Here is a 125,960-nt window from a genome sequence, read left to right as displayed (position 1 = left end):
CTTCGAGGAGCCAACATGGTGGAGTGAATGGTAAATGCTCTGTCCCTCCCCTTGTTGACCTTGAAAAACCCAGAAAATATTTCCCAAGGAAAAATCCTGGAATAGTGGGATCAACCAAAGGGGTAAACAGTCTCTTAGCCCATGAGGCTAGGAAAATTGCAAAGGAGAGTCCCTATTGCTGTGGTTTAAGGGGACCTGTGCAGGATCAGAGCTGTTCCAGACAGCCCCACCTCAGCAAACTGGGAGGAGAACCTGAGCCCCAGGGGGGTGGAGCCCATAATCACCAACACCAGGACCCCAGGCATGCCTCAGTACAGCCAAGGGAATCAGCCAGGGGAATCGGGAAAACTCTAGCGCAAATGGGGTTTGTCTGTGTTTGGGAGAGGAGACCTCCTGTTGGTCAAACCACCCTTCCCCCACACTTAAAGCAGCTAGCTCCAGAGTAACTCTGGGAAAATTCAGAAAGATTTCACCTGGCCTCTGCTTTGGCACACCAGCTAGCTCAGCACTAGCTACAGCATTCTAGCTTCTAGTTGAAAGAACCAGAGGCCACGATACACAAAGCCTCAAGTTCTAAGCACAAAAACTTTGGGACAGAGCCCCCTGTGCCCCAGAAGCAGAGATCCACTTTAAAAGCCAGGAAAAGGGTGATCATTATGAGCAAGAAGCAAACCAGAAAAGATAAGACCATATGGGGAAAAGCTGATACCAAAACATGAACACCAAAGAAGTCAGAATTTAGATTGTATTCCCACCTGAAACTTCAGAAGGGAATATGAACTGGTCAAGGAGCATTCTTGGAAGAGCTCAAGAAGGATTTTAAAAGCCAAATTAGGGAAGTAAAAGAAAAATGACCAATGCTTTTAAAAATATGAAAAAAGTAATCATGGAAGAATTTAAAAGGAGAGTTGGACTAATGGAAAAGGAAGTACAAAAACTAACTGGAGAAAATAACTCATTAAAAGCAACTATTGAAGAGATGGAAAAGAAGATGCAAAAATTAACTGAAGAAAACAATTTGATAAAAATTAGGATAGGGCAAGTAGAAGCTAATGACTCTATGAGAATCAAGAATCAGTCAAATAGAATCTAAAGAATGAAAAGATAGAAGAAAATGTAAAATATCTCATTGGAAAAACAACTGACCTGGAAAATAGATCCAGGAGAGAAAATCAAAGAATTATTGGCCTACCAGAAAGCTATGATGAAAAATAGAGCCTGGGCAATATCTTTCAAGAAATCATCAAGGAAAACTGCCGACATCCTAGATCCAGAGGGGAAAATGATCATCAAAAGAATCCACCATTCACCTACTGAAAGGGATCCCAAACTGAAAACACCAAGGAATATGGTTGCCAAATTACAGAACTATCAAGTAAGGAGAAAATACTCCAGGCAGCGAGAAAGAAACCATTCAAATATCCAGGAACTACCATCAGGATCACACAGGACCTTGCAGCTTCTACATTAAAAGATCAGAGGGATTGGAATATAATATTTTGTAAGGCAAAGGAGCTGGGACTACAACCAAGGATCAATTACCCAGCAAAATTGAGCATAATATTTCAGGCAAGGAGATGGACATTCAATGAAATAAGAAATTTCCAGACCTTCCTGATGCAGAGGCCAGAGCTCAATAGAAAATTCGATCTTCAAACACAAGTCTCAAGAGAGGCATAAAAAGGTAAATGGAGAAAAAAACTTGCCATTAAATATGGGCAAACTGTCTATAACCCTATAAGGGAAGATGACACTTGTTAATCTTGAGAAGTGTATATTTATTATATTATTGTATATTTATTATGATATATAAGAGAGATATACATAGATAGAGGGAGTGGGTATAAATTAAATGATGTAATGATAAAAAATGTGATTTAAGGATATGAAGGGATCATAATGGGAGATATGAAAAGGAGCAGGCAGAAAAAAATAAATTACCTCACAGGAAGAGGCACAGAAAACATATTATAGTAGAGAGAAAGAGGGGAGAGATGTGAGCATTATTTGAGATTTACTCTCATCTGATTTGGTTCAAGGAGGGAACAACAAACTCAGTTAAATATAGAAATCTAACTAGTTCTATAGGTAGTAGGAGAGGAAAGGGGAAAGAAAAGGGAGGGTAGGCCAAAAGGGAGGGAAGAATTAGTAAAGATAGGGATCATGTGCCTCCTTTTTGTCTATGTACCCCTGGTACTATATTTTGCACATAATAAGCTTGTTGAATGAAATAACCAAACCTCTAAGAGAGAACAGATGGGGTCCTAATGTCCGGATGAGAGCAGGAACTTGGGACCAAAGCTGACAAGGAGAACAGATTTTGTGGTTCCCTCTAACCAGATTCCCCCAGTCTTTGAGTTCATTCCAACTTAGAACCATCTTCTACATTCCCCATATTTTCAGAATGGCAAAGTGCACGGAGGGTTCTCCTCTGAGCCAGAAAGATCTAGACAGAAGCCCCACCTCTGACAATTATGGCTGTACGATCTTGGGCAAATCACTTCACCTCTTGGTGCCCTGGGCAACTTTCTGAGACTGTAGCTTGCACAGTGGAAACCAATCCAGATAGAAAGGAGTTCCCTCATCAGAAAGTCCAGTCCACAGGTCCAATCCAAATAATAAAATATAAAAAAGAGAAAGCTAGAAAGGCATGCAGAATGTTGGGTCCACCAATTTGTGAGGAGACATTGATTGGTAAGATAGTGGGCAAAGAGGAATATACCTATCAGTGAGATCCAAGATCCACTGGAGAGTTGTAATAATTCCTACCCTTAAAGGCTCTTCATTTTAAAAATTTTTTCTGTTCTCATTAATTAGAGAGATCAAGTCTTTAGGTCAAACAACCCTTCTGCTTTCTTGCACTCTCATAAGGACCTCTGCCAACCTTCAGTTTAAAGTACACTTTAGAAAAACAGCCAAGGTGGTCTGAAAAAGTTCCAGAACTTGGCATCTCCCCTTTTCTCTCCAGCTCCAAACTCGTATCTGGCAGGTAGGTTCTGCTGTGGTCCATGTTCATTCATTTCAAAAGTGTTCCACTCTTTGTGACCCCCTTGAAGGTTCTCTTGGCAATGGACTCATTTGCCTTTTCCTTCTCCAGCTTATTTTACAGATGAAGAAACCGAGGCAAACAGAGTTAAGTGACTTATTCAAGGTCACACAGCTGGTAAATATCTGAGGCTAGATTTGAACTCATGAAAATGAGTCTTCTTGATTCCAAGCCTAGTGCTCTGTCCACTGTGCTACCTAGCTGCCCCTCTGATCCATAGGCCACAGGTAAATCAGATCATTGCCCTGGTAGCACTTGGGCCACACCTGTTTTGCAGATGATATGTAATCTGGACTTCACACTGAGGCAAGACATACCTTCCATCATTATTTTTGCTCCTCTGGCCTTGTTAGTCTTCCATATTTGTACATGGAGCTAACATCATAAGCCACATATAAGCTCTTAAATTTGGGTTATCTTATAAAATATGGAATAATTTGGCCTCCCTCCCTCGTCCCCCTTTCGGTGTTATCACTGGTCACTGGTTCAGTCAAAATGATAACTTGCATGGGTGATTAGTATAAAACCTGTACTATTGCTGGTGCACACGTGAGACATCTCAGCCTCTCCTTCCCTGTTTCCTTTCACCAACACCGACTTGTTTACTGTCCCTGAAGCATTTTAATCAGTTCTGTTTCTCCCACAGACTCCACTTTCTAGTTTTACAAATCAGCCTTTTGTGTTACTCCAGGGTCAAATGTTGCCCCCAAATTCTGAGAAAAGGCAGTCATTGTTTTTTTCCTGCCAGATGTATGCTGACCGGTGCTAAATGACCATCTCAGAAGGGTCTCCCCCAATCTTTGTTTGCATCCAGGGCTGAGATATTGAGCCAGCCAGTTCTAGGAATGTGCAATACTTTAAAGTGGTGAGATGCATGTAATTCTTTTCTTTCTTAGGACTAATCACCAGCCCTCTCCTTGCTTATGTTAAGTAAAGACAATGCTAAAATGATATTCTGCATTGTTTAAGCATTTTGAAACACAATTGCTTCATGACAATACAAATGAAATAATTTAGAAGTTGTCAAGCATAAGACTAAAAAATCACAATCATTTCCATTTTAGGATTATTATATTGTGCAAATCAGAAATTCTATTAGATTAGATTACATGACCTTTCGTTGCCTATTATTCCTGCCTACTGGGAATGTATCATTTCAGAGAGATGGAAATAAATGTCTCGTAAATAGAATAGTGATAATGTATGCTGGGCTAGGATATCAGCTTTCTAAACCATCAACTATTTGATAAAATGGACCCCAAATTTGATATCGTACACGACTAGCTTGCAGTATGGTTTAATCCAGTTCATATAAACTGTCTAAATAGCCTCCAACATAGCCCCCTCAAACATCTCTCCAAAATTCAGCAAATCCTTTTAAATTCATAATAAAGTTATCATGTAACTTTCTTGTTTCCCTTTATTTCTTGCCCCCTCCCCACCCTACCCCTGAGAGATGGCTACCATTAGATTTACATTTTCATGTACAATCATTTTTTCTGCTCTGCTATGTTATGGAAATGCTCATTTTATTTCTTAAGTTCAGAATAAAATAAATTAAAAAATTAAAAATCCAATAAGAAAATTAAGTCAATTTAGTTAAATCATCAATATAGCCTTTAGTAGCCAACTGGATTTTCAAGTGGCTATGTTGAGGCATCTTTTTTTTTTCACAGTCAGGGGTTCTTAATGTGGGGTTCATGCCTTGTTTTTTTAAATTGATAAGTGTACTAACCCTAAATGGAGCTAATTGGTCTCCTTTGCAATTTTATGTATTTAAAAACAAAACTCTAAAAAGTGGTCTTTAGGTTTTGACGGACTGTCAAAGGGATCTGTGACACAGAATGTTTCACAACCTCTGAGTCAATGGGCCACTCATATAGCAAAGAGCAAGAGATAACTAATGGATAGATTGCATGCTTGTGTATTACCCATTAATGGTAAGAGAACTAGAGGAAGATACTCAGTATGTTAGGTGCTATGAAACCCTCTGGTAGATTTATGGGAGGACATAAACAATAGTTGCAGGATGGGCAGCCATGGGATTTGCCTTGTTTGAGGGAGTACCCTCATGGATAAGATGACAGACCCATTAGACCATATAGATGAGAGGACCATAAACTAGGAGTCATTTGGTAATAGATTTCAGGGAGATCTGTGAATTCAGATGAGAAAAAAATATATAGCTTTGTTTTCACTAACTTCTAAGTGAAAATTTGCTTTTCAAATATGAATGTAGGTAACAAACATTGTCTTGAGAAGGGGTTCAGAGGTTTCAATCAGACTGCTAAGAGATCCATGACACCACCCCCAAAATCTTTCTTCATTTTTCCATCCGTCCAAGTGGAGACATATCTCCTTGTTAGTGAAGGGCTCTACAAACAGAAATGAAAGGATTGATCACAATTTTTTCAATCACTCTTTGAGATGAGGAAAATCATGTTCTGTTCTCCAGTTCTCCACAAGACATCAAGGAAAATAGCTACAAAGTATTTGAGAAGCGCACAATATACAAATATTTAGAATAGTCCATCTAGAACAAGAGTAATGGGAGAGAATTAAGAAGTCAACAGAAAAAAAATCCTGCTGTTCCAACCATCAATCTGTAAAAAATCCATTTGCAAAGGAAATGGCCATCCCAAATGAATGTCACACATTGAAAATAACAATGGAGGGAAAAAATTAGTGAAAAAATTGAGGGAAGCTAAAGTAGATGTCCTAAGGACATTTAGTGACAAACTAGAACAATTACCAAATTTTCATTCCGTTATTCTTTGAAAGAAAGAGACCTCCCCTTCGAAATATTCCTTTGACATATAATCCAGATGAGAATCTTTTTTAATGTGTAAGAACAATGACATCAAAATGAGTTTTCACATCTATAGTGTAGTGGACATGGCATTGGACTGGGAGTTAGGAAAGCCTGTGTGTAAATCCTGTCTTAAAGACTTACTCTGTGCCTCAGTTTACTCACCTGTAAAATGGTGATAACAGCATGTTAGGATCAAATGAGTTAAGATATAGTGATTTTCTAAATTTAAAGTATTGGTATAATGGTGATGATGATGATGATGATGATGATGATGATGATGATGATGATGGTGATGATGATGATGATGATGATGATGATGATGATGATGATGATGGAATGAAGAGTTTGGAATTGATGGCCTTTAAATTATTTTCCAGCTGTAGATCTATGATCTTTCCAGAACCTGGAAAAATGAGAATACTATTTATCATTCTCCTCTTAGCAGAATGATGGGGGCGGGGGGAGGGGTGTGGAGTTAGTAGGGCAGGATGCTGCATACATTGTCAGATACCACTACTGCTTTTTTTTTTCTTAGTTTCACAAGAGGGATCAGTCGTGGAGGGAAGGGAGAGGCAGGACAAAGCTGCATCCAGAAATGTCTATGATATAGATACAGAAGATATCAATAAACTTATTTTTGAAAGAAAAACATATCAATAGGAAAGATATATTTGCCAGGAGGTTAAATCAGATTGACAGATGATGTACCTTTTCATCATCTGTCACAAACTTGCCAGTTTCTGGTAGTCCTGCCTTCTTAGTCATAAATCCAGGCACTTTTTACTGGTATTCTCAAGCACCAAGAGCAGTTAGATGGCACAGTGCACATATCACTGGCCCTAAAGCCAGGAAGACCTGAGTTCAAATCTAACTTCAGACACTTACTAGCTGTATCACCTGAAGCAAGTCACTAAACCTCTATCTGTCTCAGTTTCCTCAACTGTAGAGTAAATATAATTATAGTACCCACCTTGCAGGGCTGTTGTGAAGATCAAATGAGATAATTGTATTTCATTTACCACAGTGCCCAGCACATAGTAGGCTCTTAATAAATGTTTATTCCCTCCCTCCTTCCCTACTAAAGAGCCCACTCTATTTCGAGTGTGGAGAAGGGTGGGAAAGGTTAACTTACTGACTCCAAGTCTTTAACACTGTTTTCATGCCAACAAACTCAAATTCTCCTTCATCAGACAGAGAGAAGAAAGGAATAGGGGAAAAATAAAGATAAAGGACACGACTGGCCATCTTCACTTGGCCATTATTCCTACATTACCCTTTAAAGATGAAAGTGTCTTTCTGTTCATTAATAGAACATTACCAATTCAGGCAATCGGTAAGGTCCATAACCTAGAAGTCACTGTGGACACCAAATTACCCTCCCTCCCAGGACAAAATCAATTAACACCGCTAGGGATGTCATTATTGTCCCATTATGTCACCTAATAGCCTCCAAGGTAAACAATGGAATTTTTAATCCTATAACTTTAAATGTGAATCCCTGATCACCAAACCAAATCCTGGGCATAGGGCAGCACTCTCCTAGTGAGGGAAATGTGAATACCTGCAAAGAGGAAAGGGCAAGAGATTTCCCACTGACTAGACAGATTTCTACTACAGGGGAATGACTTTTATAATATAGGAAAATTTGAACAACTGCTTTTGGTCTTTGGGGGAAATAGCTGTAAAAACAAAATCACTTTGAAGGTCTATTTTTCTAAATGTTTCCCCCCCCCCCTTTCTCTCACTGAGGTGTATTTTAAAGCTTTGCTTAAATAAAAGCCACATTGGCCAGACTTGTCAAGTACTTTCATCGGCAGAGAGTCAGCCAGAGGCTGGATATAAATCAAGCTTTGGCAAACCACATGACATTTAGAAGAGCAGGAGTTCAACAGTTGTGATTTCTCATCTCATAAAAGCAACTTGTTTCCGATCCCCAGAAATAGGATCATTTTCAATGCATTGAGAAGGGGTGGGGAAGTCTGGGTGACTGAACACATTGTGCTAAGATACATGTAACAGAGTTTCAGTGGGCATTAGAAACAATGAATACATTGGATTCAGAGAATCTTAGGAAATTTAGAGCTAACTGATGAAGAACCAAGTGATCAGAACCATGAGAACCATAAACCCATGGTAGTGTAGTATGAAGGGATACCATTCTGACAGACTTTGGAACTCAAGTCAAAGCAATGAACTGTCTTAATTCCTGAAGACTCATAAGGAAATACACCTTTCTCTCTCAATTCCAGAGGTAGACTGTAAGTGCAGAATGAAGCTTGCACCATTACACATGATCAAAATGTTGATTTATTTTGCTTCATTGGACCTATTTGTCACAAGGGAGTATTCTCTTAGGGATGGGTGGTTATTAGGAAGTGACAGACATGTAAGTTACATGCATGTGTGTGCATGTGCTTATGCACATGCACACACATATATAAAACATACACGTGCATATATTTTATTTTTAAAAGGTGATGGAGGTCTGAAAATACCTGGTATTTCTAAACTTTCTTTGACTAAGCCAGAATCAGTGTTGCAAACTGCACATGCATCCTATGATTGGAGGACCAGCCTCTCAGACAGCATTCATTAAGTAGCTCTATATGCCTGCTCCAAAAAGACAGTTGGTTTGGTGGCCATGACCACACTTACAGAAAGACTATCCTGGAGGTGGCAGTCTCTTGGCAATTTTTTTCTACTGATAAAGAATTTCTTTAATTTCTCATTTCTGTTAATAAATATTAGATGGAATCGGGGAGCCTTTTTTTTTTTTTGGACAGAGAGGTGGGAGCTAGTGTCATTAAAATAGCAATTCTCAAATCAATTAATCAGCATTTTAAAAAATGGCTTGATTCCATTTTTAAAAAGTAGCCCCAACTTGTCTATTTTGGTCCGCCATCAGGGGGTAGTTAATTAAGTCTATGCTGTCTAACATGATCTGATGTCATTGTACAGGGGCTATGTTCTTTGTTAGCTTCACTCGCAGTTTCAGACTCCTCTGTGTATTTGAAACCATGGTAACAGAACAGTAAGCTAAAGCCAATGAGATAATGAGATATTCTCATTGTAATTGTGTTTCATGAGGGCACAAGATCCCACGGGTGGTATCTGACTGTCTTACAACCGCTAACAGAATTTAAGAAACAGATCCACATTAGCATGCCACTGTTTTCCAACAACAGCCATGTAAACACCCATGACACGGCATGTTTCGTTGTTTCTGGCACATTAAAGTGTGTAACAGGCGTTTGCGTCAGAGAGAGCCACACTATTAATGAATATCAATATATTTTTTTAATCCTTGGAAGTTCAAGGAACTTTGTATTTGAAATGCACTAGCCAGGCAGTGGAGATGCTGTTTTGCATGATAATTATGGACTGTGCACCAGCTAGGGAGGGGAGGAAGCCATGAAAATAATGACAGTAGTGGATAATGGGGGGATGATCAGATGATACACTCCTTACCCCCCAATCCTTGCCTCTCCAAAAGGCAGAAGTAAACCCACATCTCTTCCCAACAAAAGACAAAGTTAGAAAGTTACTAGCAATTTCCTACATTTCTCAAACTTCAGGAAGCAAATCTGAAATATGTACAGGTCCATCCCTTCCTCTGGACTGGAATCAGAAATGAGGGCACAACATATTTTAATTGTTTATCTTTTGTCACTTTTCCCTGGAGTTCTTCTCCAATATTTGTCTGAGGTCTAGATTTGTTTTGTTGTTTTAAATGTACAAGTCGCTGTATCTATGTTCTCCATCCTGATGAGCTGGTCCCAATGGACTCAGTGTCCTATGATCAATAATTTAAAGCTACCAACAAAAAAAAAAAAAGAAGGAAAGAAAAAATGAAAGCAGCATATAAAATGGCTGGTTGAATTCTAAAGAGGGCAAAGACTCATGCACTTGTAATGTCACTGTGTCTCTCTATCAGTAAGCCACGCTGTCTCACAAACAGTCACTGACCTGAGAATGTACATTTTGTTGGGTTTGTAATATTTATGACTCATGAGACAGAGGTGGGCCAGGAAGCTGCAGCTCGAGCTGTGGCAAAGGTTCCATGTTTGCCTTTCTTTGCTCAGACGAGGGGGGTGTGCCTTTAGGGTTGAAAAAAAAATCTGCTGCTGTCATTTCTAAAACCCATCTTGCGCTTGAAGCAAAATCTCTATGAAAACCATGTTGATAGAGGAAAGAGGTTGGGTCTTCTCAGAGCCCTTCATGTGGGTAGGGGGATGGGGGAGTTCCCTTTCAACCTGTCAGAACTGACACATTCATCTTTGAACTTCGCTTAAAGACAGCCAGTTCTTTATTCCTCTTGATGCTGTAACTGTGTGTGTGTGTGAGTGTGTAAGTGTGTGTGTGTGTGTACGCACATGCGTGTGTATGGACATGGGTGGGTTTCAGAAATGTGCATCTATACCTTAAGTAGAGGAACAAAGGGAGCACAGCATGGTATTGGAGGGTATGTTCTTCATCTCCGTGAGATAAGGGTGGCCTCATCACTCACATGCCTTGTGTAGCAAAGCAAAACCACAAGTGGGTAACGAGGCCACCCCTATGGAGGGGAGATAACTTCTCTATCTGGGCTGTCACGACCTATTACACTTGCACATTGCCTATTCTTGGATGTGTCACCCAGACAGCCCTCTGGAACTTAGCACAGTGTTTATTATTATTATTACATCGGGAAGGGGGGTGGGGAGAGCTCCTCTTTCAAACCTCTCTTCTCATGCCAGACAAATAGGAAATGGCTGTCAGTTTTAAAGCCTCCTCACCCCCAGGTGCCATGTTGAAATGTTCAACGAGGGCTGGATTCAGTTAGATTTGCTAGAACCCAGTTAAAGTAGCTCCATAGATTGGAAAAGGATTTTCATAGGCTTGGTTTGGAAATCAGCTGCTTTGTATCATTCAACTGTCCTTCCCTTCCACAGAAGTCAAAGGTCACCTGGCCTTAGGGCTGGTAATGAGTGCTACATTTAGCGCCAACAATCTTGAGTTCCAGTTCCATCATGGTCCTTTATTATAGGTGAAGTCTTGGGCCAGTCACATAATGTGCCCTTCCCCAACCCTCAATTTTCTCACCAGTAAAATGGGGAGGGGGTGGGGTTTGAATGGCCTTGGTATTGAAATTCTAGATTTATAATCACATGAGCTAATATATTGAAAATAGTTTTTAAAAATAAATGACAGAAATTCTCTATGTGAAAGGAATTTTCCATTTTAATTTCACCAATTTGAAAACTCTAACGCTGAGGATAGTACAAGTTAATTCTATATTTTTTAAATTTTATAGTGGGAATCTCAGAATTAGAATTGGGACAGAACTCAGAGACCTCATGGTCTGAACTACATCTTCCAAAATGTTTTCTACAACCTACCTGATAAATGATTAGAGATTTGGTTTCAAGCCTTTAATGGAGAGGGTGGAGGGAGATCCATAATCTTCCTAGGAAGCCCGTTCCACTTGGCAATTGGACTAATTGTAATGAAGTGCTTTCTTTTATTAGTGTTTCCTTTTGTTACCTCTCTGAAACTTCCACACATTGCAATGAGCCCTGTCCTCTGCAGCCAAGATGAAAAAAGCTAATCCACCTTCCATATAAGAGTTTCTCAAGTACTTGAAGACCACAATTGGATACCCCAAAGCCTTCTTTTCTCCATTCTAGACATCCCTAGGTCCTTCAAATGGATCCTCACACAATTTGGTCTCCAGTCTTCAAACCATTCTAGTTCACCTCTTCTGGTTGTTGCTCACAACAGCCTTGTTTGTGTGTGCCCAGTATAAATGGATGAATGAAACATGAATGAAATGGAATAAGTACTATACAATAAGGAAGAACCAATATGAGGAATTTGGAAATCCTGGAAAGACTTGTATGAAGCCATGCGAAGCAAAGGGTGAAGAATGAGAGAAGCTATATAGATAATAAGTGAAGGGGAAGAAAGGAAAGAGGCATTGATATGATACCTGCCAGACACTCTACTAGGTGCTTTGAAAATATTATCACATTTGATCATCACAACAACCCTACAGGGCAGGTTCTGTTCTTTATGGTTGAAGGAATTGAGGCAAACCTGCCCAGAGATACAGACATAGAAAGTGTCTGAAGTCGACTTAGAACTCAGGTTTTCCTTAATATAAGTCTTCCTTTATCACCATCCATTGTCCACCTACCTGGCTTTAAAAATGTAAACAAAGTCATTCATGGAGACATAGTAAAACTTTGGTCAGTTACACTGGTTAATGTTGGCACCACATGGTCAAAGTAAATGGATACTACCTCCTTTCTGTTAACAATAGATAATGCTTTTCATTTTCTAAGAGAGATTTTTTGGAGACACATTGGGAAGTATCTGTTGTGTAAGATACAGGCAGAAAAAGATGAATTCCTAAATCTGCTTTCTGTTCACAAACTTGAATATTCAAAGCTAAGACCAGAATTAAGGAAAGAAAAGAAGGAGGAGGAGGAAGAGGAGGAGGAGGAGGAGAGGAAGAAGAAGAAGAAGAAAAAGAAGAAGGAGGAGGAGGAGGAGGAGGAGGAGAAGGAGAAGGAGAAGAAGAAGAAGAAGGAGAAGAAGAAGAAGGAGAAGAAGAAGAAGAAGAAAAAGAAGAAGAAGAAGAAAGAGAAGGAGAAGGAGGAGAAGATGAAGGATGAGGAAGAGGAGAAAAAAAGATAATTTTTTAAATATTTATTTCTCAATTATTTAAACAAGCTATTGAAAATCAGAAATTATAAGAACAGAAATTACATTGACATTAACTATAATAATTTCAACCAGAAAAGATCAATATAAACAGACAAAATGAGACCCAAAATGTGTACAAAACACCTAAGTCTGAAAAAAACTGAATTACTTGCCAAATAGAAATATATGACCTCCACAGACAAAATCATGTTAGAATAGAAAGTTGTCTATAAAACTTGTGAAAAATGATAATGGACAGTGATGAGCAGAATGATCTCATAAAGCAAAGAAAATTCGTGGAGAATAAATTTTTTTTACTTTGACAAAATATCGAAAATAATCCCAAGAGCACTCAATGATGAAAATGGAAAAAGGATTGTAAGCAAAAGAAAATTGGAAAAAGATTTACAAAAGCTATTTCAAAAAATTTTTCTCTGTTAAGGATATGAGGAATTTGGTGGCAGAGTAGATTAAGTAATAGATGTGGAATCAGAAAGACCTCAATTCAAATCTGGACTCAATCACTTTACTCACTGTGTGAGTCTGGACAACTCATTCAAGTGCTTTTTGCTTCAGTTTGCTCATCTGTAAAAATGGGAATAATAACACCACTTACCTCCTAGGAGTCTGTGAACATAAAATGAGGTATTTGTAAAGGATTTTGAAAACTTTGAGGTGCTATATAAAACCTCAAAGGAAAATTTAATTTGATCTCAGGCCCAAAAAGAATTCATGGAAGAGCTTTAAAAAGATTTTAAAAAGCAAATCAGAGTAGAAGAAAAATCAGGAAAAATGAGAGGAATGCAAAAGAATAATGAAAAGAAGAGTTAATGGCATGGGGAAAGAGATACAAAAATTTTCCAAGGAAAATAATTCTCTAAAAAATAGAATTGGCCAAATGGAAAAGGAAGTACAAAAACTCACAGAAGACAATAATTTCTTAGTAATTAGAATGGAAAAAGTGGAAACTAATGACTCTATGATATATCAAGACACAATAAAACTAAATCAAAAAAGAAAAAATAGAGGAAAATGTAAGATGTTTCATTGGAAAAACATCTGACCTAGAAAATATATCTCAAAGACATATTTAAGACTTATTGGACTACATGAAAGCCATGATGAAAAGAAAAAGCCTGAACAACATCTTTTGAGAAATTATCGAAGAAAACTACAATGATATATTAGAAGCAGAGGGCAAAATAGAAGCTGAAAGAATCCACTGATCATGACCTGAAAAAGATCCTGAAATGAAAACTTCCAGAAACATCATAGCCTAATTCCAGAGCTTACAGATTAAGGAGAAAGTATTTCAAGCAGCCAAAAAGGAACAATTCAAATATGGAACTAGAGTAAATATAACCCAGTATTTGGCATTTTCCACATTAAAGAACTGGAGGTCTTGTAGTATGATATACATGGAGGGCAAAGGAGTTAGGATTACAATTAAGAATCACCTACCCATTAAGATTGAATATTTGGGGGGGGGGCAGAATTTAACAAAATAAAAAAATTTCAAATATTTCTAATTAAAAGATCAAAGCAGAATAAAAAAATTAACCTCCAAATATGAGACTCAAGGGAAATACAAAATGGTAAAAAAAAAGAAAAAAAGAAACAAGAAAGAGAAAATATAAGGAATTCAATAAGGTTAAATTGTTTATATTTCTATGTGGCAAGATAATATTTGTAACTCAACAGATTTATTATTATAAAAGCAATTAAAAGGAGTAAATATAGATAGACAGTATGAATATAAGATGATTTTAATGGGATGATACCAAAAAAATAGAGAGATAGAGAGATAGATAAAGGGGAGAGAAAAAATTGCATGGAAGAAGGGGGTGGGAGATGGAATGGGATGAATTATCTCACATAAAGAGGCAAGAAACAGCTATTATAATAAAGGGGAAGATGGGGGAGGATAGTGGGTAAATCTTAAACCTTACTCTCATCAAAATTGGCTTGAAGAGGGAATAACATCCACACTCAGATATAGAAATCTATCCTAGCCTATAAAGAAGTATAAAGGGATGGGGATAATAGAAGGGTGATGGGAAACTGATAAAAGGGGGGTTATATTGGAGAAGGCAGTGATAAGAACTAAAACATGTGTGAGGAGGGACAGGGTGGGGTATAAGAGAAAGGAGGAGACAAACAAGTGAAAAATAACATGGAGGGAAATACAATGTTATTTATTGTAACTATAAATGTGAATGGGATGAACTCACCCATAAAATGGAAACAGATAGCAGAATGCGTTAAAAACCAGAATCACATAATATACTGTTTACAAGAAACGTATTTGAAGCAGATAGATACACACAGGGTAAAGGTAAAGGGCTGGAGCAGAATCTATCAGGCTTTAATTGAAGCAAAGAAAGCAGGAGTAGAGATCATGATCTCAGACAAAGCAAAAAAAAATCTAATTAAAAGAGATAAGGAAGGAAATTACATCTTGCTGAAAAGTATCCTAGAAAATGAAGTCATATCAATACTAAACATATGCACCAAATGGTATAGCATACAATTTTTGAAGGAGATGAATGAGTTACAAGAGGAAATACACTCGTGGGAGACCTCAACTTCTCACTCTCCGATCTAGATAAATTTAACAAAAAATAAATAAAGAAGAAAAAACTTGAAGAAGTGAATAAAACTCTGAAAGAGTTAGATATGATATGTATCTGGAAAAAATTGAATGGGAATAGAAAGAAATAGACCTTTTTCTCAGCAATACAAGACACCAAAATAAAAAATGACCATGTATCAGGACATAAATGCAAAACAACATAAAGTGTAGATGCATTCCTTTCAGATCGTAATGCAATAAAAATTACATTCAATAATGGGCATTGGAAAGAGAGATTAAAATTACTTGGAAAGTAAATAATCTAATTCCAAAAAAGAAGTAGGTCAAAGAATAAATCATAGAAACAATTGATAATTTTCATTAAAGAAAATGACAACGAGACAACATACTCAGATTTATGGGATGCAGCCAAAGTGGTACTTAGGGGAAAATTTATATCTCTGATTGCTTACATCAATAAAATAGGGGGAAAAGGAGATCAATAAATTGGGCATGTAACTTGAAAAAAAAATAGAAAAAGAACAAATTAAAAATCCCCAATTAAGTACTTAAGTAAGTAAATTGGAAATCCTGAAAAATCAGAGGAGAGATTAATAAAATACAAAGTAAGAAAATCCTTGAACCAATAAAATGAGAAGCTATTTTTATGAAAAAAAAACAATAAAATCAGCCATTGACTAATTTGATTTTAAAAAGGAAAGACAAAAACTAAATTACTAGTATCAAAATGAAGAGGAAATCAAGACAATCATTAGGAGCTATTTTGCCTAATTATATGCCAATAAATTTGACAATCTAAATTAAATAGATGAATATCTACAAAAAATATAAATTACCCAGATTAAAAGAAAAATAAGATAAATAATCCAATCTTAGAAAAATCAGCTGAACAATCCTTTAATGAACTGCTTAAGAAACAACCTCCAGGATCAGATGAGTTCACAAGTGAATTCTACCAAACATTTAAAGAACAATTAATCCCAATACCACATAAACTATTTGGGAAAAAATGCCTGAAGGAGTCCTACCATATTCATTTTAAGACACAAATATGGTGCTGATACCCAAACCAGGAAGAATAAAAATAGAGAAAGAAAATTTTAGCCTAGTTTCTCTAATAAATATCGAAAAATAAATAAATAAAATACTAGTAAAGCGATTATGGCAATATATCCCAAGGATCATACACTATGACCAGCTGGGATTTATACCAGGAATGCAGGGGTAGTTTATTATTAGAAAAATTATCAGCTAATTGACCATGTCAATAACAAAAACAACAGAAATCATATGACTATCTCAATAGATGCCAAAAAAGTCTTTGACAAAATACAACACCCATTCCTTTTAAAAACACAAGAGAGCACAGGAATAAATGGAGTTTACCTTAAAATGATAAGTAATATTTATCTAAAACCATCAGGAAACATTATCGATCATGAGAATAAGCTACAAACCTTCCCAATACAATCAGGAGTGAAATAAGGATGCCCCTTATCACCCTTATTATTTAAAATTGTACTAGAAATGTTAGCTATAGCAATAAGAGAAGAAAAAGAAAGGAATTAGAACACACAATGAGGAAACAAAATTATCATTCTTTGTAGATGAAATGATGCTATACTTACAAAATCCTAAAGAATCAACTAAAAAACTACCTTAAATTATTAACTTTAGAAAGGTACAGAACAGAAAATAAACCCACATAAATCATTAGCATTTCTATATATTACCAAAAAGTCCAGTAGCAAGAGGTAGAAAGAGAAATCCCATTTAAAATACCTGCAGACATTATAAATGCCTGGAAGTCTACTTGCCAAGACAGACCCAAAAACGATATGAGCACAACTATCAAACACTTTTCACACAAATAAAGTGGGAAATATGCAATTGGGGAAATATTAATTGCTCATGGATAAGCTGAGACAATATAATAAAAATGACAATTTTATCTAAATTAACCTAGTTTTTCAGTGTTATACCAATAAAACTATTAAAAATTATTTAAAAAAAATAATGACTATATTTATCTGGAAAGCTCAAGGATATCAAGGGAATCAATTAAAAAAATACAAAAAAAAAAAGTGGTCTAGCCATACCAGATCTCAAACCATATTATAAAGTGGTAATTATTAAAACAATCTGGCACTGGCTAAGAAATAGAGTGGTGTATCAGCAAAATAGATTAGGTACAAATTACATTATAGTAAATGACCACAGAAATCTAATATATGATAAATCCAAAGATCCAAGCTTTTGTAACAAAAACTCATTATTTGAAAAAATGGCCGGAAAAACTGGAAAATAGTGTGATAGAAATTAGTTATAGATCAAAATCTCATACTGTATACCAAGATTAGGTCATAAGTACATAATTTATACATAAAGGGTGATGACATAAACAAATTAAGAGAGCGTGGAGTAGTTTATTTGTCAAATTTGTGGATAATGAAAAAATTTAGGATCACAGAAGAAATAGAGAGCATTACAAAATGTAAAATAGATCATTTTGGTTATATAAAATTAAAAAGGTTTTGCACAAATAAAACCAATGAAACCAAAATTATAAGGAAAGAAGAAAACTGGGGGAATTTTTTGCACCAAATATCTTTGATAAAGGTCTCACTTCTCAAATATATAGAGAACTGAGTGAAATTTACAAAATACTAGTCATTCTCTAGTTGATAAATGGTCAAAGGATATCAACAGGCAGTTTTCAGACAAAGAAATGAAAGCTATGGTCATATAAAAATGCTCTAAATCACTATTGATCAGAAAAATGCAAATTAAAACAACTCTAAGGTACCACCTCACACCTATCAGACTGGCTAATATCACATGCAAAAAAATATTAGATATTGGAGGGGATGTGGAAAAACTGGAACATTAATACATTGTTGGTGGAGTTGTGAACTGACCCAGCCATTCTGAAGAGCAATTTGGAAATATCCCCAAAGGGCTATAAAGCTGTGCATACCCTTTGATTCAGCAATGCCACTGCTAAGTCTACAACTGAAAGACTTCTAAAAAAGAGACTAAGGGACCTATTTGTACAAAAATATTTATAGCAGCTCTTTTTTTTTTTTTGGTGGCTAAGAATTGGAAATCAAAGGGATGCTGATCAGTTGGGAATGAATAAACAAGCTGCGATATATGATTTAATGGAATATTGTTGTACTTTAAGAAATGATAAGCAAGATGATTTCAGAAAAACCTGGGAAGTCTTGCATGAACTGATGCATAAAGTGAACAAAATCAGGGGGAAGTATTAGTCAATGAAGAACAGCGAATGACTTAGCTATTCTCAACAATAAAATGATTCAAGACCATCACAAAGGACTAATGATGAAGCATACTATCTGCCTCCAGAGAAAGAACGGATATTGAAGGAATACAGACTGCAGCATGTTATTTTTCACTTTTCTTTCATTTTTTTTCTTTTGTTTGAGTCTTCTTGTACAAAATGATTAATATGCAAATGTTTTACGTAATTACACATGTGTAACCTATATTTGATTGCTTAACATCTCAGGGAGAAAGGAGAGGGAGGAAAGGATAGAATTTGGAATTCAAAAATTTAATTAAAAATTTTGAAAAAGAAAAGATTGAACTTAATATGTGGGAGCCCATTGTTTGATGATGAGCCACAGACTGTTAATATATAATAGATCTTCATTCTCTTCCACTTGCTGAAAAGTAAGCATGTCTGACATAGCTTTAGTCAGCTTTAGTCTGAAACATAACAGACAATCTAAGGTCCCTCCTAACTCTAAGCTATGATCCCACAACCTTTGACATCTATCTCTCTGTTGTCCATGGAACAAAGTACAAATTCTTCAGCCTTCCATCTGGGGGCCTTACACAAACTAATCCAAATCTACCCAATCTTCCTTTTCAGTCTTATTTCCTATTACTTTCCATCAACCACTCCATGTTCTAAATAAATAGAATCTACTTACTCACAACCTGACCTGGACGTGCCCTCTCTGCCTTGGTGGCCAAGTCTGGAAGTCACTTCCTCTCATCTCAGTCCTTCAGAATTCTTCACTTCCTTCAAGGTGGAACTTAGGGACTCTCTCCTCCAGGAAGCCTTCTTGAACCTTAAAATAAAAGTAAATATTCTCTTGTTGGAGTTTCCTAGAGTGTTCACCTGGATTTCTCTCTTGCTCCCCAGAATCACCTATTTGTACATGCTGCATCCTGTATTATATACAGTGAAGTGTAAGCTCCATGAAGGCACAGATTAAATTATTTTCATTTTTAATCTTTGGATCTGTAGCCCAGAGCACAGTACCTTTCATATAGCGGGCACTAAACCATCTTGTGTTGAATTGAATTTTAAATTACTTGATTAATTAAATTAAAGTAAAGTAAATTACTTCAATTGCTTGTTGAAACATGCTCTTCCCTCAGGAAGGGGTGTCACTGACCATGGCTGCACATGACCAACCTCTTGCTTATAAGAGTAAAGATGTATAAACAAGCGTAGAGATGTATCGTCAACGGCATTGCCCAAATCAGCATGACTTTCTTTTAATACATGGCATGAGGTGGAAATACGTGGAAAAGAATCACAGAATCTTAGAGGTAGAAGATGTCTCAGAGACCACTCAGAGGGATGGGGAACCTGTGGCCTTGAGGCCACATGTGACCTTCTAGGTCCTCAGGTGCAACCTTTTGACTGGGTTCAAGTTTTACAAAACAAATCCTTTACTAAGGCGATTTATTCTGTGGTGTTTGGATTCAGTCAAAGGGCCACACTTGAGGAACTAGAGGACCACATGTGGCCTTCAAGCCACAGGTTTCCCACCCCTGATTCCTAGGCCAACCCACACCTGAGCCAAAGCTCACCTAAATGCAATGAAATCCTGAAGCGCTGCCAATGATCCAAGCTAATGCCTGGGGCCCACTGGAGTTTACTGCCTTGAATGTCAAACTATGCACTATGACTTATTACATGCAGATAATTATGGACAGATGGCATGAAATGGTGGCTGTGGTGGAGCTGGGAAGACCCGGATTCAAATCTTGCTTCAGACCCTCTCTAGCAATGTGATCAAGGCCAAGCTAATCAACTATTCCCAAATTCAATTTCCTCATCTCTCAAATGGCAGTAATAACAGCATCTATCCTACAGGTTGTTGTGAGGATCAACTGAGACAACATGTGTAAAGTGCATTGCAAACCTTCATTTTTAGATAAATGTCAGCTCTCCTTTTTTTTTTTAAGACTTTGCTGCTTTTACTCCCCTTTTATCAGACTCCCTGAATTCTCTGTCACTCTTTCTTTCCTCTGTCTCTCTCATCTCTGTTTCAGATCAGCTTTTGACACCCATAGGTGACTGTCCCAGTCAAAAAAGACACAAGCCCTGGGCTAGAAAATGCAAATGACCATTGTTAGAAGGTGGCCTGATCAGCCGTGCTGCCTTCTTGATGTCAGACACAGAGCATTTTCTCTGGAGAAGGGCAGCCCCTGTCTCTTGTTTGCTTAGCCCCAACGCCCGTGTGGCTGAAATACTCACACACATGCAACTGATTAGCGTTAAACACCCTTCATGCCACATTCATCTTTCCGAATTCAACTGTAGCCAGCTCTAACAACCAAGGAGATTCCCAGGGCAAACAAAATTGTTTTCCTTAGTGTAGGCTGGTTGACCACCACAGTGCGGTTGCTTTATTTATTTATTTATTTTAAGAAGCATTAACTCAAAAGGGACAGAAAATTCTGTTTGTTCTTAGCTGATCCTGTCATCTTTTCTGCTTCTGGGCCCTTGCTTCAGACAGTATGGCTCTCTGCAGCACAGATCAATTTGCAGAAAGAAATACAGCAAGTTCATCTTTTACACAAGAAAAGGCAAAATTGGAAAGTGAATCCAGAGGAAAGTGAGCAGTATGGATTTTAACAGAGATACTTGCGGGGAGTTTAGGAAAGGAAGTCATTTCTTTTTTCACTTTTTGTAACAAGAGTACCTCCAAAAGCCAGCTCTCCGGAAACGCAGTCCTACAAATCTACTCTATGAGTTCAAGAGCAGTGAACCAACATTTGCATTTTCTGTTGTATCTCCAGTGCTGGCACACAGAAGGTGCTTAATACATGCTTGTTGAGCAACCAACTAACTAAACACATCCAATATATTTATCTACAAAATAACTAAAGACCAGAACTTTACAACCCTTAAAGTGTTATGTAATTGCTTGCTATTATCATTATCAAGACCACTGGCAAATCCTTTAACCAACATTTTCATCATTTGTTTGAAATGAAAATAAAATCCTAGAAGGAAAAAAAATAAAGTAAGTTATTCAGGAAAATATCCCTATAATCGCAGCTATTACTGAAAACCACATCGATTTGGAAGATTTATAGGGATTCAAATATATGAACTGGACTATTAGGTTAATGTTTGATTTTTTTCTTTAAAAAGGACAATTCAATGATAGTTTTTCTACTTAGTTATGGCAACTCATTTAATTTGTTTCCGAAATATTATCCCACGCATCCCATCATTTATTCAATAAACATTTATTAAATACCAAATACATACGAGGCAGTTCTGGATGCACAAAGACAAATATGCCTCAGGTCTTGCTCTCTAGTGGCTTAGGGAAACAACAGTACACAGGCAATAGAAAATAAATACACAAAATGCAAAGTAGTTTCAGAGGACAAAAAAGAACCATAATTGTGCTACTGACTACCTATTTAGAATGGTAAGCTTGGAAATAAAGCTCTCAGCTGGATTGAAAATCTAGTTTCTAGCCCCTCACAGACTAGATCTAGGTTCCCACTCATCTGATCTGTGTTTCAGTCAATTTTACAGTCACTAATGACCTTAGAGTAGGAGAGGGAAGAGAGTTCTGCCTGCAAACACTTCAATAGTGGCATAATGCTGGCTCTGTGGACCTGGATTCAAATTCCAGCTCTAGTGTTGCCTCAAGGACTTTGGGAAAGTAATTTTACTTTTTGAGGACTTAGTTTCCTCATCTGTACTTTTAAAAAATGGCATGTCAGACATCCTTTAAGGTTCCTTCCAGGTTTATATCTATGATGCTATAATTCTACAACGGTTACTCCTGACACTTAAAAAGAAGGAACCTAAGAACAAATCTAAAATTTTTTAACTGGAAGAGAGTTTAATAACCATTTTACTCCAAACCCCTTATTTTACAGATAAAGTTGAATCCTAAAGAAATGACTTGCATGGGGTCATTTTTCTTGTTATAGATGAAGATGGGAAGAGAACCAAAAGATCATTGCTTCTGTTCTTAATTTTGAATCACCACACTGTAACTACATCAATATTACACTGAAAAATCAGCCTTCTCTCTCAGATGTAGGAATGACAGTATCTCTAGGATACATCTTTAACTTGTTTGATTAGGTCAGTGAGAATAGCACAGTTGAGTTTCTTTGACTTTCAGAGCCTTCATCACTTGGTCCCATCTTCCTTTTTCAGTTATCCTTCACATATACACAAAAAGGGAGAACATTTTAAGGTCTTTTCTTTCCATTCATTCTTCCCTCCCTCTAATTACACATATTGAAACAAAAAAAATCAGATTTTTTCTGTCATTGAAAGCAATGAATAAGACTTTCAAATCTAAATAACACTGAAATTTAAGTGTAGGTGTATTGGCGTCATATTTTCCTGTGTATGTTTGGTTTTTTTAGATCTTCAGAAATTCAATGAATTTTTAGAAGCTGGTAATTCTGAAATGGCAGGAGCTAGAAGCTGAATGATTTTAAATTGAAATGTTCATTGAGACTGAATCAACTATCCCAAGGGGGTATTTCTAGGACTTTTATTTCTTAGCTGCACTAATAGTTAAATTTTGTTTTACCCAAAGCAGTAAGTTGGCATTCTAGCACCTTCTTCTCTCACACCTCTGACACACAGATCTATGAGGAAAAGTTGAAATACTCCATGCTCTGCATCTCCACTTTCAGGGTCTTCTTCTCTAAGAAGGAAATAGATTATTCAAGGAAGAGATCTCAAAAGTGAGGCTCTCCTAGAAAAATGTGATGAGCTCCCCCAAGGGTTGTGTGATCAATCCATTGGAAGATGGGAAAATGCATCACATTCCAGCCTCCTCACAGCAGCCAATCATGGAAGTTATCTCCAGTATAACCATGCCTTTCTTTCACCCATTACAGCCCAGTACGCCCCCAGTGCTGTGTAAGCTCCTTACGTTCCCCTTTCTGAACTCAAAATCAGTCCCTAAATCAGACTTGGGTACCCCACCTCCCTTGGCTATGGCTGTGCAAGAGCCATCGTGCCCCCCCACCCCAGCAACTTCTTCCTTCAAAATGAAATGTACTGATGTCAGTATATGATCCAATAAGCATGGAGACCACTGATCTGACACATGAACACCATAGTTGTGGCAGAGTGGAAGTGGGAGTCCGGGGTTTGGGGTTAGAGAAGAAACCTGAGAACCAGGGGAAGAACTTCTTGGGGAGGAAGAAAAGTAGCCTGGAGGGTGAGCATCTGGATTGAATGCAGTGAACTTTTAAGGAAAAGTTGAACTATACCCTCCCTGATATCAGTGCCTGGGGAAAAGCCCCCATCACCTCTGGTTTTGCCTTTCAATTACAGTAGAAAAAATCTGATTTGGACTTTACAAAACAAACAAACAAATAAATAAGAGTGAAAAGCCTATTATTTCTTCGTGTGATTTAAGAAAAAACTATTTTTTTCTTTCTGAATATCCATTTATAAGAAAAGCAGCAAAGTCTGATTCCACAACAGCCAGACCTTTAACTTTTTCATAAATGCTTGATTTAGGTGAGGAGGGGAAAAGCCATTCAGAACGAAATCTCATATTACAAGTCTAATGGCAGATGTGGGTGGCATTCCGTAGAGCTAGTTTTTCCAAATTACTGACATCCTAAAGGCTTTGACAGAATAAAGACCTTAGTAAGATGCACATCAATGGTGTTTGTAACCTTCTTCTGGTCTCACAAGGGTAGCTAAGAGTGTGAATTAGTGGGAGGCTTTGGGAAACATCCCCTCTGGTTCTTGTCTCTTGAGGAAAATTAAGAAGTGACTGTACCCCATGCCACCGCCATGCTTTGCAAGTTTGGCCGGCACTCAGCATTTTAATTTTCAGCTACAAAAGGGAGGTCATACCATTATGGATTAAGAGCTAGAAGGGACCTTAGAGAACATGCAGGCCAACTCCATCACTTTACAGATGAGTAAACTGAGGCACAGGGGAGATTGGTAACTTGCCCAGGGCTATACAGACGGTATGAGTCTGAAACAGGATTAATACTCAAATTGTCATGACTATGAGCCCAACATCTTATTCACTACACCATGCTCCAACAAAGAAAAGATAACCCTGATTTGGTAATTGTGCATAAATAACATATTACCAGCACCTAGTGTGGTACCTGGCACATAGTAGGCACTTGATAAAACCTTTGATCAATTTCTGGATTGAGCAAATTTGATTTGTCTTTCCCTCAGGCACTTGCCATGTATTACTTTGCATTGTAGTTGTGTGTGTGTGTTTGTGTGTGTGTGTGTGTGTATGTGTGTGTGTATACCCTCTAGTTGACTTTAACTTCCATGAGGACAGAAAGAGAGAGTTATCTCAACTTGGAATCTGTCCCATGAAGCTATATGGCTCACCCAGCTCTCCTAACACAGCACAGTTAATTAAACCTATTTACATTTTCAATCGCTTGAAATTGTTCATTTGAGCTGCCAGATTGCTTGGCATTTGAACCCATATGTTTATTTATATTCTTCAGTTACACCTTGCAGAAATGACTCCTATGGTATTTGACAGGTTTGGGTAAGTTTCAGTGTTTTGCTTGATTTTTTTTATAATTGGATTAAGCACATGTGGGAAAGGGAAAAAAAGTGGGTGTCTTTAAATTCTGAATTAAACTTTCCAGAACAATTAGCATGTGCTATGTAAATAGTAAGCCACAGAAGGAATAGGGATTGGATCCATGATTTCATTTGTAGCACATGGCCTGGGTTACATTGGCAAGAAAATATGATGTGAATGTATTTAAACTTCAATCTAGATTTATTTGGATTTGAAGCTTTTGTTTATTGGCTTTCAATACTTTCTCAATCCCTAAGTCATACTGGGAGGATGGATCCCCCAAGATCTGGCACTACCTCTCCACCATCTGAGGGGACTAGGGGTAGTGCTGAGGAGGTGGATTTTGGAGGAGGAGATAGCTCAAGAGCCCTCACTAGTGTGCCCCACCCAAGATTGTAAATAGCTATCAGTCAGCTGCATTTAACTGGCTTTCAGGAAGATTTACTAAGAAATAGAAATATTTGGAAAAAAATTAAATTAAAACCTTTTGTGTATGTGTTCTAGACCCCTCAGGCAATCTGGTACTTTCTATAGACCCCCTCCCTCTTGAGAATAATGTTTTTTAATAATTATAGGAAATGCTAATTTTCAGTTTGTACAGACATTTCAGTTGTGTCCGACTCTTCATGACCCCATTTGGGATTTTCTTGGCAGAGATACTGGAGTGATTTTCCATTTCCTTCTTCAGTTTATTTTACAGATGAGAAAATTGAGATCAACAGGGTTAAGTGACTCATCCAGGGTCACACAGCTAGGGAGTGTCTGAGGCCAGATTTCAACTCATGATGATGAGTCTCCCTGACTCCAAACCCAGTGCTCTGTTCACTATGGCTCCGCCTAGCTGCTCCTAAAATTTCAGTTAGAGGTTAGTGAAAGGAAAGATGTTAGGTTATTCCCCATCCAAGCTCATGGACCCCTCAAAATCTACTTACAGAATCCAACCCCATTATTCTGATAAGAAAGTTGCAGCCCAAGGTAACACAGCCAGTCAATGTCAGAGAAAGGATTTGAATGCAGACCCTCTGACTCCCAGTGCTTGAAATATGATTTAATGTTAGCTGTTACCTCCCTGACCAGAGCATTACTTTTGATCCTACCCCCAACGCAAGAACTGGAAGCACAAATGCCCATCACCAGAGTCTCTAAATCCCGGTCCCAGTGAAGACCCAGTCAGTTCTACTCACAGATGCTGAACCAAAATCCTAACAGCTGCATTAATCACAACCCCCCAGTTAATGGTCTTCATCGTTTGCTGTAGTCAAAAAAAATCATTTCCTGGTGGCCAAATATCTGACGATGAACTTCTCTGCACTTAACTGGTCTGTCCTTCTTGGACAACAGATAAAGTCCTCTCCTTCTCAACCACTTAGGGCCCACCAGAGCTTACGCTTCCATGGCATATCCCCTACAGAAACCCTAAGCCTCTCCCCCCAAATCTGAGGCATTGATAAAGAACTGGACTGGGGAATAGGTTGGTCATAGCCCTCTACAGACAGACAGACAGAATGGTTTCAGGCCATAAAATTGAATGTCTGGATGTCATCCTGGGCTCCTTCAAGCCCTGTGGCTTTGCCAGCCCACTTCAGTGTAAGCTATGGTAATATGTTAGCTTGTTACATGAAAGCTACTCTGCTTTTAAAATTCATGCAGTCAACACAACTCTGTACTTAAGCTCAGCTCATACCCATAAGTCATCCAGCACTGTCTCTTCTCAGTGGTTATAAGAAAGCCAACAGCTCCTGCTTGAAGCCACAGACTGAAGCCCAAGGGATTAGAAGCTCAGCCGTGAAGAAATGGAAAATGCAGCTGGAAAAATCTGCTTTTTCCCTGAATCCTCTATTTCTTCTTTGACCTGGATTCAGTTGCTAGACTTTCATTTTCTGAGGGATCTCTGATTTCATCCATAGGATTACTGCCTCCAGTGTTGCAGATAGCAACCAATTCATGCCTGCCTATGTCATGCCAGTCTTATGCCTACAAATGGTGTCCATCTGGAAGCCTTCTTCTAGATCTCTTGATGTTTCATGAGTACCAATGGACTTTTCAGCCTGCCCATCAGTCCTCCATTCTCCCTACACGGCAGGTCCACATTTTTTTTCTAGCCATACATCTCTCCAAAGACATTATTTGCAACACTTCCACCATGCAATCCCTTGTTATATGCTACAACTTAATCTCTCTGAGCTTTAGTTTCCTTATCTGCAAAATGGAGATGAAAATAACAATAAGTAGAAATATTTCCATGGATTAGAAAGACCTAGGTCCAAGTCTAATCTCTAACCCACTCTGGCTGTGTTTCCTTGAGCAATTCACCTCATTTCTCAGTGTCTTAGGAAACTGTCTAAGATTAAAAATTTCAGAGAAGATGCTAACGTGCATTGATATTAGGAGAAGTTTCCTCACCGGAAACTCCCAACACCGATGAGCTCATAGGTCCCCATCCAAAGATCACACTTCCCTCAAGGGAGTAAGGCTGATGTGAAGGTCAAATGAGATCATGTATGCAAAGCACTTTCCCAGTCTTACAGAGCTTTATCAATTTGCATAATTATGATTACTATTCACACCTGCAACAACTATTGCCCTCTGTTGAGGGCAATATCACCCTATTGACTTGGATTCTTCAGAGATTTTGCCACACCATCATTCACAGGCATCCTTAGAATTCTGCTGAAATTTTCTTAGCATGCAGAATCCAAATCTTGTCTACACCCCTGAGGAATAATCCAGTCAACAAGACTGAAGTCACTTCACCAAAATCAGTCCAGTGCATCATCCCCTTCAGGTGTGGCCACCCAACTTCATTCTCATCAAGGGCTGGAGCCGTCTTCAGAGGAAGCTCTTGGGTGAGAGAACAAAGGACAGTGGGAAAAGTGAGAGTGTGAGATACTGAGACAGAAGACCTACGTTCAAATGGAGCCTCTGCTTTTACTACCTGTTACCTTGAACTAATTACTCCCCCTCAGAGTCTCAGTTTCTTATCTGTAAAATGAAAGGATTAGACAAAATAATCTCTAAACTATCTTCAGACTCCAAATCACATATTCCTAGTAGGCCAGTCTGGACCCTAAGTACTTATGAACTGCTTCTAATGATTTAGGGTCATAATTTAACTGTATATGCATATAGGCACTTATATTTACATAAATATGCATACCATGTGTATATAAATATATTAAAAGTATAATATATTATGTGTATATTATATATAATATATGTATGTGTATATATGTGTGTAAATATTATATATGTATGATACATTTGTGTATTCAAGAACGGATGCATACACATATGTATGTATGAGGCAGCATCTATCTACACAATAGACAGAGTTCCAGCCTTGGTGTTAGGAAGTTCAGAATTCAGTGCTAGCTGTATGACCACAGTCAGGTTACTTCAGACAACTCTCTTAGTCTGTCATTTATAGATAATTCATTGATCTTCCTTTCCATTTTGAATGAGACTTGTGGTTTCATCCATTTGGAGAATTAATGAGATGGAAACTCCATCTAGGTCCACTTCAACAGCTCATCTGTAATTTGTAATCTTAGTTGCTTGCAGACACTGAGTAGCTAAGTAAGAGACTTGAGCTAACATGTTTCTAAGGAAGGACTTAAACCCAAATCTTCCTGATTTCAGGACCAAATGCTGTTTCCTCTTCCCTGGGTCTCTAGATGGGTCTGTTGTCAAGATATATCACATCGTTATGTTATGTTGTATTATTATATATTATACATACTACTGTGATGTTACATACCATTCTAGACATATTGCAAAAAAATCAGATTACTTAAGAGAGAATATTTAGAAAAAGGTCCTAATGGAGGGATAAATCTAGTCACACTTTTAAATACTATTGATACAATATGTATTTGAATAATATGGTTATATAATGCATATTATATATATATATATATATGTTTGTGTGTAAATGTGTGTATGTGTATGTATATGCCCCCAAGACAGAAGATCAATAGCCAGTGGGGTCCCATGTAAACCTAGAATGATCTATAAACATGCAATTTGTCAGAAAAGTCTAGATAGACTGAACCATCACTAACTACGGACACTGAATCAGTGGTACCCTATCTAGAGTATATTGTCATTAAGCATATGAAATAGTAATTAATCTCTTATGTCTACACCATTCAGAAGTTAAAACAGGTAAACAAACGCTCAAGTTTCAAAGGATGCCCCTTACCGCAGATATCTGGTGTTGCGTCGACACTCGGCTCTCCCACAGGTGGCGCTGTGGAGCTGACTTCTTTCAGATTGACTCATGATTCTGTTTAGCCCATAAAAATCCTTGGCAAAAACTACAGTGAAAACAGTCAAGTCTGTTTCATGAGCCTGGACGTTTAGTCTCCGGGAAATCTGCACATGTATAAAGAATTGTGGGTTATTTTTTTAAAGTAATTGATGTCACTTTTATAGATGTTAACACAAAGGGCACTCATCCCTGCATTTGACTTAGGACTTGAGCCTTCAGATGGCTTTTTCTATTGCATCATTTATTCCCCATACCCTGAGAGATACTTTTTTATGGAATTTTTTTTGCATTAATAATATTCAGAGATTTGATTATATTGAAATTGTTTTAAAGAGGGCAAGAATTTTTCCCTACATGTCAGATCAGGATTCCTTTCCTTTACAGAGGCTGTGGGGAGGGGGAGAGGGGAGGAATGAGCTATTTGCTTTATTTAGGGAATAATAGTTAATTCCTGAAATAGTCTCCATAGTTCTTGTTCCTCTTGTTTCCTACGGCTCCTAGTTCAATCAATCAATTAATCAATCACTCAATCACCAAGCATTGACTTAGCACTTGCCATATGCCAGACACTGTGTTATTGTTAGGGTTCTCCCCTCCCCTCCCCAACCCTAAATTACTTTGTACTGCATTATCTTTACGTACTTTACTCCAATGTGTGCATGTTATTTCCTATGGAATCTAAGTTTCCTGAGGTCAGGAATTGTTTTGTCTACCCCACACCCCTAGTGTCTTAACAAATGTCCGTTAAACTGAATTGAGAATAAAGAATTACTGGGTTGAAGGCAACAACCTCAATGATCTTAGCTGTGAAAACATTTCAGTTCAATTCTCTGGCATTTTGGATGCACCCTCTCCCTGTGGTGAACTTGTAGGACATGGACAAGAGTGGTCTGGGCTGGCTAGGTATTGGCATTGGGGATGGAGCACTTAGATAAATGGGATCCCAAAGCCCTCTGAGTATCTGAATGATGTATGCCACACCCCATATTAGGGGGTAGGGATGAAAAACAGTTCGGGTCACTGAGACATTCATCTTCTATTGGAACAGGCATATAGCTTTTGGAAAATGTGCAGCCTTAGAATCCTGTCAGGTAACAGAATGAACCTAAAATCTAGAGCCAGAGGACCTGGGTGGGAATCCTGACTGCTAATTTCTGCCTGTGTGACCTTAGACAAGTCATTTCACTTTTGAGACCTCAATTTTCCAAATTTTCACACAACAATAATAGCAATCATATATATACTTTAAGCATATATTTTTATGTATATACATGTAGATACACTTCAAGATTTTCAAAACACTTTACTTATATTATCTCATTTGACCTGATGAGCAAGTGAGATAATATATGTAAATGAAACAAAAATTAAGAGAAGTAAAAATCAATAAATAAATAGTATCTGATTTGAGCATTAGATCAAATGCTTGTAAAGTGCTTAGCACAATGCCCCAAAATGTTTTTTAAATGTTGATTTCCTTTCCCCACAGCCACCACCAATTTAACCATCACAATAACCTTGTAAGGTAGATATTATTATTCCTCCCACTTTGGGGATAAAAAAAATGAAGGTAAGAAAAGTAAAGTGACTTACCCACAGTCACACAACTATGGAATAGCTGAAACTGGTTCTTCCTGAAGCCAGGCCTAGCACATTGTCCTCCTTACCTTACCAGGCTGGGTTCTTTTGTTTGGAGCAGGGAATGCAGGAGGGGTTCTGGATCTAAGATTTCATCAGGATAGGACATTTCCACTTTTGTGATAGTATCCCCTCTGTAAGTTCTTAGGATTGATGAGGTGTGTCAACTCCTTAATTTTACAGATGAGGAAACTAAAGGCTGGACAGGTATTAAGAGTACAGATTTAAAAGGGAAAGGGACTTTAATCAGAAAATAAGCTTTTATTATTACTTACTATGATTAAGGCACTGAGCTAAGCACTGGAAATATATAAAGACAGGCAAAAACAGCTCCTGCCTTCAAGAAGACCTCCTGCATAAGATGGCATTCAAGGTGAGTCTTGAAGGAAACCAAGCAAAAAGGGAAAGCATTCCAGCATGGAGGATAGTCAATGGAAAGGCACAGTCATGACACACGGAGGATTTGAGGAACACTTTCGTTGCTGATATCCAACTGGGTTGTGATTTTCCCCATGGTCACACTTGAACCTGGGCCCTCACATTTCAAATCTAGTACATTTCTCATTATATCATTCAAAGATAGATTTGAACCCAGCACCTGATTCCAGACCTAAGGCTCTTTTCTTCTGTAGGTTGCTGAATTCTAAAAGTCATCCCAAACAGAAGTTGTGATTTGCTCACGGTCACAGAGTCAGAGTCAGAACTTGAACGGGAGTCTTCCTGACTCCAGGGTGAGTCCTCAATGCCCTAACATCGTCCTTCCTCTGCTGGGTAGCTATGTTCAGGCATTTTAAGCTACACAGTAACTATTGTAAATGTCAGCTGTTGTCCTTAAGGGTTTTGCCCCGTTTGTGCTGGCATGGTTACCATAATACTCATCAAATCCTCAGGCAAAAAGGCCTTCTTGCTATGAATGCTTTCATTCAATTTTCTTTCTGCATGAGCACTACAGGGAGCCACTAGTGTAGAAAACAGCTAACTTGTCTCCTTCCTGTGCCCAGCAAGAGAGACTGGCCTGAGAAGGGTTTCCAGAAGGCTGCTTCAGAAGCTCAGACCCTAGATCACTAGCAGTCGCTCACAAGTTATGCAAAGGCAGCGAGGGGGGTGTGGAGGCACTGTGCTGCTGCCGTCCTCACTAATCTCTCCAGTTCCATCATCTGAAGGCACTCGGCAAAGCTAGTACACATGAGCCCCTGCCCTCCTTGATGTGGGTCCATGCAAAATCCATGTTACAAAATGCCACAGAAGATCACTTCATTAACAATTTAGCTTCTAACCCACAGTAAAGGGAGGAGTTCTCTGATCCTGTCTGATCCCACAAGTGGAAAATGTATCATCAAGCTAAAAGCCAAAGCCCAAACAGCTTGGCATGTCCCCAGTAAACTGAAGCTAGCTATCCCTAGCCCTGCTATCTCCCCATGTGGGTCCTCTCTCCAACAGGGCAATATGAAAAACCATTCATTCTTTTACATCCCTTGGGATTGTTCTTCATGTCCTTCCCTAAAGCCTTCCTAGGGGATCCAGCCAATGCACTAGGGGCCATTTTCTAATTCTTTGAATAGTTTGTGGGATTCCAATCCACCCGCCTAGCTGTCCATCTGTGATTGTTCATTCTCGCTACGTGACTGGACCACCTCCCGATCAGATCTTATGTATTGTACATAAAACAGAGCTCCTATAAAACAGCCAAGCAATCTCCATTTAAAAGAGCTGGTTCTTAGCCATTCATGCTCCATTTTCCCTAGTAGCCAAACAGAATGTCAGTTGTATTAAAAAAAAAAAAATACCTAAGCATTCAGTGAGACCTTTGGCTACCTGGGACAGTGGAAAAATTGAAAGTTAAAGGGCAAGGGTTCAAAGTCTCCCTCTGCTGCTTATAATTTATGTGACTTTGGGTAAGTCATTCCATTTCTCTAATTCCTTCTCTGTTAAATAAATGAGTTGACTGGTGAGCCTCAGAATTTCTCTTCTCTTGCTGTTGGATAAGTAGATTATAGCTTGAAGTCATTATAGATAATCCTGCTATTAAAACTTTGGCTCTCAAGAGTGTAGGTAGGGATTAAAATCACCCCATTTTAGCTTTGATTCCATAATCAAAAAACAGATCAAATAAGTAGAACTGAGTATGAACAGAGCTCAAGCATCTTCTTAGAGAAATCAAGGCGGTTGTATGAGAGACATTATATCCTAAGCGATTTGTATGAAAGCAAGAAGCAATAGTAGAGCTGGGAGGAGAGATTCCAAGGGTCCAATCTGGAGAGATGGGGGCAAACATGGTATTTGAGAGGCAAAGGGAGGACTAGGCTGGGGGAAAAAGGAGGGAAATGAAGAAGAATCTCTGGTTCCATTTCATTATTAGTTCCTTGAGGTTAGGAACAATCATTTGTCTCTTTCTGTATCCCCAGCCCTCAGCACCGTGCCTGGCATGTGATAAATGATAAATGATTACTGACTGACTGACACTACAGGCATCCTAGAGGGAGCAGCCCAAGCCAGAAAACGTCAGATCTTTCCTCAGCTTTTCCTCCCAATGCCTGCTCACAAATACTATATTATTTTGTATTATTACACAGATTATTTCCAGGAAAATTAATCTTATCAAAGACACAAAGAGGCCAGAGGTTAACTAGACATACCTACAAATATAAGGTTAGGTAGAAGGCCTGACCTCTGCCCAGGAGTGAGGAAACTTCCTTACCAGAGGCTTAGAATAATCATGAACAAACTCAGAATTGTAGATCTAAAATAATCTTCCTTACAGAGAGGTGGCCCTTATGTGTCACTGCCCTCTAGGCTTTCAGAAGAGTCCATTATTGGAACAATGTTAAAATAGAATCATAAACTTAGAACCAGAAGGAACTTTAGAGACCATCTTGTCCAACCCCTCTCTTTTACCAATAGGGAATCTGATGCTCGGAGAAATGTATTGATTTGTCAAAGTCAGAGGAGGTCAAGAAGCCAGGCTACAACCCGAGGCCTTTTGACTCCAGCACCAGAACCCTTCTTTGGGTTTTGGTTGCAATTTCAGTATGTGCTACCAAGGATAGAATTCCTGGCTCAAAGGATATGATGGTTTGGGTCATTTTTACCACATGTTGCCACATCGCTCTCCAAAAAGAATCTACAAGTGTGTAATTCCACCAGATCTGAACGAGTGTGCTGGGTTTTTCACAACCTCAACAGCACTGAATTCAGTTGCTTTTAATTATATTCTGCAAAAGCTAAACTCTCTGAACTCTCTACCATCTCTGCCTCTCCTTCCTTTGCCTCCAGTTTCTTAATTCTCTGAGGTCTGACACCCCACCACCCCCCTTACACACACACACTTCTTTCAACTGAAACTCTGCTCTCTGGAGTTCCCAATGATCTCTGCATTGCCAAGTTCACTGACTTTTTCTTGATCCACATCCTTCTTGACTTTTCCATGGTCTTTGTCACTGTTGATCATCCTTTTCTCCTTGATCCTCTCTCTCCTTTTTTCTTTGTCTCTCTGCGTCTCTGTTTGGTGACCCTACCCTCTTCTTGATTCTCCTATTTGCCATCTCACTACTCTTGCTCTGCCTCCTTTGCTGGATTTTTATCCAGGTTGCACCCGCTAACCCTGGGTGTAACCCTGTCCCCAACATCTCTTCTTCCTCTGCAATATTTCTGTTGATAGGTTCCCATGGATTCAATTATCAAATCTATTCAGATGATTCTCAGATCCATTTCTCCAACCCCAGTCTCTATCTCCTACCTCTAGGCTCACATCGCTATTTGCCTACTAGATATCTCAAATTGCATGTCTAGACCTCTTAAACTCAACATCTTTTACCCAAACTCATTATATTTTCCCCCAAACACTACTTCCTTCTGTATTTTCCTGTTACTGTAGAGGATATTACCTCACCCCTATTGTTTAACCTGTTGCTAAGACCTGTTGATTTTACCTTCACAACAACTCTTGAATATGTCCCCTTCCCTCCCCTGACACTGTCACCTCCCTGGTGCAGATTCCACAACTGCTGGTTGGTCACTCTGCCTCAAGTCTCCCCCACTACCTTTGATTTGCTGCTCTTGCAATCTGATTGTCCTACAACTTTTCCCCACCCTTAAATCAATAAATTCCAGTGGCTCCCCATAACCTTAAGGATTAAATAGAAAATGTTGTGTTTGGTCTTTAATGCTTTTCAAAACCTGACTGCTTCCTACTTTTCTAGACTGCGAAAGTCTGGAAAATGTCTTACTCTCCTCCAAGGACTGTGGGGTCCAGTGACTCTGGCTTCCTCACAGTTCCTCACATAACATGCTCTCTCAAACCATGCATTTTCAGACAATGGGCCAAGCCTCTATTTCTCTTCCTTCTCATCTTTGCCCTGTGACCTCCAGATTACTTCAAGTCTCAGATAGAGGCACCTTAATTCTAATGCCTTCCTTCTGCTATTATCTGCCATTTATTGCTTGTCTGTGGGCTTCCCCATTAGACTGTGAGGTCCCTGAGGACAGGGGCTGTTTTAGCCTTTCTTATATCCCCAGACCTAGCACATCACAGTCAATTCATAAACGTTGATTGACTTGAATTGACCATGAATCCATTACGAACCAGGAGTTAACTACTGTAACTTTTTAACAGTTAGAGTTGCTTATTGTATATTTTTGATGTCACGTTTTTATCTGGGGTATCTGCAGTGCTCAGCTGCATTTTCACAAGTGTTTTTCCTTCTTCCCTTTTAAGGTATCCTGTCTCTGCATTAGAAGCAATAGTCCCCCTTTCTATTTGTGTGGCACAAACTTAGCATTAGAAGAAAACTGTCAACTAACATGCCACAATGTCAACGAGGCCACGAACAGTGCCCACCACAACCCAGGCCCTTGTCACTGCTCTGCATTTTCTATTGTGGGAGTTGTGGTGTAACTATCAGGGCTGTGGAGCAAAATGGGAAATCTAATGGCCTCCAAAAGAACTGACAGACCTATTGGAGGAGAGGAGCATCTAGAGAGGACAGCGAGGTGTAGACACATTCTGGGGAACTTGGACTGTCTCACATCATTCAGGGTCCTTGATGAGTAGATATGGGAGAGGGGCAGGAGGGCAGGGCAAGACATTGGAGAAAGTCACAGGGAAAACTTAGTTTTGAACTGGACCTCCCCCACCTGTGATACTGACTTTGTCCACAACCTTCCTTGGACACCACAGAGCTATAACTGTTTTTGCATCTGGGGTGAGTGGCCAGGCCAACTAGATATAAGTTCACATGGAATGCCACTGGTTTGGAGAGGAAGCATACCCGAATATGACTCAAAGTTTCTCAGGTACTAAATGAGAAGGCAGAGTACTTAGAATAAGGATGTCACTGAATGGAAATACCCAGAAACCTCTAAATTTGTCCTTTTTTCTCCAATCACCCTGCCCTGGTTACAACTCTCCTCATCTCTCACAAACAGTAGAGACAGAAACCACTTTGAGCTTTGCCTTATTGATTCTCATTATTGATTAGTCCTGAAACCAGTTTTTATGAGGCCCCTCACTGAACTGCTGAGCCAATTAGTCTCCCCAAAGTCTTAGACAAACAAAAAGCTTGAGGGTCATGGTTTCCATTAATTTAATTCTCAAGACATGAAATATATGCTTTTAAATTATGTTTGTAGAAACAAAAAAAGAAAGGATAGTGATGAGATATAGAAAACATTCAAAGAAGAATGACTGGGATAGTAAAGAACCTTGAATTCAAATTATATGAAAACCATTAAATGAATTTAGTGCATTTAGTTTGGAGAAGGTAAGACTTACAGGACACATAACCAACTCCAGATATTTTAAGGGAGGCCTCATGGAAAATAATAACCAGATGCTGAGTGGCATGGTGAATAGAACCTGGAGTCAGGAAGACCCAAGTTCAAATTCTGCTTCAAACACTTACCTTTTGGGTGACCTTGGGCAAATCACTTAACTTCTGTTTACCTCAGTTTCTTCATCTGTAAAATGGGAATAATAACAGCACCTCCCTTCTAGAGTTGTTGCAAGAATCAAATAGCTGTAAAGTGCTTAACACAGAGCCTGGGACGTAGTAAACATTGCATAAATGTTTGCTATGATTATACAATATTGTTAGCAAGAATCTTAGCTGAGAGGTGGAGCCATGAGATGCTTGAAGAGGAAAGAAAAGGTGAGTGGGATAATGGCTCGGTTAGGTAAGATTACTGAACATAGGTTTGTATTGGCCCCAGCCAACATGGTTTTATGATTTTCTCCAGCTTCACTCGACTGGTCACATGTGAGTTGGAGTGAAGGAAGCAGATGGTCAGTGCATCCCAGAGCTGAAGCTTGGCAGGGCAATACTGGTGATAAGATAAGGCGGCAAAAGATTCAAGAGAAGTCAGTATGGAGTGCAACCATTCCCCAAGGGGTCAAGATGGGAAAGAGAAGAGAGTGAAGCCAGTGCATGGATGAGGTCCTGAGGAAAAGACTGGAAGTGGGAGGACAGAATTAGAGGTCTCTGTAAGGACAAAGAACAGGGTTTGGGAGGAGATTTAGACTCATTAGAAAGTGACCTTCTGGAGGGCAGAGACTGTCTTTTGTCATTTTTGTGTGTGAATCCCATCAATTAGCAAAATGCCCAATACTTTGTAAATGTTTGATAAATGTCAGTGATGAATGAATTGATTGATTAACTGAGGTAAGGAAATTTCATGAACATGGAAATGGTATATTTTTGGATGATGGCTGGTGATGGGGGAAGGGATCATCCATATGTATGCCAAAGTTTCCTGGTATGAAGGCAGGAGTTGAGGGAGGAGAGAAATACTGCAAGCCAGGAACTGATCTCATTGAGGAAAGAACATTCCAGAGATTGTTAAACAACTAGTAGAATTTTCATTGGTGGTAGACACAAATTGAGTGAAACTTTGAGAAGGAGGGGTTAGTGAGTGATGCAGTACAAGGTAAACTTGGAAGTTGCAATAGGGAGTAAGGATGATTGCAATTCCTTCAGCTCAATCAGTAAATCAAGAGGAATGAGGGAAAGTGTAAAAGGCACTAGAAAGGGTAGTCAGGGAGATTGTGCCATCAGTAGGGAACTACGTCTCAGTGAAAGCCAGAAGTAGAAAGGAGTGGGAAAGAAAAAGATTTAAGATGAAAGTAAGTTTGTTATCTATGGAGCGAGAATCTCAAAGACTACAGGGAAAGGGAGCTTGAGAGTGGGAAATGGGAGGGGGTAGGTTAAAGGAGCAGGAAATTAGGGAGCAGACAGTAGGGAAAGAAAATGGGGTTTGAATAATGACAGAGGGTTCAGAATCACTGGGATGGGAAGGGCATGACTGGGTGGGAGTTTGTTAACGAGTTCACATGGATTATTAATATCACTAGGGGTTTGGCCTCAGGGTAGAGTCCTCTCAGGATGTTAGGCAGCTCAAGTTGGCGGTGCTCGGGGAGTGCCAGTGAACTGATGGAACTGCATTTCTCTCCTATCCCCACAGGCAAAAGAGGTCAAAAGAAAGCAAAGGGAACGAGATGGAATGGTGTCTTTCTGTCCCCTACAGGCAGGAAGAGTCCCCTGCAGATAGGAAGACCCCAGCCTAGAAGACCATCAGAAGCAGGAAGGGGCCAGTTTGGGAGACTATGCATGAGCCTGAGTTAGAGGTTCTGAAAGCAATAAAAGAGTCTATGGATGTCTGTATCCTAACCATTTAACTGCAAAATGCAGTCATTTATCTACCTATGAAGTATTCTACAGACTCTCAAATATTAGAATAATATTAAAATGATAATGCTTATCTAGCACTTTAAGATTCCTAAAGAAGTTTACTTATATTGTTTCATTTCATCCCCGTTTGATTTCATTGTCCCTGTGAGGTAAGGTACTATTATTCTCATCTTACAAAGAGAAAATTGAGGCTAAGGAAGTTGTCCAGTAAATGACTAGCTAGTGAGTTTCTGAAGCAGAATTGGAATTCACGTCTTTGTTTTACTCAAAGTTTTTAACAATTTACCTTCAAATCATTTCTCTCTGAATTCTATCAAAGAAAAAGATAAGATGGATAAAATAATAGTAGTAATAACTGGTATTTGTAGTGTTCTAAGATTTTCTTTGGGCATATTTGATTCTCACAACAACCTCATGAAGTAAAGATTACAGTCGTGATTATTCCCATTTTATAGATTCTAAAGATTCTATTCAATTGGAACAAGAAATTCAGGCTAAGGGGTTAGTTTGACTTGCCCATGGTCACACAATGAGTAAGTAGCAAAGAAGTCATTTGTGGAATTTCTCTGATCATCTGGTCTATTTAGTACCAGAGATTTAGAGCTGGAGGTAGAACTGCAGAGGATGCCTGGTCCAGTCCCTTATTTTACAGATAAGACCCAGAGAAATGAGATCACTTGCCCAAGGTCACCCAGAATCAAGATTTGAACCCAAGACCTCTAACTACAAATCCAATAGTTTCTCTCCACACTGGGTTACTCTTTTGACTTGACTCGATCAGTTATTTCAGTCAGTAACAGCATTTGGAGTGATTTTATTTTCTCCTTAAATTGACCTCTTGACTGGATAACCCAAATCATCAGATTATCTAGCAACCCACAGATATAGTCCAAATTAGTTTATTCAGAGACAGTCATTTTTCTTATTTGGTAATCTCTGCCTTTTAGCACCTTGAACTTCTGCACAATATCATCATTGCTCATAGCTGCTCAGACACTGAGAGTATCTTCCCTTTTTTTTTTTTTTTTTGCAAATCAGAAAAAACATGGCATGCGGTTTTCTGGGCAGCAAGGTAGACCGTCTCCTTCTCTCTGCATATGGCTTAGGGGTCATTATCAAGGACTCTGGTGGGGGCCTGGTTGATGGATACCCGATACTTTTGGCTATGGAGAAGAAAAAAAGGCAGAGGTCCAGGAGGTACTTGTAGGACATGTGCAGAATTTGATGAGAAGAACATAACAGGCATGGGTGTGAGTGACTCAGAAATGGGAAAGCAAATGTTCCATTCACGATCTCTGTACTTCAGCCCTTGACTCTCCATTGATAGCTCTTGGTTGCTATTTTGCTAAGCCTTGTTTCGACATCTCTCCTGGATCCAAGCTCTGACTCGGTCACTTATTAGGTGTATGGCCTTGAGTAAATCATTTCACCCCCTGGACCTTCATGTCTCCAGCTGTAAGATGAAGGGGCTGCATTCTATCAGGGAAGGTCCCTCCAAACTCCATTTATCCTTTTGGACAGCTAATACTTACCTTTGAGAATTTATTGGCTAAGCTTAAAATTTTAACTTTTCAATGAAAACATAGTAAGTTTTGAGCTACAAACCGCAGACTCATCCAAAAAGATTCCTATCAATTTATAGTCCATAGTTTATCTAGAGGCAGCTGGGGGGTTTAATGGGTAGAGTCCCTCTTTGCCTGAGAGTCAGAAAGACCTGAGTTCCAATGCTAACTTCTCAGACATTCACTAGCTGTGTCACTGGGTAAGTCACAACCTCTCAGACTTAGTTTCCCAATCTGTAAAGTGGAGATAATAATAGCACCTACCTCCCAAAAGTTGGTGTGAGAATCAAATAATGTATACATGTACATATATATACTCACATACACATATGGTTATGTTGATGTAATTTGTATTTTATATTTTTACAATTATATAGGATATATTATATATAATTATATTACGTGATATTATAGTATTTTATAAATCTCAAAGTACTACATGAAGCTAGTCACAATAATAATAGATTATTATTAATAACATTTGTTATTATATACTTCTTTTTCCTTATGAAATGCAGCTTGCTGAGAGAAGGAATTACTTCATTATTTATGTTAGTATCCCCAGCACCAGTGTCGGGCACATAGCAGGCACTTAACAAATACTTGTCAATTGATTAACCTTGGACAAGTTAATTTAACCTCTCTCAGCCTAAGTTTTTCATCTATAACACGAGGGTAACAATTTCACCTACTTCTGAGGCCCACACAGTTCAGGGTAGCTAAAAGTCAAAGATCTACTACTGAGGACCGAATAAAGGACTACATGCATCTAAACATATGTACATACATATACACACATATACATATATGCATATATATGGTGCTTTGCCAACTTTATAGCACTATATGACTGGCAACTATTATCACCCGTATTGTTATTATCTGGAAGTGTCTCCCCCATTAGAATATAAGTTGCCAACAAGCAGAAATTGTTTCATTCTTCATACTTGTATCCCCAGTCCTTACCCAGTGCCTGGCACTAGTGGTTAGAGATACTTGTTGGTTGATTATTTACAGGTGATTGAGAATTGGGAAGGTGGAAGAGACCAAAGTCATATTATACATGCCTTGAAAATGTTTTTATTTCCAACGAAAAGTAAACAAAAATGAATTGTAAATTAATGAGGGATATAACCTCCCAGGATCCTTGCGCCGCTCAAAGCAGATATATATGTAAAGCAGGATGGAAGCTTGTTTTCCAACAAGTGTTTCTTTTTTCCAGAATGAACCATGTGACTAAACTATCAATGTAGCACCTGGACAATAAGGATGCCAGGGACCTAGATGAAAGCAACAGACAGAGGAGAGGACCAAGGAGGATGGGAGTCCACCCTCCAAGTGGTCCAGCGACCGTTGTCAAGTGCCACTCCATCCAGGTTAAGAGCAAAGTCACTGAGGACACCAGGCTGCTCCCATGGCTTCAGGCCAACCTAGACCAGCCCCAAGTATGTCCACAGATTTCCTGATGAGACTTGGCAAGAGAGGCTTAAAGGGAACCTGGAAAAGAAATGGTCTTTTGAAGAGTGTCCAATACGTTCCCCATGGGCCACTTTACACGGCAACATCAAACTGGCTAAAAATGTCCAGGAACTAGGTAGGAACTAGGTCATGCTCAGAGATCTGTGGCCACCCTCCAACCTCCCCAAACTCCCACCCTATCTTCAAACAGAAAGGCAGGATCAAAGCCTCAGGCAGGGAGAGGGGAAAGCACTCTCGGGTATTTAAAACAAACAAACAAAGAGCCCACCTCATGCCTACTCTTTTCATGTTAGGCAGCCAAGAAATAATACACACAACCTGGGTCACTGAACATTAATCTCAGGCGTTCTTTTGACACCTAGAATTGGGAGGCCAACATTCTGTCTCTGCACGTGGGCTCATGAGGAAGTCCACGGGGTAGCTCTTGACTCTTAATGGGGGCGTTTTCCAGGAAAGAAAAAAGGAAGGAAAGAGATACAGAGGAAGGAAAGGAGGGAGGGAGGAAGGAAAGGAAGGAGGAAGGGAGGAAGGAAGGGATGAGGGAAGGAAAGGAAGAAAGGAAGGAAAGAAGGAGGGAGGGAAGAATGAAAGAAAGGAAGGATAGAGGGAGAGAGGAAGAAAGGGAGGGAGGAAAGAAAAGACAGAGGGAGGAAGGGAGGAAGGAAAAGAGGGAGAGAAGGAAGATAAAAATAAGGATTTATATAGCACCTGCTAGTTCCCAGTCCCTGTGCTAAGTGGGTCACAAATAATATTTTATTCGATCCTCACAACAACCCTGAGGTAGGTGCTGTTATTATCCCCATTTTACAGATTGAGGAAACTGAGACACAAAACTCAGTGATTTGCTCAGGTTCACACAGCTAGTAAGTATCTGAGGCTGAATTTGAACTTATAGTTAAGAGATTCTCTTTTGAGTGAGAGAATAGTTTTCTGACAGCTGCTGACTGCTCTCTCCTGCATGAGGCTTTTAACTTGTAAGAAACATCTCCTTCTTAGCCATGAAATGCAGAAATATACAAATACTGGATCTATGATATTGTTGGTTCAGAGAGTTCTCTGCATGAAAGATCATTTTATCTCAATGTATCTTACTGTATCTACTGACACTGACATGGTAGAACATCAGTATCCAAAAATGGCTTGTCAAAATAGAACACTGAGGTGACTCTAATATGTTGAAATTTAGTAGAGATAAAGGTAAAGTCTCACACAGGCTTAAGAAATAAATGTCCTATGAACAAAATAGGGGAGGCATGGTAAAATAACAGTTTGAAAAAGATCTGAGAGTATTGGTGGGCTACAAGCTCAATGCAAGTCGGTAGTGTGCAATGGCAGCCAGAGATAACGAGTACATAGATGGTGATCTTGGACGGCATCAAGGGAGTAAAACTGCCAAGAATGAGATCATCCCAATGTACACTGAAGAACACATCTATTCCCATTGGGCTCAGCTCTGGATATCACATCATAGGAAGGACATTGACTGCCTGGTGGGTTTCCAGAGGAGGACAACCAGGACAGTGAAGGGGTCTGAGTTTATGCAATATGGGGATGGGGTGGAGAAACTGGAGAGATTTAGCTTAGGGAAAAAGAGTTCCAAGGGGGAACAGAATAGCTGGCCTCAAGTAATAAAAAAAAAAAAACTACCTTAGAGAGAAGGAATTAGACTTTTGTTTGCTTGCTTGAGTGACTGGCCCAAACTAGGCGGTGCAGTGGTTAGATCACTAGGCTTGGAATCAGGAAACTTTGTGGTTGTTCTGTCATTTTCAGTCGAGTCCAACTCTTTCTGACCCTATTTGGGGTTTTCTTGGCAAAGATACTGCAATGGTTTGCCATTTCTTTCTCCAACTCATTTTATAGATGAGGGAGCTGAGGCAAATAGAGTTAAGGGACTTGTCTAGGGTCACACAGTTTATAACCATGTGAGACCAGATTTGAACTCAGGTCCTCTTGACTCCAGGTTCTACTCTCTGTGCAGCCTTGCTACCCAGAAGTAATGAAGATTTCAGTTCAAATCTGGCCTCACACACTTCCTAGCTGTATGATCCTGGGCAAGTCATCATTCTCCATCTGTCTATTTCTTCCTCTCTAAAATAAGGTTGGGAGGCTCAAATGAGATAATATTTATAAGGTGCCTAGTAGAATACCAGCTACATAGTAGGAACTTAATAAATGCTTGGTTCCTACTTTCCTTTCTTCCTTCCTTCCTTCCTTCCATAGGGCAGAACTAGAAATAAGAAGTGGAAATTGCAAAGATGCAGATACAGGTCAAAGTAAGGAAAAGCTTCCTGAAAATTAAAGCCAGATAAAAGCAGAATGAGCTGCCGTGAAAAGTAGGAGTTTTTCCCATAGAAGATTACATGTCATCTTGGGGAGGGAATGGGGAGGGAAGGGGAGAAAATTTGGAATTTATGGAAGTGATTGTTGAAAAGTGAAAACAAATAAATTAATAAATTTGGAATATAAAATAAAGTGCTGGTACAACATTCCCAGTTTATTTTTAAAAAATAGTAGGGGTTTTCTGGGACCGCAGCGGAGGACCACTTCTCAGTCAGGGCAGGAAGAGATTCATCCAGAGGGATTGTTTGGATTTGAGAGTCAGGTAGGTCCATCCATCTGAACGGCCGTATGTGATTGGCTGATTCTTTCTGATGGCACATCCAGTATTTTAACCAAGAGACCATGTAGACCCTCCTCCTGGAGCAAGGCAGGGGAGGAAGGGCAGCAGTGGATTACAGAGCATGCAGGGGACAGAAAACCCTTTGGGAAGGTGTCATCCAGTACCTTCTAAATTTATTATACTGAGGAAAAGATTCAACTACCCCAACCTATGGTCCTAGAAATTTATGAGAGGCAGAGACAGATACGCAGACAGACAGACAGACACACACACACACACACACACACACACACACACACATAGAAAGAGACACAGACAGAGACAGATAAATAGACAAAGACAATGAAACAGAGGGAGACCAAGTCAGACAGAGAGACAGAGACAGAGATTTGAGAAAGAGGAAGGCTATATGCATGCAGAGGATTGGGGACAGGAAGAGTGGTACAAAAGAGAGGGAGAAGAAAAGGTGTTTAACCTGTGTCCCCTGAGCTTTACCCCATTCCTTCTTCCCTGAGTCTTTCCAGAGGAACTGGTGACTGAGGTGTCTCACCACTCCCGGGACTCATTCTCTCTACCACTACAACTCAACGTCCCAGGCATAAGGATGTCCTAGTTGAGCTGCGTTCTGCCAGAGTTGACCCAACTGGAGTGGAATGCATTCCTTGTTGTCGCCATTTTGTGGTTCTAACCCCACCTCCACCCTCCTCAGAGTCAGAAGAAAACAACCACCTTCTCCAGAGACTTTCAGAATTCCTCCCTGACAGCTGGGACTGGGGCTGCATTCAGAAAAATATCAATGAACTCAAAAATGCCCAGAGAAGAGCAATCAGTCTGGCTAAGAGATTTGAGCCCATGACATACAAAGGTTAGTTAAGGGAACTTGGGGGAAGGGGGCTACAATGCCTGTCTTCAAGTATTTGAGGGATGGTTCTATGCAAGAGGGATCTGATTTGATCTCTCTATCCCAGAAGACACAACTAGGAGTCATGGATAGAACTTGTAATAAGATAAAGTTAGGCTTGATGTCATAAAGAAATTAAAAATCAGAATATTTTAAAAGTGAAATGGACTTGAAAGGGGGAGAAGAAAAGGGAGGGGCAGGTCTCCCTCCTTGGAGATCCTTATACCTAAGCAGCATCTGGGAGGTGTAGTGGATAGAACTCTAGACCTGAAGTCAAGAAGACCTGAGTTCAAATCCAGCTTCAGATACTTACTCCTTGACCCTGGGCAAGTCACTTCATTTCTGTTTACCTCAGTTTCTTCATGTACAAAATGGAGATAATCTTCACAAAGTTGTTGCTACGATCAAATCAGATAGCATCTGTAATGGCTTATCACAGTGCCCGGCACATAGCAGGTAATACCTCACACCTTTACAAAGAAGTGGGTTGAGCAGGGACATTGTAGTGGGGATCCCTTTTCAGGGATGTGTTAGGCTGCTTATTCATTGAAGTTTCTCCAAGTCCCCAAGTTCTATGATTCTTCCTTTCCCTCTGCTCTCTGGGCCCAAACAGCTGGAGTTCTGTAGGATCTGTCCCAGGGTCCCTAAGGTAGGAAGCTGCTGGAACATGCCCTGTTCCCCTGTCCTTTCCCTCAGGATATGTGCCCCCCCACTCCCACTCCCCAATACTTACATGAAAGATTACTTTTATGTTTCTTTAGACTTGGCTTTCTCTAATCATGTCTTCCAGTGTGCTGTGTTTTCTCGGTGAAGATTTGGAAAGGGATTTCTTCAACCTGAGATGTTATTAGAGCAGGGAAATTCCCGGGATAGAAGCTCTCTCTACCTGATGCTGTCATTCTCTCAAACCTTGTAACTTAGCCTCAGTTGCCTGGGTCCCGTAGCCAGTAAATGACAACTGTCTTGGCAGAAACCAGATTGAGGGTAGCCAGTGGCTTCAAACCCATCAGGAAGTTGGGGGATGTCTACCTCAAGCATGTAAAGACTTTCCCAGGTGGAATAGCAGATGAGAACAATTTGTTTCAACAGCTATGAAGGTGCCTGAAGCTGGCACTGTGGAATGCCAAGAGCTAGGTCAGACATCGAAAGTGCCAGTCATCCTGGGCCATCTCCAGTCATCCTAACTTTTGTCCTGCCCCTGAACTTCAATGACTCTAAAAGACAGAGTGAGGCTAATGCCTTTGTGTAAGTCTGCCTCACTTAAATCCAATTCGGGCATCAATCAGTCAAAACATCACCCCCACGAGGTCATTGGTCCTCTTAGAAAACAAAGGACAAACCACAAATAACCACAGATGATAAAGGCAAGATTTAAATGAAGGTCTCCTTGATGCCCACACTGCTTCGTCTTACTTCGTGTCCTTTCCACATTGTGGTGAAGCTAACTTACCTTCTCTGGAACCCCAAGTAAGACAGGGATGACCCAAACTATAAGGAGTCAGAACCCTGATTCACAGTGTTCTGTTCTAACTACCAAACAACACCACTTCAGGCTAAAACATAAACTGAGGACAGCAGGATTTCCATTACTATAACCTTAAAAATAGCCTCTGAAATGATGCTTAGAAATTGTGCTTCTGTCAGTCTCTTAGCTGCCATGGTAAAGGCTTTCTCAAAAGGAAAACTGCTGAAGGAGGGAAGGGGGAGACACAGACTGCTTTATCATTATGTTTACTTCTCTGTGAACCTGTGTTCCTCCTGTTGAAAAAGCCCAAACACTGCCTAACACTTCAGAGCTAGAAATTGCTTTCAACGTGAATGTGTTTCTGTTGCTTCCTACTTTCCCATCTTCTCATGATTCTCCCTGATGATCACAGTTCAGTGGTTGTAAAAAATAAACCTGCTATCCTGGCTTGCATACAATTAGTTCTAAATGTGTGGTGTATTTTCAATAGCAGGATGCACATTTGGATTCAAAACACTTAAAGCCTTGGCTCTCCCTACCCTTTTATGGCTCTGTCACTTATGAAGCCACCACAGCAAATATTTTATGTGGCAGTGACATTAAAATATAACACTGATGATAAAGAAGCATGTTTTACAATGTGAATTGCAAGGTACAGTAATGAGGCTTACATTCTGACAGCCATGCAGTGTCTCTGTTTCTCAAAGACTGTGATATAGAGAGCCTAAGGCATGTGTTATATGACTAATGAAGAGGGCAAATAAAGCACTTTTGTTGACCAGTATGGCCTAAGTTTAGGGAACAGAGTGATCTTGACTGCTGATGGAATTAATGGCTTTTACCCCACTTTCCACCAATGGTCACAAATGTTGGTTGAAATGCCTTATGTTCCTAATTAATATGCTCCATGGTTGGTCTAGTAGAGAAAACACATTGGTGGGGGCTCCTGATTTATGTATTTGAATATGTACTGACATACAAAGTGTCTCAAACTGATATAGCTTTTGAAATGAAGGAAGGAAAGAAATGAAATAAGAACATGATAATATGAACCTGGATCTCTGATCAGTCTATATCACAAGACTTTTTGTAGTCAGCTGCTTTTGGTACAGAGGAATACTTCCATGTTATATACCATTTCAAAAGATAGACGAGAGAGAGAGAGTTTTTAAAAATAATGTTGAGAAAAAAGACTAGCCCTAGTCCATTATACAGCAAATACCAAGGATTGACCACACCACCCTCCAACCTTTACTGTTTCTAATTCCAGAAGCAGGATCTTGGCATCCATATCTCTTACATCCCATTTTTTTCAGATGTTCCCACAGTTGGGCTCCAAATGTCTTTGTTGTACTTACTATTGGTGTTTAAGAAAACTATTCCTGCTAGAAGCATCATATTACAAAACCAAAATTGCAGAGAATACAATTTATATTTATACATATTTCTTGTTGTCGTTGTTGCACTGGAAATGTCTTGCTAATCTGAGCCATTCTCTTTGGCCCCACATCTTAACAGGTCTTTGCTCTTCAGGGGATATTTTGTGGTTGTGACTGATCATGACTAGCCCCCAGATGCCAAAACCTAAGGGGCAGAAGCCACTGTGGGAGGCAGTATTTTGAGACATTTGTTGGTTGAGACACCACTTCTTTAGTGAAAGGATACATTTATCCACCAAGGAGATGTGTTTCAAATTGAAACTGAAATAGAGTGATGGTCTCCATATTATCCATTCCACTCTGCATTTTAGTGACACAAAGAAACATGTGTTTCGAGAGGGATTTAACTCCCTCATTTTATAGATGGGGAAACTGAGGCTCAGGACTCAAATTCAGATCCTCTGGCTCCAGATACAAATTCAGCTGCAGCATGTTGCCCCCCACACCCTTCTATATACAAGGTTCCCAAAATTGATGGCACCATTTGTTGTCCTTCATAACCAGAACTAACAGTCAGCCATAGTTCCAAAGGTTCATCAGCCATTTCCTCTTCTATAGTTTTATCTTGACAGCTGGCTTAGCCATCACTGATAATGATCAGTCATTCACAATTGTGCCAGTTGAAAATTGTGACTCCCCACTTAGCTGTTGGTTTCCACCTGGGGATCATCATAGGGACACATCATTCTCTATGTCATCATATTACAGTAAAGTCAAAACATTGTCTTCCCATAAATAATGTTCAGCAACAAACAAGCTCGGTTTTGTTTGGCCACCAATCCCTCTTCAAATCACTTCTTCTCCAACCTACTTTGCTCCCTTTCCACCATGAATTTCTCGATATGGTTAATATTTTCGTTTGTTGAATCATTCTAATTTCTTCGACTCAGTCACCCAACCCTTTTTCTACCCCTGCATCCTTGACAGATAATGGAAAAATATTTTTACTTTGTCAATAAATTCTTTTAAAAATGACTCAAAAATATTTACCTCTTCAGTTGATTGCATTAGGGAGTATATGGTTAATATGAAGACATTTGGGCTTTAGAAATACACATAGGCAGCCATGCAGAAGATAGATTAGAGTGAGAAGAGCCATGGTAGGAGGAACAATTGAGAGGTTATTGCAACATCATAGAAAAGAAATGATGAAGTCTTAAATTACAGTAGTGGCTATGGGAATAGAGAGAAGGGGACAAATATGAGAAATATGGAGATAAAAATGATAAAATTTATCAAGGGGTTGCTTGTATGGGGTAAGTGAGAATAAGGAGCTGAGGATGATCCCAAGGTTGCATACCAGGGAGAGTATGATTTTCTTGACAGTAATAGAGTTCAGAGGAGGGATAGGTTGGGAAGAGGGAAGACAATAAGATGGAATATGCAGTTTGAAATGCCCAACAGGTAATCAGTGATATGGGGTTGGAGCTTGAGAGAGAGATAATGGCTGAATACATAAATCTGACAGTCATTTGAATAGAGATGATAATTAAATCTATTGGAGGTGTTGAGATACTACAGAAGGGAAAGACAAGAGGGCCCAGAATGGAGCCTTGGAGGACATCTGCAGCTGGGTAGGTATGACATGGAAGAAAATCCACCAAAAGAAATTGAGGGGAGCTCAGACAAATGTAGCCATTTTGTACTAAAGTACACCCATAGATCATGTACAGGTAGGATTCTTCAGTAGTTTCCATTCCATGGAACACAAGATGAACTCCCGTAGCAACTTTGTCGTTCAACGTTGAAGAATATCTCACTTTGGAATAGCCCTGCAAAACATGCAGTTTCACTTGGTCGCATTATCCTGGACTCATCATTCCCCCTCAACCCTCTCCATATATCCAACCAGTTGTGAAATCTTGGTATTTCCACTTTCACAACATCTCTCACATCTGATCTCTTCTATCATTCCAGCAAGTCACCCCTTAGTTTTAGGCTCTGATGATTACAATAGCCTCATAATTGATCTGTCTCAAGTGTATCCCCACTCCACTCCATCCTACACACTGCTATCAAAGTGTATTTTCCTTATGTTCAGATTTAATCATGTTGTTCACCAACTCATTCAACTCCATTGACTTCCCATTTCCCCTAGGATGAAATATAAATCCTCTGATTAACTTGTAAAGCCCTATATATCTTGTCTCTACAATATCTAGCTTCATTGGCCATTATTCCCCAACTTACACTCTGCGATCCAGTCAAACTATGGGTGCCCCCAAGGTTCTTTCCTTGGGTCTCTTCCTTCTCCCTCTATACTATCTTTCTTGAGGATCTCAGTCCTCTAAGAGAAAAACTAGGAAGATTTTGACTCTTTAGTAGATTTCAAAAGCTGCAACTCTCTTATCTTCCTCTCTTGGAAATTTGTAGCATGTAAGACTCTCTTCCTGGGATTTCCCATAATGTATGTAGAAGGGAAACTACCCCAACCCAGGTAGAAACAGCAAATTGCTCATACCCATAAGTTGGGTCACATGCTCTTGACTTGAGTTAAATTATTGGACCTCTGACTTGTGTTTTTTGCTTTGCTTTTCTTAGTATGAGTAAACATTACTAACCAGAAGTCATGAGACAGACGTTTTCAGTCTTGGAAACAACTTTGTGAATTCAAGGGGACTGGAACATTTGACTTCTTTAGTTGGTGCTATCTGCCCTATGGGAACCACCAGTATTATTGACTACAGCATTTCTTGGAAGAGAAGACCCTTGACAGAGGGAAGAGCCAGAATATTTCTTGACTTAGCAGATAACATTGATTAAAACAGTTAAAGGTGAAGTGCCTATGAGAAAGATCTAGGAAACATTTCATGCTTTAATATTTCAGTATCACCCATCCTTATTCCCTTAACAGAGGATAACAATAGTAATGTTATTCCTGCTTTGTGACTCTTCTGTGTTGAGTATTTCTTTTGTGTCAAGTAAATAAATAGCTGTCCTATACTGGACTTACATTGTACATTTAGCAACTTTCAACTCTGCTTCTTAGAGAGACACAAAACATGAGACAAATATACATTTTAAGCTATTCTACTCAGGACTCCTGGGTGGATTGTAAATAGCTATAGACACTGAGAAAAGAAGCCTGAGTCCCCCTCTTTCTAAAGGTCAAGACCCCCCAGGACTGAACCCAGTGTGCCTAAGTCCAGAGATATAAGGATGACTTAGTAGAAGACAGAGAGGGTGAAGGACCTAGCACTCCTGAATCCAGCAGGAATTAAGAAGAATGATTTCTGAGGAGGAAAACCCTGGGAGGTAGAAAACATTCACTTGGGTCCATTTATTCTTGTAGGTGTGTTTATAGAAGGGACTCCATGGAAGAAAATTCTCAAATTCAGAAATAGGATCTCCTTCCATAAGCGGCTCTTTTCAGGGAAGGATGGAGTACTTTTGTTGGTCCATCTTAAATGTTCCAAACATTAGGTTTTTTTTTTTCTTTCTATGCAATTATGACCAAGCTTGGCCCTTAAGAAGAGATGAAAAATGCATTCCCTCCCAGCTTTGAAGATGTGGGAGATTTTAGGTATATAATATTGCATGCACCATCTCATTCAGTTGATGGGTTAATTAGTTTTATCAAACTGCTTTCTCCCCCCCCTCCCATATTTCCAGGGGAGGGGGAGTTGTTAGGGAAACAAAAGATATTAATTTTTAAAGAAGAATGTTTTTTCTACTTATTTCTTCTGAAAACTTCTGCTCTAAGTCAAGTGCTCATAGTTTCAAACATTTTGCCTAAAAATCCATGTAATTTCCTTCTTTAATAAATATATAAAATATAGTTGAGTGGTCTTTTATTGAAAATTGATACCAAGAAAGAGAAGGGATTCACCCAAGGACACATAGCCAGTTAGTTGCAGAACTCAGACTAGAACCTAGCTCTCTTGACTCCCAGTCCTTGTCTCTGTTCAATATACCCCACTGCCTTCCCTTTTCCCTCACTCCTCTTCATTACCCTATTGTTTTTCCATCATTCCCATCATTTTTCTCCCATTATACCTATCTGTCTCCTTTCTTCCACCCTCAACCCCATATTTCTTTTCTCTCTCCACCTCCCACTGTCTCTACATCATCCTCTTCATCCTGAGATCAGTCTTAGCCTTGTACTGAGCATTTTCCCTTGTAGACTTGAATGAGGACCTATCCCAAAACAAATCTTTCTCTTTTCCATCTCCTACTCTGAGCTGAAATCTCTCAGGTGCAGCAGAATTAAACTTTTCAGAAAGGAAAGAAGGAAGAAAAGAAGGAAGGTAGGAAGGAAGAAAAGAAAGAAGGAAGGAAGGAAGGTGGAAAGGGAAGAAGGGAGGGAGGAAGGAAGAATTAATTAACTAGTCTGCTTTTGCATATATATACATACATATATACATATACACATACATATACATATATACATATACACATACATATACATACATACATATATACATACATACATACATATATATAGTCATCCTCCAATGCCCCTGGTGTTGTGCCAATGATCCTAGGTTCTTGGAATCTCTGCTCATGTACTATGACCTCAAGGGTAGGGTGGAGAAAGTCCTGCCAAGTCAGAAAGGGGATGAGTATAGGCCCAAAGGATAGAGCTACTCTTGTCATCTGACAACCAGTCTGGCTAGGTTTGGAGACTGTCTGGAGCACAATAAGTTTTTCAGGCACAATTATTCTCAATTCAATTAAATAAACATTTTTCAAGGCATTGAACATTGTTGCTGGAAATGTTGTTCAGTTATTTTTCAGTCACGTCCTACTCTTCGTGACCCCATTTGGGATTTTCTTGACAAAGATACTGGAGTGGTTTGTCATTTCCTTCTCTAGGTCATTTTACAGATGAGAAAACTGAGGCAAACAGAGTTAAGCCACTTGCTTAGGGTCACATAGCTGGTAAGTATCTAAAGCTGGATTTTTGTCTTCAGGCAGGTACTTTATCTACTAAGCTGCCAAGTTACCCAAATGCAAATACAAATAAGAAAAGGAGAGTCCCTGCTCCCAAGGAGCTTACTGTTTAATGAGATATGACAAGGTACAAAAGGAGGCTGATGACGGAGGGCTACCAAGGAATACCAGGGACTTGGGGCATGATATTGGTGGAGTTGAACCCAGCAGAGCTGGAGAAGGAAAATGAAAAGTTATGTGAAGAGTTCTGAGTCCTGTCTAAGGAAGGGCTGGGGAGGGGAGAAACTTTGTTGCTCTGCCCCCCACCCTCCAATCAGAGTGGAGAGGCAGAGGAGAGAGCTGAGAAGGTATGGAGTATTCAAAGTTGAGTTGATCTGCCAGGTGATGAGATATCTGAGGATGACTTTACCCTGGGGGAACGTGTGATGTTTGTAGAGTTGAAACCAAGCAGCAAGAGCCTGGGATGGAAAATGAAATCTGGGAGTTTTAAAATGTCTTACAAGTAAGGAGAAGGGTCACACTAGGCTTCCATGGTGGGAGTACTCCCCTGAAAAAAGGCAAAGATGATGGATTATCGCAGTGTAACGGGGCCCTAGAAACACTCTGACATCCAACGCTGTCCACACACATTTTAAAATCCCTCCTCTTTCCATAATGTTTACTCTTTCTTCAAGAATTTGTAACCTATTAACGGGACCCCGAACACATGGAGGAGCGGCTCTGTCCACATTTGGAAAGCATAAATCTGGCCCTCTAGGAATCTAAGCGCTCTTTATGTGTTTTGTAAAGATGAGAACACTCTCCTTTGATATTAAGCAGCTCTTTAAACTTAGCGAGCTCTCCATTCCTTCAAATCCATTCCCTGCAAAGAGGTTTCCCAGTTCACTGGTGGATTTCACTTTGGACCTCATCTGCATCTTCCTGTCTTAGGGCCTTTCAGGAAAGCACACACAATAATTTCGAGCAAATCTCTCCTCTCCATCCAACAGAATGCTAAAGACACGTGCTCCCAGATGCAAAAGAAAAGAAATTTCTCTTTCTGGAATCTCTTGTCTGGACTCAGGAAACCAGGGTCTGAATTCTGATTCTGTGACCTGCCAAAGTCACTTTGACCTCTCCGGGTGTCAGTTTCCCCATTTGCAAAATGGGAGTTTAACAACATCTGCACCACCCATTTCACAGAGTTGTATGATAGATTAAGTGCTGGCCCTTGAGTCAGGAAGACCCAAGCTCAATTCCAACCTCACATACTTACCAGCTGTGCGTCCCTGGATAAATCACTTAACCTGTCTGCCTCCATTTCCTCAACTGTAAAATGGGGATAAGAATAGCATTTACCTCACAGGGTTGGTGTGAGATCAAATGAGATAATAATTGTAAAGCATTTAGCATAGTGTCTGGCATGTAGCAAGAGCTTTATAAACGGTAGCTACTGTTATTAATGCACAGTTCTTTGAACTAACGACATTAGCCTGGAAATGAAAACACTACACAGAGCAAAGTCCATGCTGGAGGCTGTCAGAGAGGCAAATGTTTGGCAGGAACAATGGCTCTTCTAGACTCCTTTTTCAGTGTATTACTGGTCACTCGAGGCTCTTCATCTGTGTAACCATGACTTCCACCCAACCCTTCTTCTGTCCTCCCCCACTCAATCAAATACTTTCTACTCTCCCTTCCCCTATTAAAACCTACTTCCCAAGAAGGGTCTGGTCAACTTATAGGATCACCGTATCTAGAAGTACAATGAATCTCAGTGGGTATCTTGTCTAATCTCATAATTTTATAGATTAGCAAACTGAGGCTGGTGGTAAAACAATGATTATCTAAAGATGTTCAACCTGCCCTTCAAAGCCAAGAGGATTTCGTGTCAATGTGGCATAGCAGATGGAGAGTCAGTCTTGGGGTCAGAAAGATGTGAATTCAAATCCTGCCTCTAACAGGAACTGGTTGTTTAACCCTAGATAAGTCATCTAACTTCCCACTGCCCCAAGAGTCTCTCAAAGGCTAAAAATTACTGATCTACATTGGAGGAGGAACTTCCCTATCTGGAAGTTCCCCATACTAATGAAATCAGAGATAAAGAAAAAAATAGCATAGTATATGTAGAAAATGCCTTTGTGTGTATAATACACACACCCACACACACATATATGTATGTATCGTCAAAACTAATGGCTTCATTAACAGACCCTAGGGAACTATAATGTATCCTCCATTGTTATTGAGTCATGTCCAACTCTTTATGACCCTATTTGGGGTTTTCTTGGCAAAGATACTGGAGTGGTTTGCCATTTTCTTCTCCAGTGGATTAAGACAAACAGAAGTTAAGTGATTTGTTCAGGGTCACACAGCTAGCTAGTGTATGAGATCTTCCTGACTCCCAACGCAGGCTCTATCCACTGAGCCAACTAGCAGCCTGTGCTTTCCATTACACAACTCAGGAGGAGAAAGTGAGGCTGGTGACCTTGTACAGCCCTCCCTCACTCAAAACAAAGTCAAGTGTAAGTCATGTCATCATTTCTCTGATGTCATGGTCCTCTTTTAAAACGAAGTACTAACACATTACGCCCCTACAATCTGAAACCGCAGAAACTCAGTAGGATTTGAGCCAGAAGTCTGAAGATAATAGGATAAATTGGAGGTAGGTTTAGAGAGAAGGCATAGAAAGGATAGGAAGATCTGGGAAGGGGCTCTTGCAGAAGGTGGGACTTGAAGGAAGCCGGGGAAGTGGGGACCGAGGTTAGAGAGAGGAAGTATGGACCCCTTAGAAGGGTGAGAGGCAGGAAGGTGGCTAGGGGAGGGAAATGGGACTCTTGGTCGTGGCAAGCTGAGATCATACATAGCTTTAGTTCACCTAATCCAACCCTCACTTTATGGATGAGAAAATGGAAGCCTAGGACGTTAAGATACTCGGCCAGGATCACCCAGGCAGTAAGTATCGGAGAGATTGGAGGGATCCGAATTGGGGTTCTTTGCATCCAAAGTCAGCGAGGGTTAGCACCGAGCTAGCACCCACTCTCGTTGCAAGCCAATACCAGGAGAGCAACTTTCAGTTCCCTAAAGTTGGATCGAAGTAATGACAGGCTGACAAATCAGGACTCACTGCATGTTACCAATAGCTGCTAAAACGAAGGCACTAAATTCCTAGCAAAAACTAATTTCCTCTTTCAAATCTGCTTGGTGTCTCGCTGTGGTTATGAAGGACTCAAGATAAGGAACAAGTTCTATCAAATACTCTGGATTTTATTGTAAAGTCCTTGAGGTAACAGGCTTATAAAAAAGACTGCCAGTGTATTTTATGCTACTAGTACTCTTTCGAACTAGTTTCATACTGTGCAGGGGGGAAAATGGAAGTGCGAACATGAATGAACCCATCCCTCGCTGGTTACGGCCTCTGTGAGGTCCAGATCTGGTCTCTCTGTATCCCGTGGCCCCATAAGTTGCAGTTTGTGGCTTCGGTCTGTCAGTGAGGTCATCCGCTGATGGCTCCGAGATGCTGACCCTGCAGTATTAATGGGATGTCTGCAGTGGGGCAGAGATCTGCCCTTCAAAGCCAGGCAAGAACATCCCTGCTCCAAAGGACTCCAGGTTCTGCAGAGGCTGGGGAGGGAGGGAATGGGGGACTGACAGCTGCAGATCTTAAAAGAAGAATAAAGAAAACTGGTAGAACACAGGCAATTTCCATGAATTTCCACTCATCTACTGTTGGAAAATTCAGCAGAGACGTTGACAATAAAGGTTACACTTGTCTTATCCCGGTGGAAACGATATCCCTTCGCACCGCAGCATACCAAATAGAATTCCCTTCCCACGGTTGGCCTGGGCGTGCAAACAAGAACACTGGGAGATGCTCCCTCCCCACCCCCACTCCCCAATCAATGGGTGAGTTTGTCTGGATTTCTATTTACAGCATCTGTTTTCCATGTGGTTTGCATTTAGATGGCAATCCAGATACTACTTTGCAGCAAAGTCCTGGCTTTCTGAGCTGTCCATATCGATTGTCTTGAACCAAATATCTAATTTTCAGATGTTTACAGATGCACGAGGAGAATATTTTAGAAATCATTGGGGAGAAAGGCCTCCAAGTAGAAATCTGAACCAAATGGTAATGAAAATTCTTGCATTTCACAAAGAACCTAACTCTAAAATGGAAAAAAAGAAAAGAGTTCCACCCAAAGTTACAGCAAAGGCAGGATTTGTCTATCTTCTTTGGGAAATGAGTTACCCTCCCCCCTCCCCCTTTCCTCATTTAGGCAAAAAAAGCAAATATTAGAGACATTAAATCTGCATTTAATTATTTTTATAACTAATGTGGTCTTTTAAAAGAGTTGTAAAAGACTTCCAACCATCTCTGTTCGTCAAGTGTTATTTCAAGGATTTATGATAATTCTTCATCTTGGGGGGGTGAAGGATGAAGCTAATTGAAACAAACTTCATACTTTATATTAATGCTATTTGAATACCACGCATGCTGCCAGTTACAAAGTGACATTAAAGCGGACACTGTTCTCAACAACACCATGGCCCCTTGGTTTTATGTACTTTTTAATTTCCTCTATGGAAAATCTGTTCTTCATAAAAGAGCTGCTAAAGAAAATGTGGAAAAAACTGATTCATTCCATATTTACATTCTTGCTAGTACCTGGAAATGAACCAATTACCAGCCGTGGGCCAGGAAAGACGTTAGCAGAGTCATTGAGAAAGCCCTTCTTCCTCTGGTCAGAAGGGCCTTGGGAAAGTCCTACTTTGATAATATAAAACACCTTCCAAACTAATGAGATCTGTTCTCATAACCTCTCACCCAACATCCTGGATCAACCAGAGTTTTTGCAAATGGCCAACTTTCTTTGACAAACCATCCACCTCCACAACTCTCCCTCTAACAGAGGGGAAACTGGTGGCACCCACCAAACCAAAAACTCCCTCCTCCAAATGGAAACACTGAAAGTGATGAGCGTCCTTGACCTAGGGGCAATGAGCAGCCTGGCAGCCCCTGTCTGAGTTCACTACAATTACAAACCCTAAGTCTTTGGACTGGAGCTTCTAAGGTCATTTGCCATTTTCCTTTTGAAGTACCCAGCAAAATGAAGGCAAGGTGTTATACTCACAAAGAACAGACAGAGCTGTCACTGGCAGACCATCCAGATGCATTCTCCATTCAGTTTATCATTAATGGTTTCCTTTCATTTTAGCATGGCAATTGCATTTGCAGTCTGATGGATCTGAAAACTTCACAGCAGCCAGAAAACTGATCCATAGCTGAGTTTCTCTCTATGTAGATACATAGGCAAGTAAACAGAGAGACAGACAGATAGGGATAGATATATAAATAGATAGAGACATGGAGGACAGAAAGATAGAAGATAGAAAGATGCAGGTAGATAAATAGAGGATAGAGAGAAAGAGATAGAAAATATACAATAGGGAGATAGCTAGCGAGAGAGAGAGAGAGAGAGAGAGAGAGAGAGAGAGAGAGAGAGAGAGAGAGAGAGAGAGAGAGAGAGAGGTGGATGGATGGATGGATGGATAGGTAGATAGATAGATAATTGATTCACCTCCTGGCTTCCTTCAAGTCTCAACTAAAATCCTACATCCTTCAAGAAGGCTTTGCAGATTCCCCTTAATTCTGGTGCCTTCCCTCTGAGCTTGTGTCCAATTTATCTTATCTATAGCTTATTTGTCGATAGTTGTTTTCATGTTTATCATTTATTCATTAGTTTGTAAGCTTCTCGAGAGCAAGGACTGTTTTTGCTTTTCTTTGCATCTCCAGCCCTTAGAAAAAGGCTTGGCACACAGTAGGTGATTAGTAAATGTTCATTGACTTGTAGATAGATGAGTAGAAAGATGAATAAATAGATAGATGATAGATGGTGGATAGATAGACATATGATACATAATGTATGATAAATTTGCCTGGAAAATTATTTAAATTTATTATAAATATACTTTGTACTTCTCTCTTTCCTGACCCTTCCCCAATCTGCCCCCAAGTAAACATAAGCTTCTTGAAAGCAGGAACTTTTTTTGTTTTTTTTCCTTTGTACAGAAGCCAAGTGGTCCAGTAAATAGAGCACAGTCAGGAAGATCTGATTTTGAACCCTGCTTCAAATACTTACTAGCTTTGTGATCCCAGGCAAATCACTTAGCCACTATCTGCCTCAGTTTCCTTGTCTGTAAAATGGTGATAATAATAGTCTCCACCTCCTAGAGTTGTTGTGAGAATAAAATGAGATGATATTTGTAAAGTGCTTTATAAATCTTAAGGCACCACATAAATGCTAGCTATTATTATCGTACCCTCAGCACCCAGCACTCTGATCAGCACACATTTACTATACTTTCACTTCATAAATGTTTATTGAAATGAATCAAATTGAACTGAATTGAATCCAGAAGAGAAATGGGAGGTGAGGAGTGTTGGTTCATACATGACAAAATTCCCCACAGCACAAAGCAATATTCCATATTTTCTATCATTTTCTTTTCCCATTTTCTCTCCCAACACTAAGGTCAATCCCAATACCATCTTTCAAGATCACTGCTGAACTCTGGAAATACACGGCTGCCTTCAGGGACAACATATAGTTCATCTAAGAGGTCACTAGGAATCTCCCCAGGGTCCCAGTAATGGACACATTATGGGCCATAATGAACACATTACTGCCAAAAAGTAATAGTATTTTTGTCTTAAGGTATGATAGTAATCTGTAAATATGACCAACCTGATCTTCCTTTATTTTCTACTATTTTTCATGAAAAACCTTCCTCTGCCCATGCAGTTCAGCTGCTCTGTGATTCATTATGTTAGAACATAACTGACTGAAAAGTTAAATGACATACTCATCATGACCTTCAACATCAGTTAACCTCTTGCAGCCTCAGTGTCCCTATCTGTATAAAGCTAATAATAATAACGCCCACTTTATAAGGTTGTTGTAAGGATCAAAAGAGGTAAGATACGTGCATCCCCAGAACTTAGCCCAATAAGTACTACCTAAATGTCAGTTATTATCATCCTTATTGGTCAATCAGGGCTGGAATCTACATTTTCCTAACTGTGAGGCCAGCTCTCCACCCATATACCATGCAGCTTCTCACTACAGATTAATAGTAATTATTTTTATTATTACCATTGTCATTGTAACTGTACGACACCTGCCTCCTCTCCACAAACACAACCTCCATCCATATTTAGACCTTCATTATTGCTGGCCTGGATTATTGGAAGAGATTCAGAAAAAGAAGAGTTAAATTAGTCTCCTTCTCCCCAGTTTCTCTGCTCTCCAATCCATCCTTCACTCAACTAGCAAAATAATCTTCCTGAGACATGTGTCTGACTATGTCACTTTCATGCTCCAAAGCCTTCTGTGTTAATGACCTCTAGGAAACCAAACAAAATGCTCAGCCTGTCATAGAAGCTCTTCACCGTCCAGCACTAACCCATCTTTCACATGACTGGCCCTTCTCACACTCTACATTCTAGCCACATTGGACTGCTAGCAATCACCTCTATTTGACATGCCATCTCCCACCTCAAGGTAATTGCATAAGCTGTTTGCCATTTCATGAATGCACTCATGACCTAGCAGGGAATGATATCATGGGAATTTGTCTAAACTTCCCTGTGAGCACAGTTCAACATGGTCACATGTAAGCACAAATGTCCTAGAACCTTCACACACACACACACACACACAAACACACACACACACACACAGATTACCACAACTGACTGCTTTTGGATAATGATGGAGAATCAGTAAAGATGAAGAGGGGAAAAATTCCTAGAGCTTGATGTTGTACATAGACATACTATGTGATAACAAATTAGATACCCTATGTTACATGCTTTACAAATTTTAAAGAATATATAAGTGAGAACTATTATTATACTCTGACTTTATGGATGGTCATAGAGCACTGACTACAAACCAGAAGCAACCCTAGTGGCTATCTCACCTAAGATTTTCATTTTGAAGATGAGGAAACCTAGGTCCAGGAGTGAAGGAACTTGCCAAATGTCACCCACGCAGTAAGCAGAAGAGGCAGGACTGGAACCTAGACCCTGGGAGAACTGAGAGACTGATCTGGGTCTCAGCCTTGAGTGGCAGCCCTGGGGTGAGGAAGAGTGTTGGCATGGTGGAGCTAGTGGAGGCTCTGAAAAGGGAATTCTACTTGCAGATCCTGGGCAGAAAAGCTTTGGTAGCTCCTAGACCAAAGCACAGGCAAGGAGAGGAGTAACACCTCTCCTTTGATTGTACCATTTCGGAGGAACTGAGAACTTACAGGTCCCCAAAGTACACCTTCCTCTTGACAAAGAACTTAAAAGTCAAGTAACTGGCTGAGAAAATGCCCAAAAAAAGGGAAAATATAAGACTATAGAAGTCTATTTTCTTGGTGAACAGGTATTTTCTTTCATACTTTCAGATGAGGAAGAACAATGCATTCCATCAGAGGAAGACTCAAAAGTCAAGGCTTCTGGATCCAGAACCTCCAGAATAAATATACAATGGTCTCAGGTCACGGAAGAGCTCAAAAAGAATTTTGAAAATCAAGTAAGAGAGGTGGAGGAAAAATTGGGAAGAGAAATGAGAGAGATGCAAGAAATTCATGAAAAGTGAGTCAATAGCTTGCTAAAGGAGACCCCAAAAAATGTTGAAGAAAATATCACCTTTAAAAATAGCCTAACTCAACTCACAAAAGAGGTCCAAAACGCCAATGAGGAGAAGAATACTTTACAAACCAGAATTAGCCACATGGAAAAGGAGGTTCTAAAGCTCACTGAATACAATAGTTCTTTAAAAACTAGAATGGAGCAGATGGAAGCTAATGACTTTATGAGAAACCAAGAAATTATAAAACAAAACCAAAAGAATGAAAAAGCAGAAGATAATGTGAAATATCTAATTGGAAAAACAACTGAGCTGAAAAATAGATCCAGGAGAGACATTTTAAAAATTATGGAACTACCTGAAAGCCATGATCAAAAAAAGAGCCTAGACATCATCTTTCATGAAATTATCAAGGAAAACTGCCCTGATATTCTAGAACCAGAGGGCAAAATAAATATTGAAAGAATCCACCAATCACCTCCTGAAAGAGATCTGAAAAGAGAAACTCCTAGAGTTATTGTAGCCAAATTGCAGAGTTCCCAGGTCAAGGAGAAAATATTGCAAGCAGCTTGAAAGAAACAATTCAATTGTTGTGGAAATCCAATCAGGATAACACAGATCTAGCAGCTTCTACATTAAGGTATTGAAGGCTTGGAATGTGATATTCCTGAAGGCAAAGGAACTAAGAATCACCTACCCAGCAAAACTGAGTATGATACTTTAGGGGGAAAAAATGATCATTCAATGATATAGGGAACTTTCAAGCATTCTTGATGAAAAAACCCAAGATGAATAGAAAAGCTGACTTTCAAACATAAGAATCAAGGGAAGCATGAAAATGTAAACAGGAAAGAGAAATCATAAGGGACTTACTAAAGTTGAACTGTTTACATTCCTACATGGAAAGATAATATTTGTAACTCTTGAAACTTTTCTCAGTATTTGGATAGTTGAAGGGATTATACAAACATACATACATAAATACATATATATATATATATATATATATACACACACACACACAGAGAGAGAGAGAGAGAGAGAGAGAGAGAGAGAGCAGAGGGTAAGTTGAATGGGAAGGGATGTTAATTAAAAAAATAAAATTAAGGTGTGAGAGAGGAATACATTGGAAGGAGAAAGGGAGAAATAGAATGGGGCAAATTCTCTCTCACAAAAGAGGCAAGAAAAACTTTTTCAATGGATGGTAAAGGGAGGAGGTGAGAGGGAAAAAGTGAAGCTTACTGTCATCACATTTGGCTTAAGGAGGGAATAGCAGGCACACTCAATTTGGGATGAAAATCTATCTTACACTACAGGACAGTAGGGGAGAAGGGGAGAAGTGGGATGGAAGGATGATAGAAGGGTGGGCAGATAGGAGGAGAGAGTAATAAGAAGTAATCACTTTAGGGGAGGAACAAGGTCTAAAGAAAGAATAGAATAAATAGGGGGCAGGATAGGATGGAGGGAAATATAATTAGTCTTTCACAACATCACTATTATGGAAGTCTTTTGCTTAACTACACATATATATAGCCTATATTGAATTGCTTGCCTTCTCAGTGGGAATGGGTGGAGAGGGAGGAAGGGAGAGAAGTTGGAACTCAAAGTTTAAGGAATGAATGTTGAGAATTGTATTTGCATGCAACTGGGAAATAAGAAATACAGGTAATGGGGTATAGAAATCTATCTTGCCCTACAAGAAAAGAGAGAAGATGGAGATAAGGGAAGAGAGGGGTGTGATAGAAGGGAGAGCAGATGAGGTAAAAATTTGGAACTCAAAATCCTGTGGAAATGAATGTTGAAAACTAAAAATAAATAAAGAAAAAATATTTATTAAAAAAATATTTTATATAACAAAAACTATGGAAAATAGGTACTATTATTTCCCCCATTTTACAGTTGAGGAAACTGAGGCAGACAGACGTTAATGACTTGCCCAAGGTCATGCAACTAGTAAAGTGTCTGAAGTTGAATTTAAACTCATGTCCCTGGCACTGAGCATGGTGCCTTGCACTTAGTAAGTATTGAATAAATGCTTATTCATCGAATGGCCAGTTGATTGTCACTCATAAGTATTTGGAATATGGCACATGTGGTATAACTCATTTTTTCCTCAGATTTTATTTTAATCTTTTATGCATTCCATTTGAAGGGAATCCATTGGACCACAATGATCCTGAAATGAGGTTCATTTGACCAGGTTTACCACTCTGCCCTTCAGCATGATGTATATAATCTGCATCCTAACCCAAATGCTTAGCATGTCCATGAACCAACTACGCCAATATGACCTCTTTAAAGATGCGCACAGAATTGGTGATGGTAGCTAATGAGTCTGCAAGCTTCCCTGGTTGTCTCTCTACAGGCTTTGGAGGAAGGGTTTCTGAGAAATGAGTGCAAACAACTGAACCAGGTGGTGTTCTTGAAGAGGCTCTCAGACTTCTCTTAAACAAAGGGGATTTGGTCACATTTCTGCAGTTGTGGGTTTCTATGGCAAGCTAGTTACTCAATGAGAGATTCCGTACTGAACCCAGCATCTCATGAGTTACATGATAGAATTGTTCTGACTTATTTACAGGCATTTAGATAAGAAAGGAAATGTGTTCATTCGTGTATCCATTATTGAATTCCTACGATGTTCAGCACTGAGGGAGATACCAAATATATAATATACAATAATTATATATAATTAGTTAATTATGCATATTGATGAATAATTATGTATTATATTGTTTTAATATGTATTTTATAGTTATTATAAATTATTACTAATGGATGTATTGTTATGAATATGTATTAATTGTATGTATTGGTTGACTATGTATAATAGATAATAATTAGTAGTATTATCATAACAAAATAACGTTTCCCTTTTATATCAGAAAGGCATGGTATAAAGACCACTAAACTTAGAGTCAGAAAGAATTTTTTCATTCTCTGTATTTTTCTTCTCAGTTCTTATCACAATCCCTGGAACATAGTGGGTACCTAATGAATAACAGGCAGCTAAGTGATACTGAGGATTGAGTTGGTTCATGGATTCAAATCTGGCCTCAGACCCTTACTAGTTGTGTGCCTGTGCAAGCTGCTAAAAAAAAAAAAAATTGCCTCAGTTTCCCCATCTGTAAAATGGGAGCACCTACCGCACAGGGTTGTGGTGAGGATCAAATGAGATAGTGTTTGTAAAACATTTTGCAAACCTAAAAGCACTATATAAGTACTATTATTACTAGTATTTCCACGTCAAATAATATTGATAAAGGCTGGTTAGTTGGTTACTTTGTGAGCAGAGACAAATCATGTAACCTCTCTTAACTTCTCTTCACATGCGAAATGGAGATTAGATGCAGTTGCAAACTTTGAATCACTTTGTGATCATCAGTAACTATCTTAAGGTTTTCTAGGGTTAGAAAGTCTTTTCTATGCATTCTATTATTTCTATCCTCACCTGAAAAAAAGCCTATCAGGTAACATTCAAGTAAGATCATTAACCTCATTTGACATTTGGAGGATTTGGGGCTCCATCAGCCAGTCAACAAATATCTATTAAGTACCTACTATGTGTCAAGGTCACACATCCAGTGAGGAGGAAGGCTGGAATTCAAATCCAGATTTTCTGATGCTCTTTCCACTGGACCACGTGGCATCATGACTTCTCTCTTCAAGGAAAGTAAAATGACTTGGATGGCCAAGAAATACGCCCACCCAAAAATTAAACAAAGGAATATTTGATGGTCTAGTTTTCTCAAGCCTTCTCTGCACACCTGGGGTCTGACTTTTCAATTTAACCCTCTTCATCTGGAAGAGGTAACTTTTCCCCCTAGAACAGGTGCCTTCACCTGCTAGGCCACTGAGGGACCATTTAGTAAATTGCTTCCCTAGGAAATGAAAAACATTCAATTATTTTTAATCCTGAGAGGCCTGCATTTTCTGTGCCCAGCACTTTTCTAGGCATAGGAAAACATTTAAGAAAGAAGTAAAAGACAGAGGCCCTGCCCACTTAGGTCTTACAGTCTACCATATATAAGCACAACTCACACAGGGATCATCAGAAAACAAGAGAGGAGTAAACTCTGGTGCTAATTCAAAGATATTTGGGAAAAGGGAGAGATCAGCATAAGGTGGACCAGAGAGAGGAGCTGTCCTCCATAAGACAAGATTGAAAAGCATCCTGAAGGACAGTTAATACTTCAAAGGGTAGATGGAAAAGGGGAAACTTTCTAAGTATAGGGGTGACACAGGCAAAGGCCTGGGGATAGAAATGGACAAGGAGCTGGAGAAGAGGTATGGAGGACAGAATGATCTGAATGGAATGAAAGTCCTCTTCACTAGTAGTATAAAGCTTAGATAGGGTGGGATGGGGCAGGCCCCTGAAAGCCAAGTCCAGGAAATGGGATTTGATGGGATAGGAATTAAAGGCATTATGTTGTTTTGTTTTTTAACAGATAAAATGATTTCCCTCTAGGAGGATGTAAGAGAAAAGAAAACCAACTTCCTTCTCACTACTACAATCCAAACCCTTATATTTATTTTTTCCTTGAGTTACCTTTCTAGACATAATTGACAAAAGATCAGCTTACTCCCAGTAGTAAAGAAACTGTTATTAATTCCCTTTAATGAACATTTTCATCCCATGATATCATTTTCTGCAATCCCCTGCCCCCCCAAAAAACTGAGAAAATGGAACAACAGATATTTTGTGTGTCTTGAAACAGGGCCTTAGAGGAAGCACTTAATTTTTTCTTCATTCATTCATGAAGCTATTGACAAATGTATGGTTCTTTGTAAACGTGGATTTTTTGAGGATTCATATTCATAATAATAATAACATGGCATTTTTAAGATAAAAGTAAGCACTATGGTTCTTGGGAGCAGATGGGGCAAGAGAAAGTACCTGGGAGTACTTAGAGTTAGCACTGACTGTTTCTATCTGGGCATTACCAAGGACGAGAAGGGCAGAGGGAAAAAAGGAAGTGAGGGAAGGAGTCAGAGAAGTAGAAAAGGTAAAGGAGAATGCAATGGAGGGAAGGATATTTTTATAACTCTCAAAGAAAAGTCACAACTTATGAACAATTATTTATACATCTGGTCTATAACAAAATTGTATTATGCAAATGAAGCACTATATCAATTCAGAGCTGAAACTCTGATTATAACAATATGGGCCCTTTTCTAGAATGCCAGTAGACAGAAAGGAAATGCTAGTCAGCAACCCAACCAGGAAAGACCTATTTTGGTCCATAAATTATGCAGCTTTGTATTTATTCAATTAAGCTAATCCTGAGTGAATCCTTCTGGGAACATTCTGTGTAAACATTACAAACTCCAGCCGGAAGCAGCACCCCTCAGTCTCTATCCGGTTAGTCAGAGCTGCAGGCATGGCCCCAATACCAAGGTACTACTCCAGTTGCTCCTCCGTTGACTCCCAAGCGTCTTCTCCAGCACCACCAGGGCGAACTTTAATTTAAAAAAGAAAAAAGAAAGAGCCTGTCTGGTTTCTGGGCTGTGCAAATCCAGGAGAGGCCACACAAGGCCTGAAAAGTTGATTGTTTAGGGCTGCAGTGGTGGAGAACTCAGATGGCGGTTTTATTAAATCTGAGCATTCTTCAGCAGACATTAAATGAAAGGTAATATGGAGTGCTTTAGAGGCTGGCCCTCCCAGATGAACACTGACAGCTCCATCTTAGCATGGACTTGGAGGGGCCTCTCTGCCTTTTCATTGTTCTTCATCAAGTGGAACAGTCTAATATTTTCCATCTAAATCTCCCTCTTTATTGAATACAATAACCATCCTCCATTCATGACTGAAGTTATTCTGACATCATTCTCAAAGGTCACAAACACTGAGAACATGCAGCTAGAGATGTTTTTCTTTTTTTCAGGTGAAGCCATAAATGCTCATTGATGGATTGCATTTACATTTTAACTTAATCAGAAAAAAGTTGTGAAACCCAAAACATTCCTGCCTCAGAAAGAGTTTGGAGTTTGAGCCTTGGCAAGTTCCCTTGGATGTTAACAGAAATTTCAGGGTCATTGACCCTCACCTGGCCAGAGTTGCCTTCAATTCAATTCCATTCAACAAGCATTAATTATTTACCTACCATACGCCAGGCATTGTGCCAAGTTCTAGGCATACAAGGACAAAAATTCCTCTCAAGAGTTTACATTCTGCTGGAGAAATCATGAATTTCAAAAAGTAGAACTCAAGAGAAGGAAATAACATACACACAAACAATTAGATACAAAATATTATTTAAAATACAAAATAATTTCCTGGGAGCACTCATGACCAAAGGGATCAGAAAATAAGACTTCTTGTACAAGATCACACTTAAGCTGAAGAGCAGAGGGAATTTCGATAAATGACCATGAGGAAAGAAAGCAGAAGATTCCCAGCATAGAGGACAGCCAGTGCCAAGGCATGGAGAAAGGAGAGATGTATACCTTTGAGCATGTATTCACTTTTTAAACATTAGAGAAGATCTGAGACACAAACATTCTGGGATTTTTTTTCCTAAGCTAGTTATATAAGCAACTTTGATTTGATTATTTGGTTCTGTTGCAGGCGGGTAGAAGGAAAGGCTCCAAATTAAAGACAAAGAGAAGAAGTAGAAAAAGGACAGATGGAAAACATTATCTCCCCCAGGAAAACAACATTGGTGGTAAGTTCATCTTTGGACTAGTTCAGTGATAACAATAAGTGAAAACTTTTCTTCTTGCTTCACAAGTGTGAGTTATGTTAAAATTCCACAAAATTAAGAATTTGACTTAATTCCTTGGACACTGAAAGAAAAGTGTTCAAAGTGGCACACACCATCACTTAACCTTACTAAGCAACCCAGAAGACACAATGATCTGGAAATCGCTAGAAGTAAAATATTATGTTGTTATGTTTTTATCAGAATCTCTAAGCTAGGATCTTTCCAGGGAACTACAAAATATAGAATGGTGTTGGAGTGAGAAGGAGGGGGAGAAAAGAAAGATTTAGCACTTCTGCTTGGGCCATGAAATCTCTAACCTTCACTGATATTTCCTATATCAAGGAATAACTTTAAGACCCTCTCCTAAGTATTTTTCAAGTTACACAACTACAAAGTGATCCTTGGTCACTTTGAGTGGAATGATGTGTGATTGTGTGCTTTAAAATAGAGTATACGTACCCCATAACAATAACCACATGGAACCAGAAACACCATGTGTCTAAGGCTCACCTGTTCCCCTAATCTTGACTTGTCGCTACCCCGAGAAGTTTTGCTGTAACAGAAGGTTCACCAAATTTCCAGTGTGTACAATGTGGAAATGATTATAGGAATGGGGTAGTAAAGCCACTTTAATGCAGGTGGCTCCTGCCGAGCAAGGGTCAAACTGTTAGCCAGCCATTCCACCACTGACTTGGATGAAAAATTACAGTTATCCTGGCTCCATTCAATTCACTTCAACAAACTTTTATTCAGTGCCTCCTAAGTGCTGAGGGGGTTCTGAGGATGCAAAAACAAGCCAAATGACAGGTCCAGCCCTTAAGCATTCACATTCTATTGATGTCCAGTTGTTTCATTTGGATCCAACTCTTCCAGACTCCATTTAGGGTTTTCTCAGCAAAGGTATTGCAGTGGTCTTACCATTTCCTACTCCACCTTATTTACCAGATGAGGAAACTGATGCCAACAGGGTTAAATGACTTGCCCAGGATCATATGGCTCGTAAGTGTCTGAGGTCAGATTTGAACTCAGATACATAAAATGTATGTAAAATAAAGTAAAGGGGTACTCACAAGTGGGTCTCAGGGAAAAACACTGGAGTCATGAGGGAAGCCAGCAATTTCAAAAGTTGGGGACAGAAGAGAGAGTTTATTCAGAGGCAGAGAGGGAATGTTGGGTAAAAGACAGGTGAAGCGGGCTGATTTGCTCTTCTCCTACATGCAAATGACATGATAAACAATTCTGATAAGAATAAATATTTGTTACAAGACCTGTGCTAATATTTACCATAAGGCCAACAACTCCAATATTAACTTCCCTGATATTTTCCCCCTTAAGCTGGGTCTCCACAATAATTCAACCCCACATCAAGGGTGAGGAGAAGAAAAAGATGAATACTTGAGAGCATTAGGAATTGGCTGCCTTCCTCATGCCTCTGTCCATACCAATAACAGCCTTGAAGATGGATATGGATTTGACATTAGGATGTTCCTTTGTCCTTAATTTCCTAAAAAAAAATTTGCAGGTGTTCAAGGGCAGCTAAGTGGTACAGTGGACAGAGTGATGGACCTAGAGTCAGGAAGACCTGAGTTCAAATCTGACCTCACACTTACTGGCTATGTAAACACTTAACCCTGTTTGTCTCAATTTCCTCATCTATAAAACAAGCTGAAGAAGAAAATGGTAAACCATTCTAGTACCTTTACCAAGAAAATTCCAAATGGGATCACAGAGAGTCAGACAGGATTGAACAACACCAACTGCTGCTTATGACCTGTTTGTACTTGGGGCAAATCTCTTCATGTCTCTGCATCTTGAATCTGCATTTATAAAATGAGTGAGTTGGGCTCAGTGACGTCTAAGATTCCTCTCTGGTCTAAAGCTATGAGCTAGACTGCCATACCCAGCAGACCTTATCTTTCTGAAGCCAAGAACTTCAGGTATCTTCATTGTTACTCAGAGGTAATTTTTTTCATCCTTTGTGCATTCATCTTGATGATCTATTTTGTCCTATATCTAACAAAAGATCTCCAAATGTGCTCTATGGTTTTCTAATTGCCATTATTGACAAGGAATCCAGTCCTGCAACATAATTAAAGATCACTCAAGGCAATGGATCGGTTGATCAATAAGCATTCGCTAAGGAATTGCTGAGTCAGACATTCTGCTAAGTGCTAGGGATACAAAGAAAGACAAAAACAGCCCCTGCTCTTGAGAGGAGCTGAGGGAGACAGGAAGATATCTACAAAGTAGGTGGAAGAAAATCTCAGAAGCGATGGCATTTCTTGAAGAAAGTGAGATCTGAGTTGAATATTGAAGAAAGTCAGAGACACTAAATGATTAAGGTGAATAGGAAAAATATTCCAGGCCTGGGACAGTACAAGTTTATTGAGTAGAGGGTCAATTTTGTACAACCCTCAACCATTTTTTTCTTTCCCAAAGAGAAGGGAAGTCAAGGAAATTTTTTAAAATCCCTCTGCAAAAATGCAAACAGCTTTGCAGTTAGGGGAATTCATCTCAGTGAGGAGTTCTGGCTAATGACAAGCATTCCATCTAAATCTATGGTCATTGCTTTTTAAAAGGAACAGATTGGATCAAAATGGTTTGCTATTCAACAAGCACATCAACCCACCGATTACAAATTCAGTTTGTAAATATAGCCCTTTCTCTTCCGTAAAAAGAGAGAGCAATGAAAGCAAAATTTGGTTTGTGGGCTCCTATTAAATTAGCATTGATTTTCTTTTTACTGCCAAGCTAAAGAAATATCAACACTAAGGAGTTCTTTAACCCTATTTAAAGTGCGCCTGTTTACACTGGATTTAATACCCAGGGTGTTTATCTTGCTGTTTACAAGGAACAAAAAATCAATGGCCAGAGAGAAGGTGTTTTCAGAAAATTACCATCACTCTAGAAGCTACAGGCACACTCAGGATGGCCCCACTTATGGAGCTCCAATTGAAACCGAGAAAGAAGGATTTAATCCAATAAGTTGTGAGCTGATGTTAAACATTCCCAACTGTCCAAATTTGATTTGTTCCGGGCATGAAAGGCTAATTTAAGCCAAATATTGACTCATGTAAACAGAATTCTTTGAGCGGCTGTTTTTGCCTTTAAAAATATTGGACTACTTTTTTTTTAAGACTAGATCTCCCGATCTCTCTGAGGCTCAAAGGGCAGAAGCTCTGCAAAGGACTAGTCCTATCATGGATAAGCTTTGAACTGTTCCATTTCTGCTTTCAGCTAGTTTGCCTGCCCTTAGGCAACCTGATAGTCTCCCGCCTCCAGGGACTCACCATATTGATGATGATCTTAATGCAGATATCAGATTGGCATTAACTATTGCACCTTGAAATTCCCAAGTTCAAGAGATCCATCATATGTCATATATATATATACCACTATGCTTGACTTGAGCTACTCTTGAAAACAAAAAGCTTAGAATCTAAAAGGTAGTGCGTGAAGAGGACATATATTTAAGTGTACATGAAGTATAAGACTTTTGGGCTAAAGACAAAATGTGACAGGTACATGTGGCAGGATCATATGGTCCATTAGAGGAGAGTATGATGTAAGACAACTGGAATATTTAGATGGGGTTGAGTTAAGAAAGGCTTTATATAACAAACAAAGTGCTTTACATTTGATTCTGAAAGTGACAGGGAGTCAGTGAGTGGTGTTTACTGAGGGCAATACACTTAGTAAATTTCAGTGTACTTCCAGTGTGGGAAGTCAAAGTGTCAGAATTTCCCATGAAAATCAGTGAATATTGTGATATCAGTAACAAGTGTTTCACTATTTTGTTACTTATGTTACCCATATGAAATTCTCCCATTTTTAAGGAATAAAAAGCAGCATATCTGTTAGATTTTTTTCCCAAAAAAAATGACCCTTCCACAATAAAAATGCACCAGTAATTTTTAGAATCGACATTCCCATCAATGACTCACAGATCTTGGAGTTGGAAGGGAACTTAGAGGTCACCTATTCAAAAAATCCCATTTGATCAGAAAATTGTGACTCAGAGATGTTGTGAGTGACCAAGTCCTTCAGTTGATCCTTCAGATGCTCAGTCAGAATTTGCACCCAGTCCTTGACTCCGAAGCCTATGAATGCTCTCCACTTCCCTGTACTCAATTCCCTGTACCCACATCTTAGCCTATTTAATAAAATAGCTTCCATTATTCTTAAAATCTGAGCCAATTTTTTCCTTTAATATAGTACAGCTATAGGTCAGTTCTTTCCCCATGTAAATTTTGGGACAAGTTAAGTGACTCAAACTTTCTTAGTAAATAAAAGAGAAGGTTGAATACAAATTCACTTGATTGGAGAATTCAATGAGAGCACTTCAGTATGTCCTGCACTCAATCCACTATCATATTATGTATTTAACTTTGTATATATTTTCTACTAATTTACCTCAGTTAATTGTTTTCACTCAGTAGAAGACAGATTCCTTGGGATAAAGAAAGTTTCATTTTTACCTTTTTATCCCCAGGATAAAAGTGACTGGCCCATAGTAGGGACTAGATATGTACATAGAGAATGTTGAATGCATAAAGACATGAAATGGCAAGCATACCTCTAGCAATTGAGAGGTTCCATTCCAGATATAACCCAACTATTTCTAAGAGTCCAGGCCATTAACCATTTAGGCTAATAAGATTCCTGTAACAAAAGGCAGAGCTGTGAGATGACATAGCTGAGCCTGACACATAATAGGCACTTTAATACATTTTGATTGATTGAGTCCAGTGAACCAGATTCATGGAGTGAAGTAGAAAGAACATTGACTTTGGAGTCAGAAGACCTGGTTTCAAATGTTATTCTTATTATTATGTTTGCAAACTTGGTCAAGTCATTATCCTTCTCTAGGCTTCAATTTTTTTCATCTGTAAAATGAGAGGGTTAGACAAGATAGATGACCACTGAAGTTCATTCTATATCTAATCCTAGGATCCTAGGAAGTTTCCTTCAAACGGATATTGGCAATGCCTATCAATAAATCAATTAAAAACATTTATTAGGGACCTACTGCTTGATACTTATCTTGTAATGGTCATCAGATATCTAAGAATTATCACTCATTCTGTTACCCTAGATTGATTCATTAGAAGTTGAATCACAATTGATTGGTGGGCTTTAACAGGAAGATATCATTAGAATGGTCTTGGTTAATGGTTCTTGGTTCTACCAGATAGTCTTCAGATTGGCCTTAAATACCATGGCCTATCCTTGAAATTTCATCAACTTAGACTTACTTTGAAACAACTGTGTCCTAATGCATTGTTGGTGGAATTGTGAACTCATCTGACCATTCTGGAGAGCAATTTTGGACTATGCCCAAAGATCGATAAAACCGTACATACCCTTTGATCCAGCAATAACACTACTAGGTCTGTATCCCAAAGGGATCTTAAAAGGGGGGAAAAGACCCACATGTATACAAATATTTATAGCCACTCTTTTATGGTGGCTGAGAATTGGAAATTGAGGGGATGCCCATCAGTTGGGGAATGGCTGAACAAGTTGTGGTATATGAATGTAATAGAATACTATTCTAGAAGAAATGATGAGCAGATGAATTTAAGAAAAACCTGGAAATACTTGAACTGATGCTGAGTGAAGTAAGCAGAACCAGGAGAACATTGTACACAGTGACAACAACATTGCGCAATGATCAACTTTGATAGACTCAGTTCTTCTCAGCAATGCAACGGTCTAACACAAGTTCAAAAGACTTATGATGGAAAACATTACCCACATTCAGAGAAAGAATTATGGGTCTGGTTGCAGATCAAAGCATATTATTTTCTCTTTTTAGTTTTTTTTTTCTTTCTTGTGTTTTTTCCCTTTTATTCTGATATCCTTGCACAACACAACTAAGTGGAAATATGTTTATTATAATTGCACAAATATAGCCTATATCAGATTGTACACTGTCTTGGGAAAGAGAATAGGGAGGGAGAAAAAGATTTGGAACTCAAAATCTTATAAAAGCGAATGCTGAAAGCTATCTTCACATGTAGTTGGAAAAAATAAAATACTATTAAGTGGGGGGAAAACAAGTGTGTTTTCCAAATTTTTCCTAATAAAGAATACAAATAGGTCCTAGCCCTTAAAAATAATGGTCTTACTTCAGAGAAAAGAACCACAGCGTCCCTGAACATCTCTCTTTCCTCTGTGAATAGATCTTTCCCATGGAAAGACAACAATGTCTTCATGGTAGCATATATCAAGAGAATCATTCTCTTCACTGAGAATTGCATCCCAGCTATTTATACATGATGGATTCAAATGATTACTGCTTTCTCTTTCTCTATTTACTTTTAAAAAAAGCTTTGCTAGCTAGATGATATCAGTGTGACCTGTCTTCATAAGTATCTAAGGGAGTAGATATTAGTTGTTTAGTATGCAGTCTTAATTAATAGCTACATTATTAATCTAAATAACGACGTCGTAATAATGAAATCAGTTATCCTCCCCTGTGAATGCTGCAAGGTTGGAAAATTCATAGACATTTCCATAACTGCTCAATTTGATTTTATTGGGTAAGGCTGCTTAAAGTTGAATATAAGTACTTGGCCATGATTCAGAAAGTGATGCTTGCAATCTCAAGAATGTGGCCATTCTGGAAAGGGTTTGATAGCTCAACTGTCCTCAGTGCATCATAGCTTCTGGGTTGATGTTTCCCAGTAAAGATAAATACAAACCACTCTCAATGCCTTTAAACTTCTATTTTCTTAGTAATATCTATGTGTATGACTGACAAATGCTTTTGGATGATGATACATAGGATTGGGCTTACTCTAGTCATTCAATATTTGCACTGGTTGGTACTTTAGTGAGCCCGTAATGCTGCTGGTGTCAGTGCTCCCTCCTCCAATGCAGATCACCACTCCTCAGTGACTTCTCATCCTTTGAGATTCATGTCCAAATCTCTCCATAAATCATTCAATGCACTGAAGACATGGAGGATTCATTCGATGCATTGGAGCTCATCTCCTTCTTTCAATATCTCAAGGTTGCCACTGTTGTGGGATTTTTCTCTATTTTCTTTGGATATTTTTCATAATCAACTCATCTCTTTTTATGTTCTTATATGTCCTAAGTAGTAGTTTTTGTGGCACCCCCTCATACAAATACAATTCATCAGTCAGTCAGTAAATAGTTATTAAGCATCTACTATTTACAAAGAAATAATGCTGGGTATTAGGGATACTCAGACCTCCTCTATGACCCACTAGTTCTTCATCCTAAAGTCTTAGTCTGGCCCTGAAATTTATCCATTAAAGCATCTTCTAACCACTCTGGCCTCTTTTTCAAATTGAATGACTCTTCTCAGATTCTTCATTTAAGGAAGGCACCTGATCCGCCATATCTCATTCCTCTCCAGGCTATACTCCACCATGCACCCATGTCTTTATCCTCTCCTTCCCCCCTCAACCACACACACACACAGACACAGACATAGACACACAGACACACACACACATATCTTCCTCTTATGCATCATCTTCTCCCATTGGGTGCCCTCAGAAACAGCTAGGTGGGACAATAGATAGAGCACTGGGTCTGGAATCCACAAGACTTAAGTTTAAATTTGGCCTCAGACCTTTGCTAGCTATATGATTTTGGGCAAGTCACTTAACTTTTATCTTAGTTTCCTCTCTGTAAAATGGATATTAATGATAGTAGTTACCTTACAGGGTTATTGTGAGGATCAAACCAGGTCGAGGTCATATTTTAGTAGGTACTTCATAAATGCTTATTTCCTTATCCTCACCCCATGAGAATGTAAACTTCTTGAGGGAAAAGTCTGTCCTTCCAGGTCTATTTTTATTCCCATTGTTTAGCACAGTACATGGCACTTAATAAAAGCTTATTTATTGACTGATGGAATAGTCCCTGCTCCCAAGAAGTTCACAAATTATTATCTGTTATATAGTACTATCTACTTATGTCTGCCATGTATTGGAGGTAGCATGATGTAGTTGAAGTGGCAGCAGATTTGGAGTCAAGAAGTCTGATTTTAAATCTGACTTTAGACAACTTATTGGCTGTGTGACCCTGGGCAAGTCTGTTTGCCTTGTTTTCCTCATCTATAAAATGGGCTGAAGAAGGAAATGGAAAATAAGTCTAGTATCTTCGCCAGGAAAACCCCAAATGGGGTCAAGAAGAATTGGACAAGACTAATCAACAAAACGACAGTTAATATTAAACTTTGAGTTATTTATAATTACAAATTCTTCCAAAATCATTATATTCCATGATTTGCAAGACATAGGCATCACTGGAAATTTACTGTGGTAGAAGAGATAATTGTTAGTACCAAAGGTCGATTAGGGATCATTGAAAGCATCAGAAAATATCCCAAATTCAACCTAGCTCTCTATGTTTCTTCTGCTCTGTTAGGCTCCTGCTCATCAGCTAGGTGGTGCAGTGGATAGAGCACCAGTGCAGGAGTCAGGCGGACCTGAGTTCAAATCTCACCTCAGGCACTTGACACTCACTAACTGTGTGACCTTGGGCAAGTCACTTAACCCCAACTGTCTCATCCTGGGTCATCTCCAGTCATCCTGATGAATATCTGGTCACTGGATTCAGATGGTTCTGGAGGGGAAGTGAGGCTGGTGACCTGCACAGCCCTTCCCTCACTCAAAACAAAGTCAAGTGCAAGTCATGTAATTTCTCTGATGGCATGGTCTTCTTTGGCAACGAAGGATGAACACACATTGGAGGCCCCTGTTCATAGCTTCAATATCCATGTGAGAGAAAGCTAGAAAGACAGGTTTGTTAAACAGATATCATTGGACAAACTCACTTATCTCCATATCTCAGTGCAGGAAATGTGCATCTTTTCATTCATTTTGGTTTTCTAATGTAGGTGATCAGATCAACCTCTTTTTTTCATTTCTGTGGGTTTCACTGAGGGGACTTTGTAGTGCTATGATACTGGATGTTACTCTAATTAGTACTGGATTTATTCAAGTAGGAGACTTTGAACAATATCACCTTTAATAGAGAACTGTGCTTTACTTTGAGTTTTGCACAGGACATCATCTATGTTGCTGGCAATGTTGTAGCTGAGCATAGGTCTCCTATTTACTAGCGAAATATGTCTTCCTAAAGAACTAGATCAGTTATGACTATATATACATATATGTAATATATAATATGTATAATATACATTTGCATGTATATCAATATATACATTTATATACATCCATTCAGATGTATCCCCATCAGGAGCTTTTACTTTCTATTGATTCCTAAGGAATTTTTGCTTTCTTCACTTTTCTTCAATATTTTATTTTGATTCTCTGTATGATACTGTGGCTGAATATTTTTTATTTTATTTTGTTTCTGTTTCATTTTTGACACAGTTCATATCACATAAAACAATTCCAACTTTTGGTTAAGTGATAATTCTTTTAAAGCATTTACAATATAGACCACAAACAAATTTTTTTAACATTAATGAACTGAGACACAAACAATAACTATGTGTGCTAACTTCATAATCCCTTGACCTAAATGTCTCCACACTATTACTAAGAATGAAAGGACCCTAACTTTTTGTTGTTGGTCTAAGGTCCTAAGCCTAAGAGCTTAATTTTAGACTTAACCTCAGATATTCCCCTACCAACAATCTATAATTTAATGGATCTGGTATTAAGCTTACAAACCTTTTGACTACAGGAAATTGCCACTAAGAGTAGGAACACATAAGGAAACAATATCTCCCCAACTCCATGCCAGTTCCAGGCAGGAGTAGATTGTCAACTTGCATTCAGTGAGGTTTAAAGTCTACCAGGTGTCAGTGGGGAAATTGAGTCAGGAGAATCCTACCTCAGCCCAGGCTCTCCCACCCTTCCTATGAGATCACCTTTTGCAGTTCATACCAGCATTTCACAGGCTTACTGGCATAATGAATTGGAGGCTCAGATTGCCTTTCTTGCTATCCATACCTGGAGTTAGACTCAGAAGAACAGTCAGTTAATAGTCCCATAGCATCTCAAAATAGCAAGTTTCAATAACCAGGTTACAGACATGACTATAATTTCACATTGGCTAAGGAACATCTTTTGAGGCATGTCTTAAGTAGCTTACATGCCTTTCTATACATGTTCTAGTTCCTGATTAGATAGCATCATAAAATCAAATTTACCATTGAAACGTTAACTTTTCCATCAATGCCAAATTTTACCCAAAGTTATCTGCCTCTAGGAAACTTAGACTAAAATTCTTTTGCCCACACTAAAGATGCCTCTGATTTAGTCTTGGTAATTAATTAAGTCAATTGCTTTAATACTAACTGCCTTTACATCACTTTGTAACATGTCCACTTTTTCTCCCCATCTCTCCCCTCCCCCTACCCCCTAATACCTTTCATTCTGATTACCCCTTTCTTCAATGAGCCCTCCCTTCTATCACACCCCACCCTTCCTTTATCCCCATCTTCTCTCTTTTCTTGTAGGGCAAGATAAATTTCTAAACTCCATTACCTGTGTTTCTTATTTCCGGTTATATGTAATAATAATTCTCAACATTCATTTCTAATACTTTGAATTCCAACTTCTCTCCCTCCCTCCCTACCCATTCCCATTGAGAAGGCAAGTAATTTAATGCAGACTAAATATGTGTCATTTTGCAAAAGACTTCCATGATAATCATGTTGTGTAATACTTACTATATTGCCCTCTATCCTACTCTATCCCCCCTTAGCTTTTTATTCCCTCATTTGACCTTGTCCCTTCCCAAAAGTGTTTATTTCTAGTTACTCCCTTCTCCCATTTACCCTCCCTTCTATCATTCCCCTCATCCCACTTGTCACCTCCTCCCCTACTTTCCTGTAGTGTAAGATAGATTTTCATACCAAATTTAGTGAGCATGTTATTCCCTCCCTAAGCCATATGTGGAGAGGGTAGCTTCACTTTACCCCTCCACCTACCCAAATATTGAGAAAAGTCTCAAGAGTTATAAGTATTTTCTTTCCATGTAGGAATGTAAACAGTTCAGCTTTAGAAAGTCATTTATGATTTCTCTTTTCTGCTTACCTTTTCATGCTTCTCTTGATTCTTATGTTTGAAAGTCAAATTTTCTCTTCAGTTCTGGTCTTTTCATCATGAATTCTTGAAAGTCCTCTATATCACTGAATGACCATTTATTCCCTTGAAGTATTATACTAAGTTTTGCTGGGTAGGTGATTCTTGGTTTTAATCCTAGTTCCTTTGACTTCTAGAATATCATATTCCAAACCCTTCAATCTCCTAATGTAGAATCTGAGAGGTCTTGTGTTATCCTGATTGTATTTCCACAATACTTGAGTTGTTTCTTTCTAGCTGCTTGCAGTATTTTCTCCTTGACCTGGGCACTCTGAAATTTGACCACAATATTCCTAGGAGTTTCTCTTGTCAGGTCTCTCTCAGGAGGTGATCAGTGGATTCTTTCAATATTTATTTTGCCCTCTGGTTCTAGAATATCAGGACAATTTTCCTTGATAATTTCATGGAAGAGAGTGTCTAGGCTCTTTTTTTGATCATGGTTTCAGGTAGTCCCATAATTTTAAAATTATCTTTCCTGGATCTATTTTCTAGGTCAGTTGTTTTTCCAATGAGATGTTTCACATTATTTTCTATTTTTTCAAACTTTTGGTTTTGTTTTTTAACACCTTGGTTTATCTCATAATCATTCATTTCCCTGAACTGAATTCTCTCTTTCAAAGAACCATTTTGTTCAGTGAGCTTTTGAACCTTCTCCTCCATTTGGCTAATTCTGCTTTTTAATGCCTCCTTCTCCTCATGGGCTTTTGGGACCTCTTTTTCCAATTGAGTTAGCCTCTTTTTAAAGGTGTTATTTTCCTCAGCATTTTTTGGTTCTCCTTTAGCAAGCTGCTAACTCGCTTTTCAAGTTCTTCCATTGCCTGAGCTCAGTTAAGTTCACTCTGGAGGCCCTGGAGGCAGGGGTCTTGACTTCCTATGACAGTAAGCCTTGTTCTTCCTCATCTGAAAGGATAGAAGGACGTATCTGTTCACCAAGAAAGTAACCTTCTATGGTTTTATGTTTCCCCTTTTGGGGGCATTTTCCCAGCCAGTTACTTGACTTCTGAATCCTTTGTCAAGAGATTCGACTTGGCTGCTCAGTTCCCCTGGGCTTTGGGTCGGGGTGGGGCTGTCACTCAGGGCTGGGGTTTAGATCAGCTGCTCCCTACCACCAGAGGCTTTAAGCTAAGCTGCCTGGGCAATGGACGCAGGTTGCTTCCTGGCTCCTGTAGCTGCCTGCAGACTGCTGCTACTGCCTCTACCACCACCTGGGGCTATTTCTGTAGGAACCCCTTCCCCTCTCACCCAGCTGAGTAAACCCTCCCACATTGACCTTTGGAGCTTTCTTTGTTGTTTGCAGGTTCAGGTATCTGGCACCCTCTCTGCTGGGGATTCTGCCATGGAGGCCTGTTCCAGTCCTGTTCCTCCCAGTGCTGCATGGCTAGGGCTGGGTTCTGCTCCACTCAGTATCCCATGAGATAGACCTTTCCTGTCTGCCTTCCAGATTACCTTTGGCTAGAAACCTCTTTCGCTCTGTTGTTCTATGGCTTCTGCTGCTCTAGACTTTGTTGAGAGTCATTTTTTACAGGTATTTTGTGCACTGTGGGGGAAGCACTAGAGTATATGTATCTTTCTACTCCACCATCTTGGCTCTGCCCCGGATATTTTTTTTTGCTTTCATTTAACCCATTGGACTGATGGCACCTCATTTCCTCATTTTCAATACTCTGAGGAGGCACAAGATCAAGTTAGATAATGGATACAGATGACCTTAAATAATCCATTTGGGAAAAACTAATCTAAATAATAATAATAAGAGTCATTACTCAGGTTTGAATTACACCTTAAAGTTGGAGAGGTGATTTACATCTCTCATTCAGGTGATCCTCACAACAACCTTGTCTTTAAGGTAGATATTATTTTGACCTCATTTTGGAAATAAGAAAAATTAAACTTAGAGGGGTTACATATTTCGTAGGGCCACATAGCTAGCGTCTGGGGCAAGATTCAGACTCAGGTTTTCCCTACCCCAATTCCATCTCTCTAGCTTCCACACTACTGGTGTCAAAAACAAATAGAAATGAATTGCTACAGCCCATATATTAACTTAGAAAGTCACAAATTAACATTGTTATCTATTATAATTATTATCTATGTTTTACTATATTATTTGTATTGCTATTATCTATTATTTTGTTGTATTATTTTGTTAACTGTTTCTCAATTACATTTTAATCTGGCTCTGTCAGGAGCAATGAGGATGCAGAGAGTTGGATACATCTGCTCTATGCCCCCTAACTGGTTCAATAATCACGATTTTTTTTGAATTACCCAGATAACTCAGGATAAAGTTGGTTTCTTGCTGGAATTTTCTACATTCTCTTGATTAAGTTAACATTTCCTTGTTCAAGCTTGACCATATATTGCAAGAGTTACCTTCCTAAATCACAATGGATATAATTCTTCCTTTTGGAAGAAATAATTTACAATCAATCAAAAGGCAATGTAAAGTTTAGTTGGGTGAGAGCAAATAGCAACCCATTGTACCAAGGAATTCTACATGAATTAGAAAGAGTCAAAGACACCATCAAAGAAATGTAGGAACAAAATAAGAGATGGGGTGGTCACATGGCAACAAAGAAGTCTATCAGTCAGTCAACAAGCATTTATTAAATAGTTACTTGTTTTCCAGCACTGTGCTAAATGCTGGAGATAAAAAAAACAATTGGGAAACAACTCCTGCCCAGAAGGAGCTTATGTTCCAATGGGGGAGCCAACATGTGTACACATAACTACATGCATAAATTGTTTAATCAACATAAATCCAGGTTGGATTGGAAGAGCACTAGTAGCTAGGGATAGGGATAGTTTAGGGAAAAAAATTTCCTATGGCACTTGAAATGCATCTTGAAAGAAACCAGGGATTTCCAGAGGTTAAAGAGAGATGGGAGAACATTCTAAGAATAAGAGAACAGCGGTACAGAAAGAGCTCCAGGAGGATAAAGATATAGAAGAGGACATTAAATTTGGCAGATTTTAGAGAGGAGCAGTTTTGGTTGAATAGTAAGGTAGGAAGCCAGATTAATGAATTATGTCGAGGTGAAGAAAATAATGTGAAAAGAAAAGGAGGAACAGTTGAGTGGAGATGGTTTCTTCAAGAAATATGGCTAAGAAAAGGAGGACAGAGAGAGGAGGAGAGTTTGTCAGGAAGGTCAGATCTAGTGACAGATTTTTTCTTTGTCTTGTTTTATTAAGGATAGTGGTGACATGAACATATTTGCAGGAAGCAAAGAAAGGACCTAGAGATAGGAAGAGATTAGTGATTGGAGAGAGCGTGGGAATGACTATCAATGGAAGGGGACAAGGTAATGGGATCAAAGACTGAAGCAGAATGATAAACCTTGGTGAGGAGAAGGGTCACCTCTTCATCAGAGACAGGAAAAAAGGAAGAAACTGTAGGGAATGAAGTTAAGGGGCTGTAAAATGAAAGTAGGACTTGCCAGAGGAGAAGGAGAGGAGAAAAAGGAATTCTCCATGAAGAGATTCAATTTTTTTACAGTAAAGGATGAAGTAAAGGTCTCTACTAAGAAAGTGGAAAGGGAGTACTATTGGAAACTTGAGAAAAGACAACCAATGAGTATTGGTTGGACAGCCCATGAGTATTGATGGTATCCTTGTAAATCCAAGAGAAGACGAAGAAAGCCCTTAGAATGAGGGGATCCCCATGCTAAACTTAGAGGACACCATGGGGAAGAGTCACATAGGAGAGGCAGGCACAGGTGGGTCGTGATCCTCATTTCTGGAAGGAATACTTGCCTTGATGAAATCCTTGTGCCATTGAAATATCCAAGGGTCATCGAATCTTAATTTTAAGAATCACTCCATTTCAGCAGTTTTCTCGCTTACACATGGTTGGGGGCTCAGGGGAGAGCCTTCTGCCCTGTCATATCACATTACTCATGAGACAGAAAGCAGGTAATTCTGAGGCTAATATCGTCTTTCAGTATTAAGACTGACAGATGAAATGCTGTAATACATTCGCAAAATTTGATGAAAGAAGAAAAGAACATTCTCGGTTAATAAAGAATGGCCCAGGTCCAGGCAGCCAGATGTGAGCTTGATTCATGGAAAATGATTTACATGGTCCAATTGCACTGTCTCTACAATTTTCTTTTTACACATCAGTCTAGATCTAGAGAATGGGGAGAATGTGGAGTGTGTGTGTGTGTGTGTGTGTGTGTGTGTATGTGTATGTGTATGTGTGTGTGTATGTGTGTGTGTGTGTCTAAGGTTTATATGCTGGTTTTTGTTTTCATTTTAATTTATCCTTAGATTCTTGGACTTAACTTTCTCTAGTCTGTGAAAAATGACGTTTTTATGACATTTATTGTACTTAATGATGAACCTTTCTATAAACCCACTAATATAAAAACGATCAAAACATGTACAATTAATTTAATAGGCCTTATGATTTTACTTTGAGTTCTCATGCAGCATGAACATCCACATGACTGGGTTTAAACATCTACATGATCTAGTACCTTATGTAGCCCTTTAGAATTTGCCTGGCCACCTGGATGTGTTATTTGATTGGATTCTCATTACTGCCCGGTGACCTAGGTGTTTGTATTATTCCCAACTTGAAAATAAGAAAACTAAGACTAATTGAGGCAAAGTAACTGGACCAGAGTCACACAGCTAGCAAGTGACGGGGGCAGGATTTGAACCTAGTGCTTCCTGACCTCATTTCTAGCAATCCATCCTATCTGTTACACTCAAGCATTTGAGCCTGGTCAGATCACTTAACTCCTTTGAGTCTCAATTTGGGGATAAATATATTGCCCAAGGCTGTTGTGAGGATCAAAAGAGACAATATATGTAGAACACTTTGCAGACTTTAAGTGTTAGGTATTAGGATTATTATATTACCATCTCATTCTCACTTTTTTAAATGTGTAATCAGTCATATCTGACCTCATTGGTGGTTTTCATGGCAAAGACACTAGAGTGGTATGCCATTTCCTTCATCCGTTTATAGATAAGGAAGCTGAAGCAAACACAGTATAATTACTTGCCCAAGGTCACATAGCTAGTAAGTGTGTAAAGCCAGACTTGAACTCAGGAAGATGAGTCTTTCGAACTCCAGGCCTGGTACTCTATCCACTGCACTACTTAGCTGCCAAAATACTAGGAAACCTCCCTGTTGGGGAATTTAAACTAGGTCTCCCACATGACAGGCAGGGATGCTCATCACTATATTAACTAGGAAGGTTTGATTTTTGGTTTGGTGTGTGTGTGTGTGTGTATGTGTGTGTGTGTGTGTGTGTGTGTGTGTGTGTGTGTGTGTGTGTGTGGTGTATTTAGTGGAGTCTGGATAGAAATGGTCCAGAGTCAGAGCACTATGCAGCTATTATCCTTTTATATTTAATGGCATGTGGGAGACTGCCCAGGTCAGTAAAATGACTGCCTTTTGTAATTTAATAAAAGTGTGGGGATTGAAATGGCTTCTGGAGGCTCATGGAAAGCATCTTCAGGTCACCTGCAGAATTCCCTAAGGCATCATAACTAACTTGAGTCAGCTCCCCTGCTAATTTGGGTTGGGGCTAAGGCGCTGGTGTTACATAAATGAGCATCTGTGGAATATGACCAAAGATGAATCCATGCAGCCATTTCAGTTTCTGAAGGTCCCCAAATCTTGGTGATACTTCTTTCTCTTTGAGTATGGCCTTTGAAATTCCCACATCCCTTAGGATGTCTTTTGCAAGCAACAAAGGTTTGCACCATCTTACTCTAACCCAAAGTGGCCCCTTTCCACGTTTTTTCACCATTTTTTTTATCTTCTCAGAAAATCTCCCTGGGTGGAGTAGAATGAATGCACTCATCATTTCAAAATGCTTCCCAAATCCCCCAATCATCCAGTCCTGGGTGGGAATGGATTAAAAAGGATAATGTGTCCTTTCCCAGTTAATCAAGACTCCATTTGGAGTAATTCAGTTCCTCTTTCCTGATATAATGCTTCCATTTTCCCCAGTGACCTAAAAACATTAGGGTTTAGAGATATCAACATGGACAAACACCAAAAAGCACCCATCCCTTTGTAACAGTAGCTGGCTCATTCTCCAGACTCCAGGGAAGGCATTTTCATCATTTTCTGTGACCTAGAACACCGAGATCCTGGGGAAACCTCCCGACCCCTTCTTAGAGTCAATTTCGTAAATGCATAAAATACATAAAACTCACAGGATTAAATAGGAAACCAACTATAGCAAAGTGCAATTATTAAGAGATTTAAAAAACAAAAAAGGTCCCATACCTCAGATTAAAACCTCTGCTCTAGAACAAAATTCCCATTGTAACACTGGAGATTCTAAAGTAGCACAAACCACAAAATTCTCATTGTATGGTGATGTTGCCCAAAAGTGCTTCATCTCTTTCTCATCCTGCTATTAATTTTCATTTATTCGTTCAGCAGTATTTATGAAGTGACTGGCACTGAGGCTACATAGAAAAAAGAAGTAGTCTCTGCCCTGTAGGAGCTTATATTCTATTGGAGGAAGCAGAGCAGGTGAACAACACGTAGTCTGATGAGTAAATACAAGATCTGTGCCAAGTGAATACTCCATCTTTCCAATGAAAGGTGAATGAGGGATGGATCGGGATGGACTTCCAGGAGGAGGTGGCATTTTAGCTGAGCCCTGAAGGAAGATAGGGAATTCTAAGAGTTGGATATGAAGAGGCAGTGGGAAACATGGGAAAGAGTGTGTCAAAGGAACTTAGGGAGAGGTGAAATGTCATATATTAGAAAGAATAAGCAGACAAGCAGACAAGTTACCTTGAAAATAGCAATTTAATCTCTTTATTAGACCCAAAGCCCCCACAGTCCTGATATTTTTTCATTATGTGTTTATCACAACATGAACTCAGTATATTATTAAGAAAAATTAACAAAAAGCTAATTAGGAGTTTTAGTAGGTTTCTCAGAGATATTTCATTTTTTAAGTTTCACTCCTCTCAAGAGTAGACAGTAATTTCTGCACCTGAACACAAACTTGACTAATCAGTGCCCAGACAACATTTTAAATTTTATTTTTTAAAAAAATCCGTGTTTTCCATTCTTTGAATAAGAAATTAACAGCAGTTAAGCTAAGATGCAATTGACCTTCACCTTGGAATTAATCACCAGAAACAGAACCACTGCAAAAAGGCAGGTCTGAAAATGAGAAAAGAAGAGTTAAATTATAAAGTCTTGGGTCTCTACAAGTAATTCACACAGATTACAAACTAAATCGAGAATAAACACGCCATCACATAAAATTATTCCATTGCTGAAGTTGGCTATTTGTTGGTTTTGTTCATTGTGTTTGTGTGTGCATGAGACATATATATATATATATATATATATATATATATATATATATATATATATATATATATATGTACATATATATATGTACATATATATACATATATATATATATATGAGAGAGAGAAGGAGGGAGGGAGAAAGAGAGCAGGCAATCAATAAGCATGAATTAATTTCCTACTATGTGCAAAGGACTGCTAGGCACAGAAGATATGAAAACAAACACAATAATCCCTGCCTTCAAGGAGTTTGAAATGATCAATAGTACAGAGACAGATGCTCCTACCACCCACTCACTCACACACCCCATTCACCTCTAACTTTTAGATCAACATGCCAACACATGACGCACCCACTCATAAACACATCTCAGACTCCAATTAGGGCTGGGAAAGCTTGGAGGGAGAAATGGAAGAATGTTAGGAGAAAGCAGATGGCATTTTTTCCCTGAGAATCATCTCTTCTACCAGCAAATAAATTAATGAATATGAAAACTTTAAAATGATTCCGTTATTAATATTTTAGAATTATTGATAAGATGTTTAACATTGGGTATTTATATAGTTACTTGATATATATTCCCTCTGCAAGGGATTTGAAAAAACTATGCAATAGAATATATTTTTTAATATAAAACTACCTCTATCATCAGGCTGATACAGAAGAATAAAGTGCCCCTCTTTGTTACTGATAAGATTCCATGTCCTTCTGGGAGCATTTGTAATGGACATATTAAATGGTGGTAGCTGTGAAAATGTAGTCAGCTCTGTACATGTAGGTTTCAGCAACACTCATCAATGGTTCCTTTTCCACGTGTTGACATCATCATTTCCACACACATTGGCATTTGGAGAAGAATCATCTTTACCCCCGCACTGCCATCCTTGTTCTTACATTCTGACAGGAAAGAGAAGGAACCCAAGGTTTCAAACATCACTCACTGCCTTGGCTGTTCTGTGCCTCTAATCACGACCTGTTAAACCTGCATTTGGTCACTAATGCACTAAAACATTACTAATGACATGGAGGCATTTCAAGATAAGAACGTCCTCATAGTGAAGGCCTCCCCCCTCTGACCCCCTTCCAAGGCAAAGTGGACAAAGTAATTAGAGAATCCTGTGGGCTGCTGGCCTAGAATTGTCAGAGGCGTTCCATCTCATACCCAGTTGAAGCAAAGAAGAGATAACCTCCCGTTCAGCCAGAGTCAAACTTGTATCGCTTATGTGATTGAAGAGACGTGTTTTTTCTGTTATAAGAAATAATGGTGCCTCAAAAAGGCAAAAAGACAACTTTAATGTCTCTAATGTGTCCAAGGACACATTCAGTCAGTCTCCCCTATTTGGAAGTCCTTCTAATCAAACCATAGAGCTCTGAAGAGACTGAGTTACATAAATGGCTTATTATCTGAGAATTGAATTCTGTCATATGCTACATGGCATAAAATTCATCCACATTTAAGAAAGGCACATTTGTTTGTTTAGTTGAATGTATTATAATTATCTGGCAAATGTTTAATCTGGCGCATTCATAAACAAAATGTTCATCTCAAGGCTGGAGGCATAATCTGATTTTTAAAAAAAATCTGAGTCTATCATGTTCTTGTAATTATTTCATGAGACACAGCATGGGATAGTGGAGAAAGTCTTGCTTGGTCTTGGAATCAGGAAGAGTTTGGTTCCAGTATTGCCTCTGACACATGCTACTTACGTAATCATGGGCAAACTTTAACATCTAACTTTAACATCTAAAATGGTAGATTGTGAGAGAATTGCTAATTGGCATTGCTGAAGGAAGTTCTCCTCTCACTCTCCCTTAAAAAGACGTTATCACTGATTTTTAATGTACATAAAATCAAGCTACAGACTTTTACAGATGTGTGAAATGAAACTGAGATTCCATCAACCTTCTTGACAATGGGAACCACTTCAACCCCAAATTAGGTTGTGGGTGTAGGCAAGGATCATACCCAAAGACACCACCTGAAGGGGACGGAGACTTCATCTTTCAACCCTCTACCCAAAACACTTTGAGCCCCAACGTATCATTTTCTTTTCTCTCAGTCAAAACACTGATTGTTTTACAAACCTTGTTGTTGAGTCATTTTTCGGTCATGTCTGACTCTTCATGTCAGCGTTTGGGGTTTTCTTGCAAAGAAAGTGGTTTGCCATTTCTTTCTCATTTTAGAGATGAGAAAACTGAGCCAAACAGGATCACACAGCCAGTAAGAGTTGAGGTCAGATTGGAACTCATAAAGATGAGTCTTCCTGACTCCACACTCAGCACTCTATCCACTGTACCACCTGTGTGGCAAATCTTGGCTTTCTCAACCTAAAAATGGACAAGATTAGGCTGATGTACTTAAAATAATGAAGTCAAACAAACAGATGTGGTTTTAAAATATCTAATAATGACACATTTGATTTCATGACAATCACATCAGGAAACATATTTGGAATTTATTTTCATTTCAATTTTTCTGATGGTGGGTGTATTGATAGGTTTTCTCTAATTCTTATACTGGTCATTGCCTTGACACTGCCCTTTTGACATATCCAATCAGGCCACAAAACTTACTGACTCTTACTTCACTTCTCTATCCCAGACCCTCCTTTCTAGTTTCAGTGGTCACCACCCTAGTTCAGACTGCCATCTTCTTGCTTGGACTATTCCAGTGCCTTTGTGTTTTGTCTCCTTGCCTCAGCTCTGTTCCCTTTCTGATCCATTTTCCACACAGCACCCAGAGTGACTCTCCTTAAGTGCAGATCTGACCATTTCATTCCTATACTCAGTAAACTCCAGCAATTCTCTGTTTGTTGTAGAAATTTCTGGTTGACTTTTGCAACCCTGCACAAGTTGGTTCCAACCAATCTTTCATTCATTCAAACTGACTTCCCTGTTCTTGACACATGGCTTCCCATGCCCATGCTTGGAATACATTTCCTCCTTACCTCTGCTTCATGGAGCCCCTAACTTCCTTCAGAGTCATTTCAAGCTTTGCTTTCTACTCAAGGCTTTTCTTGGACCCCTCCAAACTTATAGTGACCTATCTCCCTAATTACCTTGCTTTTCACTTCCTATTTTTCTGCCTATATTTATTCTCTATGGATATATATGTATACATTGTCTCCCCAATTGGATAAAAGCTTCTTTACATCAGATATTATTTCTGTTTTTCTTTTTTCTTTCTTTCTTTTTTGCCTTTGTACCCTTTTCATTTAGCACAGAGTCTGGCACATAGTAGATACTTAATAATGCTTGTTGATCGATTACTTACTACATATTATATGATGCTTTATCTAGACTTCTGTTCTAAGTTTTCACTAAGAAGCAGGCATAAGGCAAAATTTTAAGTCAAACAATCAATTATCATTTACTAAGGGGCTACTGTAGTCTAGATACTATGTTAGGTGCCAGGGATACAAATCCCTAAATGAAACAGTTTCTTTGGTGTGGGGGAATCGAGTAGCTAACAGTACACTCCCCTCACCCCTTTGGAAGGAGAAAGCTACCTTGACAAAGAGCTCAAACACCAAGTAATTGACTGGGGAAATGAGAAAAACACAGAAAAAAATCAGACTATAGAATCTTACTTTGATGACAAGGAAGATCAAAATATACAAACAGAAGAAGACAACAAAGTCAAAGCTCCAACATCCAAAACCTCCAAGAAAAATATTAATTGGTCTCAGGCCATGGAAAAGCTCAAAAAGGATTTTGAAAATCATGTAGAGAAACAGAGCAAAAATTGGGAATTGAAATGAGAGTGATACAAGAAAATTATGAAAACTGAATCAATTGCTTGCTAAAGGGTACTCAGAAATGCTGAAGAAAATAATACCTTAAAAACAGACTAACTCAAATGTCAAAAGAGATCCAAAAGGCCAATGAGGAGAAGAATGCCCTCGAAAGCAGAATTGGCCAAATGAAAAAGAAGATCCAAAAGCTCACTGAAAAAAATAATTCCTTTAAAATTAGAATGGAGCAGGTGGAAGCTAATGACTTTATGAAAAATCAAGAAATTATAAAACAAAACCCAAGGAATGAAAAAATAGAAGACAACGTGAAATATCACATTGGAAAAACAACTGGCCTGAAAATAGATCCAAGAGAGACAATTTAAAAATTATTAGATTACTTGAAAGCCATGATCACAAAAAGAGCATAGATATCATCTTTCAAGAAATTATCAAGGAAAACTGCCCCGATATTCTAGAACCAGAGAGTAAAGTAAATATTGAAAGAATTCATTGATCACCTCCTGAAAGAGATCTCAAAAGGAAAACTCTTAGGAATGCTGTAGCCAAATTCCAGAGTTCCCAGGTCAAGGAGAAAAGATTGCAAGCAGCCAGAAAGAAACAATTCAAGTGTTGTGGAAATACAATAAGGATAACACAAGATCTAACAGCTTCTATATTAAGGGATTGAAGGACTTGGAATATGATATTCCAGAGGTCAAAGGAGCTAGGGTTAAAACCAAGAATCACCTACCCAGCAAAACTGAGCATAATACTTTAGGTGGGAAAATGGATATTCAATGAGATAGAGGACCTTCAAGCATTCTTGATGAAAAGACCAGAGCTGAATAGAAAATTTGACGTTCAGTTACAAGAATTAAGAGAAGCATGAAAAGTTAAACAGGAAAGAGAAATCATAAAAGGACAATTTTTTCCCTTCAAGAACTTATGTTCTGTAGAGGAAGACAGTATATACATATGTAACTTTGCATAGCCTTTGAGCTCATTCTCTAAACACATCCTGGAAGACTAGGTTCCCATATTTGTCCCCTTGGAGTGCAAGGGGCCTCTGAAGGGCTGGAGGCTGGTTTTCTGGTGCCATATAGTTCATGAGCTCCCACTGGTGTGTTTATCAATCATTCAGTCAACTAACCTAATTAGCTTTCTAGAAAGGGGTATTTTACTAAGGTGGCATAGTATGAATAGTTGCTATAAAACACCCCTTGAAAAAAGTGGGCTTATTCTTAGAGAATTTGTGGAAGATGATAACTCCTAGTTCCTTGGAGTACTTTCACTGGACACTTTGTAGACTTCTCAAAGCTGCCTTTCTTCAGTGTTTCCAGTCAATAAGCTTTATTAAGTGACTACTAAGTGCCAAGCAACTGATCTAAGTAGTAGGGATGAAGAGAAAGGCAAAAACAAAGAGTAGCAGGCTAGTTTATCCTGAAGCAAATACTGCCATCAGCTGCCACAGTTATCAGGACTCTACAAGGCAGCTTCTTATCCATCCAAACCAAATGATTTCCTCTCGTAGAGTCTGCCCTATAGGTTAACAGATACTTAAATTTAGGATTTCTATCTTGTTTGAATGATCATAGGTCATAACCAAATCTCCTTAGCCAATATCAACACACCTCCTAATACTTTGATCGACTAATTCATTTTGAAGGTGTTCTGACTTGATTTAGAGATCTAGAGGATTTTGTTAGATACTTTGAATGGGATGAGGTGATACATCAATTGATGAAATCATGATATAGGCCTTGTTTATAAATAGTTCATACCTTTGGTCAACTTAGTCAAATTAAAAGTTAAAATTATTATATTCATTACATTTAACTGCCTTAAGAATGATTGGAGTAATAACATGACACACTGCATAAAAGTCAAGCTTTGGAGTCAGGAAGACCTGAGTCCCAGTAAGAGCCATCATCAGGGTTCTAAGGTCTTTGCCATCAAAAGGCAGTGTCAATCTTTGTATTCCTTCAAGAGTTGAAAACAATCAATTTTAGCCCCTAGGAGATAAAACAGGAAACTACCAAGATGAAACTCCTGTCTCCCCCACCAATTGCCCATACTTAGGATAAGTTCCTTCCTAACCAGGATCAGCCCTGATAGTTCCTATTTTTTTCTGCACATGCTCTCTCTGTCTCTCTCTCCCTGCCTGTCTGTCTATCTCTGTCTGTCTGCCTCTGTCTCTCTGTCTCTGTATGTCTCTCTCTGTCTCTGTCTCTCTGTCTCTCCCTCCCTCTCTCTCTCTTTGTCTCTATCTCTCTCTTTGTCTCTCTCTCTCTCTCTCTCTTTCTCTCTCTCTCTCTCTCTCTCTCTCTCTCTCTCTCTCTCTCTCTCTCTCTCTCTCTTCCAGAGTCTACTTCTCTTCCACAGGTCAGTGTCCTTGTTGACTCCAAGGGATCTTTTGGGTAGTTTGTGGACTTTGCCCTATGCATCAGACTGCTAATTACAGCACTGATTAGGTCCCAGCTCTGGTATATGGTAGCTGAGTAAATCATTTAAGCATTCAGTGCGTTGTAGAATTGTTTAAGATTCTAAATTTTCCATTAGCATCACTAGAGAGAATTTCTGCAGCAGAAGTACTTTGTATCAATGAAATGATAGATAAGAATTTTTTTAAAAAACTACCATTACGTTTAAATGTCTTCAAAATAATATACTACACATTGATAGAAAAGACTCAAAGGTCAATGAAATAACTAAAATTAAAGGGATAACAAATGGAAAGAGACTAAATTAAACTCATTTGAAAATGAACTGAAAGTTAATATGTGCTGAAAAGAGATAAAAGCCCCCTGGTCCCTAGAAACCCAGAGAACAGCTAAGGCAGTGAAAGTGCACTGTTTCATACAATCTGATGGGAGGTGGAAATGGGATCTGCTAATGGAGAAGGTTAGTGCTATTTTGGGGGAGATGGAGGGGAAGCATACAACAGAGGGGAATGTGATAGTCCCTCTTTAGGTGCTGCTGAAGCCACACCCAGCATTCAAATAGAGAAGGGAGCAAGAAGTGACCCCCTACACACACACACACACACACACACACACATAGAGTCAGAGTTAGGGGGTAGACTTGGGGAGGAAAACACTGAGTCCTCAGTGAAGATGATTAGGTCCTTCAAGAGGACCAGGAAAGATGTCCCAATAGCCAAATGGGAAGAAAATAAAGCTTTCCAGAGAAGAGGATTCTGTAGTAATTAATAGAAAGGAGCAAATGTACTACCAGGAGATTGTCACTGAAGGGTGACTGAATGGAGCAGTGAGAGAATCAATTACTGGCATTTAAAAAGGAATGGTTTGGTCCCTCCATGAGCTACTTAGTTGCTTCCAAGGCATAGGATCATCAGATCATAGTTCTGAAATCCAGCTAGATCAACCTTCTCATTTTACAGAAGAGAAAAATGAGGTCCAGGGAGGTAAAGTGACATAGATCTTGGCAATTGATTAATTACATGGAATATAAGTTCTTTAAAGGCAGGAACTGTTCCACTTAGCAAAGTATCTGACAAATCATAGACCCTTTTATAAATACTTGTTGAGTGACTGATTGGTAATGCAAGGCATTGTTCTATGTTAAAACAAAATATCTCTGCTGATTTTATACACCCTTACTTTCTTTTGAGGGTATGAAGCAAAACTATGCCAAGAGTCTCTGTGACTCAAATTTTCCAGGCTCTGTCAGGCTGCACCCAATGGAAGAAGGCACTTCAAAACCATGTGTAAGAACTTGGATAATGGTCCCAATTACAACGTGGCAGGCACTTCCTTCATTTTCCACCTAATGGCAAAAGTAAATCTCATTTGGAGCCGGCATGTTATGAGCTGTGTGTAGGAAACTTGGTGGCAATCTTCCCTAGTACTGAGTTTCATTTACCCATGAAAGGAAGGCTTGTGTTTCCTCCAAACCATTTCTAAAACTTCTCTTTGCCTGAGTTGTTTTAATGATTTCTGAAACATGTTCTGGGCCTGTAATTCGTGGTGGATCAGCCACTTGTCAACAACCACTTTGAAAGGGAAGCCTGATTTAAGGGTCTCCAGAAATGATGGAGAAACAAGGGTGGTTAATAGATGCAGAAATTCAGCCCTTGAGACCAAGTCCTCTGTGTTAAAATGTAGTTTATCACTCTCTTTTATGATAACAAATATTGAATTCCATTCGACACAGTTTTGGCATCAGAAGACTCTGTGTTCAAATACTACCTCTGTCATATATTACCTTTATGACTTTGGCCAAATCTCAAATTTCCAGAAATGGGCAAAACCCTACCTTACCTCTCTGTACCTCAGTTTTCTCATCTGTAAAATGAAAAGGTTGGCCCAGATGACTTCTAAGACCTGGTTAGCTCTAAATCTATGATCTATGATGCCAAGGTCCTTTCCCCTCCTTAGATCTCAGTTTCCTCATTGGAAAAATGAGGAGTTGGATTCAAGGATGTCTACTGTCCTTTCCAAGTCTAAATCTACAATTACTTGATCTTTGAAGTAACCAAACCCTTCTTGAAGCCGTCCCTTTAGCCATCTTGTTTATTCTACTCAATAAACACCAGGAGCTTCCTGATATTCCTAGGACAAAAGATCAATTTTTTCTTTGGTATTTAGAGCCCTTGAAAACCTGGCCCCAAATGACTCCCCTTTACACATTTCCATGGTGCTGACCATCACATATGACAGTTGACTCTTCTTTTCTTTGCCTTTGACCCAGCCATTTCCCATGCCTGGAGTGCTCTCCATCCTCAGCACTACTCCTTAGATACCAGGTTCTCTTTGACTCATCTCAATACCTTCCTACTGAGACCTTTCCTGACACTCTTCCATGCAACATGCTAGTGATGCCCCATCAAGAGAATCTGATATTTACTTGGTGTGTTTTATTTATGCCTAGGTGTGTACATCTTATTTCCATTCTCAGAATGTAAGCACCTTGAAGGTAAGAACTGTTTGTTTCCCTAGGGCTTAGCATATTATAGGAGTTTAATAAAAATTCTTGATCAATGATTGGTTAATTCTCCCATGAGAAAAGCATTTGATTTGGGAGATTGAGGGTGAGAGAAAACAATTGGCAAAGGGTTGGAAGGTGTCCAACTTCTGACTTCATGACCATGGGGAACTCCCAGTGAGGAAACTTCCTCCATTGATGCAGATCAGCATTTCTTCAAAAGTCTGGATGAAAACAAAGAAATAAATGCAGACAAGTCAGATTTAAACTGGAAAATAATCAAGATGCAGCAGCAAGTAGTGGCAAGAGCATAAGATTTGATGACAGAGACTATTTTGTAGGCAGCTAATTGGTACAGTGGATAAATTAAAGTCAACAAAACCTGAATTCAAATCAAGCCTCTTCCACTTAATAGTTGTGTGATGCTAAGTCATTTAACCTGTCTGCCTCAGTTTCCTCAACTGAAAATGGGATAATCATAGTGCCTACCTCATAGCATTGCTATGAGGATCAAATAAGATAATATCTATAAGTGCCTAGCACATAGTAGGTGTATGATAAATATTTGTCCAATTCCTCTTACCATGTTTTTGGATAGTTAGCCAATTAGGGCCCAGTCCTAAGATCATGTTCTTCAGTGGAATTTACCAGGAAAGGCAAATATGAGCATGATCTGAGGATTAAGCCCTGATTGGTCAATTCCCCCATCATAACCAGCTTAGGAAGGGCATTCCTCTCTTCTAAATCCATTTCCTCATCTGAAAAATGAGGATTTTGGACAACATGAGCCCTAAATTTCCATCCGACTCAATCCTATTATGTGGATAGTGGAGATGAGATTATTATATCAAGGATCTATGACTTTCTCATTGTGGACATTTTCCCCATTGAGGAGAGTGTGACCCATCTATGACTTAAGTCATAGAATGCCTGAAGCTCATTGTAACTGACCCTGGTTCACATAGAGTGTCAAAGGCAGGATTTGAACTCAGGTCTTTCTGATTTCATATCCAGTGTCCTATTCAGTATACATGCTCCCTTTAAGGCAGAGGGTCTGAACTTTGTGTGTGTTATGGATCCCTTCTTAGGATAGTTATCACTGACTGCAACTGTCACAAAGAAAAAAGGTGGCAAATTTCTGTATACAATCTGCCCTCTCCTATTCTATAGGCTACTGGCTTGTACCTCATTACACTTACAGCTACTAATAATAGTGAGACACTTTAGATATGCTGTGGTTTAACAGATGGTGACTGGCTCTGGAGCCAAGAGACCTAGATTCCAGTCTTGAGTCACGTACCACAGCTTTGTGATTGTGGGTCAGTAGTCAAACTCTCAGCATCACCAACAATTTTCTAAAACTATAAAATTCCAGTTTGTCCACTGTCATCTTCATGATCTTCACTCGACTTCCAAGGGCCTTCATCTGTAAAAGCAGTAAATGGTCCCCAAGCTCCCTTTATGATCCTGTAAATTATTCCCTTAGCCTCCCTGGGCCTCAGTTTCTTTATCTGTAAGATGAAGAGGTTGGATTGAATGGCCCTTTGAGTTTTCTTTTATGATCTTATAGGTCATTCCCTTAACCTTCATGAGCATCAGTTTTTTCATCTGGAAAATGAGAGGAGTTATTCAACTCCTCTAAGAGGGATGTGCTCTAAGATTTGTTGCAACTGTCAATTTATGATCATATGGTCCCAAGTTTCCAATTTGCATTGATGGAGAGAGTTTCCACCATACGAATTCTTCCTACTAATAAAAATCACAGGCCCAATCACTCAAAAAAAATATGATTTTCATTTCACTTGACCTAAATTGGATATTACATTTTTAAAAATACAATACACTTTTGTCATGTATCATGAAGTCCAAATGGTGTTGACCCCAAAATATCCATAAAAAAGGTTAACCCAAAAAATTCAAGTGCATTATGCCTCAAACCAGGCCTGCTCTATCAATCAGCATTTGGTTCCTATATCACTTTGTCTTGCTGTCTAAGTTACTCTTTGTCCTGTCTATACACCTCCTCACACACCCAGCAACAATGGTTTTAATATTTTATACCCGGCCTCCAAGCTTTCAAGCTTACCTGTTAACATCCCCTCCTTCACACCCGCTAAACTAACCAGGCATCCATCCCTGTGAAAATACAGCTGTAAAATGTTATAAACTATAAATTAAAATAGACTGTGGACTGGCCAGCTGGCCAGCATTTCATATGAGGGTAATACATCACCAGAGGCCCTGTCCCCTCCTAGATAGAACGTGCCCACTAGCCTTTTAGAGCAGTCTTGTCTAGATATTGCTAGATTTATAAAATCCAGAAGAAGAAAGAATGAGCACACATTATTTTGTTAAAGGAGATTTAAGAGTCATTTGGGATGTGTGAAAGACACAAAAAGATAAGGAAAGAGTCTTGGGGAGAGAAGGACCACTTTCTTTTGGTTTTCCTGTGAACTCAGCCAAATGCTGAATTCCATTGAAGAGAACAGTTTCATCTATCTACATGGGTGAAGTGTTTGGACCAAATCATAAACCACAGGTAGACTGTTTGGTTCAGTCAAACAACCAATTAATTTAGCAGAACTAACTAACTCTTTAGCCTGGCAAGAGACCTGAGGTCTCTCTTACTGCTGCTCCTGGCCAAGGGAGATGGGAAGGCCTTCTTGGGATGAGTCATCCGGGAAGCATGCAGCCAGTTCAGTGGGTGCTCACTCTCTAAAGGCTGGCACAGTCCTCTGGATCCTCACAACAACCCTATTAGGTAAATGCTATCAATATTTTTACTTACCAATGAGAATCTGAGGATCACACAGCTAGTAAGTGTTCAAGATGGGATTTGAACTCAGGTCTTCCCATTTCCAAGTCCTGCCCTTCACTTTATCCCTAGCTCATTTCATTACTTTCTGATATTCTTTCACTTCACTTTTTCCTTCAAAAACTGATTGTATCTCTGCTTCAGTTGTCAACGGGCTGATAGTTGTAGGTTACAACCCATAGAGCCCAAGGTTCAAATGAAGAATCCTTTCACTAAAAACAAAGTCCAGTACCCCACCTAAGCAGCTCCCTTAGGCAGTTTAAAAGCATTCCAGAGGATAGGAGCAGATAAAAGTCACCAGCAAGAAAGTTAAAAGGCAATTTAAAGAGGGTCCCTGGGTCCCCAAGAGCTCTTCACCAAAGCTCTAGGAATGTCTTTCAAACTCTGTACCCAAAGGGTACGTAATGCGTCCCAGTTCAGTCTACCTGGGGGCAAGGTTAATCCATCTGTCTCTGGGCTGTGCCACAATTTCCTTAATTGCAAGAGTTCCGTTTGGTGTTGTGAGGGTGTGGTGGGGGAAAATTCAGCCCCCTTTCTCCCTAGTTCCTGGCTCTCAACAATCATAATTCCCAAATCTGTACTTATCACTATTCACTTAAATAGCTTGCCATGTCCTCACATTCAATATATCCCAAGCCAAACTCATTTTCTTCTTTTCAGATCTGCTTCTGCTGCCAACATATGCCAGATACACACACACACACACACACACACATATACACACACACACACACATATACACACACACACACACACACACTTATACTCAGTTTCCTCATCTCTGAAATGAGAGGATTAGATATGATCGCCTCTGAGATCCTTTTTAGTTCGAGATTTGTGATCATAATCTCATCTCTTTACTCAATATACCATATTCCCTTCTAATTTCAAATTTCTGTTAATAGTCTCCCCAACACTCTTCAAGCTGGAATATCCTTTCTCTATCTAAAATCTACCTATTCTTCTATAAGGTCTAACTAAAGAACCAGTTCATAAATCCATAAACAAGGCTCCCAATTTCTGACATAATTCAAATTTCTCAGAAGGAGGAGATTGTTTATAGATGTCATGATATCTCATGTTCATATTAGCATCCTTAACCTCTAATGTGCTGAACTTGAAGTCAGGAAGATCTGAGTTCAAATCCTACCTAAACACTTACTAGCTACGTAGCCCTGGGCAAATAATTTAAACCCATTTAGTCTTAGCTTCTTCATCCTTACAATGGAGGTAAAAACAGCACCCACCTCACAGGGCTGTTGTAAGAATTATATAAAGTACCTTGTAAACCTTAAAGTACCCTATAAATGCTAGGTAGTTATGATTGTTGTTTTTGTTATTTCCTTTAATAAAAATAACCCAGAATGGCTACAGCTTCTGAATTTCCTCAACGCATAAAATATTTTCAATAAGGAGATCTCTTTCCAAGGGATGGCATTGGCCCCTGCATAGCATAAGAGGCTATGGGTAACGTACTGACAATCAGCGGTTGTCAATATCAAATGAGGAGTGCTCAAGTCAAAACATGGCATACTCTCTTAACCTTTATGTTCTTGGACTAAAATGACCAAATCAGAATACAGCCATTGTGAGGGCAAATTTCTGACTTAGCTTTTTTTCAGATTTATTATCAATGAGAGCTTGAATTTAAATGATTAGGCTGTTTCTCAAAGAAAAGTGGGAACCAAGACTGGGTTAGCACTCATAAACAACTTTGGCCACAGGAGACCGGGGGTATCTTTCCTCACACCAGCTAACAGGATGATGAAGGCAACAAGGGAAAAGGAAGATACTCAGGTAGAGAGCGCAAGGAAAGAGAAATTCTCTTCTGGCGTGAGTTCCCTGCCCTCAAGTCTCCTGTTTTATATTTCCTTAAATATGAAAGTCATATTTATATGTAATATGTTGTATAAATATTATATACATATATTATCTTTAAATGATACATTTGGTTATAAAGAGATGTAAATCCCAGATTAATAAATCAATTAGAATTAGGTCCTGAAATTTCAAGGACATAAATGCTCAAGTCCCAAGACTTTAAAAAAGTAGAATATTTTCAGAAAAACAATAACAAACCCATTCTCTCACAGCCTAACTTCATGAAATAAAAACAGCAGCCATTGTGCCTGATCTTTAATTAATCAATGACCATGAAAATGTATTTTATGAACTACCCCCCTTCCTCTGAGGAGACTGGAAAGAGTCAATACAAACAAACAAGCTACTAAAGCCAATTTCCAAGCTAAGATATAAATATCATAATTAGTTAGGTCTTATTTTTTTCCTTCCACAAAAGCTGCTCTTGTGGCAGAGGAATAATTTATGAATCAGGAGAGATATTTATTGTTGCAAAAGCCAAGCCTTTCACATGGCCAATATTGATCATTGAAATTTATAGCCTGAAGATCTCCACTTTTAAGAGCATTCTGATATTTATTTTTCAGATTCATGCCTCTTCTTATGCCACTTAAACATGATCAAAACTGATATTCTAATCACGTATCTAAGGAACGGGGGCCAATTAATGTTTTCTATTTGGACAAAAAAAGTAACGAGACTTTATTGTTCTTGTATAAATGTTTGACCAAGCCCTTAGACCTTGGGACAAAGCTTATCTTTTCTCTCCCCAGCTTTATTCCATTCAGCCTCAAACTCATTTAACTTGTGAGTGCATTTCTTTAGGCACAGAATGTGGCTACAAGGTCTAGGACATGCCTGTCATATCACACCTGCACTCCATTGTTAATTCAACTGCAAAGAAAGCCAGAGCATGCGCCCCGCCCCCCCCCCCCCCCCCGCACAGAACTTGACTTTAGTCCCACAGAGCTGCCCTTAATATTCATAAAAACAGTCATCAAATATTGATGATCTATGAAGGATGCATATTAGTTGACTCTCCTCCATTTGGAGGGGTAACATTTTAAAGAGGGGTTAGTTAAAGGAATTGCCTAGTGAAAGTAAAATCAGAGCCCAGGGAAAATGCATGCCAATTAAATTGGTCATCTCTAAAGTAAGAGGCAGTGTAGCAGAGTGGGTAGAAAACTGGCCTCAGAATCAGGAAGACCTGGATTCAAATCCTGCCTCTGGCTTATACAGGCTGTGTAACTCTGGGCAAATCATTTAGTCTTTCAATGATTATAATTTTTTCAACATTTTTATTTAGAGTTTTGAGTTTCAAATTTTAACCCTCCTTCCCCTCCCTGAGGTGGTAAGCAATCAGATACAGGTTATACATGTGCAGTTGTGTAAAACATTTCCATATTCATCACTTTGTACAAGAAAACTCAAATAAAAAAAATTAAAGAAAGTGAAAAATAGCATGCTTTAGTCTGTATTCAAATGGTATCAGTTCTTTCTCTGGAGGCAGATAGTATGCTTCATCTTTAGTCATCTGGGATTGTCTTATTATATTGCTGAGAAGAGCTAGATAATTCACAGTTCTTCATTAAACAGTATTGCTGTTCCTGTGTACAAGGTTCTCCTATTTCTGCTCATCTCACTTTGCATCAGTTCATGTCAGTCTTTCCAGGTTTTTTCTGAAATCAACCTGCTTATCATTTCTTATAGCACAATAATATTCCACTAAATCATATGCCACAACTTGTTCAACCATTCCTCAATTGATGAGTATCTCCTCAATTTCCAATTCTTTGCCACCTCAAAAAAAGAGCTACTATAAATACTTTTGTACAAATAGGTCCTTTTCCCTTTTTTTTGGATGCATGACTGTAAATTCAAGAAAGGTGTCAACCTGCATTGTTAGAAGGAGTTCCCTTACTGGAAGCTCCCTATACCAATCAAATCAACAAGAATGGATTTTTTAACAAATTTAGGTCAGTGTTCACCAAATGTAACATTGCTCCTGAAAATCTCAAATACAAATGTGAACTTGGACAGGGAGTCTCCAATTTCTTTACTTTAGTCTCAAGAACAAATGTAAATGATGACAGCTGGGCATCTTGGGAACTTCAGTCCCCACACATTCTCTCAATTCAAAAGAAGAGGAGCTTGGAGTGAGAAAACGACAATTGCCAAAATACCGAGCTCTCCTCATTCGCAATATTTGCCCTTGAGATAGTCAGCAGTTCAAGTATTAGATTTAGATTCCAAAGCACTCACATGCCTTCACAGGGTAAGCTTTATTCCCTTAAGAAAGAAGATGACTTCTCTCAATCTGTTTTCTAAACCAGAATCCATTAAAACAAAATCTCAGAATGTTGGAGCTGGAAGAAGACTCAGAGACTCATTTTGTGTGTTCTTCTCACTTTATAGGTGAGGAAACTGAGGTTCAAGTAGATTAAGTGATTTTGCCAATGTCCTATGGATAGCAAAATTCAGAAGGGGGATATGAACTCAGGTCCTCTGATATGGAGTCATGACTCCTTCCACTGACCCACGTGGTGTTTACGGTTTATAAGGCAATGTTTATAAATATGCAAAGTTATATGTGTGTATGTATGTGTATATGTAGCTTTGTTTATCTTATTTTTAAATGAAACCAAAAACTCAAGGAAGCAAACCCAGTTGGCTCATCGCCTTAGGATAAAAGTGGAAGGAATCTTAGAAATAATTTTCTCCAAATGCCTCATATTATGTTACATGTGTTTGTGCACACACATGCAAGTGTGTGCATTATGTTTATACATAATATATGTATGCATATGCTATGGGTGCCTATATTGTACACATGCATGTCTACAGTATTCAACACATATGTGGAATTTGGATAAGGATCTGTGATTGTATTTTGTAGAAATTCCATCTTCCAATGGAAATCAATAACTAGAGCCTCAGACATTGAAATAAGAAGTTAAATGACAAACCCAGGGTCATGTGGCCAGAATGTCAAAAGGCAGAACATGCACCCAGGACTTCCTCACTCTGAATCCAGAACTTCATCCACTATGTCACCATGCCTTTCAAAACTCTATATTATTATGTTATTTTTATTATTTCATCCAGATTCCTTCCTACAGGTGGTGCACATTTCTTTCTCCTTTTTTTTATTTAAAAAAAGGAAATTTGAGTTCTTTACTGACTGAAAATAATCCAGCAATAACTCAATACTTTTCAAAGCTAACATCTGGGAAAATATCTACCAATTAGCTCTTACTAGTGTTAATCTTCAGATGGATTTTTATTTATCTTTTAGGTTACTCTTTAGGGCAATTTGGTGTTCACTTACATAGTCTTACTTCACTTTATAGTGACCCTCCATTCTTGGTGACACGTCTAATAATTTGCTGAGTTTTGGGCCTTTACTGTATCCCCTTCCTCCATCAATAGTTCCCACGATGCCAGTGTCATAAAACCAACCTTTCAATGCAGTGAGACGTGGCTCATTGCCTCATGGCACTCTGTAGATTTATTGATTATCTTACTTTTTAAAGTCTCCTCTAGAATCTTCCTGAACTCCTGAGAAATTATTCTTTCTTAGATCTGTGGTTGGAATAAAAATAAAACCCAGAGTACAAGGAAGCAAACCTAGTTTGTTTATTGTCTTGTGGAACTCATGGGTGAGAGAAGTGCGAGGAAGCTTAGAAATCACTGGCTCCAGCCTTGTCATCTTACTTCTGTAAGGACAGAAACACAGGCACAGAAAAAAGAAGAGACTCACTCAAGATTATACAGGTGGTAAGAGCTGGAATTCAAGTGCCGCTTCATCATCACTAAAGAAAAAAAATGTGTGAATCACTGTTCCAGACTGAAAGTATGAGCTTGGTCCAGGCTTGCAAACCTGAGGCTGAAAACATACCAACCTATACAAAATAAAAATCATTCAACAGCCCCTCTCCCTAAGCAACCCAATGAATGAATTAGCCCACTCAACATAAATGTGTACTTATCTTAGCCAAGAAGCTGTTTCCTAAGTTGGTATAGCACACATCAGCTTGGTCTACAAGCAGACAAAATCTCCACGTACCCTGCCTTGCCTATTGGAAGAGAAGGTCACAAAATTTGATGGGCAGAATAAGGACTAGAATGGTTTGGATGGTCCCCCTTAATCCGACATTTGGTGATTTCATAATGAAGAAGGCAAAGGAGGATAAGGTAATTGAATACATGTGTTTTTTCCTATAAAAATAACACGTTTTTCAGGTTGGTCCTAGTTGGATGAATTCACTCTTGCTTTTTCTTGCTGGGAGCAAGAGAAATTTCTGGGCTATCTCAAGTAGAATGGTAATAAGACACAGGAGAGAAATTCACTGGAAGGACAGTAATGAATTTGATATTTCTAAATATCTATTGGGATAGTTGAGTATTTTTTTTCTGTAAATATGGGAACACTGCAAAAACAAATTTTTAGAATTAGGATGTTTTTGTGTGCAGGGCTATGAGAGACATGTCATCTAAATTAGGATGGAAAATCCAGCACTTTTGAGACTGAAGTTTTTTATTATGAAATGAAGTATGAGGGAAAATCATCCAGATTTCCGCTCTTTGTTCTTGATAATAAGAGTGTGATAAAATTGGAGCAGGAGCACAGAGTAACCAAGTCAAACTGTGTTTCTCCACTAAGGAGAATTTGGTTCTCCAGCCCAACAAGATAACCAACCTTTCTTTTCTCCCACAAATCTCCCACTTTCCTGGTTCTGGCTCTTTACTTATATCATAAATCTCCTTCCTCTCTCTCCTTATTAAATCCTTCTCATTCTTAAGGTTCCAGTCCCATCTCTTTCATAAAGACTCCCTCAATTACTCTCATGCCTTCTCCGTTGCAATGGAATTAGACTCTGCTGTTCCCAGAATTCAGGGCTCCATCTCCCATCTCTCTATCTTTGTTCAGGGTCTTTCCCATGCCTGGATGGCACAACCTTCTCCTTTCTTCCTCTTAGAATCCCTAATTTCCTTCAAAGCTCAGCTCATGTTTATTTCCTATGGACTTTCCCCAGTCCTCTAGCTGTTAATTCTCTCTACCTCCTCAAATAAACATAGACACACTTCCCTGGTTCCTCCCTCTGCCATTGGAATGAAAGCCCTTTGAAGGTCAGGCTTACTTGTAAACACTAGATACTTAATGAATGTTTGGGGGATTAAGACAGCTTTGAAAGTGACATTGAATTTATTTCATACACACACATATGTTAAAAGCAGAAAAGCTTTATGTATTCATGATTTTCAACTTTACATAGAATCTCCTTTTTCTCTTCTTTGTATATAGAAATCTTCTGTGGGAGGTGGGCTGTTTACTAAGTTCAGAATCTTTTTTTTTAAATTTCAAAAAATAAAGTGAATGTTTATTGGATAGAATTACTTGAGTCATAAGCAATCTTCCCAAGGCTTCTATTTTGCATGCATCCATGTCACTTCTCATCAACTGCTCAGCATTGGGGTTATTTTTCTAATAGAATATAATGGTAATGATAAGAATTCATATTTATGTGCACTTGTTTAATAAATTATTACTTTCACAACAAGCCAGTGAAGTAAATGGCATGTATATTATTATTCCCATTTCATAAATGAAGAACTTGAGGCTAAGAATCATGTAGCAGAGTACAAAGATTATTCATTCTGAAGTCAGAATACCTGGGCTCAAATCTGTCAGACATATACCCCCTCTGTGACTTGGGATATATCTTTCAACCTCCCTAAGACTCAGTTTCCTTCTCTGTAAAATGAGGGAGTTAGCATGGAAGGCCTCTGAGGTCCCTTCCTACCCATGATCTGGGATTTCATCCCTACAAGGTGCCTCTTATGTAACATAATTGTAGATATAAAGGATTTCAAAGACCTTAGAAATTATCTTATCATCTTCTAGCCCTCTCATTTTACAAATTAAGAAAGTGAAACTCAGAGAGGGTGAAGGATTTGTCAAGTTGTAAGCAGGAGAGCCAGGATTTGAATCCAAGTACCTTGACTCAAATTCAGTGTATTTTCCACTGCTCCAATACTTAACTCAGTGATTGGTACATAGTAGGTACTTAATGAACATTTTTCAATTTACCATGCCATGTGCTCAAGAAATATACATTGGACATTTAAAAAAATAATCTCAAATCATAAAAATTATGGCCAATGTCAATTAGAACATTAGTGCTGCCATACTGCACAGTTAATCACAAATATTCAGATATTCAAAATAAACATTATGTGAGTCCCACCAGAGCTTAAACACATCAACTTTTCTTTCATACAAACATTTTTAACCTGAACATTGATTACTTCACCGACTTTGTTGCTGAGTCATTTTTCAGTCATGTCTGACTCTTCATGACCCCATTTGGGATTTTCTTGACAAAGAAAGTGGTTTTCCATTTCCTTCTCATTTTACAGATTAGGAAACTGAGGCCAAAAGGGTTAAGTGACTTGCATATGGTCATATGACTAGTGTCTGAGGCCAGATTTGGACTCACAAAGATGAGTCTTCCTGATTCCAGGAAGGTTTGTATCTACTATATCACCTAGCTGCCCACAAACCGTAGGTGTTCTTTAATTGTGTTAGACATCCTGCTGCATTGGAAGGAGGAGTGGAGGAAGTCACAAGTAGAAGGTCTCCTATTACAACGTAAGCTCCTTGAGGAGAAGGACTGGCTTGTTTACTTTTCTTTCTATCTCTAGTACTAGACAGTGCCTGGCCTACAGTGAGTGCTCAATCAGTGTTTGCTGCCTGACTCAATTCTGGGAGAAGAAAGGAAAGAAAAGAGAAACCAAGAGGGAAAAATGGAAACGTTGAATTTTTCCCCTAGGTTCTGACAGTGAGGTCAGCCAGGAAGCATCTACTCCATCCTCTCAGGGTTCCATATCTCTGAATGCCTCAACAGGATTATGGAAAAGAAAGACCTCTATTGGCCACAGATGTGCTTCATCCATAATGCATATGCCTATAGTAGAGGGAGTAGCCTAAACTCAGAGCAACTCAGAAAGATGATGAAAAGCCATGTGAAGTGCCGTATTGCTCAGATATGAAACAGGGTGGGTTTTTTTTTCAAATTCAATCAGTTCATCCCATAAGGACAGCCCCAAAATTGCATCCTCTAAACCAGAAACCTAGGGGATGTGGAAAAAGAAGTGATATGGTGAATTTCAGGGAGATAACAGTTAAGCATTTGTTGTGTGGGAGAAAGCATAGGAAGATTCTTTGCTAATAAACAATCAAATAAATGTAGAGGTATGTAAACCAAGAGAATAGACACAGTCACTATGGTAATATAAAAGGAGGAAAAGACTAAAGAACATCAGAACTCAGATCAATGCAAAAGTCATCCAATCAATCAATAATTTATTTTTTCGCATCACAATTTATTAGGTAACTACTATGTGTCAGAAACCTGTGCTAAGTGCCATGAACAGAAAAAAAAAGGCAAAAGACATTTCCTACCCGCAAGAAACTTACCATCTAATGAAGGAGACAACATGAAAATGAATGTAAATAAAGCAAGCTATATACAGGACGAATGAGAAATAATTAACAGAGAGAATGCGCTGGAATTAAGAGGGGGTGGGAAAGGCTTCCGGTAGAGGGTGAGATCTTGGTTGGTTGGTTGGTTGTTGTCCTTTGTCTTCGAAGAGGAACAAAATGACATCACCATGATAAAATGAAATTTCATTGTGTCCAACTGTGGCTGATCAGACCAATACAAGCTCGGGATGCTCTACCACAGGTTGGATACAGATAGTCCGTGTGAATATTTGGGGTGGATATCCCAAATTTGTGCATCCTGCCTTTACTTTGTGCTGTCTCAATTCTGCTTTGCTCAAAGAGCACAATACACTTTCTGATGTGGTCACACCATGCTGAGCGGTCCTGTGCCAGTGTCTCCCATGTTGCACAGTCAAATCCAAAGTTCTTGAGAGAGACCTTGAGAGTATCTTTGTATTGTTTCTTCTAACCACCATGTGAACACCTGCCCTATGTACGTTCTCCATAAAATGGTCTTTTGGGCAAGTATACATTTTGCATTCAAACAACGTGGCCAGCCCATAGGAGTTGCACTCTCTGAAGTGTAGTTTGAATACTTGGCAGTTCAGTTCGAGCAAGGACTTCAGTGTCTGGTACCTTATCCTGCCAGGTGATAACTCAGAATCTTCCTAAGACAGTTCAAATGGAAGCAATTCCGTTTCCTGGCATGACCAGTTTTCCTGGCAGACTGTCCATGTTTCACATTGAGGTCAGCGCAACAGCTCTGCAGACCTTCAGTTTGGTAGTCAGTCTAAGGTAGTTATACTGATGGTAAGTTCTTCAATTTGAAAAGGCTACAAGCCAAGACCAAAGTGGAGGGAATGTTGATGCATCATTTTCCATTTGCAGATGATTGTGCACTCAATGCAGCCTCTGAAACTGAGATGCATCAAAGCATGGATCAATTCTCTGCTGCCTGTGATAATTTTGGCCTAATAATTAACACCAAGAAAACATAGGTACCACCACCACACCATCCATAAGTGGAACCATCAGTTACTACAAATGGAGAAGTTTTGAATGCTGTGGATAAGTTTACTTACCTTGCTAGTGTACTTTCCAGGGATGTACACATTGACAAGGAGGTTGATGCACACATTGCCAGAGCTAGTTCAGTGTTTGGGAGGCTTCGAAGAAAAGTTTGGGAGAGAAGAGGGATTAGGTGAGATGTTAGGTGAGACTTTAAGGAAACCAAGTTTATAGTCAGGAAGCTGGTGAACAGTAGGTATGGAATGAGGCATACACTGACATAGACGAAGCAAACATTTTGATTGGTTTTACTGAATTTCTTTGTTATAAGAACATCTAGCATTTATATAGCATTTTAAGGTTTACAAAGTGCTTTTCAAGTTTTATTTCATCATCACAGCAACCCTGAGAAGTAGCTGCTTTTATTATCTCCATTTCACAGGTGAAGAGACTGAGAAAGGCAGAGTTTAAATGACTTGTCACACAGGGAAAAAGTGTCTGAGGCTGGATTTTACCTCAGGTTTTCCCAATCTGAAGTCCAGCACCCTATCCACTGTGCCACCAAGCTGCATGCTTCTACTGGAAGGGGAATTTACTGGGAATCAATAGTGATATTAAAACATCAATAACGGGTTTCTATATTTGTAAGATCACAGAGTCAAAGAATTCTGGAGATGGTCACAAAGTTTGTAGCAGAACTGGAGTTTAGATTTCCAATAGGGTATTTTTTTCTCTTTCACTATACCCTACTATTTCTCACCATAACATTAATCTTCCTGTAATATTATGTGCCCTGATGTCCTTTGGAACTTCCTGGCCATGGCTCAGAATTAATTTAAAAGTCATACTGTAAGCCTTCTGTAAGGGTACTCTTTCAGTCAGGGTATTATTTACATTTTATGCACATTTTTCTTGTATCTTTGGCTATGTGACCCTGGGTAAGTCACATATCCTCTCAGTGCTCTAGCTAACTCTCTGTGACCTTTATTATTGTTCCGTCATTTCAGTCATGTCTTGCCAAGCCTAGAGGCCTGTATTGGGCTACCCGAGTCTTTCTTACCTGTCCAGGTCTTCGGCTGGCCACGCCGGATGCACGTATGAGAGAAAGGACGTTCCAGAGTCAAACAGGGGTTGAGCTTTATTACAGGGTTTCGGTTACAAGTGCAGGGGATCTTCTTTCTTAGGACGAAGAGGGGGAGATTTCCTAAGAAGGCTAAGCTTAAGGGAATGGAAGTAGAAGTACAAGCGGGGAGAGAGGGGGAGGGGAGAGAGGAAAGAAAAGAAACGGAGCCCTACTTTTCTCTTTGGCTCCACACGTGCTAAGAGAGCTTTTAGGCTTCCTCAATCCTACTTAATCTTCAGCCACACAGTTTGCATCTCAATACCGTGCTGTTAGGTAACTAGGTGTGCTCCAATCCGGGACGACCTCGAGGGCAGGGAGACTCCACCCATCAGGTATCTCCGGGGGAGAGGCGGAAATACCCGAGCTAGCTGAGCTAGCTCGGTCTGACATTCTCGAACCCCCGCTGTTCATGGAGGGCCTCGTAAGACTCTAAGATTTAGAAGTCCCACTTTTACCCGCCCGAGACTGTCCACACGGATTTGAGCTTCCAGTCCCAACAATGTCTTACTCTTTGTGACCTCATTCGGGGTTTTCTTGGCAAAGACACTAAAGTGCTTTGCCCTTTCCTTCTCCAGTTCATTTTACAGACAAGGAAACTGAGATAAACAGGGTTAAGTGAACTGCAAAAGTTACACTGCTAGTCAGTGTCTGAGGCTCTTTCTGACTACAGGTTCTGTGCTCTGTCCTCTGAGCCATCTAACTGCCCACTAGGACTTTTAGTTACAGAGAAGGTGCTGGCTGACATTGGTAGAAGGGATTTCCCTGTATGGAACTTCTTTATGCCAGTGAGATGACATGTCTGGTCCCTATCCCCATCCTTGATTTATTCTCTTATTAATGCCTCACAAATACTACTGAAGTAGTGAATGCAGCTCTGGGTTTAGGATTTAGAAGATATGGATTCAAAAGCTGCTTCTGACACTAGTTTTATAACCCTCGAGAAACTCCTCTGAGCCACGAGTTCCCCCCTAGAATTTGTCTCTGTAAACATAGATGAACATTGATCTGTCTCAGTGGAAGGAATTCCCACACCAGGATTTCCCCCACAATGGTGAAATCATATTTGAATGTCGTAGGAATCTTAGGACCTTAGCAGTGCAAGGACTTTGGAAGTCATCAGCCAAACTCCTTCTTTTTGCAAATGAGAAGACAATGTCCTTTAAGGTGAAATGACATGGGTGATTAGCAACAGAGATGAGATTCAAACAGAAATCTTCTGATTCCAAGTTCAGCATCCTTTCCATGGCTCCAGCTTGTCTTGCGCAACGGGTACAAGACCTCAAGCTTAGGGAAAGTGAAATCTCACATGAGGCTTTCTGTTTTCCAAAAGAATCCTAATTATCCCCAACACTGCCCTACTCCCCCCACTCAAGATTGTGAGATGCATTTTTAAATTTCTCTGACACATCTGATTCTTCATTGTAGGGGCCACCCATACCCTATCCTATAGTCCTAGAAGGCAGCCCATATGCCTTCCATGTTATTTCTACCTAGGGTGATGAAGATTCTTCCTAGGTGGTATGTCAGTGGATGGCATCTACTATCTCTAAAGTTGTTATTGTATGTTTTCCTATTAGAACTATCTAAGGTTGTTAACATATTTATATTAATACTTCCATGAGTATTATACAGGTGGAAAGGCAGCACATTCGATAGTGATCCTTAGAATAAGGAAGACCTAAATTTGAAAGATGCCACTCATACTTATTAACTGTGAGACCCCAGACAAGTCACATAAACTCTCAGAATCCCATTCAATTTTTTAAGAACACAAGATGAAGAGAAGACACTGATGTGCTTGATGGATGTGGTTTCCTTGCCAAAAGTTTCCTACACCAATCAAGTCTAGGCCTCCTACCTGAAAAATGTTTATAGGGACATGAATTCAAATATTCAAAAACACATAGATGCATAATGATATCTCTTACCAGGAGATGAGGGTAGCATCTTTAGGAACTTCTACTAAAGTCCCATAATGCCTTCCCATGGCCCTCACAGGTTGTGCCAAGATAGAAAGGCTTCACTCATGATGCTGTGAAAAAATATCTGTTTCTCCTCTGAGAACTACATTGGCTAAGGTGAGAAAGGCTCATTTTCTGGTAGGTGATAGGATAATGAATATTTTGTCCATAACAACTTTCTAAGACACCCTGTCCCACATTGAGGGACTGTGGACTCCACTAATGAGGAGATGCCCATGTACCTAGAATGGCAGTTGCTTGACCTGCCAAAATGAAGCATTTTTAATAAAGGTTATTGGAAAATCCAGTCGGTAATTCCAGTATCTCCACTGGGGAAGTGGGTCTCACACCATTGTTCCAGGTCTTTTTGTGTCTGAGATTTATTCATTCTCCAGTCCCAGCTCTGCAACATTCAATTCAAGAATGAGTCAATAAGTCTGGTGAATTTGAGTCCATCTTCAAAATACTTTATTGAAGAAACATGAACAAAAATGTTGCCAAGTTCATATTGCAGAAACCATGAGTCTCACATATTCAGAGACAGTAATGGGGGTCTATTTTAATGCATACATTACTAAATGGCTAAAGTAATATCTATGAAACATGAAAATTCACTTTTACTATTGACTCCCCTCAAAGAATCTGCTTACATCAACTCCTTCTAAATTTTTAAAAACGCTTTCCCAAGAGAAAGCCATGAGCTTTGCCTGTGGTCCTGTCTGAGGTGAAAGAATGAAGAACATTTATGATCTCCCTTCTTCAAAGGTAAAATTGAAGGAGCTAGACCAGAAAAAGTCAGAAGGAAACGGGTATAACTGACTCCAATGAAATCCTAGAGGTTTCAAAATATTGGTGAGAGTTTTTTCTTCCAGATTATATAAATATTATTAGCTTATACTAGTCCAAGGCCTTTATAAAGGTTATTTTTTGAAATTCAATTTAATACAAAAAAAAAAATCCAGAGACAGTCAGCAAGTAGGGGCAAAGCACTGTGGTATACACTGGGAAAGTAAAGTTAAATGACAACAGCTCCTGACCTGAAGGTGCTTACCTTCTCCTGCGGAGATCCAACATGGCAGCAGATTGGAGGGTGCAAAGTCAGCACAAAGTGATGTATTTCTCTTTATTTTAAAACATTTTTACTGCTTGTTTTTGTTTTTATATCACTTCATTTTCAAATGTATCTTCCCTTTTCCTCTCTCCAGCAAGTCATGCATTGTAACAAAGAAAAGAGATGGAGACAGAGAGGAAAGACCAAGGGCACCCACAGAGTCTGACAATATGTGTCAGATACCATATATCCATACCATAGTCCCTTGCCTTTGCAAAGACAGAAAAAAAGGGGCATTTTTTCATTTCTTCTTGAGTAATAAGCTTGGGCATTACAACTATACAGCACTCGATCTGGAGTTCTGCTGGGGGGGGCACGTTGTTTTTGTTTTTACAGTTCTTTCATGTAGTTGTTGTGTGTATTTGTGCTAGTCTTGATTACATCATGCTAAATAGATTCCCGTATCTTCCCATACATATCTGAACCCTTATATTCATCATTTCTTATTTCAAATATTCTCCAACAGGTGGGTAACAGCTTAGCACAAATAAGGAAGGGAGAGAGACAGAGAGAGAAAGAGAGGGGAGAGGGAGGGAAGAAGGGAGAGAGAGAGAGAAAGAAAGGGAGGGGAGAGGGAGGGAAGATGGGAGGGAGGGGGGGCAGAGAGAGAGAGAGAGAGAGAGAGAGAGATTAGTTCATTACTAGGAGGAACAGGAGGAGCCCTATTTAGGAGATCACTGCTGAGTTATACTTTGAAGAATCAGATTGATTTGATTGTAAGTACCATAGGAAGTCAAATTTTTTTGAGCAGTGGAATGGCATAGTATTGTTGGAAAGAGCCAACTCAGGCCAGTGTCCAGATAGTTTAGGTTCAATATTGGAATGAAATCGAAAACTCCTAGATCTCACAGCAAAAATATATTTCCTTATCCATATGAGGGGAAGGAGAGCCAGTGAGGACAGTGTTGCTTCAGCTGAGAGCACTTGCTCTATCTGGGTCATGGAGGTCCATGGCCAAGCATCACAGAGGAATTAGAGTCCTTCTTGGCTTTTTGTACTCGGGTGACCAAGCAGCAGTGTCAATGGCCCCAGACTTTAGTTTCCTGAGCCAGCTGAACCTCCACATCAATTTCAATATCGTTTAAAGAAAGGAACCAGCCGAGTCCACATGAGGAACTGAGGGAGGGAGAGTGTTATTGCACACATTCTTTCTTCTCCTCATGATGAGATCTCTAGCTTAGACAAAAGTATTTGGTAGCTATCTGAAACAGGGATTAGAGCAGAGAGAGACTGGAAACAAGGAAACAATTAGGAGGTGACTGCAATAGTCCAGGTGAAAGGTGACAAGCGCCTGAATTAGCATAGTTCACTAGCTATCTGGCAGCAGAGGGTGGATGTGAGAATCAAGGGAAGACTTATGTGAAATGATCAGAATGAAGTAAACACATAGAGAAAAATAATATGTTTAAGGGCACATTTTGCCCATGGAGGTTATGTTTGTCCACATGGGTCTGTTCAGATGTGGCTAACAAGGAGGCATAGGTCTCTCTATGGTGAGGTCTTCTCCAAGGGAGAATTTGATTCCTACCAAGAGGCAAAGCAGGAGGTTGGGGTGAGAGGCTGGCAGCTCTGCTCTCCTTTGAGAAAGGAATCAAGTTAGAATTGTGTCTATCTGCCATCACCCCTAAATATGGTTAGGCTAATGGAAATCACTCAGGCTCAAACTAAACTCCTTCTCACTATTCCTTAATTGGAAGGAAGTGCCCTTAACTATATAGCCAAAGTTTGACTCCCTTTCCAACAAATACCAGTGCCACAATGAACCCACAAAACAAATATCAAATAAACTTCTTTATTCAAGCCAAAAGCAAACAGAGAGCAGAGAAAATACACATATAAGAATGTACTAGACAAGAGAGAGTGAATGAGCTCTCCCATTGGGAGTGGGATATCTCAGATAGACAGAGTTCCAGATCTTACCCAAAGGGAAATTCTCTGAAGTGTCTATTGTAGCAAATTGGGCATTGGGCCATTATCCAGGGCCAGGTTTCTTTTCCTGTAGCCTCTTTCTCCCTTTAGGCACCTGAAGAGAATTTGTAATTTCATGTCTTCTTTCTCAAAACTGGGGGCCAAAACATTAGGTAATCTTTTCTCTCATAATCTACCAATGAGGGCATTATTACGCAAATGAGGTATGAGTGGAGGCTTACATTCATATAATGACTATAATGGAAAGAAAGAAAGAAAGAAAAAACTGAAACTTCTATACTACCATCCCTTCTACATCGCAACTTTCCCCATTAGGGTTTTGATATAGCATGGGTTGTCATAAGTAATAACTATAAATGGGAATTTGCAGGGAGTTTTGTAGAAGCTGCAGACAACGCATGAAGGCCAGTAGACGAAATAGCTTTGACCTCCATATAATCTATGACCAAATACTTAAACCAAATCTTACAATAAGGTAAACTGTAAATGTCCCATAAAAGAAAAAGAAAAAATCAGACTTCTTCTCTAATATGAAGGGAAAGCCAAAAAATTTTATGCGGATTTTCCAGATTGTGCAGGTGCTAACTAACCTCTACTATGTGGAAGGGATAACTATAATTCTTTTATTTTCCACTTTCATTTTTATACTGGTGTGCTGAGGATGATTTGAGGAGAGAGGGAACAATAATTTACTGAAGATGAAGACAGATACCTATACAATAAAAATCTAAGTGGATACGCCCTAAGCAGGCTCCCATTGGTTTCTCCCTCATTTAGCTATAACAACTAATCCCTCCAAAAATGCAACTGGATTTTTCTCCCCCTACCCTTAGAATCGATGTCTTCTTCAGCCTGACAATTTCACCTTTAGCCTTCAATTACACTGCATTCTCACTCAGCGGCTCCCTCTAATGCTGTTTATACTCCAAACTTCTCACCTTTCCACTCATTTAAAAATTCATTTTTCCCTCTTCATGTTTTCCTAAGGAAACTACTCACTCAGTACATGAAAAGGAGAGATGGGCCCGAACCCAGGAGTGAAATACAAGCCCTCCTCTCCCCTCACACAACCCCAACTCCCAAACTAAAGAGGTTTTTGATGGATTCCAGCCAAATCAAGTTTGGTGGCACAATTCAAACAACCTCTAAGTCAGATTTCAACAGAAAGTGAATGTTTGTGGTGTTTGAGGATGACAGAACATGGGGAAAAAATGGAGGGGAGGGAAGCAGAAATGTATTGTTTATTATATTTGGTAGTGACAATGCTAGACTCCATTGGACTGGAGAATAATAATAAAGAATTCATGATAAAAATGAAAAAAGATGAGAATGAGAGAGTAATGAGGCTAACAGACAACATGGTATAAAAATGCGCATTTATTAAGTCCCACTGTATGCTAGGTCCCAAGGACACAAAAATAAAAATAAACCCTCTCTGCCCTCAAAAGACTTCCATTCTAGAGCAAGGGACAATATGGATATTTAAGGAGACAGGAAAACAGGATGGACTTAGTGTTGAGAGAGGGTTTGAATCCCTTCCGTGACCCCAATTAGCTGGGAGTTCCAGAGCATGTGATCTCTATGAATTTCTCTTTCCCTGCTGGTAGAATAGTACCTGTAGTCGAGATAATGCGTGGGAAGTACTTTGCAAATTTTAAAGAGCTCTAGAAATGTAACATTATCATAACTAGCATTTCTAAAGCACCTTACAAATATTATCTCATTCTCACAACCACCTTGGGAAGTAGTTTCTATTATTGTCTTCATTTTACAATGGAAGAAACTGAGGCAGATGTGTTAGGTTGACTTGCCTAAGGTCATATAGCTAGTAAGTGTCTGAGGCTGGATTTGAACTCAGGTCTTTCTGACTCCATGTCCAGGACTGTCTCTGTGGTATCTCCTAGCTAGTAATAATAGCCAGCACTCATATAGTACTCATTTGACTTCTCACAACCCTGGGAGGTAGGTACTATTATTGTACCCGTTTTACAAATAAGAAGAGACTTATCCAGCTACAAGTAGCGTCTAAGACAAAATGAGAACTAACTCTAAATGTAACATTGTATCCCAGGCACCAGCTAGCTGACCTATTTTCCAGAGAAAATTAGTTCATTCTGGTCACACTAATTCATTATTTGGGATTCCTGTAACCATAACTGGGCTGGAGTTTGCATCTCTATTTAACCTATAAAGAAGTTAATGGTGAAATCAAGATTTTAAAGAGCATTCTTTACCAACAAAAGCTAAGAATTTTGGTGGTTTCAAGAGGACTTGAGCTCAAATCTGGCCTCTGTCACTTGACACTTACTAGCTATGTGACCCTGGGCAAGTCACTTAACCCTGATTGCCTTGCCAAAGGAAAAAAAATGCTGAGTTTTGGTTTGTTCAGTACATTGGTAGTAGGTAATTGAATGTAAAACAAGCCTATTCTGCAGTTATGACGACATCCTTCACTGAATTGGAGCAGGCTTGGTCCTACCTTCATTTGGCAACACCTTCTTTCTGACAGTTCTTTCCGCTAGAATTGATCCTGAACAGGTATAAATCCCTTCCTATGGCTCATATAAAAAGAATGTCCAACCCAGAGAAGTCAAATAAATAAAGACATGATTCAGATGATTTTTCCCCCAAAAGCTTTTCACAGTTGCCCCTCAGTAGGATCTGACTGAAACCTGGAGAACAGACATTAATTTTGCTTGTAAGTGATAAAGTTGTCATTAATTCAGATGGGCTTTAGCCCATTAGCATAAATAAGTGATGTTTCATATAAATATAACTCAGTGGACCCCAAATGCTAGAAGTTCTTAATTCAAGCCACTCTTGGCTTACCACGATTTGCATTTCATGCCAATCCCTCCAAAGCAGAGCTTGGGCTCCCTGGGAACAGTGTGTTTATACCAACCATCCTTTTCATTGTTCTAACCAAAGCAAGAAGCTGCCCAGACTGAAGTCACTTGGGCTACTGGGAAGGTAATGGAGCATGATGGATAGAACACAGACAGAGAACCTGGCTTTAAGTCCCAGCTCTGCCATTGAGTCAAGTACTTAAGCTTTTCTAGAGATCTCAGTTTCTCCTCTGGGAAAACAGAGGGCAAGAGTATTTGGACTAAATATTCTCAAAGAACCCGTACACTGCTAACAGTCTATAATTCTGTGAGTGCTCAGCTTTGAGAGAAAGCCGTATTGACAACAGAAAGACCAATATACCTATGCTTATGCCCAGGAACCAGCCATGTGTGTACCAGCTGCTGGCAATACAATTCCAAACCTCTTCTCCCAGCTACATAGTTTACCCGCACTTAGAATTCTCCTGGACTTCAGCGGGAAGTTCACAGAAAAACTGCCCCCGAAAATAATCTCTGTAATATGAAATTAATAATAAATGGGTAAGTCAATCTCAAACATTCTAGCGCTCATTGGCAGAGAGAGAGAGATCTTCTCTGAGCTAAGCCACAGAGAAGTCACTCTTGGCTCACCATGATTCGCATCCATGCTAATCCCTCAGAAGCAAAGCTAGGGCTTCCGGGGAATCATGTGCTCATGCCTTCCTTCCCACTCTGACACAAGGAGCTACCCAGACTGAAAAGAATCAAGATAGAAGGAAACACAAGAAGAAGGATAACCAATCCCAGTCCTTCCCTTGACTTTCCACAGTTAGCCCAGATCATTAATCTGTCTACGTCTTCCAAATCCCAGACTTTGCCAGGGCTGGTCAAGAAGAAATCCATTCAGGTGAGTTTGGAGCCTGGTTCGTTTAAACTGTACAGAGCCTTTTAATAACCTGTACACAATAAGTGAGGCTGTTTTTTTTAATTAAAATGTTTTTGGTTTGGGGGTTTGTTCTGTTTTTCCCAAAAGTTCCTGTGTCAAAAACTCGGACACAATTCTTTTTTCTTCAGGGACTATGGGGTTGTGCCCTTAAAAATAATTTGCTTAATGCAGAATTTTTAAAGGATGTCCTCAAGATTTTCATAAAATAAAGGATTCTTTATTGTCCATGTGCAGTCTCAGCCCTAATTCACCAGTGAAACTGTAGGTCATTATTTCTGCATTTGCACATTAAAAATAACATCCCCTCATAAGGGAATATCTTTAAACCACAAATGCCAGAAATAACAATTGTATTAAACTGCATTTCATGAATACATAATAAAGTTCAATTTACCATTATTTATCATGTTACTTAAATTAAAGCTATAATGGAAAAAAAGAGAGAGAGACATCTTGGGCTACTCTGGAAATAACAACTACCTTTCTGACAATTGCAGAGCATTTATTTTGATTAACCCCAGTGTAAATGTATCAGTTTTTTTGGTGCTTAATTACTATTTCCTCCTATTGTCAGCTGATCCTTGGGGACAATTCCCATCCTTTCATGTATTTTTAAAAGCTAAAGAGACCCATACACAAATAATGCATTAAAAATTCACAACAATTTCAGGTCTATTCATTTAGAAGATCTCAAAGTAAAACCACTTGCCCGGTGAGGCCTGGGCTCAGGCCCCACTCAGACCTCCTTGGCGCCTCAGACTTTCTTGCTTCCTACAGTCAGTTCATCAGGCCTGGATCTCTTATCTGGGGGGAGGTGTTTTTTTAGGGTGACCATGAGTGCCAGAGAGCTTGATTTTCATGACTAACATCTATGTTATGCCTACCCACAAAAAAAGCAAACGAGGAATTGAGTAGATTAACAAGAAAATTCCAGGGAAAACATAAACACATGCAAGCTTTTCTTTCAATTAACTCAAGACTGTAGGAGCAAAAGAAGGGACTGAAATTACCTCTAACAGGTTGAATTGTCGTCTATGTTGTGTCAGCTTGTAAAATAAATTCAGTATTCTGTTTAGCTAGAGTGAATTAGTATACTTTCTGTGTGCTTGTGGTTTTCTCCTGGTAAAATAAATACTTGGGAAATCCACCTTAACCTTTCTATGAATAAGCCCAAATGTCTGAAGGGTTAAGGCAAAAGTCTGAATTTGTTTTTTCATCCAATCTTGTGATTTAATTGGCTTGGAAAACTCTCAACATGGAAACTCCCTCCACCCATCAGCAATTCAAGTGTAACTGATTCCTTGGGACACATAGATAAAAGAGTTTGTCCAAGGTCACAGAGTCAACATGGATCAGAGGCAAGATTTGAATTCAGGTCTTCCCAACTCCAAAGCTCTCTGTCTACTCTGCCACACTGTCTCTAAGAAGCTATTTGCAGAAAGAACAATGACCCCATGTCACTTTCTTCGCTCTTCACCCCAAAGTGGTGCAAACCAAAACCACTGTATTTCCTTTATTATGTTAAATGTTGATTTCTTGGTAGAAACGTGTCTACAGTTTCTCAGGGGCATCATCTTAGAAGTACATGTTCATCTAGTAGGTTTTATCAGGTGCCAGATTCGCCTTCAGGAGCAAGACTAAGAGAATTCCAGAGAGAACCATGGACTCACCATCAGCTTACTTCATCGTAGACCCTCTCAATGCTATATGAGACTGATAGGCCAGTGTCTTAAGACACTCCTTCTCCTTCTCCTCCTCCTCCTTCTTCTTCTTCTTCTTCTTCTTCTTCTTCTTCTTCTTCTTCTTCTTCTTTCTTCTGTCTTCTTCATCATCATCATTATTATTTGGTGTGTCTTGGCTTCTAGTTCAATGTGCCATTAAAGCAGGTTAATGATTTACAAGATCCATTCTGCAGAATGACCTCCTATCTGGCAAAGAATTAGAATATCCTTTTAAAAGAAACGAAGACAGAAATGGTCTAAGAAACTCTTCCAATAGCACATGCAATAATAATACTTTTAAAAGATAGGTTATCATTGTCAGGCACCAGGCTGACGACCATTTTCTTACCTACCACACTACTACATATGAAAATACGAGAAGGACCTGTGATTTCACCAGTGTGGGGACCTCCAGGTATGGGAATTTCCTCTGTGGAGGCAGGTGGCAACCCATCCATGACTTAGTGGATAACTCCTAAGGAGTTGCATAAGGTCCATACAAGCACTGTGCTCCACTACACACAGATTAAATAACAAACATAACTCACTGGAAGAAATCTACTCAAATTGACTCTGCAAAGGTTTTAATCAGTTCCTATTCAACATATGAAAAGACTACATAACACAGAGAGTCAAGCAACCAATCCACAAGCATTTATTAAACATAATAACACAGACTCATCATATAAAATTGTTGTCAAAGGATTTCTTTTTTCAATAAGAACTCCTGTCTATAAAACGTAAAACCCAACAAAGAACGTTCTTCCTAACATGCTATATAATCCCTGCATTATTACCCCTGTTTTACAGTGGAGGAAATCGAGGTTCAGGAAGATAAAGTGTTTTGATTTTCATAGTAAATATCAGGAGAGGAATTTGAACCCAGAACTCATATGATACTTTCCACTACACCATTACCTCTCGCAGTTTTATTGCCCCACATGTTGCACTTTTCAAGAGTTAAATACAATTCAGCAGCTAGATGCCACAGTGGATAGAATGGGAGACCTAGAATCAAGAAGATTTGAATTCAGACACAGTGTCAGACATTCACCAGCTAAGCAACCTTGGACAAATCCCTCAACCTATCTGCCTCAGTTCTGTAAAATGGTGATATTAACGACACCTTCTTCCCACAGTTGTAGTAAGAATAAAAGCAGATAATATTGACAAAATGCTTAGCAAGTCTGAAATTGTTGTGTAAATGCTCGATATTATTAGTTATTATTATAGGGATATATTTGGTGAGCTGTTCTGAAGCAGATTTAGCTAAATTTGCCTTTTTATTACAACAGAAACAAGCAAAAAACAATAACTCTCACCTGACAGAACTTTACACACACACACAACATAAAGTGATGGAAAACTTTTTTAGCTAGGTAACATACCCAACCAGGCAAAAACAAATTTAAAAAAGAGAAATGCTTGTTTTAAACTTTCCCTTACAGCCTTCAATGATCACATGAAAATTTGCCCAAAACCAATCAGCAAGCTAGTTGTAGATTCTGCCCTACTTATACTAAGCAAATACTTTTTCTGCCCTGAAATAGAAACTCGACTGCCAACTTTCTCACCTCCAAGATGAAACACTTTGCCGGTTTTTAAGATAGCTTTGAGATGAATTTGTACAACAGGAGAGTAGAAAAATGTCGCTATATTCAGGCTTAATACTAAAAAGCTGTGGCAGAGAATTGGCATTTGGACTGCATTTAAACTTGACTTTGGCTACAAAAAAAAGATTGAGTAGAAAACAGCTCTCTCCTCGCCTGACTTCACTTCTTTTTAACTCATTAGGTCACTTTCATAGAGGAAATGAAATTATTATAAACATATTCCTTTTGTTTAAGAGACTTTGAAAATAGAACATACAATCAGTAACTTTCAAACTTCAATAATTTCTCATGCTGAATATTTACAGAATAGAGTTGCACATCTAACCTAATAAACTTTAAAATATGGCTTTAAGGAATATTCCTTCTTGGCAGGAATTAAGCTGGCTTGGCGAATTTACATTGTTTTCAATTTGGATCGTCCTATATATTGGCTGCTGATTACAAGGCATAAACCAGTACCATGCAATGGTCTGAATTAACCTCTGTGCTATCTGTGTAAACAGCCTATATCATAGCTCTTTACTAGAGGGTAATAAAAATAGCAATAAATTAAGCTTGTCATCTAATCCTTGGCTAAATATGAAAAACAATCAAGTTCAGCTTTTCATTTCTTATGATAGGGACGGAGTTGTTTCTGTAGGTTGTGTCTCCAATACAAAAAGCAGTTTTAGTGGTTGGCATTAATACTCCATTTATGTATTGTTGGGCTGTAATGTTTCCTTCTTCTGTAACTAGTTCATCAAAAACAAAACAGCAAGCCAAATTGTTTCATATATGAAAGCAACTTCTATGATTTGCAGAAATTCTCCCTGAATTTATTCAATAAATTTATTGAATGTATATACCAATAATTTAATACTGTGACTGATCAAAAAGACTGTAATAAAATATCCAGGACTTCTCTAGAAAGATCCCTCAGGAAATCAGTGATCCTGCCCTAACCCTAATTATACTTTATGACTGAATTGTGAAGATTATACATCAAATACACTTCCCTTGACTCATTAAAGAGATGGTAGACTTCTGGTGCAGAATGGTACATCCACTGTCAGATGCAGTTGCTGTGACTGCTTCACTGAACAGTTTTTCCTTTGTTAAAAAATAGGGAGAGAGTGTTACTAGGAAGCAACTGAGGTGTGAGAATCAATAAAACATTTTTAATTATATAAGTCAATTGAAATTAGAATAGAAGGTTTTCAGGGCAGCAGGAAAAACTTGGTAAAAGGAAGAGAATGAAAGAGCAAGGAAGATATACCAGTGCACATCAAAACCATGAGAAAAGCCAGTAATCACAAGATTCCAATAAAAAAGAGATTTTGTTGTCCTTCAGTTGTTTCAGTCATGTTGGACTCTTCATGACCCCATTTAGGGTTGTGTTAGCAAAGATACCGGAGTGGTTTGCCATTTCCTTCTCCAAATCATTTTATAGATGAGGAAACTGAGGCAAACAGGGCTAAGTGATTTGCCCAGGGTCACTCAGCTAAGAAGTGTCTGAAGCCTGATTTGAACTCAGGAAGATAAGTCTTTCTGGACTTCATTCAGTGCTCTATGCACTATGGCGCCACCTAGCTGCTCATGGTGTATTATTTGTCCTTGCCTATTGATTATGAACTGACAATGTAACTTAAAAGTCAGAGTTTGTTCAACAAAAAATCTGAAGGTCCCCAAATTGAAGGGAGTTTTCTCTAAGTTGGGTTATTCATACAACCTAAATGCTAACTCTTCTCCCCACACTCTACTTATAGTGAATTTACCAAAATTCAAGAATTAACATTTTCAATTGCAGGATGGGAGGAATCATTGGATCATTGATTTGGAACTAGAAGGGACATTAGAGACTATCAAATCCAACCTCCACATTTTACGGATGAGGAACCTGAGGTCCAAACGGAGCCAATTACTTGCCCAATATCACATGGCTGGTAAGTATCTAAATTGGAACCCAGTTCTTAACTCTAAGACCAATGCCCCAGCCACCATTTGCCTAACTAGAATTGTATAGAACTCCAATCTGCCAATGGGATCTTGGCTCCTAATTGAAGCAGGGATTTCCTCCAATGATTCAGCTAACACTCCATCCATGACTGATCATGCTACTCAATTCTTGCATTTGTATCCCCAGTACATAATACAATGGTGGTAAGCACTTCATCAGTCTGTTTCTGTACCTACCTAGCTGTCTATAAAGTTATTGCTAATATGTGTAATGAGAGACATATCTCTCTATTCAGTATTTCAGTCAGTCTATCCATCTATCTACCTATCTCTCCATCTATCTATCCATCTGACCTTCTATCCATCCATTCATGATCTATCTATCTGATAAGCCAATGCTGCATTTCTTGATCAGAGAAAGGGTCTAAGTGTGAAGTCAAGCTACTTAGACCCAGATATAGTGGTCAAGTCACTATTATGGGAATCCAAAGTCTCAGAGATAAGGATTTAAAGGAAAGAAAAAGAAACAACTGGAAGAGACATCAGGAACATTGTTAAGGTGAATCAGATTGTCAAGTCAGTTAGCAATACTGAAGGGTGGAGATTTAAGGTCAAGAACATTAGAGATCAGAGTCACAAAGTATGAAGGAGCTGAGGATCACAGGCTGGAACTGGGTAGTACCGAAAAGACAGATTATGCAGAAAGGATATTGCTTGCCTCTACTGGGGCCCTTCTCCTCCACCTTGCTTGTCCATGTCTCCTCTGCTAGAAGACCTTAATCTAGAGGTACTTAACTTCTTGTGTTCTGGTTCTCTTTGACAGTGAGCCTGGTGAAACCTATGCATCCTTTTTCAGGATAATGATTTTAAATGTAGAAAATAAAATATATAGGATTACAAAGGGAAACAATCATATTGAACTAGTTATGAGAAGTTTGTTTAAAAAACAAACAACCTCACAACACCACACATTAAGATCTCCAGCCCTGAGAATGGTCCACCTCCTTCCCTTCCCTCTTTCCCTTTCAGACAAAATTTATATAAAGAGAAGTGAATACAAAGTTTCAATTAATTTAATCAATTATTACTAGAAAAGTATATTTTCAACTTATTTCTTGTAAAAACTTGACTGTTCTGTGGAGGAAATTGAGCAATAACACTATGATTATGGAAATAATGAGGAGGATGTGGATCCATTATCTCTACTATTAGTCCCTTCCACACAATCTGTATTCCAACCTAAGAGTACCATTCTCTGTCACCCCCATAAATATGGTGCTTCCCTATCTTTGTGCCTCATGATGCCCTCCTTGCTGTTTTTCGTGCCTAGAATATCCTCTGTCCCCTTTTTTTTTCAGCAGTCAAAGCACTCCCCATCATTCAAAGCTCAACACAAATGTCAACTCTTCCATGGAGCATTCTGTGAGCCCTTCTATCAGTAACAATCTCCCTTAGATCTCATATAGCCCTGTTAACCACCTACCTGTTGTAGTTAGCTATAATAATAATAGCTAACATTTATAGGATGTTTACTATGTGCCAGGTATTGTGCCAAAGTCTTTAAATATATTATCTCATCATGTAATACTGTGAGTTACAGTTATCTATGCATATGTCTTATCATCCTATTGGCCTATGACCTCCATGAGGGCAGGGACCATATTTTAATTAAGCTTTCCTGTATCTCCAAAGGACCTACCACAATGCATGGTGCACTCCAAGTATTTAGGAAATATTTGTTGAATTTGATTTCATAATGCAGAGCAGGGAGATGTTGCAGATACATTTAATGATAGAATCAGGTTCTAAAAAGATCTCAGTAGTTTAAAAAGAGGACTTATTTGAGTTAAAAAAATGTCTCTCTTAGAGATGGACAATGAGAAATATGTGTGTATGTAAAACTTTTATTTATTTTGCATTTTTCTGTATTTGCTTATATATGTATGCCTGTTGTAACTTCTCTGAAAGCAAGAAGGATTTCATTTTTTTGTTTGTTTGTTGGTCACAGTGCCTGATATACAGTGTCCCCAAAGTCTTAGTTCAGTATACTGCCATCTACCAGTACAGGGTAGTTCACTAAGACTTTGAGGATATTCTGTAGACTAGATGCATAATAGCTGTTTATTAATTGATTTGACTGATTGAGATCAAAACCATTTGAAAGTGTCATCCTTGTTCCAGCCTTTCCACCCTGCAGTCTACACAGCCACAGCAGAATTGTCACTAGACCACCCTCTAAATAGCGTCACTGTCTTGTTTAGCTAGGTCAGAGTGCAAGGGA

General features: G+C 39.1%; 2 long non-coding RNA genes across 3 annotated transcripts; both read right to left on the bottom strand.

Annotated features, from left to right (window-relative positions):
* Positions 1-4,502: 4,502 nt before the first annotated feature.
* Positions 4,503-36,919, bottom strand: LOC140510204 (uncharacterized). Of its 2 annotated transcripts, XR_011969143.1 has the most exons (5): positions 36,789-36,919; positions 29,182-29,354; positions 19,098-19,238; positions 6,021-6,261; positions 4,503-5,421 (listed from the first exon to the last, which is right to left on the bottom strand). It is a non-coding gene; the product is annotated as an uncharacterized lncRNA (long non-coding RNA). The 2 variants fall into 2 exon arrangements; XR_011969142.1 differs by lacking the exons at positions 4,503-5,421; positions 6,021-6,261; positions 19,098-19,238 and adding an exon at positions 21,647-27,821.
* Positions 36,920-56,151: 19,232 nt separating this feature from the next.
* On the bottom strand, positions 56,152-69,442 carry LOC140510202 (uncharacterized). The gene is made up of 6 exons (XR_011969141.1): positions 69,313-69,442; positions 66,933-66,998; positions 60,060-60,142; positions 59,046-59,133; positions 58,038-58,200; positions 56,152-56,567 (listed from the first exon to the last, which is right to left on the bottom strand). It is a non-coding gene; the product is annotated as an uncharacterized lncRNA (long non-coding RNA).
* Positions 69,443-125,960: the final 56,518 nt, after the last annotated feature.

This window comes from Notamacropus eugenii, chromosome 6, assembly GCF_028372415.1.
Source record: "Notamacropus eugenii isolate mMacEug1 chromosome 6, mMacEug1.pri_v2, whole genome shotgun sequence".
Classification (NCBI taxonomy): domain Eukaryota; kingdom Metazoa; phylum Chordata; class Mammalia; order Diprotodontia; family Macropodidae; genus Notamacropus; species Notamacropus eugenii.
Note: the sequence above shows the minus strand (reverse complement) of the source record. Positions and strands in the feature narration are given on the sequence as shown.